Genomic DNA, 144,179 nt, shown 5'->3' on the forward strand with positions numbered 1-144,179 from the left:
CCAAGGTATACAGTAAACCAGAAGTGAAGCATCGGAATCTAAAACTGGACTCACAGGAGAGGTTCAAATCGTAGAAACTTAGAGCGTCAGTCTTCTTGTACTTAAGTCGGCATTGTTCTTTTGTATTAAATTCGGATGCAATTTCTGTGTTTCATCGTGAATAAGAAGGTACAAGGGATACAGTAATCCTGAAGTGAAGCATCGGAATCTAAAACTGGACTCACAGGAGAGGTCCACATCATAGAAAGTTAGAGTGTCAGTCCTCTTGTCCTCAAGTCGGCATTGTGCCTTTGAATTTAATCGGATGCAATTTCTGTGTTTCATCGTCAATAAGACGTTCCAAGGTACACAGTAAACCTGAAGTGAAGCATCGGAATCTAAAACTGGACTCACAGGAGAGGTTCAAATCATAGAAAGTTAGAGTGTCAGTCCTCTTGTACTTAAGTCGGCATTGTGCCTTTTGAATTTAATTCCGATGCAATTTCTGTGTTTCATCGTCAATAAGAAGTTCCAAGGTAAACAGTGAACCTGAAGTGAAGCATCGGAATCTAAAACTGGACTCACAGGAGAGGTTCAAATCATATATACTTAGAGTGTCAGTCCTCTTGTACATAAGTCGGCATTGTGCCTTTTGAATTTAATTTCGATGCAATTTCTGTGGTCCATCGTCAATACGAAGTTCTAAGGTATACAGTAAACCTGAAGTGAAGCATCGGAATCTAAAACTGGACTCACAGGAGAGGTTCAAATCATAGAATGTTAGAGTGTCAGTCCTCTTCTACTTAAGTCGGCATTGTGCCTTTTGTATTAAATTGGGGTGCAATTTCTGTCTTTCATCGTCAATAAGGAGGTCCAAGGGATTCAGCAAACCTGAAGTGAAGCATCGGAATCTAAAACTGGACTCACAGGACAGGTTCAAATCATAGAATGTTAGAGTGGCAGTCCTCTTGTACTTAAATATGCATTGTGCCTTTTGAATTTGACTCCGATGCAATTTCTGTGTTTCATCGTCAATAAGAAGGTCAAAGGGATACAGTAAAATTGAAGTGAAGCATCGGAATCTAAAACTGGACTCACAGGAGAGGATCAAATAATAGAAAGTTAGAGTGTCAGTCCTCTTGTACTTAAGTCGGAATTGTGCCTTTCGATTTTAATTCCGATGCAATATCTGTGTTTCATCATCAATGAGAAGTTCCAAGGTATACAGTAAACCTAAAGTGAAACATCGGAATCTAAAACTGGACTGACAGGAGAGGTTCAAATCATAGAAAGTTAGAGTGTCAGTCCTCTTGTACTTAAGTCGGCATTGTGCCTTTTGTATTAAATTCGGATGCAATTTCTGTGTTTCAACCTCAATAAGTAGGTCCAAGGGATACAGTAAACCTGAAGTGAAGCATCGGAATCTAAAACTGCACTCACAGGAGAGGTTCAAATCATAGAAAGTTAGAGCGTCAGTCCTCTTGTACTTAAGTCGTCATTGTGCCTTTTGAATTTACTTCCGATGCAATTTCTGTGTTTCATCGTCAATATGAAGTTCCAAGGTATACAGTAAACCTGAAGTGAAGCATCGGAATCTAAAACTGGACTCACAGGAGAGGTACAAATCATAGAAAGTTAGAGTGTCAGTCCTCTTGTACTTAGGTCGGCATTGTGCCTTTTGTATTAAATTGTGGTGCAATTACTGTCTTTCATCGTCAATAAGGAGGTCCAAGGGATTCAGCAAACCTGAAGTGAAGCATCGGAATCTAAAACTGGACTCACAGGACAGGTTCAAATCATAGAAAATTAGAGTGGCAGTCCTCTTGTACTTAAGTCGGAATTGTGCCTTTTGAATTTAACTCCGTTGCACTTTCTGTGTTTCATCGTCAATAAGAAGTTCCAAGGTATACAGTAAACCTGACGTGAAGAATCGGAATCTAAAACTGGACTCACAGGAGAGGTTCAAATCATAGAAAGTTAGAGTGTCAGTCCTCTTGTACTTAAGTCGGCATTGTGACTTTTGTATCAAATTCGGATGCAATTTCTGTGTTTCTTCGTCAATAAGAAGGGCCAAGGGATACAGTAAAGCTGAAGTGAAGCATCGGAATCTAAAACTGAACTCACAGGAGTGATTCAAAGCATAGAAAGTTAGAGTGTCAGTCTTCTTGTTCTTAAATGTGCATTGTGCCTTTTGAATTTGACTCCGATGCAATTTCTGTGTTTCATCGTCAATAAGAAGGTCAAAGGGATACTGTAAAATTGAAGTGAAGCATCGGAATCTAAAACTGGACTCACAGGAGAGGTTCTAATAATAGAAAGTTAGAGTGTCAGTCCTCTTGTACTTAAGTCGGCATTGTGCTTTTTGAATTTAATTCCGATGCAATTTTTCTGTTTCATCGTCAATAAGAAGTTTCAAGGTATACAGTAAACCTGACGTGAAGCATCGGAATCTAAAACTGGACTCACAGGAGAGGTTCCAATCATAGAAAGTTAGAGTGTCAGTCCTCTTGTACTTAAGTCGGCATTGTGCCTTTTGTAGTAAATTCGGATGCAATTTCTGTGCTTCATCGTCAATAAGAAGGTCCAAGGGTTACAGTAAAGCTGAAGTGAAGCATCGGAATCTAAAACTGCACTCACAGGAGAGTTTCAAATCATAGAAAGTTAGAGTCTCAGTCTTCTTGTACTTAAGACGTCATTGTGCCTTTTGAATTTGATTCCGATGTAATTTCTGTGTTTTTTTCGTCAATAAGAAGTTCCAAGGTATACAGTAAACCTGAAGTGAAGCATCGGAACCGAAAACTGGACTCACAGGAGAGGTTCGAATCATAGAAAGTTAGTGTGTCAGTCCTCTTGTACTTAAGTCGGCATTGTGCCTTTTGAATTTATTTCCGATGCAATTCCTGTATTTCATCGTCAATAACAAGTTCCAAGGTATACAGTAAACCAGAAGTGAAGCATCGGAATCTAAAACTGGACTCACAGGAGAGGTTTAAATCGTAGAAATTTAGAGTGTCAGTCCTCTTGTACTTAAGTCGGCATTGTTCTTTTGTATTAAATTCGGATGCAATTTCTGTGTTTCATCGTCAATAAGAAGGTACAAGGGATACAGTAATCCTGAAGTGAAGCATCGGAATCTAAAACTGGACTCACAGGAGAGGTCCACATCATAGAAAGTTAGAGTGTCAGTCCTCTTGTCCTCAAGTCGGCATTGTGCCTTTGAATTTAATCGGATGCAATTTCTTTGTTTCATCGTCAATAAGACGTTCCAAGGTATACAGTAAACCTGAAGTGAAGCATCGGAATCTAAAACTGGACTCACAGGAGAGGTTCAAATCATAGAAAGTTAGAGAGTCAGTCCTCTTGTACTTAAGTCGGCATTGTGCCTTTTGAATTTAATTCCGATGCAATTTCTGTGTTTCATCGTCAATAAGAATTTCCAAGGTAAACAGTGAACCTGAAGTGAAGCATCGGAATCTAAAACTGGACTCACAGGAGAGGTTCAAATCATAGATACTTAGAGTGTCAGTCCTCTTGTACATAAGTCGGCATTGTGCCTTTTGAATTTACTTCCGATGCAATTTCTGTGTTTCATCGTCAATATCAAGTTCCAAGGTATACAGTAAACCTGAAGTGAAGCATCGGAATCTAAAACTGGACTCACAGGAGAGGTACAAATCATAGAAAGTTAGAGTGTCAATCCTCTTGTACTTAAGTCGGCATTGTGCCTTTTGTATTAAATTGGGGTGCAATTACTGTCTTTCATCGTCAATAAGGAGGTCCAAGGGATTCAGCAAACCTGAAGTGAAGCATCGGAATCTAAAACTGGACTCACAGGACAGGTTCAAATCATAGAAAATTAGAGTGGCAGTCCTCTTGTACTTAAGTCGGAATTGTGCCTTTTGAATTTAACTCCGTTGCAATTTCTGTGGTTCATCGTCAATAAGAAGTTCCAAGGTATACAGTAAACCTGACGTGAAGAATCGGAATCTAAAACTGGACGCACAGGAGAGGTTCAAATCACAGAAAGTTTGAGTGTCAGTCCTCTTGTACTTAAGTCGGCATTGTGAATTTTGTATCAAATTCGGATGCAATTTCTGTGTTTCTTCGTCAATAAGAAGGTCCAAGGGATACAGTAAAGCTGAAGTGAAGCATCGGAATCTAAAACTGGACTCACAGGAGTGATTCAAAACATAGATAGTTAGAGTGTCAGTCTTCTTGTTCTTAAATATGCATTGTGCCTTTTGAATTTGACTCCGATGCAATTTCTGTGTTTCATCGTCAATAAGAAGGTCAAAGGGATACAGTAAAATTGAAGTGAAGCATCGGAATCTAAAACTGGACTCACAGGAGAGGTTCAAATAATAGAAAGTTAGAGTGTCAGTCCTCTTGTACTTATGTCGGAATTGTGCCTTTTGAATTTAATTCCGATGCAATTTCTGTGCTTCATCGCCAATATAAACGTCCAAAGTATACAGTAAACCTGAAGTGAAGCATCGAAATCTAAAACTGGACTCACAGGAGAGGTTCAAATCATAGAAAGTTAGAGTGTCAGTCCTCTTGTACTTAAGTCGGCATTGTGCCTTTGGAATTTAATTCCGATGAAATTTCTGTGTATCATCGTCAATAAGAAGGTCCAAGGGATACAGTAAACCTGACGTGAAGCATCGGAATCTAAAACTGGACTCACAGGAGAGGTTCCAATCATAGAAAGTTAGAGTGTCAGTCCTCTTGTACTTAAGTCGGCATTGTGCCTTTTGTAGTAAATTCGGATGCTATTTCTGTGCTTCATCGTCAATAAGAAGGTCCAAGGGTTACAGGAAAGCTGAAGTGAAGCATCGGAATCTAAAACTGGACTCACAGGAGAGTTTCAAATCATAGAAAGTTAGAGTCTCAGTCTTCTTGTACTTAAGACGTCATTGTGCCTTTTGAATTTGATTCCGATGCAATTTCTGTGTTTTTTTCTTCAATAAGAAGTTCCAAGGTATACAGTAAACCTGAAGTGAAGCATCGGAACCGAAAACAGGACTCACAGGAGAGGTTCGAATCATAGAAAGTTAGAGTGTCAGTCCTCTTGTACTTAAGTCGGCATTGTGCCTTTTGAATTTAATTCCGATGCAATTCCTGTATTTCATCGTCAATAACAAGTTCCAAGGTATGCAGAAAACCTGAAGTGAAGCATTGGAATCTAAGACTGGACTCACAGGAGAGGTTCGAATCATAGAAAGTTAGAGTGTCAGTCCTCTTGTACTTAAGTCGGCATTGTGCCTTTTGAATTTAATTCCGATGCAATTTCTGTGTTTCATCGTCAATAAGAAGTTCCAAGTTATACAATGAACTTGAAGTGAAGCATCGGAATCTAAAACTGGACTCACAGGAGAGGTTCAAATCATAGAAAGTTAGAGTGTCAGTCCTCTTGTACATAAGTCGGCATTGTGCATTTTGAATTTAATTTCGATGCAATTTCTGTGGTCCATCGTCAATAAGAAGTTCTAAGGTATACAGTAAACCTGAAGTGAAGCATCGGAATCTAAAACTGGACTCACAGGAGAGGTTCCAATCATAGAATGTTAGAGTGTCAGTCCTCTTGTACTTAAGTCGGCATTGTGCCTTTTGTATTAAATTCGGATGCAATTTCTGTCTTTCATCGTCAATAAGGAGGTCCAAGGGATTCAGTAAACCTGAAGTGAAGCATCGGAATCTAATACTGGATTCACAGGAGAGGTTCAAATCATAGAAAGTTAGAGTGGTAGTCCTCTTGTACTTAAATCGGAATTGTGCTTTTTGAATTTAATTCCGATGCAATTTCTCTGTTTCAGCGTCAATAAGAAGTTCCAAGGTTTACAGTAAACCTGAAGTGAAGAATCGGAATCTAAAACTGGACTCACAGGGGACGTTCAAATCATAGAAAATTAGAGTGTCAGTCCTCATGTACTTAAGTCGGCATATTGACTTTTGTGTTAAATTCGGATGCAATATCTGTGTTTCATCGTCAATAAGAAGGTCCAAGGGATACAGTAAACCTGAAGTGAAGCATCGGAATCTAAAACTGGACTCACAGGAGAGGTTCAAATCATAGAAAGTTCGAGTGTCACTCCTCTTGTACTTAAGCCGGCATTGTGCCTTTTGAATTTAATTCCGATGCAATTTCTGTGTTTCATCGTCAATAAGAAGTTCCAAGGTATACAGTAAACCTGAAGTGAAGCATCGGAATCTAAAACTGGACTCACAGGAGAGGTTCAATCATAGAAGGTTAGAGTGTCAGTCCTCTTGTACATAAGTCGGCATTGTGCCTTTTGAATTTAATTTCGATGCAATTTCTGTGTTCCATCGTCAACAACAAGTTTTAAGGTATACAGTAAACCTGAAGTGAAGCATCGGAATCTAAAACTGGACTCACAGGAGAGGTTCAAATCATAGAATGTTAGAGTGTTAGTCCTTTTGTACTTAAGTCGGCATTGTAACTTTTGTGTTAAATTCGGATGCAATTTCTGTGTTACATCTTCAATAAAAAAGTCCAAGGGATACAGTAAACCTGAAGTGAAGCATCGGAATCTAAAACTGGACTCACAGGAGCGGTCCAAATCATGGAAAGTTAGAGTGTCAGTCCTCTTGTACTTAAGTCGGCATTGTGCCTTTTGAATTTAATTCCGATGCAATTTCTGTGTTTCACCGTCAATAAGAAGTTCCAAGGTATACAGTAAACCTGAAGTGAAGCATCGGAATCTAAGACTGGACTCACAGGACACGTTCAAATCATAGAAAGTGTGAGTGTCAGTCATCTTATACTTAAACGGCATTGTGCCTTTTGTGTTAAATTCGGATGCAATTTCTGTAATTCATCGCCAATAAGAAAGTCCAAGGGATACAGTAAATCAGAAATGAAGCTTAGGAATCTACAACTGGACTCACAGGAGAGTTTCAAATCTTAGAAAGTTAGAGTGTCGGTCCTCTTGTACTTAAGCCCCCATTGTGCCTTTTGAATTTAATTCCGATGCAATTTCTGTGTTTCATCGTCAATAAGATGTTCCAAGGTATACAGTAATCCTGAAGTGAAGCATCGGAATCTAAAACTGGACTCACAAGACAGGTTCAAATCATTGAAAGTGTGAGTGCCAGTCCTATTGTACTTAAATCGGCATTGTGCCTTTCGTATTAAATTCGGATGCAATTTCTGTGTTTCATCGTCAATCAGAAGGTCCAAGGGATACAGTAAACCTGAAGAGTAGCATCGGAATTTAAAACTGGACTCACAGGAGAGGTTCAAATCATATCAAGTTAAAGGGTCAGTCCTCTTGTACTTAAGACGGCATTGTGCCTTTTGAATTTAATTCCGATGCAATTTCTGTGTTTATCGTCAATAAGAAGTTCCAAGGTATACAGTAAACCAGAAGTGAAGCATCGGAATCTAAAACTGGAATCACAGGAGAGGTTCAAATCATAGAAAGTTGGAGTGTCAGTCCTCTTGTACTTAAGTCGGCATTGTGCCTTTTGTATTAAATTCGGATGCCATTTCTGTGTTTCGTCGTCAATAAGAAGGTCCAAGGGATACAGTAAACCTGAAGTGAAGTTCGGAATGTAAAACTGGACTCATAGGAGAGGTTCAAATCATAGAAAGTTAGAGTGTCAGTCCTCTTGTACTTAAGTCGGCATTGTGCATTTTGTATTAAATTCGGATGCAATTTCTATGTTTCATCGTTAATAAGAAGGTCCAAGGGATACAGTAAACCCGAAGAGAAGCATCAGAATCTAAAACTGGACCCACAGGAGAGGTTCAAATCATAAAAAATTAGAGTGTCAGTCCTCTTGTACTTAAGGTTGGCATTGTGCTTTTTGTATTAAATTCGGATGCAATTTCTGTGTTTCATCGTCTATAAGAGGGTCCAAGGGATACAGTAAACCTGAAGTGAAGCATCGGAATCTAAAACTGGACTCACAGGAGAGTTTCAAATCATAGAAAATTAGAGTGTCAGTCCTCTTGTACTTAAGTCGGCATTGTGCCTTTTGTATTAAATTCGGGTGCAATTTCTGTGTTTCATCGTCAATAAGAAGGTCCAAGGGATACAGTAAACCTGAAGTGTAGCATCGGAATTTAAAACTGGACTCACAGGAGAGGTTCAAATCATATAAAGTTAGAGTGTCAGTCCTCTTGTACTTAAGTCGGCATTGTGCCTTTTGAATTTAATTCCGTTGCTTTTTCTGTGTTGATCGTCAATACGAAGTTGCAAGGTATGCAGTAAACCTGAAGTGAAGCATCGGAATCTAAAACTGGACTCACAGGAGAGGGTCAAATCATAGAAAGTTAGAGTGTCAGTCCTCTTGTACTTATGTCGGCATTGTGCCTTTTGTATTAAATTCGGATACCATATCTGTGTTTCATCGTCAATAAGTAGGTCCAAGGGATACAGCAAACCTGAGGTGAGCCATCGGAATCTAAAACTGGACTCACAGGAGAGGTTCAAATCATAGAAAGTTAGAGTGGCAGTCCTCTTGTACTTAGGTCGGCATTGTGCCTTTGATATTAAATTCGGATGCAATTTCTGTGTTTCATCGTCAATAAGAAGGTCCAAGGGATACAGTAAACCAGAAGTGAAGCATCGGAATCTAAAACTGGACTCACAGGAGAGGTTCAAATCATAGAAAATTAGAGTGTCAATCCTCTTGTACTTAAGTCGGCATTGTGCCTTTTTTATTTAATTCCGATGCAATTTCTGTGTTTCATCCCTTATATGAAGTTCCAAGGTATACAGTAAACCGGAAGTGAAGCATAGGAAACTAAAACTGGACTCACAGGAGAGGTTCAAATCATAGAGAGTTAGAATGTCAGTCCTCTTGTACTTAAGTCAGCATTGTGCCTTTTGTATTAAATTCGGGTGCAATTTCTGTGTTTCATCGTCAATAAGAAGGTCCAAGGGTTAGAGTAAACCTGAAGTGATGCATTGGAATCTAAAACTGGACTCACAGGAGAGGTTCATATCATTGAAAGTTAGATTGTCAGTCCTCATGTACATAAGTCGGCATTGTGCGTTTTGATTTTAATCCCGATGCAATTTCGGTGTTTCATCGTCAATAGGAAGTTCCAAGGTATACAGTAAACCTGAAGTGAAGCATTGGAATCTAAAACTGGACTCACAGGAAAGTTTCAAATCATAGAAAGTAAGAGTGTCAGTCCTCTTGCACTAAAGTCGGCATTGTGCATTTTGAATTTAATGCCGATGCAATTTCTGTGTTTCATCGTCAATAAAAAGTTAAATGGTATACAGTAAACCTGAAGTGAAGCATCGGAATCGAAAACTGGACTCACAGGAGAGGTTCAAATCATAGAAAGTTAGTGTGTCAGTCCTCCTGTACTTAAGTCGGCATTGTGCCTTTTGAATTTAATTCCGATACAATTTCTGTGTTTCATCGTCAATAAGAAGTTCCAAGGTATACAGTAAACCAGAAGTGAAGCATCGGAATCTAAAACTGGACTCACAGGAGAGGTTCAAATCGCAGAAATTTAGAGTGTCAGTCCTCTTGTACTTAAGTCGGCATTGTTCTTTTGTTTTAAATTCGGATGCAATTTCTGTGTTTCATCGTCAATAAGAAGGTACAGGGGTTACAGTAATCCTGAAGTGAAGCATCGGAATCTAAAACTGGACTCACTGGAGAGGTCCACATCATAGAAAGTTAGAGTGTCAGTCCTCTTGTCCTCAAGTCGGCATTGTGCCTTTGAATTTAATCGGATGCAATTTCTGTGTTTCATCGTCAATAAGTCGTTCTAAGGTATACAGTAAACCTGAAGTGAAGCATCGGAATCTAAAACTGGACTCACAGGAGAGGTTCAAATCATAGAAAGTTAGAGTGTCAGTCCTCTTGTACTTAAGTCGGCATTGTGCCTTTTGAATTTAATTCCGATGCAATTTCTGTGTTTCATCGTCAATAAGAAGTGCCAAGGCAGACAGTGAACCTGAAGTGAAGCATCGGAATCTAAAACTGGACTCACAGGAGAGGTTCAAATCATAGATACTTAGAGTGTCAGTCCTCTTGTACATAAGTCGGCATTATGCCTTTTGAATTTAATTTCGATGCAATTTCTGTGGTCCATCGTCAATAAGAAGTTCTAAGGTATACAGTAAACCTGAAGTGAAGCATCGGAATCTAAAACTGGACTCACAGGAGAGGTTCAAATCATAGAATGTTAGAGTGTCAGTCCTCTTGTACTTAAGTCGGCATTGTGCCTTTTGTATTAAATTGGGGTGCAATTTCTGTCTTTCATCATCAATAAGGAGGTCCAAGGGATTCAGCAAACCTGAAGTGAAGCATCGGAATCTAAAACTGGACTCGCAGGACAGGTTCAAATCATAGAAAGTTAGAGTGGCAGTCCTCTTGTACTTAAATATGCATTGTGCCTTTTGAATTTGACTCCGATGCAATTTCTGTGTTTCATCATCAATAAGAAGGTCAAAGGGATACAGTAAAATTGAAGTGACGCATCGGAATCTAAAACTGGACTCACAGGAGAGGATCAAATAATAGAAAGTTTAAAACTGGACTCACAGGAGAGGTTCAAATCATAGAAAGTTAGAGTCTCAGTCTTCTTGTACTTAAGACGTCATTGTGCCTTTTGAATTTGATTCCGATGCAATTTCTGTGTTTTTTTCGTCAATAAGAAGTTCCAAGGTATACAGTAAACCTGAAGTGAAGCATCGGAACCGAAAACTGGACTCACAGGAGAGGTTCGAATCATAGAAAGTTAGTGTGTCAGTCCTCTTGTACTTAAGTCGGCATTGTGCCTTTTGAATTTAATTCCGATGCAATTCCTGTATTTCATCGTCAATAACAAGTTCCAAGGTATGCAGAAAACCTGAAGTGAAGCATCGGAATCTAAAACTGGACTCACAGGAGAGGTTCAAATCATAGAAAGTTAGAGTGTCAGTCCTCTTGTACATAAGTCGGCATTGTGCGTTTTGAATTTAATTTCGATGCAATTTCTGTGGTCCATCGTCAATAAGAAGTTCTAAGGTATACAGTAAACCTGAAGTGAAGCATCGGAATCTAAAACTGGACTCACAGGAGAGGTTCAAATCATAGAATGTTAGAGTGTCAGTCCTCTTGTACTTAAGTCGGCATTGTGCCTTTTGTATTAAATTCGGATGCAATTTCTGTCTTTCATCGTCAATAAGGAGGTCCAAGGGATTCAGTAAACCTGAAGTGAAGCATCGGAATCTAAAACTGGATTCACAGGAGAGGTTCAAATCATAGAAAGTTAGAGTGGCAGTCCTCTTGTACTTAAATCGGAATTGTGCCTTTTGAATTTAATTCCGATGCAATTTCTCTGTTTCAGCGTCAATAAGAAGTTCCAAGGTTCACAGTAAACCTGAAGTGAAGAATCGGAATCTAAAACTGGACTCACAGGAGACGTTCAAATCATAGAAAATTAGAGTGTCAGTCCTCATGTACTTAAGTCGGCATTGTGCCTTTTGTGTTAAATTCGGATGCAATATCTGTGTTTCATCGTCAATAAGAAGGTCCAAGGGATACAGTAAACCTGAAGTGTAGCATCGGAATCTAAAACTGGACTCACAGGAGAGGTTCAAATCATAGAAAGTTCGAGTGTCAGTCCTCTTGTACTTAAGTCGGCATTGTGCCTTTTGAATTTAATTCCGATGCAATTTCTGCGTTTCATCGTCAATAAGAAGTTCCAAGGTATACAGTAAACCTGAAGTGAAGCATCGGAATCTAAAACTGGACTCACAAGAGAGGTTCAATCATAGAAGGTTAGGGTGTCAGTCCTCTTGTAGATAAGTCGGCATTGTGCCTTTTGAATTTAATTTCGATGCAATTTCTGTGTTCCATCGTCAACAACAAGTTCTAAGGTATACAGTAAACCTGAAGTGAAGCATCGGAATCTAAAACTGGACTCACAGGAGAGGTTCAAATCATAGAATGTTACAGTGTCAGTCCTCTTGTACTTAAGTCGGCATTGTGCTGTTTGTATTAAATTCGGATGCTATTTCTGTGTTTCATCGTCAATAAGAAGGTCCAAGGGATACAGTAAAGCTGAAGTGAAGCATCGGAATCTAAAACTGGACTCACAGGAGAGGTTCAAATAATAGAAAGTTAGAGTATCCGTCCTCTTGTACTTAAGTCGGAATTGTGCCTTTTGAATTTAATTCCGATGCAATTTCTGTGTTTCATCGTCGATAAGAAGAAACCAGATGGCAGTTATAAGAGTCGAGGGACATGAAAACGAAGCAGTGGTTGGGAAGGGAGTAAGACAGGGTTGTAGCCCTTCCCCGATGTTGTTCAATCTGTATATTGAGCAAGCAGTAAAGGAAACAAAAGAAAAATTCGGATTAGGTATTAAAATTCATGGAGAAGAAATAAAAACTTTGAGGTTCGCCGATGACATTGTAATTCTGTCAGAGACAGCAAAGGACTTGGAAGAACAGTTGAATGGAATGGACAGTGTCTTGAAAGGAGGATATAAGATGAACATCAACAAAAGCAAGACAAGCATAATGGAATGTAGTCTAATTAAGTCGGGTGATGCTGAGGGAATTAGATTAGGAAATGAGGCACTTAAAGTTGCAAAGGAGTTTAGCTATTTGCGGAGCAAAATAACTGATGATGGTCGAAGTAGAGAGGATACAAAATGTAGGCTGGCAATGGCAAGGAAAGCGTTTCTGAAGAAGAGAAATTTGTTAACATCCAGTATTGATATAAGTGTCAGGAAGTCATTTCTGAAAGTATTCGTATGGAGTGTAGCCATGTATGGAAGTGAAACATGGACGACAAATAGTTTGGACAAGAAGAGAATAGGAGCTTTCGAAATGTGGTGCTACAGAAGAATGCTGAAGATTAGATGGGTAGATCACATAACTAATGAGGAAGTATTGAATAGGATTGGGGAGAGGAGAAGTTTGTGGCACAACTTGACCAGAAGAAGGGATCGGTTGGTAGGACATGTTCTGAGGCATCAAGGGATCACCAATTTAGTATTGGAGGGCAGCGTGGAGGGTAAAATCGTAGGGGGAGACCAAGAGATGAATACACAAAGCAGATTCAGAAGGATGTAGGTTGCAGTTGGTACTGGGAGATGAAAAAGCTTGCACAGGACAGAGTGGCATGGAGAGCTGCATCAAACCAGTCTCAGGACTGAAGACCACAACAACAACAACAAGAAGTTCCAAGGAATACAGTAAACCTGAAGTGAAGCATCGGAATCTAAAACTGGACTCACAGGACAGGTTCAAATCATAGAAAGTTAGAGTGTCAATCCTCTTGTACTTAAGTCGGCATTGTGCCTTTTGTATTACATTCGGATGCAATTTCTGTGTTTCATCGTCAATAAAAAGGTCCAAGGGATGCAGTAAACCTGAAGTGAAGCATCGGAATCTAAAACTGGAACTGGACTCACAGGAGAGGTTCAAATCATAGAAAGTTAGAGTGCCAGTCCTCTTGTACTTAAGTCGGCATTGTGCCTTTTGTAGTAAATTCGGATGCAATTTCTGTGTGTCAACGTCAATAAGAAGGTCCAAGGGATACAGTAAAGCTGAAGTGAAGCATCGGAATCTAAAACTGGACTCACAGGAGAGTTTCAAATCATAGAAAGTTAGAGTGTCAGTCTTCTTGTACTTAAGTCGGCATTGTGCCTTTTGAATTTGATTCCGATGCAATTTCTGTGTTTCATCGTCAATAAGAAGTTCCAAGTTATACAGTGAACGTGAAGTGAAGCATCGGAATCTAAAACTGGACTCACAGGAGAGGTTCAAATCATAGTAAGTTAGAGTGTCAGTCCTCTTGTACACAAGTCGGCATTGTGCCTTTTGAATTTAATTTCGATGCAATTTCTGTGGTCCATCGTCAATAACAAGTTCTAAGGTATACAGTAAACCTGAAGTGAAGCATCGGAATCTAAAACTCGACTCACAGGAGAGGTTCAAATCATAGAAAGTTAGAGTGGCAGTCCTCTTGTACTTAAATCGGAATTGTGCCTTTTGAATTTAATTCCGATGAAATTTCTGTGTTTCATCGTCAACAAGATGTACCAAGGTATACAGTAAACCTGAAGTGAAGAATCGGAATCTAAAACTGAACTCACACGAGACGTTCAAATCATAGAAAGTTAGAGTGTCAGTCCTCTTGTACTTAAGTCGGCATTGTGCCTTTTGAATTTAATTCCGATGCAATTTCTGTGTTTCATCGTCAATAAGAATTTCCAAGTTATACAGTGAACCTGAAGTGAAGCATCGGAATCTAAAACTGGACTCACAGGAGAGGTTCAAATCATAGAAAGTTAGAGTGTCAGTCCTCTTGTACACAAGTCGGCATTGTGCCTTTTGAATTTAATTTCGATGCAATTTCTGTGGTCCATCGTCAATAACAAGTTCTAAGGTATACAGTAAACCTGAAGTGAAGCATCGGAATCTAAAACTGGACTCACAGGAGAGTTTCAAATCATAGAATGTTAGAGTGTCAGTCCTCTTGTACTTAAGTCGGATGCAATTTCTGTCTTTCATCGTCAATAAGGAGGTCCAAGGGATTCAGTAAACCTGAAGTGAAGCATCGGAATCTAAAACTGGACTCACAGGAGAGGTTCAAATCATAGAAAGTTAGAGTAGCAGTCCTCTTGTACTTAAATCGGAATTGTGCCTTTTGAATTTAATTCCGATGAAATTTCTGTGTTTCATCGTCAATAAGAAGTTCCAAGGTATACAGTAAACCTGAAGTGAAGAATTGGAATCTAAAACTGAACTCACACGAGACGTTGAAATCATAGAAATTTAGAGTGTCAGTCCTCGTGTACTTAAGTCGGCATTGAGCCTTTTGTATTAAATTCGGATGCAATTTCTGTGTTTCATCGTCAATAAGAAGGTCCAAGGGATACAGTAAACCTGAAGTGAAGCATCAGAATCTAAAACTGGACTCACAGGAGAGATTCAAATCGTAGAAAGTTAGAGTGTCAGTCCTCTTGTACTTAAGTCGGCATTGTGCCTTTTGAATTTCATTCCGTTGCAATTTCTGTGTTTTTTAATCGTCAATAAGAAGTTCCAAGGTATACAGTAAACCTGAAGTGAAGCATCGGAATCTAAAACTGGACTCACAGGAGAGGTTCAAATCATAGAATGTTAGAGTGTCAGTCCTCTTGTACTTAAGTCGGCATTGTGCCTTTTGTAGTAATTTCGGATGCAATTTCTGTGTATCTTCGTCAATAAGAAGGTCCAAGGGATACAGTAAAGCTGAGGTGAAGCATCGGAATCTAAAACTGGACTCACAGGAGAGATTCAAATCATAGAAAGTTAGTGTGTCAGACTTCTTGTACTTAAGTCGGCATTGTGCCATTTGAATTTGATTCCGATGCAATATCTGTGTTTCATCGTCAATAAGAAGTTCCAAGGTATACAGTAAACCTGAAGTGAAGCATCGGAATCTAAAACTGGACTCACAGGAGAGGTTCACATAATAGAAAGTTAGAGTGTCAGTCCTGTTGTACTTATGTCGGAATTGAGCCTTTTGAATTTAATTCCGATGCAATTTCTGTGTTTCATCGTCAATAAGAGGTTCCAAGGTATACAGTAAACCTGAAGTGAAGCATCTTAATCTAAAACTGGACTTACAGGAGAGGATCAAATCATAGAAAGTTAGAGTGTCAGTCCTCTTGTACTTAAGCCGGCATTGTGCCTTTTGTATTAAATTCGGATGCAATTTCTGTGTTTCATCGTCAAGAAGAAGGTCCAAGGGATACAGTAAACCTGAAGTAAAGCATCGGATTCTAAAACTGGACTCACAGGAGAGGTTCAATCATAGAGAGTTAGAGTGTCAGTCTTCTTGTACTTAAGTCGGCATTGTGCCTTTTGAATTTGATTCCGATGCAATTTCTGTGTTTCATCGTCAATAAGAAATTCCAAGGTATACAGTAAACCTGACGTGGAGCATCGGAAACGGTAACTGGACTCACAGGAGAGGTTCAAATCATAGAAAGTTAGAGTGTCAGTCCTCTTGTACTTAAGTCGGCATTGTGCCTTTTGAATTTAATTCCGCTGCAATTCCTATGTTTCACCGTCAATAAGAAGTTCCAAGGTATACAGTAAACCTCACGTGAAGCATCGGAATCTAAAACTGGACTCACAGGAGAGGTTCAAATCATAGAAAGTTAGAGTGTCAATCCTCTTGTACTTAAGTCGGCATTGTGCCTTTTGTATTAAATTCGGATGCAATTTCTGTGTTTCATCGTCAATAAGAAGGTCCAAGGGATGCAGTAAACCTGAAGTGAAGCATCGGAATCTAAAACTGGAACTGTTCTCACAGGAGAGGTTCAAATCATAGAAAGTTACAGTGTCAGTCCTCTTGTACTTAAGTCGGCATTGTGCCTTTTGAATTTAATTCCGATGCTATATCTCTGTTTCATCGTCAATAAGAAGTTTCAAGGTATACAGTAAACCTCACGTGAAGCATCGGAATCTAAAACTGTACTCACAGGAGTGGTTCAAATCATAGAAAGTTAGAGTGCCAGTCCCCTTGTACTTAAGTCGGCATTGTGCCTTTTGTAGTAAATTCGGCTGCAATTTCTGTGTGTCAACGTCAATAAGAAGGTCCAAGGGATACAGTAAAGCTGAAGTGAAGCATCGGAATCTAAAACTGGACTCACAGGAGAGTTTCAAATCATAGAAAGTTAGAGTGTCAGTCTTCTTGTACTTAAGTCGGCATTGTGCCTTTTGAATTTGATTCCGATGCAATTTCTGTGTTTCATCGTCAATAAGAAGTTCCAAGTTATACAGTGAACGTGAAGTGAAGCATCGGAATCTAAAACTGGACTCACAGGAGAGGTTCAATTCATAGAAAGTTAGAGTGTCAGTCCTCTTGTACACAAGTCGGCATTGTGCCTTTTGAATTTAATTTCGATGCAATTTCTGTGGTCCATCGTCAATAACAAGTTCTAAGGTATACAGTAAACCTGAAGTGAAGCATCGGAATCTAAAACTCGACTCACAGGAGAGGTTCAAATCATAGAATGTTAGAGTGTCAGTCCTCTTGTACTTAAGTCGGATGCAATTTCTGTCTTTCATCGTCAATAAGGAGGTCCAAGGGATTCAGTAAACCTGAAGTGAAGCATCGGAATCTAAAACTGGACTCACAGGAGAGGTTCAAATCATAGAAAGTTAGAGTGGCAGTCCTCTTGTACTTAAATCGGAATTGTGCCTTTTGAATTTAATTCCGATGAAATTTCTGTGTTTCATCGTCAACAAGTTGTTTCAAGGTATACAGTAAACCTGAAGTGAAGAATCGGAATCCAAAACTGAACTCACACGAGACGTTCAAATCATAGAAAGTTAGAGTGTCAGTCCTCATGTACTTAAGTCGGCATTGTGCCTTTTGTATTAAATTCGGATGCAATTTCTGTGTTTCATCGTCAATAAGAAGGTCCAAGGGATACAGTACAGCTGAAGTGAAGCATCAGAATCTAAAACTGGACTCACAGGAGAGATTCAAATCATAGAAAGTTAGAGTGTCAGTCTTCTTGTACTTAAGTCGGCATTGTGCCATTTGAATTTGATTCCGATGCAATTTCTGTGTTTCATCGTCAATAAGAAGATCCAAGGTATACAGTAAACCTGAAGTGAAGCATGGGAATCTAAAACTGGACTCACAGGAGAGGTTCAAATCATAGAAAAGTAGAGTGTCAGTCCTCTTGTACTCAAGTCGGCATTGTGCCCTTTGTATTAAATTCGGATGCAATTTCTGTGTTTCATCGTCAATAAGAAGGTCCAAGGGATACAGTAAACCTGAGGTGAAGCATCGGAATCTAAAACTGGACTCACAGGAGAGGTTCAAATCATAGAAAGTTAGAGTGTCTGTCCTCTTGTACTTAAGTCGGCATTGTGCCTTTTGAATTTAATTCCGATGCAATTTCTGTGTTTCATCGTCAATAAGAAGTTCCAAGTTATACAGTGAACCTGAAGTGAAGCATCGGAATCTAAAACTGGACTCACAGGAGAGGTTCAAATCATAGAAAGTTAGAGTGTCAGTCCTCTTGTACACAAGTCTGCATTGTGCCTTTTGAATTTAATTTCGATGCAATTTCTGTGGTCCATCGTCAATAACAAGTTCTAAGGTATACAGTAAACCTGAAGTGAAGCATCGGAATCTAAAACTGGACTCACAGGAGAGGTTCAAATCATAGAATGTTAGAGTGTCAGTCCTCTTGTACTTAAGTCGGATGCAATTTCTGTCTTTCATCGTCAATAAGGAGGTCCAAGGGATTCAGTAAACCTGAAGTGAAGCATCGGAACCTAAAACTGGACTCACAGGAGAGGTTCAAATCATAGAAAGTTAGAGTGTCAGTCCTCTTGTACTTAAGTCGGCATTGTGCCTTTTGTGGTAATTTCGGATGCAATTTCTGTGTATCTTCGTCAATAAGAAGGTCCAAGGGATACAGTAAAGCTGAGGTGAAGCATCGGAATCTAAAACTGGACTCACAGGAGAGATTCAAATCATAGAAAGTTAGAGTGTCAGTCTTCTTGTACTTAAGTCGGCATTGTGCCATTTGAATTTGATTCCGATGCAATTTCTGTGTTTCATCGTCAATAAGATGTTCCAAGGAATAACAGTAAACCTGAAGTAAAGCATCGGATTCTAATACTGGACTCACAGGAGAGGTTCTAATCATAGAAAGTTAGAGTGTCAGTCCATTTGTACTTAAGTCGGCATTTTGCCTTTTGAATTTAATTCCGATGCAATTTCTGTGTTTCATCGTCAATAAGAGGTTCCAAGGTATACAGTAAACCTGAAGTGAAGCATCTTAATCTAAAACTGGACTTACAGGAGAGGATCAAATCATAGAAAGTTAGAGTGTCAGTCCTCTTGTACTTAAGCCGGCATTGTGACTTTTGTATTAAATTCCGATGCAATTTCTGTGTTTCATCGTCAAGAAGAAAGTCCAAGGGATACAGTAAACCTGAAGTAAAGCATCGGATTCTAAAACTGGACTCACAGGAGAGGTTCAATCATAGAGAGTTAGAGTGTCAGTCTTCTTGTACTTAAGTCAGCATTGTGCCTTTTGAATTTGATTCCGATGCGATTTCTGTGTTTCATCGTCAATAAGAAATTCCAAGGTATACAGTAAACCTGACGTGAAGCATCGGAAACGGTAACTGGACTCACAGGAGAGGTTCAAATCATAGAAAGTTAGAGTGTCAGTCCTCTTGTACTTAAGTCGGCATTGTGCCTTTTGAGTTTAATTCCGCTGCAATTCCTATGTTTCATCGTCAATAAGAAGTTCCAAGGTATACTGTAAACCTGAAGTGAAGCATCGGGATCTAAAACTGGACTCACAGACGAGGTTCAAATCATAGAAAGTTAAAGTGTCATTCCTCTTCTACTTAAGTCGGCATTGTGCCATTTGAATATAATTCCGATGCAATTTCTGTGTTTCATCGTCACTAAGAAGTTCCAAGGTATACAGTAAACCTGAAGTGAAGCATCAGAAACTAAAACTGGACTCACAGGAGAGGTTCAAATCATAGAAAGTTAGAGTGTCAGTCCTCTTGTACTTAAGTCGTCATTGTGCCTTTTGAATTTAATTCCGATGCAATTACTGTGTTACATCGTCAATAAGAAGTTCCAAGGTATAGAGTGAACCTGAAGTGAGCGTCGGAATCTAAAACTGGACTCACAGGAGAGGTTCAAATCATAGAAAGTTAGAGTGTCAGTCCTCATGAACATTAGTCGGCATTGCGCCTTTTGAACTTAATTTCGATGCATATTCTGCGTTCCATCGTCAATAAGAAGTTCTAAGGTATACAGTAACCTGAAGTGAAGCATCGGAATCTAAAACTGGACTCACAGGAGAGGTTCATATCATAGAATGTTAGAGTGTTAGTCCTCTTGTACTTAAGTCGGCATTGTGCCTTTTGTATTAAATTCGGATGCAATTTCTGTGTTTCATCGTTAATAAGAAGGTCCAAGGGATACAGTAAACCTGAAGTGAAGCATCGGAATCTAAAACTGGACTCACAATAGAGGTTCAAATCATAGAAAGTTAGAGTGTCAGTCCTCTTGTACTTAAGTCGGAATTTTGCCTTTTGAATTCAATTCCGATGCAATTTCTGTGTTTCATCGTCAATAAGAAGTTCCAAGGTATACAGTAAACCAGCAGTAAAGCAACGGAATCTAAAACTGAACTCACAGGAGAGGTTCAAATCATAGAAAGTTAGAGTGTCACTCCCGTTGTACTTAAGTCGGCATTGTGCTTTTGAATTTAATTCCGATGCAATTTCTGTGTTTCATCCACAATAACAAGTTCCAAGGTATAGAGTGAACCTGAAGTGAGCATCGGAATCAAAAACTGGACTCACAGGGGAGGTTCAAATCATAGAAACTTAGAGTGTCAATCCTCCTGTACTTAAGTCGGCATTGTGCCTTTTGAATTTAATTCCGATGCAATTCCTGTGTTCCATCGTCAATAAGAATTTCTAAGGTATCCAGTAAACCTGAAGTGAAGCATCGGAATCAAAAACTTGACTTACAGGAGATGTTCAAGTCAAGGAAAGTTAGAGTGTCAGTCCTCTTGTACTTAAGTCGGCATTGTTCCTTTTGAATTTAATTCCGCTGCAAATTCTGTGTTTCATCGTCAATAAGAGGTTCCAAGGTATACAGTAAACCTGAAGTGAAGCATCGGAATCTAAAACTTGACTCACAGGAGCGGTTCAAATCATAGAAAGTTAGTGTGTCAGTCCTCTTGTACTTAATTGGGCATTGTGCCTTTTGAATTTAATTCCGATGCAATTTCTGTGTTTCATCGTGAATAAGAAGTTCCAAGGTATACAGTGAACCCGAAGTGAAGCATCGGAATCTAAAACAGGCCTCACAGGAGAGGTTCAAATCATAGAAAGTTAGAGTGTCAGTCCTCTTGTACATAAGTCGGCATTGTGCCTTTTGAATTAAATTCGGATGCAATTTCTGTCTTTCATCGTCAATATGAAGGTCCAAGGGATACAGTAAACCTGAAGTAAAGCATCGGAATCTAAAACTGGACTCACAGGAGAGGTTCAAATCATAGAAAGTAAGAGTGTCAGTTCTCTTTTACTTAAGTCGAAATTGTGCCTTTTGAGTTTAATTCCGATGCAATTTCTGTGTTTCATCATCAATAACAAGTTCCAAGGCATACAGTAAACCTGAAGTGAAGCATCGGAATCCAAAACTGGACTCACTGGAGAGGTTCAAATCATAGAAAGTTAGAGTGTCAGTTCTCTTGTACTTAAGTCGGCATTGTGCCTTTTGTATTAAATTCGGATGCAATTTCTGTGTTTAACGTCAATAAGAAGGTCCAAGGGATACAGTAAACCTGAAGTGAAGCATCGGAATCTAAAACTTGATTCACAGGAGAGGTTCAAATCATAGAGAGTTAGAGTGTCAGTCCTCTTGTATTTAAGTCGGCATTGTGCCATTTGAATTTAATTCCGATGCAATTTCTGTGTATTTTAATCGTCAATATGAAGTTCCAACGTATACAGTAGACCCGAAGTGAAGCATCGGAATCTAAAACTGGACTCACAGGGGAGGTTCAAATCATAGAAAGTTAGAGTGTCAGTCCTCTTGTACTTAAGTCGGCATTGTGCCTTTTGTAGCAAATTCGGATGCAATTTCTGTGTTTCATCGTCAATAAGAAGATCCAAGGGATACAGTAAAGCTGAAGTGAAGCATCGGAATCTAAAACTGGGCTCACAGGAGAGTTTCAAATCATAGAAAGTTAGAGTGTCAGTCTTCTTGTACTTAAGTCGGCATTGTGCCTTATGAATTTGATTCCGATGCAATTTCTGTGTTTCATCGTCAATAAGAAGTTCCAAGTTATACAGTAAACCTGAAGTGAAGCATCGGAATCTAAAACTGGACTCACAGGAGAGGTTCAAATCATAGAAAGTTAGTGTGTCAGTCCTCTTGTACTTAAGTCGGCATTGTGCCTTTTGAATTTAATTCCGATGCAATTTCTGTGTTTCATCGTCAATAAGAAGTTCCAAGGAATAACAGTAAACCTGCAGTAAAGCATCGGAATCTAATACTGGACTCACAGGAGAGGTTCAAATCATAGAAAGTTAGAGTGTCAGTCCATTTGTACTTAAGTCGGCATTGTGCCTTTTGTATTAAATTCGGATGCAATTTCTGTGTTTCATCGTCAATAAGCAGTTACAAGGTATACAGTGAACCTAAAGTGAAACATCGGAATCTAAAACTGGACTCACAGGAGAGGTTCAAATCACAGAAATTTAAAGTGTCAGTCCTCTTTTACATAAGTCGGTATTGTGCTTTTTGATTTTAATTTCGATGCAATCTCTGTGTTCCATCGCCAATAAGATGTTCTAAGGTATACAGTAAACCTTAAGTGAAGCATCGGAATCTAAAGCTGGACCCACAGGAGAGGTTCAAATCATAGAATGTTAGAGTGTCAGTCCTCTTGTACTTAAGTCGGCATTGTGCCTTTTGTATTAAATTCGGATGCAATTTCAGTGTTTCATCGTCAATAAGCAGTTCCAAGGTATACAGTGAACCTGAAGTGAAGCATCGGAATCTAAAACTGGACTCACAGGAGAGGTTTAAATCTTAGAAATTTAGAGTGTCAGACTTCTTGTACATAAGTCGGCATTGTGCCTTTTGAATTTAATTCCGATGCAATTTCTGTGTTTCATCGTCAATAAGAAGTTCCAAGGTATACAGTGAACCTAAAGTGAAACATCGGAATCTAAAACTGGACTCACAGGAGAGGTTCAAATCATAGAAATTTAAAGTGTCAGTCCTCTTTTACATAAGTAGGGTATTGTGCTTTTTGATTTTAATTCGATGCAATTTCTGTGTTACATCGCCAATAAGAAGTTCTAAGGTATACAGTAAACCTGAAGTGAAGCATCGGAATCTAAAGCTGGACCCACAGGAGAGGTTTAAATCATAGAATGTTAGAGTGTCAGTCCTCTTGTACTTAAGTCTGCATTGTGCCTTTTGTATTAAATTCGGATGCAATTTCTGCGTTTCATCGTCAATAAGCAGTTCCAAGGTATACAGTGAACCTGAAGTGAAGCATCGGAATCTAAAACTGGACTCACAGGCGAGGTTCAAATCATAGAAAGTTAGAGTGTCAGTCCTCTTGTACTTAAGTTGGTATTGTGCCATTTGAATTTAATTCCGATGCAATTTCTGTGTTTCATCGTCAATAAGAAGTTCCAAGGTATACAGTAAACCTGAAGTGAAGCATCGGAATCTAAAACTGGACTCACAGGAGAGGTTCAAATCATAGAAAGTTAGTGTGTCAGTCCTCTTGTACTTAAGTCGGCGTTGTGCCTTTTGAATTTAATTCCAATGCAATTTCTGTGTTTCATCGTCAATAAGATGTTCCAAGGAATAACAGTAAACCTGAAGTAAAGCATTGGAATCTAATACTGGACTCACATTAGAGGTTCAAATCATAGAAAGTTAGAGTGTCAGTCCATTTGTACTTAAGTCGGCATTGTGCCTTTTCAATTTAATTCCGATGCAATTTCTGTGTTTCATCGTCAATAAGAAGATCCAAGGTATACAGTGAACCTGAAATGAAGCATTGGTATCAAAAACTGGACTCACAGGAGAGGTTCAAATCACAGGAATTTAAAGTGTCAGTCCTCTTGTACATAAGTCGGTAATGTGCTTTTGATTTTAATTTCGATGCAATCTCTGTGTTCCATCGCCAATAAGATGTTCTAAGGTATACAGTAAACCTGAAGTGAAGCATCGGAATCTAAGGCTGGACCCACAGGAGAGGTTCAAATCATAGAATGTCAGAGTGTCAGTCCTCTTGTACTTAAGTCGGCATTGTGCCTTTTGTATTAAATTCGGATGCAATTTCTGTGTTTCATCGTCAATAAACAGTTCCAAGGTATACAGTGAACCTGAAGTGAAGCATCGGAATCTAAAACTGGACTCACAGGAGAGGTTCAAATCGTAGAAATTTAGAGTGTCAGTCTTCTTGTACATAAGTCGGCATTGTGCCTTTTGAATTTAATTCCGATGCAATTTCTGTGTTTCATCGTCAATAAGAAGTTCCAAGGTATACAGTGAACCTAAAGTGAAACACCGGAATCTAAAACTGGACTCACAGGAGAGGTTCAAATCATAGAAATTTAAAGTGTCAGTCCTCTTTTACATAAGTAGGGTATTATGCTTTTTGATTTTAATTCGATGCAATTTATGTGTTACATCGCCAATAAGAAGTTCTAAGGTATACAGTAAACCTGAAGTGAAGCATCGGAATCTAAAGCTGGGCCCACAGGAGAGGTTTAAATCATAGAATGTTAGAAAGTCAGTCCTCTTGTACATAAGTTGGTATTGTGCCTTTGGAATTTAATTTCGATGCAATTTCTGTGTTCCATCGTCAATAAGAAGTTCTAAGGTATACAGTAAACCTTAAGTGAAGCATCGGAATCGCAAACTGGACTCACTGGAGAGGTTCAAATCATAGAATGTTAGAGTGTCAGTCCACTTGTACTAAAATCGGCATTGTGCCGTTTGTATTAAATTCGGATGCAATTTCTGTCTTTCATCGTCAATAAGAAGGTCTAAGGGATACAGTAAACCTAAAGTGAAGCATCGGAATCTGAAACTGGACTCACAGGAGAGGTTCAAATCATAGAAAGTTAGAGTGTCAGTTCTCTTGCATTTAAGTCGGCATTGTGCCTTTTGAATTTAATTCCGATGCACCTTCTGTGTTTTTTAATCGTCAATAAGAAGTTCTAAGGTATACAGTAAACCTGAAGTAAAGCATCGGAATCTAAAACTGGACTCACAGAAGAGGTTCCAATCATAGAAAGTTAGAGTGACAGACCTCTTGTACTTAAGTCGGCAATGTGCCATTTGTAGCAAATTCGGATGCAATTTTTGTGTTTCATCGTCAATAAGAAGGTCCAAGGGGTACAGTTAGGCTGAAGTGAAGCATCGGAATCTAAAACTGGACTCACAGGAGAGGTTCAAATCATAGAAAGTTAGAGTGTCAGTCCTCTTGAACTTAAGTCGGCATTCTGCCTTTTGTATTAAATTCGGATGCAGTTTCTGTGTTTCATCGTCAATAAGATGTTCCAAGGTATACAGTGAACCTGAAGTGAAGCATCGGAATCTAAAACTGGACTCACAGGACAGGTTCAAATCATAGAAATTTAAAGTGTCAGACCTCTTGTACATAAGTCGGGGATTGTGCTTTTTGATTTTAATTTCGATGCAATTTCTGTGTTCCATGGCCAATAAGAAGTTCTAAGATATACAGTAAACCTGAAGTGAAGCATCGGAATCTAAAGCGGGACCCTCAGGAGAGGTTCAAATCATAGAATGTTAGAGTGTCAGTCCTCTTGTACTTAAGTCGGCATTGTGCCTTTTGTATTAAATTCGGATGCAATTTCTGTGTTTCATCGTCAATAAGCAGTTCCAAGGTATACAGTGAACCTGAAGTGAAGCATCGGAATCTAAAATTGGACTCACAGGAGACGTTCAAATCACAGTAAGTTAGAGTCTCAGTCCTCTTGTACATAAGTCGGCATTGTGCCTATTGAATTTAATTTAGATGCAATTTCTGTGTTCCATCGTCAATAAGAAGTTCTAAGGTATACAGTAAACCTGAAGTGAAGCATCGGAATCTAAAACTGGACTCACTGGAGAAGTTCAAATCATAGAATGTTAGAGGGTCAGTCCACTTGTACTAAAGTCGGCATTGTGCCTTTTGTATTAAATTCGGATGCAATTTCTGCCTTTCATCGTCAATAAGAAGGTCCAAGTGATACAGTAAGCCTAAAGTGAAGCATCGGAATCTAAAACTGGACTCACAGGAGAGGTTCAAATCATAGAAAGTTAGAGTGTCAGTACTCTTGCAATTAAGTCGGAATTGTGCCCTTTGAATTTAATTCCGATGCAATTTCTGTGTTTCATCGTCAATAAGAAGTTCAAGCTATACAGTAAACCAGAAGTGAAGCATCGGAATCTAAAACTGGACTCACAGGAGAGGTTCAAATCATAGAGAATTAGAGTGTCAGTACTCTTGTACTTAGGTCGGCATTGTGCATTTTGTATTAAATTCGGATGCAATTTCTGTGTTTCATCGTCAATAAGAAGGTCCAAGGGATACAGTAAACCTGAAGTGAAGCATTGGAATCTAAAACTGGGCTCACTGGAGAGGTTCAAATCATAGAAAGTTAGAGTGTCAGTCCTCTTGTATTTAAGTCGGCACTTTGCCTTTTGAATTTAATTCCGATGCAACTTCTGTGTTTTTTAATCGTCAATAAGAAGTTCTAAGGTATACAGTAAACCTCAAGTGAAGCATCGGAATCTAAAACTGGACTCACAGGAGAGGTTCAAATCATAGAAAGTTAGAGTGACAGTCCTCTTGTACTTAAGTCGGCATTGTGCCATTTGTAGCAAAATTCGGATGCAATTTCTGTGTTTCATCGTCAAGAAGAAGGTCCAAGGGATACAGTAAGGCTGAAGTGAAGCATCGGAATCTAAAACCGGACTCACTGGAGAGTTTCAAATCATAGATAGTTAGAGTGTCAGTCCTATTGCACTTAAGTCGGCATTGTGCCTTTTGTATTAAATTCGGATGCAATTTCTGCGTTTCATCGTCAATAAGCAGTTCCAAGGTATACAGTTAACCTGAAGTGAAGCATCGGAATCTAAAACTGGACTCACAGGCGAGGTTCAAATCATAGAAAGTTAGAGTGTCAGTCCTCTTGTACTTAAGTTGGTATTGTGCCATTTGAATTTAATTCCGATGCAATTTCTGTGTTTCATCGTCAATAAGAAGTTCCAAGGTATACAGTAAACCTGAAGTGAAGCATCGGAATCTAAAACTGGACTCACAGGAGATGTTCAAATCATAGAAAGTTAGTGTGTCAGTCCTCTTGTACTTAAGTCGGCGTTGTGCCTTTTGAATTGAATTCCGATGCAATTTCTGTGTTTCATCGTCAATAAGATGTTCCAAGGAATAACAGTAAACCTGAAGTAAAGCATCGGAATCTAATACTGGACTCACAGGAGAGGTTCAAATCATAGAAAGTTAGAGTGTCAGTCCATTTGTACTTAAGTCGGCATTGTGCCTTTTCAATTTAATTCAGATGCAATTTCTGTGTTTCATCGTCAATAAGAAGATCCAAGGTATACAGTGAACCTGAAATGAAGCATTGGTATCAAAAACTGGACTCACAGGAGAGGTTCAAATCACAGAAATTTAAAGTGTCAGTCCTCTTGTACATAAGTCGGTATTGTGCTTTTTGATTTTAATTTCGATGCAATCTCTGTGTTCCATCGCCAATAAGATGTTCTAAGGTATACAGTAAACCTGAAGTGAAGCATCGGAATCTAAGGCTGGACCCACAGGAGAGGTTCAAATCATAGAATGTCAGAGTGTCAGTCCTCTTGTACTTAAGTCGGCATTGTGCCTTTTGTATTAAATTCGGATGCAATTTCTGTGTTTCATCGTCAATAAGCAGTTCCAAGGTATACAGTGAACCTGAAGTGAAGCATCGGAATCTAAAACTGGACTCACAGGAGAGGTTCAAATCGTAGAAATTTAGAGTGTCAGTCTTCTTGTACATAAGTCGGCATTGTGCCTTTTGAATTTAATTCCGATGCAATTTCTGTGTTTCATCGTCAATAAGAAGTTCCAAGGTATACTGTGAACCTAAAGTGAAACACCGGAATCTAAAACTGGACTCACAGGAGAGGTTCAAATCATAGAAATTTAAAGTGTCAGTCCTCTTTTACATAAGTAGGGTATTGTGCTTTTTGATTTTAATTCGATGCAATTTATGTGTTACATCGCCAATAAGAAGTTCTAAGGTATACAGTAAACCTGAAGTGAAGCATCGGAATCTAAAGCTGGACCCACAGGAGAGGTAAAATCATAGAATGTTAGAGTGTCAGTCCTCTTGTACATGAGTTGGTATTGTGCCTTTGGAATTTAATTTCGATGCAATTTCTGTGTTCCATCGTCAATAAGAAGTTCTAAGGTATACAGTAAACCTTAAGTGAAGCATCGGAATCGCAAACTGGACTCACTGGAGAGGTTCAAATCATAGAATGTTAGAGTGTCAGTCCACTTGTACTAAAATCGGCATTGTGCCGTTTGTATTAAATTCGGATGCAATTTCTGTCTTTCATCGTCAATAAGAAGGTCCAAGGGATACAGTAAACCTAAAGTGAAGCATCGGAATCTGAAACTGGACTCACAGGAGAGGTTCAAATCATAGAAAGTTAGAGTGTCAGTTCTCTTGCATTTAAGTCGGCATTGTGCCTTTTGAATTTAATTCCGATGCACCTTCTGTGTTTTTTAATCGTCAATAAGAAGTTCTAAGGTATACAGTAAACCTGAAGTAAAGCATCGGAATCTAAAACTGGAATCACAGAAGAGGTTCCAATCATAGAAAGTTAGAGTGACAGTCCTCTTGTACTTAAGTCGGCATTGTGCCATTTGTAGCAAATTCGGATGCAATTTCTGTGTTTCATCGTCAATAAGAAGGTCCAAGGGGTACAGTTAGGCTGAAGTGCAGCATCGGAATCTAAAACTGGACTCACAGGAGAGGTTCAAATCATAGAAAGTTAGAGTGTCAGTCCTCTTGAACTTAAGTCGGCATTCTGCCTTTTGTATTAAATTCGGATGCAGTTTCTGTGTTTCATCGTCAATAAGACGTTCCAAGGTATACAGTGAACCTGAAGTGAAGGATCGGAATCTAAAACTGCACTCACAGGACTGGTTCAAATCATAGAAATTTAAAGTGTCAGTCCTCTTGTACATAAGTCGGGTATTGTGCTTTTTGATTTTAATTTCGATGCAATTTCTGTGTTCCATGGCCAATAAGAAGTTCTAAGGTATACAGTAAACCCGAAGTGAAGCATCGGAATCTAAAGCTGGACCCTCAGGAGAGGTGCAAATCATAGAATGTTAGAGTGTCAGTCCTCTTGTACTTAAGTCGGCATTGTGCCTTTTGTATTAAATTCGGATGCAATTTCTGTGTTTCATCCTCAATAAGCAGTTCCAAGGTATACAGTGAACCTGAAGTGAAGCATCGGAATCTAAAATTGGACTCACAGGAGACGTTCAAATCACAGTAAGTTAGAGTCTCAGTCCTCTTGTACATAAGTCGGCATTGTGCCTTTTGTATTAAATTCGGATGCAATTTCTGTGTTCCATCGTCAATAAGAAGTTCTAAGGTATACAGTAAACCTGAAGTGAAGCATCGGAATCTAAAACTGGACTCACTGGAGAAGTTCAAATCATAGAATGTTAGAGGGTCAGTCCACTTGTACTAAAGTCGGCATTGTGCCTTTTGTATTAAATTCGGATGCAATTTCTGCCTTTCATCGTCAATAAGAAGGTCCAAGTGATACAGTAAGCCTAAAGTGAAGCATCGGAATCCAAAACTGGACTCACTGGAGAGGTTCAAATCATAGAAAGTTAGAGTGTCAGTCCTCTTGTACTTAAGTCGGCATTGTGCCTTTTGTATTAAATTCGGATGCAATTTCTGTGTTTAACGTCAATAAGAAGGTCCAAGGGATACAGTAAACCTGAAGTGAAGCATCGGAATCTAAAACTTGATTCACAGGAGAGGTTCAAATCATAGAGAGTTAGAGTGTCAGTCCTCTTGTATTTAAGTCGGCATTGTGCCATTTGAATTTAATTCCGATGCAATTTCTGTGTATTTTAATCGTCAATATGAAGTTCCAAGGTATACAGTAGACCCGAAGTGAAGCATCGGAATCTAAAACTGGACTCACTGGAGATGTTCAAATCATAGAAAGTTAGAGTGTCAGTCCTCTTGTATTTAAGTCGGCACTTTGCCTATTGAATTTAATTCCGATGCAACTTCTGTGTTTTTTAATTGTCAATAAGAAGTTCTAAGGTATACAGTAAACCTCAAGTGAAGCATCGGAATCTAAAACTGGACTCACAGGAGAGGTTCAAATCATAGAAAGTTAGAGTGACAGTCCTCTTGTACTTAAGTCGGCATTGTGCCATTTGTAGCAAAATTCGGATGCAATTTCTGTGTTTCATCGTCAAGAAGAAGGTCCAAGGGATACAGTAAGGCTGAAGTGAAGCATCGGAATCTAAAACCGGACTCACAGGAGAGTTTCAAATCATAGATAGTTAGAGTGTCAGTCCTATTGCACTTAAGTCGGCATTGTGCCTTTTGTATTAAATTCGGATGCAATTTCTGTGTTTCATCGTCAATAAGAAGGTCCAAGGGATACAGTAAACCTGAAGTGAAGCATCGGAATCTAAAACTGAACTCACAGGAGCGGTTCAAAGCATAGAAAGTTAGAGTGGCAGTCCTCTTATACTTATGTCGGCATTGTGCCTTTTGAATTTAATTCTGATGCAATGTCTGTGCTTCATCGTCAATAAGAAGTTCTAAGGTATACAGTAAACCTGAAGTGAAGCATCGGAATCTAAAACTGGACTCACTGGAGAAGTTCAAATCATAGAATGTTAGAGGGTCAGTCCACTTGTACTAAAGTTGGCATTGTGCCTTTTGTATTAAATTCGGATGCAATTTCTGCCTTTCATCGTCAATAAGAAGGTCCAAGTGATACAGTAAGCCTAAAGTGAAGCATCGGAATCTAAAACTGGACTCACAGGAGAGGTTCAAATCATAGAAAGTTAGAGTGTCAGTACTCTTGCAATTAAGTCGGAATTGTGCCCTTTGAATTTAATTCCGATGCAATTTCTGTGTTTCATCGTCAATAAGAAGTTCAAGCTATACAGTAAACCAGAAGTGAAGCATCGGAATCTAAAACTGGACTCACAGGAGAGGTTCAAATCATAGAGAATTAGAGTGTCAGTACTCTTGTACTTAGGTCGGCATTGTGCATTTTGTATTAAATTCGGATGCAATTTCTGTGTTTCATCGTCAATAAGAAGGTCCAAGGGATACAGTAAACCTGAAGTGAAGCATTGGAATCTAAAACTGGGCTCACTGGAGAGGTTCAAATCATAGAAAGTTAGAGTGTCAGTCCTCTTGTATTTAAGTCGGCACTTTGCCTTTTGAATTTAATTCCGATGCAACTTCTGTGTTTTTTAATCGTCAATAAGAAGTTCTAAGGTATACAGTAAACCTCAAGTGAAGCATCGGAATCTAAAACTGGACTCACAGGAGAGGTTCAAATCATAGAAAGTTAGAGTGACAGTCCTCTTGTACTTAAGTCGGCATTGTGCCATTTGTAGCAAAATTCGGATGCAATTTCTGTGTTTCATCGTCAAGAAGAAGGTCCAAGGGATACAGTAAGGCTGAAGTGAAGCATCGGAATCTAAAACCGGACTCACTGGAGAGTTTCAAATCATAGATAGTTAGAGTGTCAGTCCTATTGCACTTAAGTCGGCATTGTGCCTTTTGTATTAAATTCGGATGCAATTTCTGCGTTTCATCGTCAATAAGCAGTTCCAAGGTATACAGTTAACCTGAAGTGAAGCATCGGAATCTAAAACTGGACTCACAGGCGAGGTTCAAATCATAGAAAGTTAGAGTGTCAGTCCTCTTGTACTTAAGTTGGTATTGTGCCATTTGAATTTAATTCCGATGCAATTTCTGTGTTTCATCGTCAATAAGAAGTTCCAAGGTATACAGTAAACCTGAAGTGAAGCATCGGAATCTAAAACTGGACTCACAGGAGATGTTCAAATCATAGAAAGTTAGTGTGTCAGTCCTCTTGTACTTAAGTCGGCGTTGTGCCTTTTGAATTGAATTCCGATGCAATTTCTGTGTTTCATCGTCAATAAGATGTTCCAAGGAATAACAGTAAACCTGAAGTAAAGCATCGGAATCTAATACTGGACTCACAGGAGAGGTTCAAATCATAGAAAGTTAGAGTGTCAGTCCATTTGTACTTAAGTCGGCATTGTGCCTTTTCAATTTAATTCAGATGCAATTTCTGTGTTTCATCGTCAATAAGAAGATCCAAGGTATACAGTGAACCTGAAATGAAGCATTGGTATCAAAAACTGGACTCACAGGAGAGGTTCAAATCACAGAAATTTAAAGTGTCAGTCCTCTTGTACATAAGTCGGTATTGTGCTTTTTGATTTTAATTTCGATGCAATCTCTGTGTTCCATCGCCAATAAGATGTTCTAAGGTATACAGTAAACCTGAAGTGAAGCATCGGAATCTAAGGCTGGACCCACAGGAGAGGTTCAAATCATAGAATGTCAGAGTGTCAGTCCTCTTGTACTTAAGTCGGCATTGTGCCTTTTGTATTAAATTCGGATGCAATTTCTGTGTTTCATCGTCAATAAGCAGTTCCAAGGTATACAGTGAACCTGAAGTGAAGCATCGGAATCTAAAACTGGACTCACAGGAGAGGTTCAAATCGTAGAAATTTAGAGTGTCAGTCTTCTTGTACATAAGTCGGCATTGTGCCTTTTGAATTTAATTCCGATGCAATTTCTGTGTTTCATCGTCAATAAGAAGTTCCAAGGTATACTGTGAACCTAAAGTGAAACACCGGAATCTAAAACTGGACTCACAGGAGAGGTTCAAATCATAGAAATTTAAAGTGTCAGTCCTCTTTTACATAAGTAGGGTATTGTGCTTTTTGATTTTAATTCGATGCAATTTATGTGTTACATCGCCAATAAGAAGTTCTAAGGTATACAGTAAACCTGAAGTGAAGCATCGGAATCTAAAGCTGGACCCACAGGAGAGGTAAAATCATAGAATGTTAGAGTGTCAGTCCTCTTGTACATGAGTTGGTATTGTGCCTTTGGAATTTAATTTCGATGCAATTTCTGTGTTCCATCGTCAATAAGAAGTTCTAAGGTATACAGTAAACCTTAAGTGAAGCATCGGAATCGCAAACTGGACTCACTGGAGAGGTTCAAATCATAGAATGTTAGAGTGTCAGTCCACTTGTACTAAAATCGGCATTGTGCCGTTTGTATTAAATTCGGATGCAATTTCTGTCTTTCATCGTCAATAAGAAGGTCCAAGGGATACAGTAAACCTAAAGTGAAGCATCGGAATCTGAAACTGGACTCACAGGAGAGGTTCAAATCATAGAAAGTTAGAGTGTCAGTTCTCTTGCATTTAAGTCGGCATTGTGCCTTTTGAATTTAATTCCGATGCACCTTCTGTGTTTTTTAATCGTCAATAAGAAGTTCTAAGGTATACAGTAAACCTGAAGTAAAGCATCGGAATCTAAAACTGGAATCACAGAAGAGGTTCCAATCATAGAAAGTTAGAGTGACAGTCCTCTTGTACTTAAGTCGGCATTGTGCCATTTGTAGTAAATTCGGATGCAATTTCTGTGTTTCATCGTCAATAAGAAGGTCCAAGGGGTACAGTTAGGCTGAAGTGCAGCATCGGAATCTAAAACTGGACTCACAGGAGAGGTTCAAATCATAGAAAGTTAGAGTGTCAGTCCTCTTGAACTTAAGTCGGCATTCTGCCTTTTGTATTAAATTCGGATGCAGTTTCTGTGTTTCATCGTCAATAAGACGTTCCAAGGTATACAGTGAACCTGAAGTGAAGGATCGGAATCTAAAACTGCACTCACAGGACTGGTTCAAATCATAGAAATTTAAAGTGTCAGTCCTCTTGTACATAAGTCGGGTATTGTGCTTTTTGATTTTAATTTCGATGCAATTTCTGTGTTCCATGGCCAATAAGAAGTTCTAAGGTATACAGTAAACCCGAAGTGAAGCATCGGAATCTAAAGCTGGACCCTCAGGAGAGGTGCAAATCATAGAATGTTAGAGTGTCAGTCCTCTTGTACTTAAGTCGGCATTGTGCCTTTTGTATTAAATTCGGATGCAATTTCTGTGTTTCATCCTCAATAAGCAGTTCCAAGGTATACAGTGAACCTGAAGTGAAGCATCGGAATCTAAAATTGGACTCACAGGAGACGTTCAAATCACAGTAAGTTAGAGTCTCAGTCCTCTTGTACATAAGTCGGCATTGTGCCTATTGAATTTAATTTAGATGCAATTTCTGTGTTCCATCGTCAATAAGAAGTTCTAAGGTATACAGTAAACCTGAAGTGAAGCATCGGAATCTAAAACTGGACTCACTGGAGAAGTTCAAATCATAGAATGTTAGAGGGTCAGTCCACTTGTACTAAAGTCGGCATTGTGCCTTTTGTATTAAATTCGGATGCAATTTCTGCCTTTCATCGTCAATAAGAAGGTCCAAGTGATACAGTAAGCCTAAAGTGAAGCATCGGAATCCAAAACTGGACTCACTGGAGAGGTTCAAATCATAGAAAGTTAGAGTGTCAGTCCTCTTGTACTTAAGTCGGCATTGTGCCTTTTGTATTAAATTCGGATGCAATTTCTGTGTTTAACGTCAATAAGAAGGTCCAAGGGATACAGTAAACCTGAAGTGAAGCATCGGAATCTAAAACTTGATTCACAGGAGAGGTTCAAATCATAGAGAGTTAGAGTGTCAGTCCTCTTGTATTTAAGTCGGCATTGTGCCATTTGAATTTAATTCCGATGCAATTTCTGTGTATTTTAATCGTCAATATGAAGTTCCAAGGTATACAGTAGACCCGAAGTGAAGCATCGGAATCTAAAACTGGACTCACTGGAGATGTTCAAATCATAGAAAGTTAGAGTGTCAGTCCTCTTGTATTTAAGTCGGCACTTTGCCTATTGAATTTAATTCCGATGCAACTTCTGTGTTTTTTAATTGTCAATAAGAAGTTCTAAGGTATACAGTAAACCTCAAGTGAAGCATCGGAATCTAAAACTGGACTCACAGGAGAGGTTCAAATCATAGAAAGTTAGAGTGACAGTCCTCTTGTACTTAAGTCGGCATTGTGCCATTTGTAGCAAAATTCGGATGCAATTTCTGTGTTTCATCGTCAAGAAGAAGGTCCAAGGGATACAGTAAGGCTGAAGTGAAGCATCGGAATCTAAAACCGGACTCACAGGAGAGTTTCAAATCATAGATAGTTAGAGTGTCAGTCCTATTGCACTTAAGTCGGCATTGTGCCTTTTGTATTAAATTCGGATGCAATTTCTGTGTTTCATCGTCAATAAGAAGGTCCAAGGGATACAGTAAACCTGAAGTGAAGCATCGGAATCTAAAACTGAACTCACAGGAGCGGTTCAAAGCATAGAAAGTTAGAGTGGCAGTCCTCTTATACTTATGTCGGCATTGTGCCTTTTGAATTTAATTCTGATGCAATGTCTGTGCTTCATCGTCAATAAGAAGTTCTAAGGTATACAGTAAACCTGAAGTGAAGCATCGGAATCTAAAGCTGGACCCACAGGAGAGGTTCAAATCATAGAATGTTAGAGTGTCAGTCCTCTTGTACTTAAGTCGGCATTGTGCCTTTTGTATTAAATTCGGAAGCAATTTCAGTGTTTCATCGTCAATAAGCAGTTCCAAGGTATACAGTGAACCTGAAGTGAAGCATCGGAATCTAAAACTGGACTCACAGGCGAGGTTCAAATCATAGAAAGTTAGAGTGTCAGTCCTCTTGTACTTAAGTTGGTATTGTGCCATTTGAATTTAATTCCGATGCAATTTCTGTGTTTCATCGTCAATAAGAAGTTCCAAGGTATACAGTAAACCTGAAGTGAAGCATCGGAATCTAAAACTGGACTCACAGGAGATGTTCAAATCATAGAAAGTTAGTGTGTCAGTCCTCTTGTACTTAAGTCGGCGTTGTGCCTTTTGAATTGAATTCCGATGCAATTTCTGTGTTTCATCGTCAATAAGATGTTCCAAGGAATAACAGTAAACCTGAAGTAAAGCATCGGAATCTAATACTGGACTCACAGGAGAGGTTCAAATCATAGAAAGTTAGAGTGTCAGTCCATTTGTACTTAAGTCGGCATTGTGCCTTTTCAATTTAATTCAGATGCAATTTCTGTGTTTCATCGTCAATAAGAAGATCCAAGGTATACAGTGAACCTGAAATGAAGCATTGGTATCAAAAACTGGACTCACAGGAGAGGTTCAAATCACAGAAATTTAAAGTGTCAGTCCTCTTGTACATAAGTCGGTATTGTGCTTTTTGATTTTAATTTCGATGCAATCTCTGTGTTCCATCGCCAATAAGATGTTCTAAGGTATACAGTAAACCTGAAGTGAAGCATCGGAATCTAAGGCTGGACCCACAGGAGAGGTTCAAATCATAGAATGTCAGAGTGTCAGTCCTCTTGTACTTAAGTCGGCATTGTGCCTTTTGTATTAAATTCGGATGCAATTTCTGTGTTTCATCGTCAATAAGCAGTTCCAAGGTATACAGTGAACCTGAAGTGAAGCATCGGAATCTAAAACTGGACTCACAGGAGAGGTTCAAATCGTAGAAATTTAGAGTGTCAGTCTTCTTGTACATAAGTCGGCATTGTGCCTTTTGAATTTAATTCCGATGCAATTTCTGTGTTTCATCGTCAATAAGAAGTTCCAAGGTATACTGTGAACCTAAAGTGAAACACCGGAATCTAAAACTGGACTCACAGGAGAGGTTCAAATCATAGAAATTTAAAGTGTCAGTCCTCTTTTACATAAGTAGGGTATTGTGCTTTTTGATTTTAATTCGATGCAATTTATGTGTTACATCGCCAATAAGAAGTTCTAAGGTATACAGTAAACCTGAAGTGAAGCATCGGAATCTAAAGCTGGACCCACAGGAGAGGTAAAATCATAGAATGTTAGAGTGTCAGTCCTCTTGTACATAAGTTGGTATTGTGCCATTGGAATTTAATTTCGATGCAATTTCTGTGTTCCATCGTCAATAAGAAGTTCTAATGTATACAGTAAACCTTAAGTGAAGCATCGGAATCGCAAACTGGACTCTCTGGAGAGGTTCAAATCATAGAATGTTAGAGTGTCAGTCCACTTGTACTAAAATCGGCATTGTGCCGTTTGTATTAAATTCGGATGCAATTTCTGTCTTTCATCGTCAATAAGAAGGTCCAAGGGATACAGTAAACCTAAAGTGAAGCATCGGAATCTGAAACTGGACTCACAGGAGAGGTTCAAATCATAGAAAGTTAGAGTGTCAGTTCTCTTGCATTTAAGTCGGCATTGTGCCTTTTGAATTTAATTCCGATGCACCTTCTGTGTTTTTTAATCGTCAATAAGAAGTTCTAAGGTATACAGTAAACCTGAAGTAAAGCATCGGAATCTAAAACTGGACTCACAGAAGAGGTTCCAATCATAGAAAGTTAGAGTGACAGTCCTCTTGTACTTAAGTCGGCATTGTGCCATTTGTAGCAAATTCGGATGCAATTTCTGTGTTTCATCGTCAATAAGAAGGTCCAAGGGGTACAGTTAGGCTGAAGTGCAGCATCGGAATCTAAAACTGGACTCACAGGAGAGGTTCAAATCATAGAAAGTTAGAGTGTCAGTCCTCTTGAACTTAAGTCGGCATTCTGCCTTTTGTATTAAATTCGGATGCAGTTTCTGTGTTTCATCGTCAATAAGACGTTCCAAGGTATACAGTGAACCTGAAGTGAAGCATCGGAATCTAAAACTGGACTCACAGGACTGGTTCAAATCATAGAAATTTAAAGTGTCAGTCCTCTTGTACATAAGTCGGGTATTGTGCTTTTTGATTTTAATTTCGATGCAATTTCTGTGTTCCATGGCCAATAAGAAGTTCTAAGGTATACAGTAAACCTGAAGTGAAGCATCGGAATCTAAAGCTGGACCCTCAGGAGAGGTGCAAATCATAGAATGTTAGAGTGTCAGTCCTCTTGTACTTAAGTCGGCATTGTGCCTTTTGTATTAAATTCGGATGCAATTTCTGTGTTTCATCCTCAATAAGCAGTTCCAAGGTATACAGTGAACCTGAAGTGAAGCATCGGAATCTAAAATTGGACTCACAGGAGACGTTCAAATCACAGTAAGTTAGAGTCTCAGTCCTCTTGTACATAAGTCGGCATTGTGCCTATTGAATTTAATTTAGATGCAATTTCTGTGTTCCATCGTCAATAAGAAGTTCTAAGGTATACAGTAAACCTGAAGTGAAGCATCGGAATCTAAAACTGGACTCACTGGAGAAGTTCAAATCATAGAATGTTAGAGGGTCAGTCCACTTGTACTAAAGTCGGCATTGTGCCTTTTGTATTAAATTCGGATGCAATTTCTGCCTTTCATCGTCAATAAGAAGGTCCAAGTGATACAGTAAGCCTAAAGTGAAGCATCGGAATCCAAAACTGGACTCACTGGAGAGGTTCAAATAATAGAAAGTTAGAGTGTCAGTCCTCTTGTACTTAAGTCGGCATTGTGCCTTTTGTATTAAATTCGGATGCAATTTCTGTGTTTAACGTCAATAAGAAGGTCCAAGGGATACAGTAAACCTGAAGTGAAGCATCGGAATCTAAAACTTGATTCACAGGAGAGGTTCAAATCATAGAGAGTTAGAGTGTCAGTCCTCTTGTATTTAAGTCGGCATTGTGCCATTTGAATTTAATTCAGATGCAATTTCTGTGTATTTTAATCGTCAATATGAAGTTCCAAGGTATACAGTAGACCCGAAGTGAAGCATCGGAATCTAAAACTGGACTCACAGGGGAGGTTCAAATCATAGAAAGTTAGAGTGTCAGTCCTCTTGTACTTAAGTCGGCATTGTGCCTTTTGTAGCAAATTCGGATGCAATTTCTGTGTTTCATCGTCAATAAGAAGATCCAAGGGATACAGTAAAGCTGAAGTGAAGCATCGGAATCTAAAACTGGGCTCACAGGAGAGTTTCAAATCATAGAAAGTTAGAGTGTCAGTCTTCTTGTACTTAAGTCGGCATTGTGCCTTATGAATTTGATTCCGATGCAATTTCTGTGTTTCATCGTCAATAAGAAGTTCCAAGGTATACAGTAAACCTGAAGTGAAGCATCGGAATCTAAAACTGGACTCACAGGAGAGGTTCAAATCATAGAAAGTTAGTGTGTCAGTCCTCTTGTACTTAAGTCGGCATTGTGCCTTTTGAATTTAATTCCGATGCAATTTCTGTGTTTCATCGCCAATAAGAAGTTCCAAGGAATAACAGTAAACCTGCAGTAAAGCATCGGAATCTAATACTGGACTCACAGGAGAGGTTCAAATCATAGAAAGTTAGAGTGTCAGTCCATTTGTACTTAAGTCGGCATTGTGCCTTTTGTATTAAATTCGGATGCAATTTCTGTGTTTCATCGTCAATAAGCAGTTCCAAGGTATACAGTGAACCTAAAGTGAAACATCGGAATCTAAAACTGGACTCACAGGAGAGGTTCAAATCATAGAAATTTAAAGTGTCAGTCCTCTTTTACATAAGTCGGTATTGTGCTTTTTGATTTTAATTTCGATGCAATCTCTGTATTCCATCGCCAATAAGATGTTCTAAGGTATACAGTAAACCTGAAGAGAAGCATCGGAATCTAAAGCTGGACCCACAGGAGAGGTTCAAATCATAGAATGTTAGAGTGTCAGTCCTCTTGTACTTAAGTCGGCATTGTGCCTTTTGTATTAAATTCGGATGCAATTTCAGTGTTTCATCGTCAATAAGCAGTTCCAAGGTATACAGTGAACCTGAAGTGAAGCATCGGAATCTAAAACTGGACTCACAGGAGAGGTTCAAATCTTAGAAATTTAGAGTGTCAGACTTCTTGTACATAAGTCGGCATTGTGCTTTTTGAATTTAATTCCGATGCAATTTCTGTGTTTCATCGTCAATAAGAAGTTCCAAGGTATACAGTGAACCTAAAGTGAAACATCGGAATCTAAAACTGGACTCACAGGAGAGGTTCAAATCATAGAAATTTAAAGTGTCAGTCCTCTTTTACATAAGTAGGGTATTGTGCTTTTTGATTTTAATTCGATGCAATTTCTCTGTTACATCGCCAAAAAGAAGTTCTAAGGTATACAGTAAACCTGAAGTGAAGCATCGGAATCTAAAGCTGGACCCACAGGAGAGGTTTAAATCATAGAATGTTAGAGTGTCAGTCCTCTTGTACTTAAGTCGGCATTGTGCCTTTTGTATTAAATTCGGATGCAATTTCTGCGTTTCATCGTCAATAAGCAGTTCCAAGGTATACAGTGAACCTGAAGTGAAGCATCGGAATCTAAAACTGGACTCACAGGCGAGGTTCAAATCATAGAAAGTTAGAGTGTCAGTCCTCTTGTACTTAAGTTGGTATTGTGCCATTTGAATTTAATTCCGATGCAATTTCTGTGTTTGATCGTCAATAAGAAGTTCCAAGGTATACAGTAAACCTGAAGTGAAGCATCGGAATCTAAAACTGGACTCACAGGAGAGGTTCAAATCATTGAAAGTTAGTGTGTCAGTCCTCTTGTACTTAAGTCGGCGTTGTGCCTTTTGAATTTAATTCCGATGCAATTTCTGTGTTTCATCGTCAATAAGATGTTCCAAGGAATAACAGTAAACCTGAAGTAAAGCATCGGAATCTAATACTGGACTCACAGGAGAGGTTCAAATCATAGAAAGTTAGAGTGTCAGTCCATTTGTACTTAAGTCGGCATTGTGCCTTTTCAATTTAATTCCGATGCAATTTCTGTGTTTCATCGTCAATAAGAAGATCCAAGGTATACAGTGAACCTGAAATGAAGCATTGGTATCAAAAACTGGACTCACAGGAGAGGTTCAAATCACAGAAATTTAAAGTGTCAGTCCTCTTGTACATAAGTCGGTATTGTGCCTTTTGATTTTAATTTCGATGCAATCTATGTGTTCCATCGCCAATAAGATGTTCTAAGGTATACAGTAAACCTGAAGTGAAGCATCGGAATCTAAGGCTGGACCCACAGGAGAGGTTCAAATCATAGAATGTCAGAGTGTCAGTCCTCTTGTACTTAAGTCGGCATTGTGCCTTTTGTATTAAATTCGGATGCAATTTCTGTGTTTCATCGTCAATAAGCAGTTCCAAGGTATACAGTGAACCTGAAGTGAAGCATCGGAATCTAAACTGGACTCACAGGAGAGGTTCAAATCGTAGAAATTTAGAGTGTCAGTCTTCTTGTACATAAGTCGGCATTGTGCCTTTTGAATTTAATTCCGATGCAATTTCTGTGTTTCATCGTCAATAAGAAGTTCCAAGGTATACAGTGAACCTAAAGTGAAACACCGGAATCTAAAACTAGACTCACAGGAAAGGTTCAAATCATAGAAATTTAAAGTGTCAGTCCTCTTTTACATAAGTAGGGTATTGTGCTTTTTGATTTTAATTCGATGCAATTTATGTGTTACATCGCCAATAAGAAGTTCTAAGGTATACAGTAAACCTGAAGGGAAGCATCGGAATCTAAAGCTGGACCCACAGGAGAGGTTAAAATCATAGAATGTTAGAGTGTCAGTCCTCTTGTACATAAGTTGGTATTGTGCCTTTGGAATTTAATTTCGATGCAATTTCTGTGTTCCATCGTCAATAAGAAGTTCTAAGGTATACAGCAAACCTTAAGTGAAGCATCGGAATCGCAAACTGGACTCACTGGAGAGGTTCAAATCATAGAATGTTAGAGTGTCAGTCCACTTGTACTAAAATCGGCATTGTGCCGTTTGTATTAAATTCGGATGCAATTTCTGTCTTTCATCGTCAATAAGAAGGTCTAAGGGATACAGTAAACCTAAAGTGAAGCATCGGAATCTGAAACTGGACTCACAGGAGAGGTTCGAATCATAGAAAGTTAGAGTGTCAGTTCTCTTGCATTTAAGTCGGCATTGTGCCTTTTGAATTTAATTCCGATGCATCTTCTGTGTTTTTTAATCGTCAATAAGAAGTTCTAAGGTATACAGTAAACCTGAAGTAAAGCATCGGAATCTAAAACTGGACTCACAGAAGAGGTTCCAATCATAGAAAGTTAGAGTGACAGTCCTCTTGTACTTAAGTCGGCATTGTGCCATTTGTAGCAAATTCGGATGCAATTTCTGTGTTTCATCGTCAATAAGAAGGTCCAAGGGGTACAGTTAGGCTGAAGTGAAGCATCGGAATCTAAAACTGGACTCACAGGAGAGGTTCAAATCATAGAAAGTTAGAGTGTCAGTCCTCTTGAACTTAAGTCGGCATTCTGCCTTTTGTATTAAATTCGGATGCAGTTTCTGTGTTTCATCGTCAATAAGACGTTCCAAGGTATACAGTGAACCTGAAGTGAAGCATCGGAATCTAAAACTGGACTCACAGGACATGTTCAAATCATAGAAATTTAAAGTGTCAGTCCTCTTGTACATAAGTCGGGTATTGTGCTTTTTGATTTTAATTTCGATGCAATTTCTGTGTTCCATGGCCAATAAGAAGTTCTAAGGCATACAGTAAACCTGATATGAAGCATCGGAATCTAAAGCTGGACCCTCAGGAGAGGTTCAAATCATAGAATGTTAGAGTGTCAGTCCTCTTGTACTTAAGTCGCCATTGTGCCTTTTGTATTAACTTCGGATGCAATTTCTGTGTTTCATCGTCAATAAGCAGTTCCAAGGTATACAGTGAACCTGAAGTGAAGCATCGGAATCTAAAATTGGACTCACATTAGACGTTCAAATCACAGTAAGTTAGAGTCTCAGTCCGCTTGTACATAAGTCGGCATTGTGCCTATTGAATTTAATTTAGATGCAATTTCTGTGTTCCATCGACAATAAGAAGTTCTAAGGTATACAGCAAACCTAAAGTGAAGCATCGGAATCTGAAACTGGACTCACAGGAGAAGTTCGAATCATAGAAAGTTAGAGTGTCAGTTCTCTTGCATTTAAGTCGGCATTGTGCCTTTTGAATTTAATTCCGATGCACCTTCTGTGTTTTTTAATCGTCAATAAGAAGTTCTAAGGTATACAGTTAACCTGAAGTAAAGCATTGGAATCTAAAACTGGACTCACAGAAGAGGTTCCAATCATAGAAAGTTAGAGTGTCAGTACTCTTGTACTTAGGTCGGCATTGTGCATTTTGTATTAAATTCGGATGCAATTTCTGTGTTTCATCGTCAATAAGAAGGTCCAAGGGATACAGTAAACCTGAAGTGAAGCATTGGAATCTAAAACTGGACTCACTGGAGAGGTTCAAATCATAGAAAGTTAGAGTGTCAGTCCTCTTGTATTTAAGTCGGCATTGTGCCTTTTGAATTTAATTCCGATGCAACTTCTGTGTTTTTTAATCGTCAATAAGAAGTTCTAAGGTATACAGTAAACCTCAAGTGAAGCATCGGAATCTAAAACTGGACTCACAGGAGAGGTTCAAATCATAGAAAGTTAGAGTGACAGTCTTCTTGTACTTAAGTCGGCATTGTGCCATTTGTAGCAAAATTCGGATGCAATTTCTGTGTTTCATCGTCAAGAAGAAGGTCCAAGGGATACAGTAAGGCTGAAGTGAAGCATCGGAATCTAAAAACGGACTCACAGGAGAGTTTCAAATCATAGATAGTTAGAGTGTCAGTCCTATTGCACTTAAGTCGGCATTGTGCCTTTTGTATTAAATTCGGATGCAAATTCTGTGTTTCATCGTCAATAAGAAGGTCCAAGGGATACAGTAAACCTGAAGTGAAGCATCGGAATCTAAAACTGAACTCACAGGAGCGGTTCAAAGCATAGAAAGTTAGAGTGGCAGTCCTCTTGTACTTATGTCGGCATTGTGCCTTTTGAATTTAATTCTGATGCAATTTCTGTGCTTCATCGTCAATAAGAAGTTCCAAGGTATACAGTAACCCTGAAGTGAAGCATCGGAATCTAAAACTGGACTCACAGGAGAGGTTCAAGTCAAGGAAAGTTAGTGTGTCAGTCCTCTTGTACTTAAGTTGGCATTGTGCCTTTTGTATTAAATTCGGATGCAATTTCTGTGTTTCATCGTCAATACGTAAGTCCAAGGTTTACAGTAAACCTGAAGTGAAGCATCGGAATCTAAAACTGGGCTCACAGGAGAGGTCCAAATCATACAAAGTTAGAGTGTCAGTCCTCTTGTACTTAAGTCGGCATTGTGCCTTTTGAATCTAATTAAGATGCAATTTCTGTGTTTCATCGTCAATAAGACGCTCCAAGGTATACAGTAAACCCGAAGTGAAGCATCGTAATCTAAAACTGGGCTCACAGGAGAGGTTCAAATCATATAAAGTTAGAGTGTCTGTCCTCTTGTACTTAAGTGGGCATTGTGCCTGTTGAATTTAATTCCGATGCAATTTCTATGTTCCATCGTCAATAAGATGTTCCAAGGTATACAGTAAACCTGAAGTGAAGCATCGGAATCTAAAACTGGACTCACAGGAGAGGTTCAAATCATAGAAAGTTTGAGTGTCAGTCCTCTTGTACTTAAGTCGGCATTGTTCCTTTTGTATTAAATTCGGATGCAATTTCTGTGTTTCATCGTCAATAAGATGGTCCAAGGGATACAGTAAACCTGAAGTGAAGCATCGGAATCTAAAACTTGATTCACAGGAGAGGTTCAAATCATAGGGAGTTAGAGTGTCAGTCCTCTTGTATTTAAGTCGGCATTGTGCCATTTGAATTTAATTCCGATGCAATTTTTGTGTATTTTAATCGTCAATATGAAGTTCCAAGGTATACAGTAGACCTGAAGTGAAGCATCGGAATCTAAAACTGGACTCACAGGAGAGGTTCAAATCATAGAAAGTTAGAGTGTCTGTTCTCTTGTACTTAAGTCGGCATTGTGCCTTTTGTAGCAAATTCGGATGCAATTGCTGTGTTTCATAGTCAATAAGAAGATCCAAGGGATACAGTAAACCTGAAGTGAAGCATCGGAATCTAAAACTTGATTCACAGGAGAGGTTCAAATCATAGGGAGTTAGAGTGTCAGTCCTCTTGTATTTAAGTCGGCATTGTGCCATTTGAATTTAATTCCGATGCAATTTCTGTGTATTTTAATCGTCAATATGAAGTTCCAAGGTATACAGTAGACCTGAAGTGAAGCATCGGAATCTAAAACCGGACTCACAGGAGAGTTTCAAATCATAGATAGTTAGAGTGTCAGTCCTCTTGTACTTAAGTCGGCATTGTGCCATTTGTAGCAAAATTCGGATGCAATTTCTGTGTTTCATCGTCAAGAAGAAGGTCCAAGGGATACAGTAAGGCTGAAGTGAAGCATCGGAATCTAAAACCGGACTCACAGGAGAGTTTCAAATCATAGATAGTTAGAGTGTCAGTCCTATTGCACTTAAGTCGGCATTGTGCCTTTTGTATTAAATTCGGATGCGATTTCTGGGTTTCATCGTCAATAAGAAGGTCCAAGGGATACAGTAAACCTGAAGTGAAGCATCGGAATCTAAAACTGAACTCACAGGAGCGGTTCAAAGCATAGAAAGTTAGAGTGGCAGTCCTCTTGTACTTATGTCGGCATTGTGCCTTTTGAATTTAATTCTGATGCAATTTCTGTGCTTCATCGTCAATAAGAAGTTCTAAGGTATACAGTAAACCTGAAGTGAAGCATCGGAATCTAAAGCTGGACCCACAGGAGAGGTTCAAATCATAGAATGTTAGAGTGTCAGTCCTCTTGTACTTAAGTCGGCATTGTGCCTTTTGTATTAAATTCGGATGCAATTTCAGTGTTTCATCGTCAATAAGCAGTTCCAAGGTATACAGTGAACCTGAAGTGAAGCATCGGAATCTAAAACTGGACTCACAGGAGAGGTTCAAATCTTAGAAATTTAGAGTGTCAGACTTCTTGTACATAAGTCGGCATTGTGCCTTTTGAATTTAATTCCGATGCAATTTCTGTGTTTCATCGTCAATAAGAAGTTCCAAGGTATACAGTGAACCTAAAGTGAAACATCGGAATCTAAAACTGGACTCACAGGAGAGGTTCAAGTCACAGAAATTTAAAGTGTCAGTCCTCTTTTACATAAGTAGGGTATTGTGCTTTTTGATTTTAATTCGATGCAATTTCTGTGTTACATCGCCAATAAGAAGTTCTAAGGTATACAGTAAACCTGAAGTGAAGCATCGGAATCTAAAGCTGGACTCACGGGAGAGGTTCAAGTCAAGGAAAGTTAGTGTGTCAGTCCTCTTGTACTTAAGTTGGCATTGTGCCTTTTGTATTACATTCGGATGCAATTTCTGTGTTTCATCGTCAATACGTAAGTCCAAGGTTTACAGTAAACCTGAAGTGAAGCATCGGAATCTAAAACTGGGCTCACAGGAGAGGTCCAAATCATACAAAGTTAGAGTGTCAGTCCTCTTGTACTTAAGTCGGCATTGTGCCTTTTGAATCTAATTAAGATGCAATTTCTGTGTTTCATCGTCAATAAGACGCTCCAAGGTATACAGTAAACCCGAAGTGAAGCATCGTAATCTAAAACTGGGCTCACAGGAGAGGTTCAAATCATATAAAGTTAGAGTGTCTGTCCTCTTGTACTTAAGTGGGCATTGTGCCTGTTGAATTTAATTCCGATGCAATTTCTATGTTCCATCGTCAATAAGATGTTCCAAGGTATACAGTAAACCTGAAGTGAAGCATCGGAATCTAAAACTGGACTCACAGGAGAGGTTCAAATCATAGAAAGTTTGAGTGTCAGTCCTCTTGTACTTAAGTCGGCATTGTTCCTTTTGTATTAAATTCGGATGCAATTTCTGTGTTTCATCGTCAATAAGATGGTCCAAGGGATACAGTAAACCTGAAGTGAAGCATCGGAATCTAAAACTTGATTCACAGGAGAGGTTCAAATCATAGGGAGTTAGAGTGTCAGTCCTCTTGTATTTAAGTCGGCATTGTGCCATTTGAATTTAATTCCGATGCAATTTCTGTGTATTTTAATCGTCAATATGAAGTTCCAAGGTATACAGTAGACCTGAAGTGAAGCATCGGAATCTAAAACTGGACTCACAGGAGAGGTTCAAATCATAGAAAGTTAGAGTGTCTGTTCTCTTGTACTTAAGTCGGCATTGTGCCTTTTGTAGCAAATTCGGATGCAATTGCTGTGTTTCATCGTCAATAAGAAGATCCAAGGGATACAGTAAAGCTGAAGTGAAGCATCGGAATCTAAAACTGGACTCACAGGAGAGTTTCAAATCATAGAAAGTTAGTGTGTCAGTCTTCTTGTACTTAAGTTCGCATTGTGCCTTATGAATTTGATTCCTATGCAATTTCTGTGTTTCATCGTCAATAAGAAGTTCCAAGGTATACGGTAAACCTGAAGTGAAGCATCGGAATCTAAAACTGGACTCACAGGAGAGGTTCAAATCATAGAAATTTATAGTGTCAGTCCTCTTGTACTTAAGTTGGTATTGTGCCTTTTGAATTTAATTCCGATGCAATTTCTGTGTTTCATCGTCAATAATAAGTTCCAAGGAATAACAGTAAACCTGAAATAAAGCATCGGAATCTAATACTGGACTCACAGGAGAGGTTCAAATCATAGGAAGTTAGAGTGTCAGTCCTCTTGTACTTAAGTCGGCATTGTGCCTTTTTTAGCAAATTCGGATGCAATTTCTGTGTTTCATCGTCAATAAGAAGATCCAAGGGATACAGTAAAGCTGAAGTGAAGCATCGGAATATAAAACTGGACTCACAGGAGAGTTTCAAATCATAGAAAGTTAGAGTGTCAGTCTTCTTGTACTTAAGTCGGCATTGTGCCATATGAATTTCTGTGTTTCATCGTCAATAAGAAGTTCCAAGGTATACGGTAAACCTGAAGTGAAGCATCGGAATCTAAAACTGGACTCACAGGAGAGGTTCAAATCATAGAAATTTATAGTGTCAGTCCTCTTGTACTTAAGTTGGTATTGTGCCTTTTGAATTTAATTCCGATGCAATTTCTGTGTTTCATCGTCAATAAGAAGTTCCAAGGTATACAGTAAACCTGAAGTGAAGCATCGGAATCTAAAACTGGACTCACAGGAGAGGTTCAAATCATAGAAATTTATTGTGTCAGTCCTCTTGTACTTAAGTTGGTATTGTGCCTTTTGAATTTAATTCCGATGCAATTTCTGTGTTTCGTCGTCAATAAGAAGTTCCAAGGTATACAGTAAACCTGAAGTGAAGCATCGGAATCTGAAACTGGACTCACAGGAGAGGTTCAAATCATAGAAAGTTAGTGTGTCAGTCCTCTTGTACTTAAGTCGGCATTGCGCCTTTTGAATTTAATTCCGATGCAATTTCTGTGTTTCATCGTCAATAAGAAGTTCCAAGGAATAACAGTAATCCTGAAGTAAAGCACCGGAATCTAATACTGGACTCACAGGAGAGGTTCAAATCATAGAAAGTTAGAGTGTCAGTCCATTTGTACTTAAGTCGGAATTGTGCCTTTTGTATTAACTTCGGATGCAATTTCTGTGTTTCATCGTCAATAAGCAGTTCCAAGGTATACAGTGCACCGGAAGTGAGGAATTGGAATCTAAAACTGGACTCACAGGAGAGGTTCAAATCACAGAAATTTAAAGTGTCAGTCCTCTTGTACATAAGTCGGTATTGTGCTTTTTGATTTTCATTTGGATGCAATCTCTGTGTTCCATCGCCAATAAGATGTTCTAAGGTATACAGTAAACCTGAATTGAAGCATCAGAATCTCAAGCTGGACCCACAGTAGAGGTTCAAATCATAGAATGTTAGAGTGTCAGTCCTCTTGTACTTAAGTTGGCATTGTGCCTTTTGTATTACATTCGGATGCAATTTCTGTGTTTCATCGTCAATATGCAGTTCCAAGGTATACAGTAAACCTGAAGTGAAGCATCGGAATCTAAAACTGGACTCACAGGAGAGGTTCAAATCGTAGAAATTTAGAGTGTCAGTCTTCTTGTACATAAGTCGGCATTGAGCCTTTTGAATTTAATTCCGATGCAATTTCTGTGTTTCATCGTCAATAAGAAGGTCCAAGGTATACAGTGAACCTAAAGTGAAACATCGGAATCTAAAACTGGACTCACAGGAGAGGTTCCAATCATAGAAATTTAAAGTGTCAGTCCTCTTTTACATAAGTAGGGTATTGTGCTTTTTGATTTTAATTCGATGCAATTTCTGTGTTACATCGCCAATAAGAAGTTCTAAGGTACACAGTAAGCCTGAAGTGAAGCATCGGAATTTAAAGCTGGACCCACAGGAGAGGTTTAAATCATAGAATGTTAGAGTGTCAGTCCTCTTGTACTGAAGTCGGCATTGTGCCTTTTGTATTAAATTCGGATGCAATTTCTGTGTTTCATCGTCAATAAGCAGTTCGAAGGTATACAGTGAACCTGAAGTGAAGCATCGGAATCTAAAACTGGACTCACAGGAGAGGTTCAAATCATAGAAAGTTTGAGTGTCAGTCCTCTTGTACATAAGTTGGTATTGTGCTTTTTGAATTTAATTTCGTTGCAATTTCTGTGTTCCATCGTCAATAAGAAGTTCTAAGGTATAGAGTAAACCTAAAGTGAAGCATCGGAATCTGAAACTGGACTCACAGGAGAGGTTCAAAACATAGAAAGTTAGAGTGTCAGTCCTCTTGTATTTAAGTCGGCATTGTGCCTTTTGAATTTAATTCCGATGCACCTTCTGTGTTTTTTAATCGTCAATAAGAAGTTCTAAGGTATACAGTAAACCTGAAGTAAAGCATCGGAATCTAAAACTGGACTCACAGAAGAGGTTCAAATCATAGAAAGTTAGAGTGACAGTCCTCTTGTACTTAAGTCGGCATTGTGCCATTTGTAGCAAATTCGGATGCAATTTCTGTGTTTCATCGTCAATAAGAAGGTCCAAGGGGTACAGTAAAGCTGAAGTGAAGCATCGGAAATTAAAACTGGACTCGCAGGAGAGGTTCAAATCATAGAAAGTTAGAGTGTCAGTCCTCTTGAACTTAAGTCATCATTCTGCCTTTTGTATTAAATTCGGATGCAGTTTCTGTGTTTCATCGTCAATAAGAAGTTCCAAGGTATACAGTGAACCTGAAGTGAAGCATCGGAATCTAAATCTGGACTCACAGGACAGGTTCAAATCATAGAAATTTGAAGTGTCAGTCCTCTTGTATATAAGTCGGGTATTGTGCTTTTTGATTTTAATTTCGATGCAATTTCTGTGTTCCATGGCCAATAAGAAGTTCTAAGGTATACAGTGAACCTGAAGTGAAGCATCGGAATCTAAAGCTGGACCCACAGGAGAGGTTCAAATCATAGAATGTTAGAGTGTCAGTCCTCTTGTACTTAAGTCGCCATTGTGCCATTTGTATTAAATTCGGATGCAATTTCTGTGTTTCATCGTCAATAAGCAGTTCCAAGGTATACAGTGAACCTGAAGTGAAGAATCGGAATCTAAAATTGGACTCACAGGAGAGGTTCAAATCATAGAAAGTTAGAGTGTCAGTCCTCTAGTACATAAGTCGGCATTGTGCCTTTTGAATTTAATTTGGATGCGATTTCTGTGTTCCATCGTCAACCAGAAGTTCTAAGGTATACAGTAAACCTGAAGTGAAGCATCGGAATCGAAAACTGGACTCACAGGAGAGGTTCAAATCATAGAAAGTTAGAGTGTCAGTCTTTTTGTACTAATGTCGGCATTGTGCCTTTTGAATTTAATTCCGATGCAATTTCTGTGTTTCATCGTCAATAAGAAGTTCCAAGGTATACAGTGAACCTGAAGTGAAACATCGGAATCTAAATCTGGACTCACAGGAGAGGTTCAAATCGTAGAAATTTAAAGTGTCAGTCCTCTTGTACATAAGTAGGGTATTGTGCTTTTTGATTTTAATTTCGATGAAATTTCTGTGTTCCATCGCCAATAAGAAGTTCTAAGGTATACAGTAAACCTGAAGTGAAGCATCGGAATCTAAAGGTGGACCCACAGGAGGGGTTCGAATCATAGAATGTTAGAGTGTCAGTCCTCTTGTACTTAAGTCGGCATTGTGCCTTTTGTATTAAATTCGGATGCAATTTCTGTGTTTCATCGTCAATAAGCAGTTCCAAGGTATACAGTGAACCTGAAGTGAAGCATTGGAATCTAAAACCGGACTCACAGGAGAGGTTCAAATCATAGAAAATGAGAGTGTCAGTCCTCTTGTACATAAGTTGGCATTGTGCCCCTTTGAATTTAATTTCGATGCAATTTCTGTGTTCCATCGTCAATAAGAAGTTCTAAGGTATACAGTAAACCTGAAGTGAAGCATCGGAATCTAAAACTGGACTCACTGGAGAGGTTCAAATCAAAGAATGTTAGAGTGTCAGTCCACTTGTACTAAAGTTGGCATTGTGCCTTTTGTATTAAATTCGGATGCAATTTCTGTATTTCATCGTCAATTAGAAGGTCCAAGTCATACAGTAAGCCTAAAGTGAAGCATCGGAATCTAAAACTGGACTCACAGGAGTGGTTCAAATCATAGAGAATTAGAGTGTCATTACACTTGTACTTAGGTCGGCATTGTGCATTTTGTATTAAATTCGGATGCAATTTCTGTGTTCCATCGTCAATAAGAAGTTCAAGGTATACAGTTAACCTGAAGTGAAGCATCGGAATCTAAAACTGGACTCAATGGAGAGGTTCAAATCATAGAATGTTAGAGTGTCAGTTCTCTTGTACTGAAGCCGGCATTGTGCCTTTTGAATTTAATTCCGATGCAATTTCTGCGTTTTATCGTGAAGAAGAAGGTCCAAGGGATACAGTTAAGCTGAAGTGAAGCATCGGAATCTAAAACCGGACTCACAGGAGATTTTCAAATCATAGAAAGTTAGAGTGTCAGTCCTATTGCACTTAAGTCGGCATTGTGCCTTTTGTATTAAATTCGGATGCAATTTCTGTGTTTCATCGTCAATAAGAAGGTCCAAGGGATACAGTAAACCTGAAGAGAAGCATCGGAATCTGAAACTGAACTCACAGGAGAGGTTCAATGCATAGAAAGTTAGAGTGTCAGTCCTCTTGTACTTAAGTCGGCATTGTGCCTTTTGAATTTGATTCCGATACAATTTCTGTGTTTCATCGTCAATAAGCAGTTCCAAGGCATACAGTAAACCTGAAGTGAAGCATCGGAATCTAAAACTGGACGCACAGGAGAGGTTCAAATCATAGAAAGTTAGAGTGTCTGTCCTCTTGTACTTAAGTCGGCATTGTTCCTTTTGTATTAAATTCGGATGCAATTTCTGTGTTTCATCGTCAATAAGAAGGTCCAAGGGATACAGTAAACCTGAAGTGAAGCATCGGAATCTCAAACTGAACTCACAGGAGAGGTTCAAATCATAGAAAGTTAGAGTGTCAACCCTCTTGTATTTAAGTCGGCATTGTGCCTTTTGAATTTAATTCCGATGCAATTTCTGTGTTTTTTAATCGTCAATAAGAAGATCCAAGGTATACAGTAAACCTGCAGTGAAGCATCGGAATCTAAAACTGGACTCACAGGAGAGGTTCAAATCATAGAAAGTTAGAGTGTCAGTTCTCTTGTACTTAAGTCGGCATTGTGCCTTTTGTAGCAAATTCGGATGTAATTTCTGTGTTTCATCGTCAATAAGAAGATCCAAGGGATACAGTAAAGCTGAAGTGAAGCATCGGAATCTAAAACTGGACTCACAGGAGAGTTTCAAATCATAGAAAGTTATAGTGTCAGTCTACTAGTACTTAAGTCGGCATTGTGCCTTTTGAATTTGATGCCGATGCAATTTCTGTGTTTCATCGTCAATAAGAATTTCCAAGGAAAACAGTAAAGCAGAAGTGAAGCATCGGAATCTAAAACTGGACTCACAGGAGAGGTTCAAGTCAAGGAAAGTTAGAGTGTCAGTCCTCTTGTACTTAAGTTGGCATTGTGCCTTTTGTATTAAATTCGGATGCAAATTCTGTGTTTCATCGTCAATACGTAAGTGCAAGGTTTACAGTTAACCTGAAGTGAAGCATCGGAATCTAAAACTGGGCTCACAGGAGAGGTCCAAATCAAAGAAAGTTAGAGTGTCAGTCCTCTTGTACTTAAGTCGGCATTGTGCTTTTTGAATTTAATTAAGATGCAATTTCTGTGTTTCCTCGTCAATAAGACGTTCCAAGGTATACAGTAAACCTGAAGTGAAGCATCGTAATCTAAAACTGGACTCACAGGAGAGGTTCAAATCATATAAAGTTAGAGAGACTGTCCTCTTGTACTTAAGTCGGCATTGTGCCTGTTGAATTTAATTCCGATGCAATTTCTGTGTTCCATCGTCAATAAGATGTTCCAAGGTATACAGTAATCCTGAAGTGAATTATCGGAATCTAAAACTGGACTCACAGGAGAGTTTCAAATCATAGAAAGTTAGAGTGTCAGTCTTCTTGTACTTAAGTCGGCATTGTGACTTTTGAATTTGATTCCGATACAATATCTGTGTTTCATCGTCAACAAGAAGTTCCAAGGTATACAGTAAACCTGAAGTGAAGCATCGGAACCTAAAACTGGACTCACAGGAGAGGTTCAAATCATAGAAATTTAGAGGGTCAGTCCTCTTGTACATAAGTCGGTATTGTGCTTTTTGATTTTAATTTCGATGCAGTTTCTGTGTTCCATCGCCAGTGAGAAGTTCTAAGGTATACAGTAAACCTGAAGTGAAGCATCGGAATCTAAAGCTGGACCCACATTAGAGGTTCAAATCATAGAAAGTTAGAGTGTCAGTCCTCTTGTACTTAAGTCGGCATTGTGCCTTTTGTATTAAATTCGGATGCAATTTCTGTGTTTCATCGTCAATAAGCAGTTCCAAGGCATACAGTAAACCTGAAGTGAAGCATCTGAATCTAAAACTGGACTCACAGGAGAGGTTCAAATCATAGAAATTTAGAGTGTCATTCCTCTTGTACTTAAGTCGGCATTGTTCCTTTTGTATTAAATTCGGATGCAATTTCTGTGTTTCATCGTCAATAAGAAGGTCCAAGGGATACAGTAAACCTGAAGTGAAGCATCGGAATCTCAAACTGGACTCACAGGAGAGGTTCAAATCATAGAAGGTTAGAGTGCCAACCCTCTTGTATTTAAGTCGGCATTGTGCCTTTTGAATTTTATTCCGATGCAATTTCTGTGTTTTTTTTTCGTCAATAAGAAGTTCCAAGGTATACAGTAAACCTGCAGTGAAGCATCGGAATCTAAAACTGGACTCACAGGAGAGGTTCAAATCATAGAAAGTTAGAGTGTCAGTTCTCTTGTACTTAAGTTGGCATTGTGCCTTTTGTAGCAAATTCGGATGTAATTTCTGTGTTTCATCGTCAATAAGAAGATCCATGGGATACAGTAAAGCTGAAGTGAAGCATCAGAATCTAAAACTGGACTCACAGGAGAGTTTCAAATCATAGAAAGTTATAGTGTCAGTCTACTTGTACTTAAGTCGGCATTGTGCCATTTGTATTAAATTCGGATGCAATTTCTGTGTTTCATCGTCAATACGTAAGTGCAAGGTTTACAGTAAACCTGAAGTGAAGCATCGGAATCTAAAACTGGGCTCACAGGAGAGGTCCAAATCAAAGAAAGTTAGAGTGTCAGTCCTATTGCACTTAAGTCGGCATTGTGCCTTTTGTATTAAATTCGAATGCAATTTCTGTGTTTCATCGTCAATAAGAAGGTCCAAGGGATACAGTAAACCTGAAGTGAAGCATCGGAATCTGAAACTGAACTCACAGGAGAGGTTCAATGCATAGAAATTTAGAGTGTCATTCCTCGTGTATTTAAGTCGGCATTGTTCCTTTTGTATTAAATTCCGATGCAATTTCTGTGTTTCATCGTCAATAAGAAGTTCCAAGGTATACAGTGAACCTGAAGTGAAACATCGGAATCTAAAACTGGACTCACAGGAGAGGTTCAAATCGTAGAAATTTAAAGTGTCAGTCCTCTTGTATATAAGTAGGGTATTGTGCTTTTTGATTTTAATTTCGATGAAATTTCTGTGTTCCATCGCCAATAAGAAGTTCTAAGGTATACAGTAAACCTGAAGTGAAGCATCGGAATCTAAAGGTGGACCCACAGGAGAGGTTCGAATCATAGAATGTTAGAGTGTCAGTCCTATTGTACTTAAGTCGGCATTGTGCCTTTTGTATTAAATTCGGATGCAATTTCTGTGTTTCATCGTCAATAAGCATTTCCAAGGTATACAGTGTACCTGAAGTGAAGCATTGGAATCTAAAACCGGACTCACAGGAGAGGTTCAAATCATAGAAAATGAGAGTGTCAGTCCTCTTGTGCATAAGTTGGCATTGTGCCCCTTTGAATTTAATTTCGATGCAATTTCTGTGTTCCATCGTCAATAAGAAGTTCTAAGGTATACAGTAAACCTGAAGTGAAGCATCGGAATCTAAAACTGGACTCACTGGAGAGGTTCAAATCAAAGAATGTTAGAGTGTCAGTCCACTTGTACTAAAGTCGGCATTGTGCCTTTTGTATTAAATTCGGATGCAATTTCTGTATTTCATCGTCAATTAGAAGGTCCAAGTCATACAGTAAGCCTAAAGTGAAGCATCGGAATCTAAAACTGGACTCACAGGAGAGGTTCAAATCATAGAGAATTAGAGTGTCATTACACTTGTACTTAGGTCGGCATTGTGCATTTTGTATTAAATTCGGATGCAATTTCTGTGTTCCATCGTCAATAAGAAGTTCAAGGTATACAGTTAACCTGAAGTGAAGCATCGGAATCTAAAACTGGACTCAATGGAGAGGTTCAAATCATAGAATGTTAGAGTGTCAGTTCTCTTGTACTGAAGCCGGCATTGTGCCTTTTGAATTTAATTCCGATGCAATTTCTGCGTTTCATCGTGAAGAAGAAGGTCCAAGGGATACAGTAAAGCTGAAGTGAAGCATCGGAATCTAAAACCGGACTCACAGGAGATTTTCAAATCATAGAAAGTTAGAGTGTCAGTCCTATTGCACTTAAGTCGGCATTGTGCCTTTTGTATTAAATTCGGATGCAATTTCTGTGTTTCATCGTCAATAAGAAGGTCCAAGGGATACCGTAAACCTGAAGTGAAGCATCGGAATCTGAAACTGAACTCACAGGAGAGGTTCAATGCATAGAAAGTTAGAGTGTCAGTCCTCTTGTACTTAAGTCGGCATTGTGCCTTTTGAATTTGATTCCGATACAATTTCTGTGTTTCATCGTCAATAAGCAGTTCCAAGGCATACAGTAAACCTGAAGTGAAGCATCGGAATCTAAAACTGGACGCACAGGAGAGGTTCAAATCATAGAAAGTTAGAGTGTCTGTCCTCTTGTACTTAAGTCGGCATTGTTCCTTTTGTATTAAATTCGGATGCAATTTCTGTGTTTCATCGTCAATAAGAAGGTCCAAGGGATACAGTAAACCTGAAGTGAAGCATCGGAATCTCAAACTGAACTCACAGGAGAGGTTCAAATCATAGAAAGTTAGAGTGTCAACCCTCTTGTATTTAAGTCGGCATTGTGCCTTTTGAATTTAATTCCGATGCAATTTCTGTGTTTTTTAATCGTCAATAAGAAGATCCAAGGTATACAGTAAACCTGCAGTGAAGCATCGGAATCTAAAACTGGACTCACAGGAGAGGTTCAAATCATAGAAAGTTAGAGTGTCAGTTCTCTTGTACTTAAGTCGGCATTGTGCCTTTTGTAGCAAATTCGGATGTAATTTCTGTGTTTCATCGTCAATAAGAAGATCCAAGGGATACAGTAAAGCTGAAGTGAAGCATCGGAATCTAAAACTGGACTCACAGGAGAGTTTCAAATCATAGAAAGTTATAGTGTCAGTCTACTAGTACTTAAGTCGGCATTGTGCCTTTTGAATTTGATGCCGATGCAATTTCTGTGTTTCATCGTCAATAAGAATTTCCAAGGAAAACAGTAAAGCAGAAGTGAAGCATCGGAATCTAAAACTGGACTCACAGGAGAGGTTCAAGTCAAGGAAAGTTAGAGTGTCAGTCCTCTTGTACTTAAGTTGGCATTGTGCCTTTTGTATTAAATTCGGATGCAATTTCTGTGTTTCATCGTCAATACGTAAGTGCAAGGTTTACAGTTAACCTGAAGTGAAGCATCGGAATCTAAAACTGGGCTCACAGGAGAGGTCCAAATCAAAGAAAGTTAGAGTGTCAGTCCTCTTGTACTTAAGTCGGCATTGTGCCTTTTGAATTTAATTAAGATGCAATTTCTGTGTTTCCTCGTCAATAAGACGTTCCAAGGTATACAGTAAACCTGAAGTGAAGCATCGTAATCTAAAACTGGACTCACAGGAGAGGTTCAAATCATATAAAGTTAGAGAGACTGTCCTCTTGTACTTAAGTCGGCATTGTGCCTGTTGAATTTAATTCCGATGCAATTTCTGTGTTCCATCGTCAATAAGATGTTCCAAGGTATACAGTAATCCTGAAGTGAAGCATCGGAATCTAAAACTGGACTCACAGGAGAGTTTCAAATCATAGAAAGTTAGAGTGTCAGTCTTCTTGTACTTAAGTCGGCATTGTGACTTTTGAATTTGATTCCGATACAATATCTGTGTTTCATCGTCAATAAGAAGTTCCAAGGTATACAGTAAACCTGAAGTGAAGCATCGGAATCTAAAACTGGACTCACAGGAGAGGTTCAAATCATAGAAATTTAGAGGGTCAGTCCTCTTGTACATAAGTCGGTATTGTGCTTTTTGATTTTAATTTCGATGCAGTTTCTGTGTTCCATCGCCAGTGAGAAGTTCTAAGGTATACAGTAAACCTGAAGTGAAGCATCGGAATCTAAAGCTGGACCCACATTAGAGGTTCAAATCATAGAAAGTTAGAGTGTCAGTCTTCTTGTACTTAAGTCGGCATTGTGCCTTTTGTATTAAATTTGGATGCAATTTCTGTGTTTCATCGTCAATAAGCAGTTCCAAGGCATACAGTAAACCTGAAGTGAAGCATCTGAATCTAAAACTGGACTCACAGGAGAGGTTCAAATCATAGAAATTTAGAGTGTCATTCCTCTTGTACTTAAGTCGGCATTGTTCCTTTTGTATTAAATTCGGATGCAATTTCTGTGTTTCATCGTCAATAAGAAGGTCCAAGGGATACAGTAAACCTGAAGTGAAGCATCGGAATCTCAAACTGGACTCACAGGAGAGGTTCAAATCATAGAAGGTTAGAGTGTCAACCGTCTTGTATTTATGTCGGCATTGTGCCTTTTGAATTTTATTCCGATGCAATTTCCTTGTTTTTTTTTTCGTCAATAAGAAGTTCCAAGGTATACAGTAAACCTGCAGTGAAGCATCGGAATCTAAAACTGGACTCACAGGAGAGGTTCAAATCATAGGAAGTTAGAGTGTCAGTTCTCTTGTACTTAAGTTGGCATTGTGCCTTTTGTAGCAAATTCGGATGTAATTTCTGTGTTTCATCGTCAATAAGAAGATCCATGGGATACAGTAAAGCTGAAGTGAAGCATCAGAATCTAAAACTGGACTCACAGGAGAGTTTCAAATCATAGAAAGTTATAGTGTCAGTCTACTTGTACTTAAGTCGGCATTGTGCCATTTGTATTAAATTCGGATGCAATTTCTGTGTTTCATCGTCAATACGTAAGTGCAAGGTTTACAGTAAACCTGAAGTGAAGCATCGGAATCTAAAACTGGGCTCACAGGAGAGGTCCAAATCAAAGAAAGTTAGAGTGTCAGTCCTCTTGTACTTAAGTCGGCATTGTGCCTTTTGAATTTAATTAAGATGCAATTTCTGTGTTTGCTCGTCAATAAGACGGTCCAAGGTATACAGTAAACCTGAAGTGAAGCATCGTAATCTAAAACTGGACTCACAGGAGAGGTTCAAATCATATAAAGTTAGAGAGTCTGTCCTCTTGTACTTAAGTCGGCATTGTGCCTGTTGAATTTAATTCCGATGCAATTTCTGTGTTCCATCGTCATTAAGATGTTCCAAGGTATACAGTAAACCTGAAGTGAAGCATCGGAATCTAAAACTGGACTCACAGGAGAGTTTCAAATCATAGAAAGTTAGAGTGTCAGTCTTCTTGTACTTAAGTCGGCATTGTGCCTTTTGAATTTGATTCCGATACAATATCTGTGTTTCATCGTCAATAAGAAGTTCCAAGGTATACAGTAAACCTGAAGTGAAGCATCGGAATCTAAAACTGGACTCACAGGAGAGGTTTAAATCATAGAAATTTAGAGTGTCAGTCCCCTTGTACATAAGTCGGTATTGTGCTTTTTTATTTTAATTTCGATGCAATTTCTGTGTTCCATCGCCAGTGAGAAGTTCTAAGGTATACAGTAAACCTGAAGTGAAGCATCGGAATCTAAAGCTGGACCCACATTAGAGGTTAAAGTCATAGAAAGTTAGAGTGTCAGTCCTCTTGTACTTAAGTCGGCATTGTGCCTTTTGTATTGAATTCGGATGCAATTTCTGTGTTTCATCGGCAATAAGCAGTTCCAAGGCATACAGTAAACCTGTAGTGAAGCATCGGAATCTAAAACTGGACTCACAGGAGAGGTTCAAATCATAGAAAGTTAGAGTGTCAGTCCTCTTGTACTTAAGTCGGCATTGTTCCTTTTGTATTAAATTCGGATGCAATTTCTGTGTTTCATCGTCAATAAGAAGGTCCAAGGGATACAGTAAACCTGAAGTGAAGCATCGGAATCTCAAACTGGACTCACACGAGAGGTTCAAATCATAGAAAGTTAGAGTGTCAACCCTCTTGTACTTAAGTCGGCATTGTGCCTTTTGAATTTAATTCCGATGCGATTTCTGTGTTTTTTAATCGTCAATAAGAAGTTCCAAGGTATACAGTAAACCTGCAGTGAAGCATCCGAATCTAAAACTGGACTCACAGGAGAGGTTCAAATCATAGAAAGTTAAAGTGTCAGTCCTCTTGTACTTAAGTCGGCATTGTGCCTTTCGTATTAAATTCGGATGCTATTTCTGTGTTTCATCGTCAATAAGCAGTTCCCAGGTATACAGTGAACCTGAAGTGAAGCAACGGAATCTAAAACTGGACTCACAGGAGAGGTTCAAATCATAGAAAGTTAGAGTCTCAGTCCTCTTGTACATAAGTCGGCATTGTGCCATTTGAATTTAATTTCGATGCTATTTCTGTGTTCCATCGTCAATAAGAAGGTCCAAGGGATACAGTAAACCTGAAGTGAAGCATCGGAATCTAAAACTGGACTCACAGGAGAGGTTCAAATCATAGAAAGTTAGAGTGTCAGTCCTCTTGTATTTAAGTCGGCATTGTGCTTTTTGTATTAAATTCGGATGCAATTTCTGTGTTTCATCGTCAATAAGAAGGTCCAAGGCATACAGTAAACCTGAAGTGAAGCATTGGAATCTAAAACTGGACTCACAGGAGAGGTTCAAATCACAGAAAGTTAGAGTGTCAGTCCACTTGTATTTAAGTCGGCATTGTGCTTTTTGAATTTAATTCCGATGCAATTTCTGTGTTTTTTAATCGTCAATAAGAAGTTCTAAGGTATACAGTTAACCTGAAGTGAAGCATCGGAATCTAAAACTGGACTCACAGGAAAGGTTCAAATCATAGAAAGTTAGAGTGACCGTCCTCTTGTACTTAAGTCGGCATTGTGCCATTTGTAGTAAATTCGGATGCAATTTCTGTGTTTCATCGTCAATATGAAGCTCCAAGGGATACAGTAAAGCTGAAATGAAGCATCGGAATCTAAAACTGGACTCACAGGAGAGTTTCAAATCATAGAAAGTTAGAGTGTCAGTCTTCTTGTACTTAAGTTGGCATTGTGCCTCTCGAATTTGATTCCGATGCAATTTCTGTGTTTCATCGTCAATAAAAAGTTCCAAGGTATACAGTAAACCTGAAGTGAAGCATCGGAATCTAAAACTGGACTCACAGGAGAGGTTCAAATTATAGATAGTTAGAGTGTCAGTCCTCTTGTACTTAAGTCGGCATTGTGCCTTTTGAATTTCATTCCGATGCAATTTCTGTGTATCATCGTCAATAAGAAGTTCCAAGGTATACAGTAAACCTGAAGTGAAGCATCGGAATCTAAAACAGGACTCACAGGAGAGGGTCAAGTCATAGAAAGTTAGAGTGTCAGTCCTCTTGCACTTAAGTCGACATTGTACCTTTTGCATTAAATTTGGGTGCACTTTCTGTGTTTCATCGTCAATAAGAAGGTCCAAGGGATACTGTAAACCTGAAGTGAAGCATCGGAATCTAAAACTGGACTCACAGGAGGGGTTCAAATCATAGAAAGTTAGACAGTCAGTCCTCTTGTACATAAGTCGGCATTGTGCCTTTTGAATTTAATTTCGATGGTATTTCTGTGTTCCATCGTCAATAAGAAGTTCTAAGGTATACAATAGACCTGAAGTGAAGCATCGGAATCTAAAACTGGACTCACACGGGAGTTTCAAATCATAGAAAGTTAGAGTGTCGTTCCTCTTGTACTTAAGTCGGCATTGTGCCTTTTGTATTAAATTCGGATGCAATTTCTTGTTTCATCGTCAATAAGCAGTTCCAAGGTATACAGTGAACCTGAAGTGAAGCATTGGAATCTAAAACTGGACTCACAGGAGGGGTTCAAATCATAGAAAGTTAGAGTGTCAGTCCTCTTGTACTTAAGTCGACATGTGCCTTTTGAATTTAATTCCGATGCAATTTCTATGTTTCTTCGTCAATAAGAAGTTCCAAGGTATACAGTGAACCTGAAGTGAAGCATCGGAACCTAAAACTGGACACACGGTAGAGGTTCAAATCATAGAATTTTAGAGTGTCAGTCCTCTTGTACATAAGTCGGTATTGTGCCTTTTGAACTTAATTTCGATGCAATTTCTGTGTTCCATCGTCAATAAGAAGTTCTAAGGTATACAGTAAACCTGAGGTGAAGCATCGGAATCTAAAACTGGACCCACAGGTGAATTTCAAATCATAAAATGTTAGAGTGTCAGTCCTCTTCCACTTAAGTCGACATTGTGCCTTTTGTATTAAATTTGGGTGCACTTTCTGTGTTTCATCGTCAATAAGAAGGTCCAAGGGATACTGTAAACCTGAAGTGAAGCATCGGAATCTAAAACTGGACTCACAGGAGGGGTTCAAATCATAGAAAGTTAGACAGTCAGTCCTCTTGTACATAAGTCGGCATTGTGCCTCTTGAATTTAATTTCGATGGTATTTCTGTGTTCCATCGTCAATGAGAAGTTCTAAGGTATACAATAGACCTGAAGTGAAGCATCGGAATCTAAAACTGGACTCACAGGGGAGTTTCAAATCATAGAAATTTAGAGTGTCTGTCCTCTTGTACTTAAGTCGGCATTGTGCCTTTTGTATTAAATTCGGATGCAATTTCTGTGATTCATCGTCAATAAGAAGTTCCAAGGTATAACAGTAAACCTGAAGTGAAGCATCGGAATCGAAAACTGGACTCACAGGAGTGGTTCAAATCATAGAAATTTAGAGTGTCAGTCCTCTTGTACTTAAGTCGGCATTGTGCCTTTTGTATTAAATTCGGATGCAATTTCTGTCTTTCATCGTCAATAAGAAGGTCCAAGGGAAACAGTAAACCTGAAGTGAAGCATCGGAATCTAATACTGGACTCACAGGAGAGGTTCCAATCATAGAAAGTTAGAGTGTCAGTCCTCTTGTACTTAAGTCGGAATTGTGCCTTTTGAATTTAATTCCGATGCAATTTCTGTGTTTCATCGTCAACAAGAAGTTCCAAGGTATACAGTAAACCTGAAGTGAAGCATCGGAATCTAAACCTGGACCCACAGGAGAGTTTCAAATCAAATAATTTTAGAGTGTCAGTCCTCTTGTACATAAGTCAGTATTGAGCATTTTGAATTTAATTTCGATGCAATTTCTGTGTTCCAGCGTCAATAAGAAGTTCTAAGGTATACAGTAAACCTGAAGTGAAGCATCGGAATCTAAACCTGGACCCACAGGAGAGTTTCAAATCATATAATTTTAGAGTGTCAGTCCTCTTGTATTTAAGTCGGCATTGTGCCTTTTGTATTAATTTCGGATGCAATTTCTGTGTTTCATCGTCAATAAGAAGGTCCAAGTGATACAGTAAACCTGAAGTGAAGCATCCGAATCAAAAACTGGACTTACACGAGAGGTTCAATTCATAGAAAGTGAGAGGGTCAGTCCTCTTGTACTTAAGTTGGAATTGTGCCTTTTGAATTTAATTCCGATGCACTCTTTGTGTTTCATCGTCAATAAGAAGTTCCAAGGTATACAGTAAACCTGATGTGAAGCATCGGAATCTAAAACTGGACTCACAGGAGAGGTTCAAATCATAGAAATTTAAAGTGTCAGTCCTCTTGTGCTTAAGTCAGCATTGTGCCTTTTGTATTAAATTCGGATGCAATTTCTGTGTTTCATCGTCAATAAGAAGGCCCAAGGGATACAGTAAACATGAAAGAAACATCGGAATCTAAAACTGAACTCACAGGAGAGATTCAAATCATAGATAGTTAGAGTGTCAGTCCTCTTGTACTTAAGTCGGCATTGTGCCATTTGAATTTAATTCCGATGCAATTTCTGTGTATCATCGTCAGTAAGAAGTTCTTAGGTATACCGTAAAACTGAGATGAAGCATCAGAATCTAAAACTGGACTCACAGGAGAGGTACAATTCATAGAAAGTTAGAGTGTCAGTCCTCTTGTACTTAAGTCGGCATTGTGCCTTTTGAATTTAATTCCGATGCAATTTCTGTGTTTCATCGTCAATAAGAAGTTCTAAGGTATACAGTAAACCTGAAGTGCAGCATCGGAATCTAAAACTGGACTCACAGGAGAGGTTCAAATCATAGAATGTTAGAGTGTCAGTCCTCTTGTACTGAAGTCGTCATTGTGCCTTTTGTATTAAATTCGGATGCAATATCTGTGTTTCATCGTCAATAAGAAGGTCCAAGGGATACAGTAAACCTGAAGTGAAACTTCGGAATCTAAAACTGGACTCACATTAGAGGTTCAAATCATAGAAATTTAGAGTGTCAGTCCTCTTGTACTTAAGTCGGAATTGTGCCTTTTGAATTTAATTCCGATGCAATTTCTGTGTTTCATCGTCAATAAGAAGATCCAAGTTATACAGTAATCCTGAAGTGAAGCATCGGAATCCAAAACTGGACTCACAGGAACGGTTCAAATCAGAGAAAGTTAGAGTGTCAGTCCTCTTGTACTTAAGTCGGCATTGTGCCTTTTGTATTAAATTCGGATGCAATTTCTGTGTTTCATCGTCAATAAGAAGGTCCAAGGGATGCAGTAAACCTTAAGTGAAGCATCGGAATCTAAAACTGGACTCACAGGAGAGGATCAAATCATAGAAAATTAGAGTGTCAGTCCTCTTTTACTTATGTCGGCATTGTGCCTTTTGAATTTAATTCCGATGCAATTCCTGTGATTCATCGTCAATAAGAAGTTCCAAGGTATACAGTAAACCTGAAGTGAAGGATCGGAATCTAAAACTGGACTCACAAGTGAGGCTCAAATCATAGAAAGTTAGAGTGTCAGTCCTCTTGTACTTATGTCGGCATTGTGCATTTCGTATTAAGTTCGGAACCAATTTCTGTGCTTCATCGTCAATAAAAAGGTCCAAGGGATACAGTAAACCGGAATTGAAGCATCGGAATCTAAAACTAGACTCAGAGGAGAGGTTTAAATCATAGGAAGTTAGAGTGTCAGTCCTCTTTTACTTAAGTCGGCATTGTGGCTTTTGAATTTAATTTGGATGCAATTTCTGTGTTCCATCGTCAATAAGAAGTTCCAAGGTATACAGTTAACCTGAAGTGAAGCATCGGAATCTAAAACTGGACTCACAGGAGAGGTTCAAATCATAGTAAGTTAGATTGTCAGTCTTCTTGTACATAAGTCGGCATTGTGCCTTTTGAATTTGATTCCGATGCAATTTCTGTGTATCATCGTCAATAAGAAGTACCAAGGTATACAGTAAACACGAAGTGAAGCATCGGAATCGAAAACTGGACTCACAGGAGAGGTTCAAATCATAGAATGTTAGAGTGTCAGTCCTCTTGTACTTAAGTTGGCATTGTACCTTTTGAATTTTATTCTGATGCAATTCCTGTGTTTCATCGTCAATAAGAAGTTCCAGGGTATACAGAAAAACCTGAAGTGAAGCATCGGAATCTAAAACTGGACTTACAGGAGAGGTTCAAATCAAAGAAAGTTAGAGTGTCAGTCCTCTTGTACTTAAGTCGGCATTGTGCCTTTTGAATTTAATTCCGATGCAATTCCTGTGTTTCATCGTCAATAAGAAGTTATAGGGTATACAGAAAAACCTGAAGTGAAGCATCGGAATCTAAAACTGGACTTACAGGAGAGGTTCAAAACAAAGAAAGTTAGAGTGTCAGTCTTCTTGTACTTAAGTCGGCATTGTGCCTTATGAATTTGATTCCGATGCAATTTCTGTGTATCATCGTCAATAAGAAGTACCAAGGTATACAGTAAACATGAAGTGAAGCATCGGAATCGAAAACTGGACTCACAGGAGATGTTCAAATCATAGAATGTTAGAGTGTCAGTCCTCTTGTACTTAAGTCGGCATTGTACCTTTTGAATTTAATTCCGATGCAATTCCTGTGTTTCATCGTCAATAAGAAGTTCCAAGGAATACAGAAAAACTTGAGGTGAAGCATCGGAATCTAAAACTGGACTCACAGGAGAGGTTCAAATCATAGAAAGTTAGAGTGTCAGTCCTCTTGTACTTAAGTCGGCATTGTGCCTTTTGAATTTAATTCCGATACAATTTCTGTGTTTCATCGTCAATAAGAGGTTCCAAGGTATACAGTTAACCTGAAGTGAAGCATCGGAATCTAAAACTGGACTCACAGGAGAGGTTCAAATCATAGAAAGTAAGAGTGTCAGTCCTCTTTTACTTAAGTCGGCATTGTGCCTTTCGAATTTAATTCCGATGCAATTTCTGTGTTTCATCGTCAATAAGAAGGTCCACGGGATACAGTAAAGCTGAAGTGAAGCATCGGAATCTAAAACTGGACTCACAGGAGAGTTTCAAATCGTAGAAAGTTAGAGTGTCAGTCCTCTTGTACTGAAGTCGGCATTGTGCGTTTTGAATTTAATTCCGATGCAATTCCTGTGATTCATCGTCAAAAAGAAGTTCCAAGGTATACAGTTAACCTGAAGTGAAGCATCGGAATCTAAAACTGGACTCACAGGAGAGGTTCAAATCATAGAATGTTAGAGTGTCAGTTCTCTTGTACTGATGTCGGCATTGTGCCTTTTGTATTAAATTCGGATGCATTTTGTGTGTTTCATCGTCAATAAGAAGGTCCAAGGGATACAGTAAACCTGATGTGAAACATCGGAATCTAAAACTGGACTCACCTAGAGTTTCAAATCATAGAAAGTTAGAGTGTCAGTCGTCTTGTACTAAAGTCGGAATTGTGCGTTTTGAATTTAATTCCGATGCTATTTCTGTGTTTCATCGTCAATATGAAGTTCCAAGGTATACAGTAATCCTGAAGTGAGGCATCCGAATCCAATACTGGACTCACAGGAAAGGTTCAAATCATAGAAAATTAGAGTGTCAGTCCTCTTGTACTTATGTCGGCATTGTGCCCTTTGTATTTAATTCGAATGCAATTTCTGTGTTTCTTCGTCAATAAGAAGTTCCAAGGTATACAGTTAACCTGAAGTGAAGCATCGGAATCTAAAACTGGACTCACCTAGAGGTTCAAATCATAGAAAGTTAGAGTGTCAGTCGTCTTGTACTAAAGTCGGAATTGTGCCTTTTGAATTTAATTCCGATGCTATTTCTGTGTTTCATCGTCAATATGAAGTTCCAAGGTATACAGTAATCCCGAAATGAGGCATCCGAATCCAATACTGGACTCACAGGAAAGGTTCAAATCATAGAAAATTAGAGTGTCAGTCCTCTTGTACTTACGTCGTCATTGTGCCTTTTGTATTAAATTCGAATGCAATTTCTATGTTTCTTCGTCAATAAGAAGGTCCAAGGGATAAGGTAAACCTGAAGTGAAGCATCGGAATCGAAAACTGGACTCACAGGAGAGGTTCAAATCATAGAAAGTTAGAGTGTCAGTCCACTTGTACTTACGTCGACATTGTGCCTTTTGTAGTAAATTCGGATGCAATTTCTGTGTTTCATCGTCAATAAGAAGGTCCAAGGGATACTGTAAAGCTGAAGTGAAGCATCAGAATCGAAAACTGGACTCACAGAAGAGTTTCAAATCATAGAAAGTTAGAGTGTCAGTCTTCTTGTATTTAAGTCGGCATTGTGCCTTTTGAATGTGACTCCGATGCAATTTCTGTGTTTCATCGCCAAGAAGAGGTTCCAAGGTATACAGTAAACCTGAAGTGAAGCATCGGATTCGAAAACTGGACTCACAGGAGAGGTTTAAATCATAGAAAGTTAGAGTGTCAGTCCTCCTCTACTTAAGTCGGCATTGTGCCTTTTGAATTTCTTTCCGATGCAATTCCTGTGTTTCATCGTCAATAAGAAGTTCCAAGGTATACAGTAAACCTGAAGTGAAGCATCGGAATATAAAACTGGACTCACAAGTGAGGTTCAAATCATAGAAAGTTAGAGTGTCAGCCCTCTTGTACTTAAGTCGGCATTGTGCCTTTCGTATTAATTTCGGAAGCAATTTCTGTGTTTCATCGTCAAAAAGAAGGTCCATGGGATACAGTAAACCTGAAGTGAAGCATCGGATTCTAAAACTGGACTCAGAGGACAGGTTCAAATCATAGGAAGTTAGAGTGTCAGTCCTCTTGTACATAAGTCGGCATTCTGCCTTTTGAATTTAATTCGGATGCAGTTTCTGTGTTCCATCGTCAATAAGAAGTTCCAAGGTATACAGTTAACCTGAAGTGAAGCATCGAAATCAAAAACTGGACTCACAGGAGAGGTTCAAATCATAGAAAGTTAGAGTGTCAGTCCTCTGCTACATAAGTCGTCATTGTGCCTTTTGAATTTAATTCTGAAGCAATTTCTGTGCTTCATCGTCAATAAGAAGTACCAAGGTATACAGTAACCCTGAAGTGAAGCATCGGAATCTAAAACTGGACTCACAGGAGAGGTTCAAATCATAGAAAGTTAGAGTGTCAGTCGTCTTGTACTAAAGTCGGAATTGTGCATTTGGAATTTAATTCCGATGCTATTTCTGTGTTTCATCGTCAATATGAAGTTCCAAGGTATACAGTAATCCTGAAGTGAAGCATCCGAATCTAAAACTGGACCCACAGGAGAGGTCCTAATCATAGAATGTTAGAGTGTCAGTCCTCTTGTACATAAGTCTGCATTGTGCCTTTTGAATTTAATTCCGATGCAATTTCTGTGTACCATCGTCAATAAGAAGTTCTAAGGTATACAGTAAACCTGAAGTGAAGGATCGGAATCAAAAACTGGACTCACAGGAGAGGTTCAAATCATAGAATGTTAGAGTGTCAGTTCTCTTGTACTGAAGTCGGCATTGTGCCTTTTGTATTAAATTCGGATGCATTTTCTGTGTTTCATCGTCAACAAGAAGGTCCAAGGGATACAGTAAACCTGAAGTGAAACTTCGGAATCCTAAACTGGACTCACAGGAGAGGTTCAAATCATAGAAAGTTTGAGTGTCAGTCGTCTTGTACTAAAGTCGGAATTGTGCCTTTTGAATTTAATTCCGATGCAATTCCTGTGTTTCATCGTCAATAAGAAGTTCCAGGGTATACAGAAAAACCTGAAGTGAAGCATCGGAATCTAAAACTGGACTTACTGGAGAGGTTCAAATCAAAGGAAGTTAGAGTGTCAGTCCTCTTGTACTTAAGTCGGCATTGTGCCTTTTGAATTTAATTCCGATGCAATTCCTGTGTTTCATCGTCAATAAGAAGTTCAAGGGTATACAGAAAAACCTGAAGTAAAGCATCGGAATCTAAAACTGGACTTACAGGAGAGGTTCAAATCAAAGAAAGGTAGAGTGTCAGTCTTCTTGTACTTAAGTCGGCATTGTGCCTTATGAATTTGATTCCGATGCAATTTCTGTGTATCATCGTCAATAAGAAGTAGTAAGGTATACAGTAAACATGAAGTGAAGCATCGGAATCGAAAACTGGACTCACAGGAGATGTTCACATCATAGAATAATAGAGTGTCAGTCCTCTTGTACTTAAGTCGGCATTGTACCTTTTGAATTTAATTCCGATGCAATTCCTGTGTTTCATCGTCAATAAGAAGTTCCAAGGAATACAGAAAAACCTGAGGTGAAGCATCGGAATCTAAAACTGGACTCACAGGAGAGGTTCAAATCATAGAAAGTTAGAGTGTCAGTCCTCTTGTACTTAAGTCGGCATTGTGCCTTTTGAATTTAATTCCGAAGCAATTTCTGTGTTCCATCGTCAATAAGAGGTTCCAAGGTATACAGTTAACCTGAAGTGAAGCATCGGAATCTAAAACTGGACTCAATGGAGAGGTTCAAATCATAGAATGTTAGAGTGTCAGTACTCCTGTACTGAAGCCGGCATTGTGCCTTTTGTGTTAAATTCGGATGCATTTTGTGTGTTTCATCGTCAATAAGAAGGTCCAAGGGATACAGTAAACCTGAAGTGAAACATCGGAATCTAAAACTGGACTCACCTGAGAGGTTCAAATCATAGAAAGTTAGAGTGTCAGTCGTCTTGTACTAAAGTCGGAATTGTGCCCTCTTGAATTTAATTCCGATGCTATTTCTGTGTTTCATCGTCAATATGAAGTTCCAAGGTATACAGTAATCCTGAAGTGAAGCATCCGAATCCAATACTGGACTCACAGGAAAGGTTCAAATCATAGAAAATAGAGTGTCAGTCCTCTTGTACTTACGTCGGCATTGTGCCTTTTGTATTAAATTCGAATGCAATTTCTATGTTTCTTCGTCAATAAGAAGGTCCAAGGGATAAGGTAAACCTGAAGTGAAGCATCGGAATCGAAAACTGGACTCACAGGATAGGTTTAAATCATAGAAAGTTAGAGTGTCAGTCCTCCTCAACTTAAGTCGGCATTGTGCCTTTTGAATTTCTTTCCGATGCAATTCCTGTGTTTCATCGTCAATAAGAAGTTCCAAGGTATACAGTAAACCTGAAGTGAAGCATCAGAATATAAAACTGGACTCACAAGTGAGGTTCAAATCATAGAAAGTTAGAGTGTCAGCCCTCTTGTACTTAAGTCGGCATTGTGCCTTTCGTATTAAGTTCGGAAGCAATTTCTGTGTTTCATCGTCAAAAAGAAGGTCCATGGGATACAGTAAACCTGAAGTGAAGCATCGGATTCTAAAACTGGACTCAGAGGAGAGGTTCAAATCATAGGAAGTTAGAGTGTCAGTCCTCTTGTACATAAGTCGGCATTCTTCCTTTTGAATTTAATTCGGATGCAGTTTCTGTGTTCCATCGTCAATAAGAAGTTCCAAGGTATACAGTTAACCTGAAGTGAAGCATCGAAATCAAAAACTGGACTCACAGAAGAGGTTCAAATCATAGAAAGTTAGAGTGTCAGTCCTCTGCTACATAAGTCGTCATTGTGCCTTTTGAATTTAATTCTGAAGCAATTTCTGTGCTTCATCGTCAATAAGAAGTACCAAGGTATACAGTAACCCTGAAGTGAAGCATCGGAATCTAAAACTGGACTCACAGGAGAGGTTCAAATCATAGAAAGTTAGAGTGTCAGTCGTCTTGTACTAAAGTCGGAATTGTGCATTTGGAATTTAATTCCGATGCTATTTCTGTGTTTCATCGTCAATATGAAGTTCCAAGGTATACAGTAATCCTGAAGTGAAGCATCCGAATCTAAAACTGGACCCACAGGAGAGGTCCTAATCATAGAATGTTAGAGTGTCAGTCCTCTTGTACATAAGTCTGCATTGTGCCTTTTGAATTTAATTCCGATGCAATTTCTGTGTACCATCGTCAATAAGAAGTTCTAAGGTATACAGTAAACCTGAAGTGAAGGATCGGAATCAAAAACTGGACTCACAGGAGAGGTTCAAATCATAGAATGTTAGAGTGTCAGTTCTCTTGTACTGAAGTCGGCATTGTGCCTTTTGTATTAAATTCGGATGCATTTTCTGTGTTTCATCGTCAACAAGAAGGTCCAAGGGATACAGTAAACCTGAAGTGAATCTTCGTAATCCTAAACTGGACTCACAGGAGAGGTTCAAATCATAGAAAGTTTGAGTGTCAGTCGTCTTGTACTAAAGTCGGAATTGTGCCTTTTGAATTTAATTCCGATGCAATTCCTGTGTTTCATCGTCAATAAGAAGTTCCAGGGTATACAGAAAAACCTGAAGTGAAGCATCGGAATCTAAAACTGGACTTACAGGAGAGGTTCAAATCAAAGGAAGTTAGAGTGTCAGTCCTCTTGTACTTAAGTCGGCATTGTGCCTTTTGAATTTAATTCCGATGCAATTCCTGTGTTTCATCGTCAATAAGAAGTTCAAGGGTATACAGAAAAACCTGAAGTGAAGCATCGGAATCTAAAACTGGACTTACAGGAGAGGTTCAAATCAAAGAAAGGTAGAGTGTCAGTCTTCTTGTACTTAAGTCGGCATTGTGCCTTATGAATTTGATTCCGATGCAATTTCTGTGTATCATCGTCAATAAGAAGTACCAAGGTATACAGTAACCCTGAAGTGAAGCATCGGAATCTATAACTGGACTCACAGGAGAGGTTCAAATCATAGAAAGTTAGAGTGTCAGTCGTCTTGTACTAAAGTCGGAATTGTGCATTTGGAATTTAATTCCGATGCTATTTCTGTGTTTCTACGTCTATATGAAGTTCCAAGGTATACAGTAATCCTGAAGTGAAGCATCCGAATCTAAAACTGGACCAGCAGGAGAGGTTCTAATCATAGAATGTTAGAGTGTCAGTCCTCTTGTACATAAGTCTGCATTGTGCCTTTTGAATTTAATTCCGATGCAATTTCTGTGTACCATCGTCAATAAGAAGTTCTAAGGTATACAGTAAACCTGAAGTGAAGGATCGGAATCAAAAACTGGACTCACAGGAGAGGTTCAAATCATAGAATGTTAGAGTGTCAGTTCTCTTGTACTGAAGTCGGCATTGTGCCTTTTGTATTAAATTCGGATGCATTTTCTGTGTTTCATCGTCAACAAGAAGGTCCAAGGGATACAGTAAACCTGAAGTGAAACTTCGGAATCCAAAACTGGACTCACAGGAGAGGTTCAAATCATAGAAAGTTTGAGTGTCAGTCGTCTTGTACTAAAGTCGGAATTGTGCCTTTTGAATTTAATTCCGATGCAATTCCTGTGTTTCATCGTCAATAAGAAGTTCCAGGGTATACAGAAAAACCTGAAGTGAAGCATCGGAATCTAAAACTGGACTTACAGGAGAGGTTCAAATCAAAGGAAGTTAGAGTGTCAGTCCTCTTGTACTTAAGTCGGCATTGTGCCTTTTGAATTTAATTCCGATGCAATTCCTGTGTTTCATCGTCAATAAGAAGTTCCAGGGTATCCAGAAAAACCTGAAGTGAAGCATCGGAATCTAAAACTGGACTCACCTGAGAGGTTCAAATCATAGAAAGTTAGAGTGTCAGTCATCTTGTACATAAGTCTGCATTGTGCCTTTTGAATTTAATTCCGATGCAATTTCTGTGTTTCATCGTCAATATGAAGTTCCAAGGTATACAGTAATCCTGAAGTGAAGCATCCGAATCCAATACTGGACTCACAGGAAAGGTTCAAATCATAGAAAATTAGAGTGTCAGTCCTCTTGTACTTACGTCGGCATTGTGCCTTTTGTATTAAATTCGAATGCAATATCTATGTTTCTTCGTCAATAAGAAGGTCCAAGGGATAAGGTAAACCTGAAGTGAAGCATCGGAATCGAAAACTGGACTCACAGGAGAGGTTCAAATCATAGAAAGTTAGAGTGTCAGTCCACTTGTACTTACGTCGACATTGTGCCTTTTGTAGTAAATTCGGATGCAATTTCTGTGTTTCATCGTCAATAAGAAGGTCCAAGGGATACTGTAAAGCTGAAGTGAAGCATCAGAATCTAAAACTGGACTCACAGGAGAGTTTCAAATCATAGAAAGTTAGAGTGTCAGTCTTCTTGTATTTAAGTCGGCATTGTGCCTTTTGAATTTGACTCCGATGCAATTTCTGTGTATCATCGCCAATAAGAAGTTCCAAGGTATACAGTAAACCTGAAGTGAAGCATCGGAATCGAAAACTGGACTCACAGGAGAGGTTTAAATCATAGAAAGTTAGAGTGTCAGTCCTCCTCTACTTAAGTCGGCATTGTGCCTTTTGAATTTCTTTCCGATGCAATTCCTGTGTTTCATCGTCAATAAGAAGTTCCAAGGTATACAGTAAACCTGAAGTGAAGCATCGGAATATAAAACTGGACTTACAAGTGAGGTTCAAATCAAAGAAAGTTAGAGTGTCAGCCCTCTTGTACTTAAGTCGGCATTGTGCCTTTCGTATTAAGTTCGGAAGCAATTTCTGTGTTTCATCGTCAAAAAGAAGGTCCATGGGATACAGTAAACCTGAAGTGAAGCATCGGATTCTAAAACTGGACTCAGAGGAGAGGTTCAAATCATAGGAGGTTAGAGTGTCAGTCCTCTTGTACATAAATCGGCATTCTGCCTTTTGAATTTAATTCGGATGCAGTTTCTGTGTTCCATCGTCAATAAGAAGTTCCAAGGTATACAGTTAACCTGAAGTGAAGCATCGAAATCAAAAACTGGACTCACAGAAGAGGTTCAAATCATAGAAAGTTAGAGTGTCAGTCCTCTGCTACATAAGTCGTCATTGTGCCTTTTGAATTTAATTCTGAAGCAATTTCTGTGCTTCATCGTCAATAAGAAGTACCAAGGTATACAGTAACCCTGAAGTGAAGCATCGGAATCTAAAACTGGACTCACAGGAGAGGTTCAAATCATAGAAAGTTAGAGTGTCAGTCGTCTTGTACCAAAGTCGGAATTGTGCCTTTTGAATTTAATTCCGATGCTATTTCTGTGTTTCATCGTCAATAAGAAGTTCCAAGGTATACAGTAATCCTGAAGTGAAGCATCCGAATCTAAAACTGGACCCACAGGAGAGGTTCTAATCATAGAATGTTAGAGTGTCAGACCTCTTGTACATAAGTCTGCATTGTGCCTTTTGAATTTAATTCCGATGCAATTTCTGTGTACCATCGTCAATAAGAAGTTCTAAGGTATACAGTAAACCTGAAGGGAAGGATCGGAATCAAAAACTGGACTCACAGGAGAGGTTCAAATCATAGAATGTTAGAGTGTCAGTTCACTGGTACTGAAGTCGGCATTGTGCCTTTTGTATTAAATTCGGATGCATTTTCTGTGTTTCATCGTCAATAAGAAGGTCCAAGGGATACAGTAAACCTGAAGTGAATCATCGGAATCTAAAACTGGACTCACAGGAGAGGTTCATATCATAGAAAGTTAGAGTGTCAGTCGTCTTGTACTGAAGTCGGAAATGTGGCTCTTTAATTTAATTCCGATGCTATTTCTGTGTTTCATCGTCAATATGAAGTTCCAAGGTATACAGTAATCTTGATGTGAAGCATCCGAATCCAAAAGCGGACTCACAGGGAAGGTTCAAATCATAGAAAATTAGAGTGTCAGTCGTCTTGTACTTATGTCGGCATTGTGCCTTTTGTATTAAATTCGAATGCAATTTCTGTGTTTCTTCGTCAATAAGAAGGTCCAAGGGATAAGGTAAACCTGAAGTGAAGCATCGGAATCGAAACTGGACTCACAGGAGAGGTTCAAATCATAGAAAGTTAGAGTGTCTGTCCTCTTGTACTTAAGTCGGCATTGTGCCTTTTGAATTTAATTCCGATGCAATTCCTGTGTTTCATCGTCAATAACAAGTTCAAAGGTATACAGTAAACCTGAAGTGAAGCATCGGAATCTACAACTGGACTCACAAGTGAGGTTCAAATCATAGAAAGTTAGAGTGTCAGACCTCTTGTACTTAAGTCGGCATTGTGCCTTTCGTATTAGGTTCGGAAGCAATTTCAGTGTTTCATTGTCAATAAGAAGGTCCAAGGGATACAGTAAACCTGAAGTGAAGCATCCGAATCTAAAACTGGACTCAGAGGAGAAGTTCAAATCATAGGAAGTTAGAGTGTCAGTCCTCTTGTACTTAGGTAGGCATTGTGCCTTTTTAATTTAATTTGGATGCAATTTCTGTGTCCCATCGTCAATAAGAATTTCCAAGGTATACAGTTAACCTGAAGTGAAGCATCGGAATCAAAAACTGGACTCACAGGAGAGGTTCAAATCATAGAAAGTTAGAGGGTCAGTCCACTTGTACTTACGTCGGCATTGTGCCTTTTGTAGTAAATTCGGATGCAATTTCTGTGTTTCATCGTCAATAAGAAGGTCCAAGGGATACTGTAAAGCTGAAGTGAAGCATCAGAATCTAAAACTGGACTCACAGGAGAGTTTCAAATCATAGAAAGTTAGAGTGTCAGTCCTCCTCTACTTAAGTCGGCATTGTGCCTTTTGAATTTGATTCCGATGCAATTTCTGTGTTACATCGCCAATAAGAAGTTCCAAGGTATACAGTAAACCTGAAGTGAAGCATCGGAGTCGAAAACTGGACTCACAGGAGAGGTTCAAATCATAGAAAGTTAGAGTGTCAGTCCTCCTCTACTTAAGTCGGCATTGTGCCCTTCGAATTTCTTTCCGATGCAATTCCTGTGTTTCATCGTCAATAAGAAGCTCCAAGGTATACAGTAAACCTGAAGTTAAGCATCCGGATATAAAAATGGACACACAAGTGAGGTTCAAATCATAGAAAGTTAGAGTGTCAGTCCTCTTGTACTTAAGGCGGCATTGTGCCTTTCGTATTAAGTTCGGAAGCAATTTCTGTGTTTCATCGTCAATAAGAAGGTCCATGGGATACAGTAAACCTGAAGTGAAGCATCGGAATCTACAACTGGACTCACAGGAGAGGTTCAAATCATAGAAAGTTATAGTGTAAGTCCCCTTGTACTTAAGTCGGCATTGTGCCTTTTGAATTTAATTCCGATGCAATTCCGTTGTTTCATCGTCAATAAGAAGTTCCAAGGTATACAGTTAACCTGAAGTGAGGCATTGGAGTCTAAAACTGGACTCACTGGAGAGGTTCAAATCATAGAAAGTTAGAGTGTCAGTCCTCTTGTACTTAAGTCGCCATTTTGCCTTTTGAATTTAATTCCGATGCAATTTCTGTGTTCCATCGTCAATAAGAGGTTCCAAGGTATACAGTTAACCTGAAGTGAAGCATCGGAATCAAAAACTGGACTCACAGGAGAGGTTCAAATCATAGAAAGTTAGAGTGTCAGTCCTCTTCTACTTAAGTCGGCATTGTGCCTTTCGAATTTAATTCCGATGCAATTTCTGTGTTTCATCGTCAATAAGAAGTTCCAAGGTATACAGTTAACCTGAAGTGAAGCATCGGAATCTAAAACTGGACTCACAGGAGAGGTTCAAATCATAGAATGTTAGAGTGTCAGTTCTCTTGTACTGACGTCGGCATTGTGCCTTTTGTATTAAATTCGGATGCATTTTCTGTGTTTCATCGTCAATAAGAAGGTCCAAGGGATACAGTAAACCTGAAGTGAAACATCGGAATCTAAAACTGGACTCACAGGAGAGGTTCAAATCATAGAAAGTTAGAGTGTCAGTCGTCTTGTACTAAAGTCGAAATCGTGCCTTTTGAATTTAATTCCGATGCTATTTCTGTGTTTCATCGTCAATATGAAGTTCCAAAGTATACAGTAATCCGGAAGTGAAGCATCCGAATCCAATACTGGACTCACAGGAAAGGTTCAAATCATAGAATATTAGAGTGTCAGTCCTCTTGTACTTATGACGGCATTGTGCCTTTTGTATTAAATTCGAATGCAATTTCTGTGTTTCTTCGTCAATAAGAAGGTCCAAGGGATAAGGTAAACCTGAAGTGAAGCATCGGAATCGAAAACTGGACTCACAGGAGAGGTTCAAATCATAGAATATTAGAGTGTCAGTCCTCTTGTACTTAAGTCGGCATTGTGCCTTTTGAATTTAATTCCGATGCAATTCCTGTGTTTCATCGTCAATAACAAGTTCAAAGGTATACAGTAAACCTGAAGTGAAGCATCGGAATCTACAACTGGACTCATAAGTGAGGTGCAAATCATAGAAAGTTAGAGTGTCAGACCTCTTGAACTTAAGTCGACATTGTGCCTTTCGTATTAAGTTCGGAAGCAATTTCTGTGTTTCATCGTCAATAAGAATGTCCAAGGGATACAGTAAACCTAAAGTGAAGCATCGGAATCTAAAACTGGACTCAGAGGAGAAGTTCAAATCATAGGAAGTTAGAGTGTCAGTCCTCTTAGACTTAGGTAGGCATTGTGCCTTTTGAATTTATTTCGGATGCAATTTCTGTGTCCCATCGTCAATAAGAATTTCCAAGGTATACAGTTAACCTGAAGTGAAGCATCGGAATCAAAAACTGGACTCACAGGAGAGGTTCAAATCATAGAAAGTTAGAGTGTCAGTCCACTTGTACTTACGTCGGCATTGTGCCTTTTGTAGTAAATTCGGATGCAATTTCTGTGTTTCATCGTCAATAAGAAGGTCCAAGGGATACTGTAAAGCTGAAGTGAAGCATCAGAATCTAAAACTGGACTCACAGGAGAGTTTCAAATCATAGAAAGTTAGAGTGTCAGTCTTCTTGTATTTAAGTCGGCATTGTGCCTTTTGAATTTGATTCCGATGCAATTTCTGTGTTTCATCGCCAATAAGAGGTTCCAAGGTATACAGTAAACCTGAAGTGAAGCATCGGAATCGAAAACTGGACTCACAGGAGTGGTTCAAATCATAGAAAATTAGAGAGTCAGTCCTCCTCTACTTAAGTCGGCATTGTGCCTTTTGAATTTCTTTCCGATGCAATTCCTGTGTTTCATCGTCAATAAGAAGTTCCAAGGTATACAGTAAACCTGAAGTGAAGCATCGGAATATAAAACTGGACTCACGAGTGAGGTTCAAATCATAGAAAGTTAGAGTGTCAGTCCTCTTGTACATAAGTCTGCATTGTGCCTTTTGAATTTAATTCCGATGCAATTTCTGTGTACCATCGTCAACAAGAAGTTCTAAGTTATACAGTAAACCTGAAGTGAAGGATGGGAATCAAAAACTGGACCCACAGGAGAGGTTCTAATCATTGAATGTTAGAGTGTCAGTCCTCTTGTACTTAAGTCGGCATTGTGCCTTTTGAATTTAATTCCGATGCAATTTCTGTGTTCCATCGTCAATTAGAAGTTCCAAGGTATACAGTAAACCTGAAGTGAAGCATCGGAATCTAAAACTGGACTCACAGGTGAGGTTGAAATCATAGAAAGTTAGAGTGTCAGTCCTCTTGTACTTAAGTCGGCATTGTGCCTTTTGAATTTAATTCCGATGCAATTCATGTGTTTCATCGTCAATAAGAAGTTCCAAGGTATACAGTAAACCTCAAGTGAAGCATCGGAATCTAAAACTGGACTCACAAGTGAGGTTCAAATCATAGAAAGTTAGAGTGTCAGTCCTCTTGTACTTAAGTTGGCATTGTGCCTATCGTATTAAGTTCGGCAGCAATTTCTGTGTTTCATCGTCAATAAGAAGGTCCGAGGGATACAGTAAACCTGAAGTGAAGCATCGGAATCTAAAACTGGACTCAGAGGAGAGGTTCAAATCATAGGATATTAGAGTGTCAGTCCTCTTGTACTTAAGTCTGCATTGTGCCATTTGAATTTAAGTCGGATGCAATTTCTGTGTTCCATCGTCAATAAGAAGTTCCAAGGTATACAGTTAGCCTGAAGTGAAGCATCGGAATCAAAAACTGAACTCACAGGAGAGGTTCAAATCATAGAAAGTTAGAGTGTCAGTCCTCTTGTACTTAAGTCGGCATTGTGCCTTTTGTATTAAATTCGGATGCAATTTCTGTGTTTTATCGTCAATAAGAAGGTCCAAGGGATACAGTAAACCTCAAGTGAAGCGTCGGAATCCAAAACTGGACTCACAGGAGAGGTTTAAATCATAGAAAAGTAGAGTGTCAGTCCTCTTGTACTTAAGTCGGCCTTGTGACTTTTTCATTATATTCGGATGCAATTTCTGTGTTTCATCGTCAATATGATGGTCCAAGGGATACTGTAAACCTGAAGTGAAGCATCGGAATCTAAAACTGGACTCGCAGGAGAGGTTCAAATCATAGAAAGTTAGAGTATCAGTTATCTTGTACTTAAGTCGGCATTGTACCTTTTGATTTTAATTCCGATGCAATATCTGTGTTACATCGTCAATAAGAAGTTCCAAGGTGTACAGTAAACCTGAAGTGAAGCATCGGAATCTAAAACTGGATTCACATTAGAGGTTCAAATCATAAAAAGTTAGAGTGTCAGTCCTCTTGTACTTAAGTCGGCATTGTGCCTTTTGAATTTAATTCCGATGCAATTTCTTTGTTTCATCGTCAGTAAGAAGTTCAAAGGTAAACAATAAACCTGACGTGAAGCATCGGAATCTAAGATTGGACTCACAGGAGAGGTTCATACATATAGAAATTTCGAGTGTCAGTCCTCTTGTTTTTAAGTATGCATTGTGCCTTTTAAATTTAATTCCGATGCAATTTCTGTGTTCCATCGTCAATAAGAAGTTCCAAGGTATACAGTAAAAGTGAAGTGAAGCATCTGAATCTAAAACTGGACTCACAGAAGAGGTTGAAATCATAGAAAGTTAGAGTGTCAGTCCTCTTGTACTTAAGTCGGCATTGTACCTTTTTTATTAAATTCGGATGCAATTTCTGTGTTTCATCGTCAACAAGAAGGTCCGAGGGGTCCAGTAAACCTGAAGTGAAACATCGGAATCTAAAACTGGACTCACAGGAGAGATTCAAATCATAGGAGGTTAGAGGGTCAGTTTTCTTGTACTTAAGTCGGCATTGTGCCTTTTCAATTTAATTCCGATGCAATTTCTGTGTTTCATCGTCAATAAGAAGTTCCAAGGTATACAGTAATCCTAAAAAGAAGCATCGGAATCTAAAACTGGACTCACAAGAGGGGTTCAAATCATAGAAAGTTAGAGAGTCAGTCCTCTTGTACTTAAGTCGGCATTGTGCCTTATGAAATTTAATTCCGATGCAATTTCTGTGTTCCATCGTAAATAAGAAGTTCCAAGGTATACAGTAAACCTGAAGTGAAGCATCGGAATCTAAAAGTGGACAAACAGGAGAGGCTCAAATCATAGACAGTTGGAGTGTCAGTCCTCTTGTATTCAAGTCGGCATTGTACTTTTGAATTTAATTCCGATGCAATATCTGTGTTTCATCGTCAATAAGAAGTTCCAAGGTATACAGTAAACCTGAAGTGAAGCATCGGAATCTAAAACTGGATTCACAGGAGAGGTTCAAATCATTGAAAGTCAGTGTGTCAGTCCTCTTGTACTTAAGTCGGCATTGTGCCTTTTGTATTAAATTCGGATGCAATTTCTGTGTTTTATCGTCAATACGATGGTCCAAGGGATACAGTAAACCTGATGTGAAGCATCGGAATCCAAAACTGGACTGACAGGAGAGGTTCAAATCATAGAAAGTTAGAGTGTCAGTCCTCTTGTACTTAAGTCGGCATTGTGCCTTTTGAATTTAATTCCGATAAATTTCTGTATTTCATCGTCAATAAGAAGTTCCAAGGTATACAGTAAACCTGAAGTGAAGCATCGGAATCTAAAACTAGACTCACAGGAGAGGTTCAAAGCATTGAAAGTTATAGTGTCAGTCCTCTTGTACTTAAGTCGGCATTGTGCCTTATGAATTTTATTCCGATGCAATTTCTGTGTTGCATCGTAAATAAGAAGTTCCAAGGTATACAGTAAACCTGAAGTGAAGCATCGGAATCTAAGACTGGACTCACAGGAGAGGTTCAAAAATATAGAAATTTCGTGTGTCAGTCCTCTTGTTTTTATGTCGGCATTGTGCCTTTTGAATTTAATTCCGATGCAATTTCTGTGTTCCATCGTCAATAAGATGTTCCAAGGTATACAGTAAACCTGAAGTGAAGCATCGGAATCTAAAACGGGACTCACAGAAGAGGTTCAAATCATAGAAAGTTAGAGTGTCAGTCCTCTCGTACTTAAGTCGACATTGTGCCTTTTGTATTAAATTCAGGTGAAATTACTGTGTTTCATCGTCAATAAGAAGGTCCTAGGGATACAGTAAACCTGAACTGAAGCATCGGAATCTAAAACTGGACTCACAGGAGAGGTTCGAATCACAGAAAGTTAGAGTGTCAGTCCTTCTGTACTTAAGTCGGCATTGTGCCTTTTGAATTTAATTCCGATGCAATTTCTGTGTTCCATCGTCAATATGAAGTTCCAAGGTATACAGTAAGCCTGAAGTGAAGCATCGGAAACCAAAGCTGGACTCACTGGAGATGTTCAAATCATAGAAAGTTAGAGTGTCAATCCTCTTGTACTTAAGTCGGCATTGTGCCTTTTGTATTAAATTCGGATGCAATTTCTGTGTTTCATCGTCAATAAGAAGGTCCAAGGTAAACAGTAGACCTGAAGTGAAGCATCGGAATCTAAAACTGTACTCACAGGAGAGGTTCAAAAATATAGAAATTTCGAGTGTCAGTCCTCTTGTTTTTATGTCGGCATTGTGCCTTTTGAATTTAATTCCGATGCAATTTCTGTGTTCCATCGTCAATAAGATGTTCCAAGGTATACAGTAAACCTGAAGTGAAGCATCGGAATCTAAAACTGGACTCACAGAAGAGGTTCAAATCATAGAAAGTTAGAGTGTCAGTACTCTTGTACTTAAGTCGACATTGTGCCTTTTGTATTAAATTCGGGTGAAATTACTGTGTTTAATCGTCAATAAGAAGGTCCTAGGGATACAGTAAACCTGAAGTGAAGCATCGGAATCTAAAACTGGACTCACAGGAGAGGTTCGAATCATAGAAAGTTAGAGTGTCAGTCCTTCTGTACTTAAGTCGGCATTGTGCTTTTTGAATTTAATTCCGATGCAATTTCTGTGTTCCATCGTCAATATGAAGTTCCAAGGTGTACAGTAAACCTGAAGTGAAGCATCGGAAACCAAAGCTGGACTCACTGGAGATGTTCAAATCATAGAAAGTTAGAGTGTCAATCCTCTTGTACTTAGGTCGGCATTGTGCCTTTTGTATTAAATTCGGATGCAACTTCTGTGTTTCATCGTCAATAAGAAGGTCCAAGGGATACAGTAAACCTGAAGTGAAGCATCGGAATCTAAAACTGGACACACAGGAGAGATTCAAATCATAGGAAGTTTGATGGTCAGTTTTCTTGTACTTAAGTCGGCATTGTGCCTTTTGAATTTAAATCCGATGCAATTTCTGTGTTTCATCGTCAATAAGATGTTCCAAGGTATACAGTAATCCTGAAAAGAAGCATCGGAATCTAAAACTGGACTCACAAGAGAGGTTCAAATCATAGAAAGTTAGAGAGTCAGTCCTCCTGTACTTAAGTCGGCATTGTGCCTTTTGAATTTAATTCCGATGCAATTTCTGTGTATCATCGTCAATAAGAAGTTCCAAGGTAAACAGTAAACCTAATGTGAGGCATCGGAGTCTAAGACTAGACTCACAGGAGAGGTTCAAAAATATAGAAATTTCGAGTGTCAGTCCTCTTGTTTTTAAGTCGGCATTGTGCCTTTTGAATTTAATTCCGATGCAATTTCTGTGTTCCATCGTCAATAAGGAGTTCCAAGGTACACAGTAAACCTGAAGTGAAGCAACGGAATCTAAAACTGGACTCACAGGAGGGGTACAAATCATAGAAAGATAGAGTGTCAGTCCTCTTGTACTTAAGTCGGCATTGTGCCTTTTGAATTTAATTCCGATGCAATTTCTGTGTATCATCGTCAATAAGAAGTTCCAAGGTAAACAGTAAACCTGAAGTGAAGCATCGGAATCTAAGACTGGACTCACAGGAGAGGTTCAAAAATATAGAAATTTCGAGTGTCAGTCCTCTTGTTTTTATATCGGCATTGTGCCTTTTGAATTTAATTCCGATGCAATTTCTGTGTTCCATCGTCAATAAGATGTTCCAAGGTATACAGTAAACCTGAAGTGAAGCATCGGAATCTAAAACTGGACTCACAGAAGAGGTTCAAATCATAGAAAGATAGAGTGTCAGTCCTCTTGTACTTAAGTCGACATTGTGCCTTTTGTATTAAATTCGGGTGAAATTACTGTGTTTCATCGTCAATAAGAAGGTCCTAGGGATACAGTAAACCTGAAGTGAAGCATCGGAATCTAAAACTGGACTCACAGGAGAGGTTCGAATCACAGAAAGTTAGAGTGTCAGTCCTTCTGTACTTAAGTCGGCATTGTGCCTTTTGAATTTAATTCCGATGCAATTTCTGTGTTCCATCGTCAAAATGAAGTTCCAAGGTATACAGTAAACCTGAAGTGAAGCATCGGAAACCAAAGCTGGACTCACTGGAGATGTTCAAATCATAGAAAGTTAGAGTGTCAATCCTCTTGTACTTAAGTCGGCATTGTGCCTTTTGTATTAAATTCGGATGCAATTTCTGTGTTTCATCGTCAATAAGAAGGTCCAAGGTATACAGTAGACCTCAAGTGAAGCATCAGAATCTAAAACTGGACTCACAGGAGAGGTTCAAAAATATAGAAATTTCGAGTGTCAGTCCTCTTGTTTTTATGTCGGCATTGTGCCTTTTGAATTTAATTCCGATGCAATTTCTGTGTTCCATCGTCAATAAGATGTTCCAAGGTATACAGTAAACCTGAAGTGAAGCATCGGAATCTAAAACTGGACTCACAGAAGAGGTTCAAATCATAGAAAGTTAGAGTGTCAGTCCTCTTGTACTTAAGTCGACATTGTGCCTTTTGTATTAAATTCGGGTGAAATTACTGTGTTTCATCGTCAATAAGAAGGTCCTAGGGATACAGTAAACCTGAAGTGAAGCATCGGAATCTAAAACTGGACTCACAGGAGAGGTTCGAATCATAGAAAGTTAGAGTGTCAGTCCTTCTGTACTTAAGTCGGCATTGTGCCTTTTGAATTTAATTCCGATGCAATTTCTGTGTTCCATCGTCAATATGAAGTTCCAAGGTATACAGTAAACCTGAAGTGAAGCATCGGAAACCAAAGCTGGACTCACTGGAGATGTTCAAATCATAGAAAGTTAGAGTGTCAATCCTCTTGTACTTAAGTCGGCATTGTGCCTTTTGTATTAAATTCGGATGCAATTTCTGTGTTTCATCGTCAATAAGAAGGTCCAAGGTATACAGTAGACCTGAAGTGAAGCATCGGAATCTAAAACTGGACTCACAGGAGAAGTTCAAATCATAGAAAGTTAGAGTGTCAGTCCTCTTGTACTTAAGTCGGCATTGTGCCTTTTGTATTAAATTCGGATGCAATTTCTGTGTTTTATCGTCAATACGATGGTCCAAGGGATACAGTCAACCTGATGTGAAGCACCGGAATCCAAAACTGGACTCACAGGAGAGGTTCAAATCATAGAAAGTTAGGGTGTCAGTCCTCTTGTACTTAAGTCGGCATTGTACCCTTTTTATTAAATTCGGATGCAATTTCTGTGTTTCATCGTCAACAAGAAGGTCCGAGGTGTCCAGGAAACCTGAAGTGAAACATCGGAATCTAAAACTGGACACACAGGAGAGATTCAAATGATAGAAAGTTAGAGTGTCAGTCCTCTTGTACTTATGTCGGCATTGTGCCTTTTGAATTTAATTCCGATTCAATTCCTGTGTTCCTTCGTGAGTAAGAAGTTCCAAGGTATACAGTAAACCTGAAGTGAAGCATTGGAATCTAAAACTGGACTCACAGGAGAGGTTCAAATCATAGAAAGTTAGAGTGTCAGTCCTCTTGTACTTAAGTCGGCATTGTGCCTTTTGTATTAAATTCGGATGAAATTTCTGTGTTTCATCGTCAACAAGAAGGTCCGAGGGGTCCAGTAAACCTGAAGTGAAACATCGGAATCTAAAACTGGACTCACAGGTGAGATTCAAATCATAGGAGGTTAGAGGGTCAGTTTTCTTGTACTTAAGTCGGCATTGTGCCTTTTGAATTTAATTCCGATGCAATTTCTGTGTTTCATCGTCAATAAGAAGTTCCAAGGTATACAGTAATCCTAAAAAGAAGCATCGGAATCTAAAACTGGACTCACAAGAGGGGTTCAAATCATAGAAAGTTAGAGAGTCAGTCCTCTTGTACTTAAGTCGGCATTGTGCCTTTTGAATTTAATTCCGATGCAATTTCTGTGTTCCATCGTAAATAAGAAGTTCCAAGGTATACAGTAAACCTGAAGTGAAGCATCGGAATCTAAAACTGGACAAACAGGAGAGGCTCAAATCGTAGACAGTTGGAGTGTCAGTCCTCTTGTACTCAAGTCGGCATTGTACTTTTGAATTTAATTCCGATGCAATTTCTGTGTTTCATCGTCAATAAGAAGTTCCAAGGTATACAGTAAACCTGAAGTGAAGCATCGGAATCAAAAACTGGATTCACAGGAGAGGTTCAAATCATTGAAAGTTAGAGTGTCAGTCCTCAACTTAAGTCGGCATTGAGCCTTTTGTATTAAATTCGGATGCAATTTCTGTGTTTTATTGTCAATACGATGGTCCAAGGGATACAGTAAACCTGATGTGAAGCATCGGAATCCAAAACTGGACTCACAGGAGAGGTTCAAATCATAGAAAGTTAGAGTGTCAGTCCTCTTGTACTTAAGTCGGCATTGCGCCTTTTGAATGTAATTCCGATAAATTTCTGTATTTCATCGTCAATAAGAAGTTCCAAAGTATACAGTAAACCTGAAGTGAAGCATCGGAATCTAAAACTAGGCTCACAGGAGAGGTTCAAAGCATTGAAAGTTATAATGTCAGTCCTCTTGTACTTAAGTCGGCATTGTGCCTTATGAATTTTATTCCGATGCAATTTCTGTGTTGCATCATAAATAAGAAGTTCCAAGGTATACAGTAAACCTGAAGTGAAGCATCGGAATCTAAGACTGGACTCACAGGAGAGGTTCGAAAAAATAGAAATTTTGAGTGTCAGTCCTCTTGTTTTTAAGTCGGCATTGTGCCTTTTGAATATAATTCCGATGCAATTTCTGTGTTCCATCGTCTATAAGAAGTTCCAAGGTATACAGTAAACCTGAAGTGAAGCATCGGAATCTAAAACTGGACTCACAGAAGAGGTTGAAATCATAGAAAGTTAGTGTGTCAGTCCTCTTGTACTTAGGTCGACATTGACCCTTTTGTATTAAATTCGGGTGAAATTTCTGTGTTTCATCGTCAATAAGATGGTCCTAGGGATACAGTAAACCTGAAGTGAAGCATCAGAATCTAAAACTGGACTCACAGGAGAGGTTCAAATCCTAGAAAGTTAGAGTGTCAGTCCTTCTGTACTTAAGTCGGCATTGTGCCTTTTGAATTTAATTCCGATGTAATTTCTGTGTTCCATCGTCAATATGAAGTACCAAGGTATACAGTAAACCTGAAGTGAAGCATCGGAAACCAAAGCTGGACTCACTGGAGATGTTCAAATCATAGAAAGTTAGAGTGTCAGTCCTCTTGTACTTAGGTCGGCATTGTGCCTTTTGTATTAAATTCGGATGCAACTTCTGTGTTTCATCGTCAATAAGAAGGTCCAAGGGATACAGTAAACCTGAAGTGAAGCATCGGAATCTGAAACTGGACTCACAGGAGAGATTCAAATCACAGGACGTTAGATGGTCAGTTTTCTTGTACTTAAGTCGGCATTGTGCCTTTTGAATTTAAATCCGATGCTATTTCGGTGTTTCATCGTCAATAAGAAGTTCCAAGGTATACAGTAATCCTGAAAAGAAGCATCGGAATCTAAAACTGGACTCACAAGAGGGGTTTTAATCATAGAAAGTTAGAGAGTCAGTCCTCTTGTACTTAAGTCAGCATTGTGCCTTTTGAATTTAATTCCGATGCAATTTCTGTGTATCATCGTCAATAAGAAGTTCCAAGGTAAACAGTAAACCTGAAGTGAAGCATCGGAGTCCAAGACTGGACTCACAGGAGAGGTTCAAAAATATAGAAATTTCGAGTGTCAGTCCTCTTGTTTTTAAGTCGGCATTGTGCCTTTTGAATTTAATTCCGATGCAATTTCTGTGTTCCATCGTCAATAAGGAGTTCCAAGGTATACAGTAAACCTGAAGTGAAGCAACGGAATCTAAAACTGGACTCACAGGAGGGGTACAAATCATAGAACGATAGAGTGTCAGTCCTCTTGTACTTAAGTCGGCATTGTGCCTTTTGAATTTAATTCCGATGCAATTTCTGTGTATCATCGTCAATAAGAAGTTCCAAGGTAAACAGTAAACCTGAAGTGAAGCATCGGAATCTAAAACTGGACTCACAGGAGAGGTTCAAATCATAGAAAGTTAGAGTGTCAGTCCTCTTGTACTTAAGTCGGCATTGTACCTTTTGAATTTAATTCCGATGCAATATCTGTGTTACATCGTCAATAAGAAGTTCCAAGGTGTACAGTAAACCTGAAGTGAAGCATCGGAATCTAAAACTGGAACACATTAGAGGTTCAAATCATAGAAAGTTAGAGTGTCAGTCCTCTTGTACTTAAGTCGGCATTGTGCCTTTTGAATTTAATTCCGATGCAATTTCTGTGTTTCATCGTCAGTAAGAAGTTCCAAGGTATTCAGCAAACCTGAGGTGAAGCATCGGAATCTAAAACTGGACTCACAGGAGAGGTTCAAATCATAGAAATTTAGAGTGTCAGTCCTCTTGTACTTAAGTCGGCATTCTGCCTTTTGTATTAAATTCGAATGCAATTTCTGTGTTTCATCGTCAATAGGAATGTCCAAGGGATACATTAAACCTGAAGTGAAGCATCGGAATATAAAACTGGACTCGCAGGAGATGTTCAAATCATAGAACGTTAGAAAGTCAGTCCTCTTGTACTTAAGTCGGGAATTGTGCCTTTTGAATTTAATTCCGATGCAATTTCTGTGTTTCATCGTCAATAGGAAGTTCAAAGGTATACATTAAACCTGAAGTCAAGCAACGGAATCTAAAACTGGACTCACAGGAGGGGTACAAATCTTAGAAATATAGAGTGTCAGTCCTCTTGTACTTAAGTCGGCATTGTGCCTTTTGATTTAATTCCGATGCAATTTCTGTGTATCATCGTCAATTAGAAGGTCCAAGGTATACAGAAAACCTGAAGTGAAGCATCGGAATCGAAAACTGGACTCACAGGAGAGGTTCTAAACATAGAAAGTTAGAGTGTCAGTCCTCTTGTACTTAAGTCGGCATTGTGCCTTTTGAATTTAATTCCGATGCAATTTCTGTGTATCATCGTCAATAAGAAGTTCCAAGGTAAACAATAAACCTGAAGTGAAGTATCGGAATCTAAGACTGGACTCACAGGAGAGGTTCATATATATAGAAATTTCGAGTGTCAGTCCTCTTGTTTTTAAGTATGCATTGTGCCTTTTGAATTTAATTCCGATGCAATTTCATTGTTCCATCGTCAATAAGAAGTTCCGAGGTATACAGTAAAAGTGAAGTGAAGCATCGGAATCTAAAACTGGACTCACAGAAGAGGTTCAAATCATAGAAAGTTAGAGTGTCAGTCCTCTTGTACTTAAGTCGACTTTGTGCCATTTGTTTTAAATTCGGGTGAAATTTCTGTGTTTCATCGTCAATATGAAGGTCCTAGGGATACAGTAAACCTGAAGTGAAGCATCGGAATCTAAAACTGGACTCACAGGAGAGGTTCAAATCATAGAAAGTTAGAGTGTCAGTCCTTCTGTACTTAAGTCGGCATTGTGCCTTTTGAATTTAATTCCGATGCAATTTCTGTGTTCCATCGTCAATATGAAGTTCCAAGGTATACAGTAAACCTGAAGTGAAGCACCGGAATCCAAAGCTGGACTCACTGGAGATGTTCAAATCATAGAAAGTTAGAGTGTCAGTCCGCTTGTACTTAAGTCGGCATTGTGCCTTTTGTATTAAATTCGGATGCAATTTCTGTGTTTCATCGTCAATAAGAAGGTCCAAGGGATACAGTAAACCTAAAGTGAAGCATTGGAATCTAAAACTGGACTCACAGGAGAAGTTCAGATCATAGAAAGTTAGAGTGACAGTCCTCTTGTACTTAAGTCGGCATTGTGCCTTTTAAATTTAATTCCGATAAATTTCTGTGTTTCATCGTCAATAAGAAGTTCCAAGGTATACAGTAAACCTGAAGTGAAGTATCGGAATCTAAGACTGGACTCACAGGAGAGGTTCAAAAATATAGAAATTTCGAGTGTCAGTCCTCTTGTTTTTATGTCGGCATTGTGCGTTTTGAATTTAATTCCGATGCAATTTCTGTGTTCCATCGTCAATAAGATGTTCCAAGGTATACAGTAAACCTGAAGTGAAGCATCGGAATCTAAAACTGGACTCACAGAAGAGGTTCAAATCATAGAAAGTTAGAGTGTCAGTCCTCTTGTACTTAAGTCGACATTGTGCCTTTTGTATTAAATTCAGGTGAAATTACTGTGTTTCATCGTCAATAAGAAGGTCCTAGGGATACAGTAAACCTGAAGTGAAGCATCGGAATCTAAAACTGGACTCACAGGAGAGGTTCGAATCACAGAAAGTTAGAGTGTCAGTCCATCTGTACTTAAGTCGGCATTGTGCCTTTTGAATTTAATTCCGATGCAATTTCTTTGTTCCATCGTCAATATGAAGTTCCAAGGTATACAGTAAATCTGAAGTGAAGCATCGGAAACCAAAGCTGGACTCACTGGAGATGTTCAAATCATAGAAAGTTAGAGTGTCAATCCTCCTGTACTTAAGTCGGCATTGTGCCTTTTGTATTAAATTCGGATGCAATTTCTGTGTTTCATCGTCAATAAGAAGGTCCTAGGTATACAGTAGACCGGAAGTGAAGCATCGGAATCTAAAACTGGACTCAGAGGAGAGGTTCAAAAATATAGAAATTTCGAGTGTCAGTCCTCTTGTTTTTATGTCGGCATTGTGCCTTTTGAATTTAATTCCGATGCAATTTCTGTGTTCCATCGTCAATAAGATGTTCCAAGGTATACAGTAAACCTGAAGTGAAGCATCGGAATCTAAAACTGGACTCACAGAAGAGGTTCAAATCATAGAAAGTTAGAGTGTCAGTCCTCTTGTACTTAAGTCGACATTGTGCCTTTTGTATTAAATTCGGGTGAAATTACTGTGTTTCATCGTCAATAAGAAGGTCCTAGGGATACAGTAAACCTGAAGTAAAGCATCGGAATCTAAAACTGTACTTACAGGAGAGGTTCGAATCATAGAAAGTTAGAGTGTCAGTCCTTCTGTACTTAAGTCGGCATTGTGCCTTTTGAATTTAATTCCGATGCAATTTCTGTGTTCCATCGTCAATATGAAGTTCCAAGGTATACAGTAAACCTGAAGTGAAGCATCGGAAACCAAAGCTGGACTCACTGGAGATGTTCAAATCATAGAAAGTTAGAGTGTCAATCCTCTTGTACTTAAGTCGGCATTGTGCCTTTTGTATTAAATTCGGATGCAATTTCTGTGTTTCATCGTCAATAAGAAGGTCCAAGGTATACAGTAGACCTGAAGTGAAGCATCGGAATCTAAAACTGGACTCACAGGAGAGATTCAAATCATAGAAAGTTAGAGTGTCAGTCCTCTTGTACTTAAGTCGGCATTGTGCCTTTTGAATTTAATTCCGATACATTTCTGTGTTTCATCGTCAATAAGAAGTTCCAAGGTATACAGTAAACCTGAAGTGAAGCATCGGAATCTAAAACTGGACTCACAGAAGAGGTTCAAATCTTTGAAAGTTAGAGTGTCAGTCCTCTTGTACTTAAGTCGGCATTGTGCCTTTTGTATTAAATTCGGATGCAATTTCTGTGTTTTATCGTCAATACGATGGTCCAAGGGATACAGTCAACCTGATGCGAAGCACCGGAATCCAAAACTGGACTCACAGGAGAGGTTCAAATCATAGGAAGTTAGAGTGTCAGGCCTCTTGTACTCAAGTCGGCATTGTACTTTTGAATTTAATTCCGATGCAAATCTGTGTTTCATCGTCAATAAGAAGTTCCAAGGTATACAGTAGACCGGAAGTGAAGCATCGGAATCTAAAACTGGACTCAGAGGAGAGGTTCAAAAATATAGAAATTTCGAGTGTCAGTCCTCTTGTTTTTATGTCGGCATTGTGCCTTTTGAATTTAATTCCGATGCAATTTCTGTGTTCCATCGTCAATAAGATGTTCCAAGGTATACAGTAAACCTGAAGTGAAGCATCGGAATCTAAAACTGGACTCACAGAAGAGGTTCAAATCATAGAAAGTTAGAGTGTCAGTCCTCTTGTACTTAAGTCGACATTGTGCCTTTTGTATTAAATTCGGGTGAAATTACTGTGTTTCATCGTCAATAAGAGGGTCCTAGGGATACAGTAAACCTGAAGTAAAGCATCGGAATCTAAAACTGTACTTACAGGAGAGGTTCGAATCATAGAAAGTTAGAGTGTCAGTCCTTCTGTACTTAAGTCGGCATTGTGCCTTTTGAATTTAATTCCGATGCAATTTCTGTGTTCCATCGTCAATATGAAGTTCCAAGGTATACAGTAAACCTGAAGTGAAGCATCGGAAACCAAAGCTGGACTCACTGGAGATGTTCAAATCATAGAAAGTTAGAGTGTCAATCCTCTTGTACTTAAGTCGGCATTGTGCCTTTTGTATTAAATTCGGATGCAATTTCTGTGTTTCATCGTCAATAAGAAGGTCCAAGGTATACAGTAGACCTGAAGTGAAGCATCGGAATCTAAAACTGGTCTCACAGGAGAGATTCAAATCATAGAAAGTTAGAGTGTCAGTCCTCTTGTACTTAAGTCGGCATTGTGCCTTTTGAATTTAATTCCGATACATTTCTGTGTTTCATCGTCAATAAGAAGTTCCAAGGTATACAGTAAACCTGAAGTGAAGCATCGGAATCTAAAACAGGACTCACAGAAGAGGTTCAAATCTTTGAAAGTTAGAGTGTCAGTCCTCTTGTACTTAAGTCGGCATTGTGCCTTTTGTATTAAATTCGGATGCAATTTCTGTGTTTTATCGTCAATACGATGGTCCAAGGGATACAGTCAACCTGATGTGAAGCACCGGAATCCAAAACTGGACTCACAGGAGAGGTTCAAATCATAGGAAGTTAGGGTGTCAGTCCACTTGTACTTAAGTCGGCATTGTACCCTTTTTATTAAATTCGGATGCAATTTCTGTGTTTCATCGACAACAAGAAGGTCCGAGGTGTCCAGGAAACCTGAAGTGAAACATCGGAATCTAAATCTGGACACACAGGAGAGATTCAAATCATAGGAAGTTAGAGGGTCAGTTTTCTTGTACTTAAGTCGGCATTGTGCCTTTTGAATTTAATTCCGATGCAATTTCTGTGTTTCATCGTCAATAAGAAGTTCCAAGGTATACAGTAATCCTGAAAAGAAGCATCGGAATCTAAAACTGGACTCACAAGAGGGGTTCAAATCATAGAAAGTTAGAGAGTCAGTCCTTTTGTACTTAAGTCGGCATTGTGGCTTTTGAATTTTATTCCGATGCAATTTCTGTGTTCCATCGTAAATAAGAAGTTCCAAGGTATACAGTAAACCTGAAGTGAAGCATCGGAATCTAAAACTGGACTCACAGGAGAGGCCCAAATCATAGACAGTTAGAGTGTCAGGCCTCTTGTACTCAAGTCGGCATTGTACTTTTGAATTTAATTCCGATGCAAATCTGTGTTTCATCGTCAATAAGAAGTTCCAAGGTATACAGTAAACCTGAAGTGAAGCATCGGAATCTAAAACTGGATTCACAGGAGAGGTTCAAATGATAGAAAGTTAGAGTGTCAGTCCTCTTGTACTTAAGTCGGCATTGTGCCTTTTGAATTTAATTCCGATTCAATTCCTGTGTTCCTTCGTGAGTAAGAAGTTCCAAGGTATACAGTAAACCTGAAGTGAAGCATTGGAATCTAAAACTGGACTCACAGGAGAGGTTCAAATCATAGAAAGTTAGAGTGTCAGTCCTCTTGTACTTAAGTCGGCATTGCGCCTTTTGTATTAAATTCGGATGCAATTTCTGTGTTTCATCGTCAATAAGAAGGTCCAAGGGATACAGTAAACCTGAAGTGAAGCATCGGAATCTATAACTGGACTCACAGGGGAAGTTCAAATCATAGAAAGTTAGAGTGGCAGTCCTCTTGTACTTAATTGGCATTGTGCCTTTTGAATTTAATCCGATAAATTTCTGTGTTTCATCGTCAATAAGAAGTTCCAAGGTAAACAGTAAACCTGAAGTGAAGCATCGGAATCTAATACTGGACTCACTGGAGAGGTTCAAATATGTAGAAATTTCGAGTGTCAGTCCTCCCTTACTTAAGTCGGCATTGTGCGTTTTTTATTAAATTCGGATGCAATTTCTGTGTTTCATCGTCAATAAGAAGGTCCAAGGGATACAGTAAACCTGAAGTGAAGCATCGGAATCTAAAACTGCAATCACAGGAGAGTTACAAATCATAGAATGTTAGAGGGTCAGTCCTCTCGTACTTAAGTCGGCAATGTGCCTTTTGAATTTAATTCCGATGCACTTTCTGTGTTTCATCGTCAATAAGAAGTTCCAAGGTATACAGTAAACCGTAAGTGAAGCATCTGAATCTAAAACTGGACTGGCAGGAGAGGTTCAAAACATAGAAAGTTAGAGTGTCAGTCCTCTTGTACTTAAGTCGGCATTGTGCCTTTTGAATTTAATTCCGATGCAATTTCTGTGTTCCAACGTCAATAAAAAGTTCCAAATTATACACTAAACCTGAAGTGAAGCATTGGAATCTAAAACTGGACTCACAGGAGAGGTTCAAATCATAGAAAGTTAGAGTGTCAGTCCTCCTGTACTGAAGTCGGCATTGTACTTTCTGAATTTAATTCCGATGCAATATCTGTGTTTCATCGTCAATAAGAAGTTCCAAGGTATACAATAAACCTGAAGTGAAGCATCGGAATCTAAAACTGGATTCACAGGAGAGGTTCACATCATAGAAAGTTAGAGTGTCAGTCCTCTTGTACTTAAGTCGGCATTGTGCCTTTTCAATTTAATTCCGATGCAATTTCTGTGTTTCATCGTCAATTAGAAGTTCCAAGGTATACAGCAAACTTGAAGTGAAGCATCGGAATCTAAAACTGGACAACACAGGAGAGGTTCAAATCATAGAAAGTTAGAGTGTCAGTCCTCTTGTACTTAAGTCGTCATTGTGCCTTTTGTATTAAATTCGGATGCAATCTGTGTTTCATCGTCAATAAGAAGGTCCAAGGGATACAGTAATCCTGAAGTGAAGCCTCGGAATCTAAAACTGGACTCACAGGAGAGGTTCAATTCATAGAAAGTTAGAGTGTCAGTCCTCTTGTACTTAAGTCGGCATTGTGCCTTTTGAATTTAGTTCCGATGCAATTTCTGTGTTTCATCGTCAATAAGAAGTTCCAAGGTATACAGTAGACCTGAAGTGAAGCATCGGAATCTAAAACTGGACTCACAGGACAGGTTCAAATCATAGAAAGCTAGAGTGTCAGTTCTCTTGTACGTAAGTCGGCTTTGTGCCTTTTGTATTAAATTCGGATGCCATATCTGTGATTCATCGTCAATAAGAAGGTCCAAGGGATACAGTAAACCTGAAATGAAGCATTGGAATCTAAAACGGGACTCACAGGAGAGGTTCAAATCATACAAAGTTAGAGTGTCAGTCCTCTTGTACTTAAGTCGGCATTGTGCGTTTTTTATTAAATTCGGATGCAATTTCAGTGTTTCATCGTCAATAAGAAGGTCCAAGGGATACAGTAAGCCTGAAGTGAAGCATCGGAATCTAAAACTGGACTCACAGGAGAGTTTCAAATCATAGATAGTTAGAGGGTCAGTCCTCTTGTACTTAAGTCGGCATTGTGCCTTTTGAATTTAATTCCGATGCCATTTCTGTGTTCCATCGTCAATTAGAAGTTCCACGGTATACCGTAAACCTGAAGTGAAGCATCGGAATCTAAAACTGGACTCACAGGAGAGGTTCAAATCATAGAAAGTTAGAGTGTCAGTCCTCTTGTACTTAAGTCGGCATTGTACCTTTTGAATTTAATTCCGATGCAATATCTGTGTTACATCGTCAATAAGAAGTTCCAAGGTGTACAGTAAACCTGAAGTGAAGCATCGGAATCTAAAACTGGATTCACATTAGAGGTTCAAATCATAGAAAGTTAGAGTGTCAGTCCTCTTGTACTTAAGTCGGCATTGTGCCTTTTGAATTTAATTCCGATGCAATTTCTGTGTATCATCGTCAATTAGAAGGTCCAAGGTATACAGGAAACCTGAAGTGAAGCATCGGAATCGAAAACTGGACTCACAGGAGAGGTTCTAAACATAGAAAGTTAGAGTGTCAGTCCTCTTGTACTTAAGTCGGCATTGTGCCTTTTGAATTTAATTCCGATGCAATTTCTGTGTATCATCGTCAACAAGAAGTTCCAAGGTAAACAATAAACCTGAAGTGAAGTATCGGAATCTAAGACTGGACTCACAGGAGAGGTTCATATATATAGAAATTTCGAGTGTCAGTCCTCTTGTTTTTAAGTATGCATTGTGCCTTTTGAATTTAATTCCGATGCAATTTCATTGTTCCATCGTCAATAAGAAGTTCCAAGGTATACAGTAAAAGTGAAGTGAAGCATCGGAATCTAAAACTGGACTCACAGAAGAGGTTCAAATCATAGAAAGTTAGAGTGTCAGTCCTCTTGTACTTAAGTCGACTTTGTGCCATTTGTTTTAAATTCGGGTGAAATTTCTGTGTTTCATCGTCAATAAGAAGGTCCTAGGGATACAGTAAACCTGAAGTGAAGCATCGGAATCTAAAACTGGACTCACAGGAGAGGTTCAAATCATAGAAAGTTAGAGTGTCAGTCCTTCTGTACTTAAGTCGGCATTCTGCCTTTTGAATTTAATTCCGATGCAATTTCTGTGTTCCATCGTCAATATGAAGTTCCAAGGTATACAGTAAACCTGAAGTGAAGCACCGGAAACCAAAGCTGGACTCACTGGAGATGTTCAAATCATAGAAAGTTAGAGTGTCAGTCCGCTTGTACTTAAGTCGGCATTGTGCCTTTTGTATTAAATTCGGATGCAATTTCTGTGTTTCATCGTCAATAAGAAGGTCCAAGGGATACAGTAAACCTAAAGTGAAGCATTGGAATCTAAAACTGGACTCACAGGAGAAGTTCAGATCATAGAAAGTTAGAGTGACAGTCCTCTTGTACTTAAGTCGGCATTGTGCCTTTTAAATTTAATTCCGATAAATTTCTGTGTTTCATCGCCAATAAGAAGTTCCAAGGTATACAGTAAACCTGAATTGAAGCATCGGAATATGAAACTGGACTTACAGGAGAGGTTCAAATCATTGAAAGTTAGAGTGTCAGTCCTCTTCTACTTAAGTCGGCATTGTGCCTTTCGCATTAAATTCGGATGCAATTTCTGTGTTTTATCGTCAATACGATGGTCCAAGGGATACAGTAAACCTGATGTGAAGCATCGGAATCCAAAACTGGACTCACAGGAGAGGTTCAAATCATAGAAAGTTAGAGTGTCAGTCCTCTTGTACTTAAGTCGGCATTGTACCTTTTTTATTAAATTCTGATGCAATTTCTGTGTTTCATCGTCAACAAGAAGGTCCTAGGGATACAGTAAACCTGAAGTGAAGCATCGGAATCTAAAACTGGACTCACAGGAGAGGTTCGAATCACAGAAAGTTAGAGTGTCAGTCCTTGTGTACTTAAGTCGGCATTGTGCCTTTTGAATTTAATTCCGATGCAATTTCTGTGTTCCATCGTCAATATGAAGTTCCAAGGTAAACAGTAAACCTGAAGTGAAGCATCGGAGTCTAAGACTGGACTCACAGGAGAGGTTCAAAAATATAGAAATTTCGAGTGTCAGTCCTCTTGTTTTTAAGTCGGCATTGTGCCTTTTGAATTTAATTCCGATGCAATTTCTGTGTTCCATCGTCAATAAGGAGTTCCAAGGTATACAGTAAACCTGAAGTGAAGCAACGGAATCTAAAACTGGACTCACAGGAGGGGTACTAATCATAGAAAGATAGAGTGTCAGTCCTCTTGTACTTAAGTCGGCATTGTGCCTTTTGAATTTAATTCCGATGCAATTTCTGTGTATCATCGTCAATAAGAAGTTCCAAGGTAAACAGTAAACCTGAAGTGAAGCATCGGAATCTAAGACTGGACTCACAGGAGAGGTTCAAAAATATAGAAATTTCGAGTGTCAGTCCTCTTGTTTTTATGTCGGCATTGTGCCTTTTGAATTTAATTCCGATGCAAATTCTGTGTTCCATCGTCAATAAGATGTTCCAAGGTATACAGTAAACCTGAAGTGAAGCATCGGAATCTAAAACTGGACTCACAGAAGAGGTTCAAATCATAGAAAGTTAGAGTGTCAGTCCTCTTGTACTTAAGTCGACATTGTGCCTTTTGTATTAAATTCAGGTGAAATTACTGTGTTTCATCGTCAATAAGAAGGTCCTAGGGATACAGTAAACCTGAAGTGAAGCATCGGAATCTAAAACTGGACTCACAGGAGAGGTTCGAATCACAGAAAGTTAGAGTGTCAGTCCTTCTGTACTTAAGTCGGCATTGTGCCTTTTTAATTTAATTCCGATGCAATTTCTTTGTTCCATCGTCAATATGAAGTTCCAAGGTATACAGTAAACCTGAAGTGAAGCATCGGAAACCAAAGCTGGACTCACTGGAGATGTTCAAATCATAGAAAGTTAGAGTGTCAATCCTCCTGTACTTAAGTCGGCATTGTGCCTTTTGTATTAAATTCGGATGCAATTTCTGTGTTTCATCGTCAATAAGAAGGTCCAAGGTATACAGTAGACCGGAAGTGAAGCATCGGAATCTAAAACTGGACTCAGAGGAGAGGTTCAAAAATATAGAAATTTCGAGTGTCAGTCCTCTTGTTTTTATGTCGGCATTGTGCCTTTTGAATTTAATTCCGATGCAATTTCTGTGTTCCATCGTCAATAAGATGTTCCAAGTATAGAGTAAACCTGAAGTGAAGCATCGGAATCTAAAACTGGACTCACAGAAGAGGTTCAAATCATAGAAAGTTAGAGTGTCAGTCCTCTTGTACTTAAGTCGACATTGTGCCTTTTGTATTAAATTCGGGTGAAATTACTGTGTTTCATCGTCAATAAGAAGGTCCTAGGGATACAGTAAACCTGAAGTGAAGCATCGGAATCTAAAACTGTACTTACAGGAGAGGTTCGAATCATAGAAAGTTAGAGTGTCAGTCCTTCTGTACTTAAGTCGGCATTGTGCCTTTTGAATTTAATTCCGATGCAATTTCTGTGTTCCATCGTCAATATGAAGTTCCAAGGTATACAGTAAACCTGAAGTGAAGCATCGGAAACCAAAGCTGGACTCACTGGAAATGTTCAAATCATAGAAAGTTAGAGTGTCAATCCTCTTGTACTTAAGTCGGCATTGTGCCTTTTGTATTAAATTCGGATGCAATTTCTGTGTTTCATCGTCAATAAGAAGGTCCAAGGTATACAGTAGACCTGAAGTGAAGCATCGGAATCTAAAACTGGACTCACAGGAGAGATTCAAATCATAGAAAGTTAGAGTGTCAGTCCTCTTGTACTTAAGGCGGCATTGTGCCTTTTGAATTTAATTCCGATACATTTCTGTGTTTCATCGTCAATAAGAAGTTCCAAGGTATACAGTAAACCTGAAGTGAAGCATCGGAATCTAAAACTGGACTCACAGAAGAGGTTCAAATCTTTGAAAGTTAGAGTGTCAGTCCTCTTGTACTTAAGTCGGCATTGAGCCTTTTGTATTAAATTCGGATGCAATTTCTGTGTTTTATCGTCAATACGATGGTCCAAGGGATACAGTCAACCTGATGTGAAGCACCGTAATCCAAAACTGGACTCACAGGAGAGGTTCAAATCATAGGAAGTTAGGGTGTCAGTCCACTTGTACTTAAGTCGGCATTGTACCCTTTTTATTAAATTCGGATGCAATTTCTGTGTTTCATCGTCAACAAGAAGGTCCGAGGTGTCCAGGAAACCTGAAGTGAAACATCTGAATCTAAAACTGGACACACAGGAGAGATTCAAATCATAGGAAGTTAGAGGGTCAGTTTTCTTGTACTTAAGTCGGCATTGTGCCTTTTGAATTTAATTCCGATGCAATTTCTGTGTTTCATCGTCAATAAGAAGTTCCAAGGTATACAGTAATCCTGAAAAGAAGCATCGGAATCTAAAACTGGACTCACAAGAGGGGTTCAAATCATAGAAAGTTAGAGAGTCAGTCCTCTTGTACTTAAGTCGGCATTGTGGCTTTTGAATTTAATTCCGATGCAATTTCTGTGTTCCATCGTAAATAAGAAGTTCCAAGGTATACAGTAAACCTGAAGTGAAGCATCGGAATCTAAAACTGGACTCACAGGAGAGGCCCAAATCATAGACAGTTAAAGTGTCAGGCCTCTTGTACTCAAGTCGGCATTGTACTTTTGAATTTAAATCCGATGCAATTCTGTGTTTCATCGTCAATAAGAAGTTCCAAGGTATACAGTAAACCTGAAGTGAAGCATCGGAATCTAAAACTGGATTCACAGGAGAGCTTCAAATCATAGAAAGTTAGAGTGTCAGTCCTCTTGTACTTAAGTCGGCATTGTGCCTTTAGAATTTAATTCCGATGCATTTCTGTGTTTCATCGTCAGTAAGAAGTTCCAAGGTAAACAGTAAACCTGAAGTGAAGCATCGGAATCTAATACTGGACTCACAGGAGAGGTTCAAATATGTAGAAATTTCGAGTGTCAGTCCTCTTGTACTTAAGTCGGCATTGTGCGTTTTTTATTAAATTCGGATGCAATTTCTGTGTTTCATCGTCGATAAGAAGGTCCAAGGGATACAGTAAACCTGAAGTGAAGCATCGGAATCTAAAACTGCACTCACAGGAGAGTTTCAAATCATAGAAAGTTAGAGGGTCAGTCCTCTCGTACTTAAGTCGGCAATGTGCCTTTTGAATTTAATTCCGATGCAATTTCTGTGTTTCATCGTCAATAAGAAGTTCCAAGGTATACAGTAAACCGTAAGTGAAGCATCGGAATCTAAAACTGGACTGGCAGGAGAGGTTCAAAACATAGAAAGTTAGAGAGTCAGTCCTCTTGTACTTAAGTCGGCATTGTGCCTTTGAATTTAATTCCGATACAATTTCTGCGTTCCAACGTCAATAAGAAGTTCCAAATTATACAGTAATCCCGAAGTGAAGCATTGGAATCCAAAACTGGACTCACACGAGAGGTTCAAATCATAGAAAGTTAGAGTGTCAGTCCTCCTGTACTGAAGTCGGCATTGTACTTTCTGAATTTAATTCCGATGCAATATCTGTGATTCATCGTCAATAAGAAGTTCCAAGGTATACAGTAAACCTGAAGTGAAGCATCGGAATCTAAAACTGGATTCACAGGAGAGGTTCACATCATAGAAAGTTAGAGTGTCAGTCCTCTTGTACTTAAGTCGGCATTGTGCCTTTTCAATTTAATTCCGATGCAATTTCTGTGTTTCATCGTCAATTAGAAGTTCCAAGGTATACAGCAAACTTGAAGTGAAGCATCGGAATCTAAAACTGGACAACACAGGAGAGGTTCAAATCATAGAAAGTTAGAGTGTCAGTCCTCTTGTACTTAAGTCGTCATTGTGCCTTTTGTATTAAATTCGGATGCAATCTGTGTTTCATCGTCAATAAGAAGGTCCAAGGGATACAGTAATCCTGAAGTGAAGCCTCGGAATCTAAAACTGGACTCACAGGAGAGGTTCAATTCATAGAAAGTTAGAGTGTCAGTCCTCTTGTACTTAAGTCGGGATTGTGCCTTTTGAATTTAGTTCCGATGCAATTTCTGCGTTTCATCGTCAATAAGAAGTTCCAAGGTATACAGTAGACCTGAAGTGAAGCATCGGAATGTAAAACTGGACTCACAGGACAGGTTCAAATCATAGAAAGCTAGAGTGTCAGTTCTCTTGTACGTAAGTCGGCTTTGTGCCTTTTGTATTAAATTCGGATGCCATATCTGTGATTCATCGTCAATAAAAAGGTCCAAGGGATACAGTAAACCTGAAATGAAGCATTGGAATCTAAAACGGGACTCACAGGAGAGGGTCAAATCATACAAAGTTAGAGTGTCAGTCCTCTTGTACTTAGGTCGGCATTGTGCGTTTTTTATTAAATTCGGATGCAATTTCAGTGTTTCATCGTCAATAAGAAGGTCCAAGGGATACAGTAAACCTGAAGTGAAGCATCGGAATCTAAAACTGGACTCACAGGAGAGTTTCAAATCATAGATAGTTAGAGGGTCAGTCCTCTTGTACTTAAGTCGGCATCGTGCCTTTTGAATTTAATTCCGATGCCATTTCTGTGTTCCATCGTCAATTAGAAGTTCCACGGTATACCGTAAACCTGAAGTGAAGCATCGGAATCTAAAACTGGACTCACAGGAGAGGTTCAAATCATAGAAAGTTAGAGTGTCAGTCCTCTTGTACTTAAGTCGGCATTGTACCTTTTGAATTTAATTCCGATGCAATATCTGTGTTACATCGTCAATAAGAAGTTCCAAGGTGTACAGTAAACCTGAAGTGAAGCATCGGAATCTAAAACTGGATTCACATTAGAGGTTCAAATCATAGAAAGTTAGAGTGTCAGTCCTCTTGTACTTAAGTCGGCATTGTGCCTTTTGAATTTAATTCCGATGCAATTTCTGTGTTTCATCGTCAGTAAGAAGTTCCAAGGTATTCAGCAAACCTGAGGTGAAGCATCGGAATCTAAAACTGGACTCACAGGAGAGGTTCAAATCATAGAAAGTTAGAGTGACAGTCCTCTTGTACTTAAGTCGGCATTGTGCCTTTTAAATTTAATTCCGATAAATTACTGTGTTTCATCGTCAATAAGAAGTTCCAAGGTATACAGTAAACCTGAATTGAAGCATCGAAATTTAAAACTGGACTTACAAGAGAGGTTCAAATCATTGAAAGTTAGAGTGTCAGTCCTCTTCTACTTAAGTCGGCATTGTGCCTTTCGCATTAAATTCGGATGCCATTTCTGTGTTTTATCGTCAATACGATGGTCCAAGGGATACAGTAAACCTGATGTGAAGCATCGGAATCCAAAACTGGACTCACAGGAGAGGTTCAAATCATAGAAAGTTAGAGTGTCAGTCCTCTTGTACTTAAGTCGGCTTTGTACCTTTTTTATTAAATTCTGATGCAATTTCTGTGTTTCATCGTCAACAAGAAGGTCCGAGGGGTCCAGTAAACCTGAAGTCAAACATCGGAATCTAAAACTGGACTCACAGGAGAGATTCAAATCATAGGAGGTTAGAGGGTCAGTTTTGTTGTACTTTATTCGGCATTGTGCCTTTTGAATTTAATTCCGAAGCAATTTCTGTGTTTCATCGTCAATAAGAAGTTCCAAGGTATACAGTAATCCTGAAAAGAAGTATCGGAATCTAAAACTGGACTCACGAGAGGGGTTCAAATCATAGAAAGTTAGAGAGTCAGTCCTCTTGTACTTAAGTCGGCATTGTGCCTTTTGAATTTAATTCCGATGCAATTTCTGTGTTCCATCGTAAATAAGAAGTTCCAAGGTATACAGTAAACCTGAAGTGAAGCATCGGAATCTAAAACTGGACTCACAGGAGAGGCTCAAATCATAGACAGTTGGAGTGTCAGTCCTCTTGTACTCAAGTCGGTATTGTACTTTTGAATTTAATTCCGATGCAATTTCTGTGTTTCATCGTCAATAAGAAGTTCCAAGGTATACAGTAAACCTGAAGTGAAGCATCGGAATCTAAAACTGGATTCACAAGAGAGGTTCAAATCATTGAAAGTTAGAGTGTCAGTCCTCTTGTACTTAAGTCGGCATTGTGCCTTTTGTATTAAATTCGGATGCAATTTCTGTGTTTTATCGTCAATACGATGGTCCAAGGGATACAGTAAACCTGATGTGAAGCATCGGAATCCAAAGCTGGACTCACAGGAGAGGTTCAAATCATAGAAAGTTAGAGTGTCAGTCCTCTTGTACTTAAGTCGGCATTGTGCCTTTTGAATTTAATTCCGATAAATTTCTGTATTTCATCGTCAATAAGAAGGTCCAAAGTATACAGGAAACCTGAAGTGAAGCATCGGAATCGAAAACTGGACTCACAGGAGAGGTTCTAAACATAGAAAGTTAGAGTGTCAATCCTCTTGTACTTAAGTCGGCATTGTGCCTTTTGAATTTAATTCCGATGCAATTTCTGTGTATCATCGTCAATAAGACGTTCCAAGGTAAACAGTAAACCTGAAGTGAAGCATCGGAATCTAAGACTGGACTCACAGGAGAGGTTCAAAAGTATAGATATTTCGAGTGTCAGCCCTCTTGTTTTTATGTCGGCATTGTGCCTTTTGAATTTAATTCCGATGCAATTTCTGTGTTCCATCGTCAATAAGAATTTCCAAGGTATACAGTAAACCTGAAGTGAAGCATCGGAATCTAAAACTGGACTCACAGAAGAGGTTCAAATCATAGAAAGTTAGAATGTCAGTCCTCTTGTACTTAAGTCGACATTGTGCCTTTTGTATTAAATTCGGGTGAAATTACTGTGTTTCATCGTCAATAAGAAGGTCCTAGGGATACAGTAAACCTGAAGTGAAGCATCGGAATCTAAAACTGGACTCACAGGAGAGGTTCGAATCATAGAAAGTTAGAGTGTCAGTCCTTCTGTACCTAAGTCGGCATTGTGTCTTTTGAATTTAATTCCGATGCAATTTCTGTGTTCCATCGTCAATATGAAGTTCCAAGGTATACAGTAAACCTGAAGTGAAGCATCGGAAACCAAAGCTGGACTCACTGGAGATGTTCAAATCATAGAAAGTTAGAGTGTCAATCCTCTTGTACTTAAGTCGGCATTGTGCCTTTTGTATTAAATTCGGATGCAATTTCTGTGTTTCTTCGTCAATAAGAAGGTCCAAGGTATACAGTAGACCTGAAGTGAAGTATCGGAATTTAAAACTGGACTCACAGGAGAAGTTCAAATCATAGAAAGTTAGAGTGTCAGTCCTCTTGTACTTAAGTCGGCATTGTGCCTTTTGAATTTAATTCCGATGCAATTTCTGTGTTTCATCGTCAATGAGAAGTTCCAAGGTATACAGTAAACCTGAAGTGAAGCATCGGAATCTAAAACTGGACTCACAGAAGAGGTTCAAATCTTTGAAAGTTAGAGTGTCAGTCCTCTTGTACTTAAGTCGGCATTGTGCCTTTTGTATTAAATTCGGATGCAATTTCTGTGTTTTATCGTCAATACGATGGTCCAAGGGATACAGTCAACCTGATGTGAAGCACCGGAATCCAAAACTGGACTCACAGGAGAGGTTCAAATCATAGAAAGTTAGGGTGTCTGTCCTCTTGTACTTAAGTCGGCATTGTACCCTTTTTTATTAAATTCGGATGCAATTTCTGTGTTTCATCGTCAACAAGAAGGTCCGAGGGGTCCAGGAAACCTGAAGCCAAACATCGGAATCTAAAACTGGACACACAGGAGAGATTCAAATCATAGGAAGTTAGAGGGTCAGTTTTCTTGTACTTAAGTCGGCATTGTGCCTTTTGAATTTAATTCCGATGCAATTTCTGTGTTTCATCGTCAATAAGAAGTTCCAAGGTATACAGTAATCCTGAAAAGAAGCATCGGAATCTAAAACTGGACTCACAAGAGGGGTTCAAATCATAGAAAGTTAGAGAGTCAGTCCTTTTGTACTTAATTCGGCATTGTGGCTTTTGAATTTAATTCCGATGCAATTTCTGTGTTCCATCGTAAATAAGAAGTTCCAAGGTATACAGTAAACCTGAAGTGAAGCATCGGAATCTAAAACTGGACTCACAGGAGAGGCTCAAATCATAGACAGTTAGTGTGTCAGTCCTCTTGTACTCAAGTCGGCATTGTACTTTTGAATTTAATTCCGATGCAAATCTGTGTTTCATCGTCAATAAGAAGTTCCAGGGTATACAGTAAACCTGAAGTGAAGCATCGGAATCTAAAACTGGATTCACAGGAGAGCTTCAAATCATAGAAAGTTAGAGTGTCAGTCCTCTTGTACTTAAGTCGGCATTGTGCCTTTTGAATTTAATTCCGATGCAATTTCTGTGTTTCATCGTCAATAAGAAGTTCCAAGGTATACATCAAACCTGAAGTGAAGCATCGGAATCTAAAACTGGACTCACAGGAGAGGTTCAAATGATAGAAAGTTAGAGTGTCAGTCCTCGTGTACTTAAGTCGGCATTGTGCCTTTTGAATTTAATTCCGATTCAATTCCTGTGTTCCTTCGTGAGTAAGAAGTTCCAAGGTATACAGTAAACCTGAAGTGAAGCATTGGAATCTAAAACTGGACTCACAGGAGAGGTTCAAATCATAGAAAGTTAGAGTGTCAGTCCTCTTGTACTTAAGTCGGCATTGTGCCTTTGTATTAAATTCGGATGCAATTTCTGTGTTTCATCGTCAATAAGAAGGTCCAAGGGATACAGTAAACCTGAAGTGAAGCATCGGAATCTATAACTGGACTCACAGGGGAAGTTCAAATCATAGAAAGTTAGAGTGGCAGTCCTCTTGTACGTAATTGGCATTGGGCCTTTCGAATTTAATCCGATAAATTTCTGTGTTTCATCGTCAATAAGAAGTTCCAAGGTATACAGTAAACCTGAAGAGAAGCATCGAAATCTAAAACTGGACTCACTGGAGAGGTTCAAATCATAGAAAGTTAGAGTGTCAGTCCTCTTGTATTTAAGTCGGCATTGTGCCTTTTGTATTAAATTCGGATGCAATTTCTGTGTTTTATCGTCAATACGAAGGTCCAAGCGATACAGTAAACCTGATGTGAAGCATCGGAATCCAAAACTGGACTCACAGGAGAGGTTCAAATCATAGAAAGTTAGAGTGTCAGTCCTCTTGTACTTAAGTCGGCATTGTGCCTTTTGAATTTACTTCCGATGCAATTTCTGTGTATCATCGTCAATAAGAAGTTCCAAGGTAAACAGTAAACCTGAAGTGAAGCATCGGAATCTAATACTGGACTCACAGGAGAGGTTCAAATATGTAGAAATATCGAGTGTCAGTCCTCTTGTACTTAAGTCGGCATTGTGCGTTTTTTATTAAATTCGGATGCAATTTCTGTGTTTCATCGTCAATAAGAAGGTCCAAGGGATACAGTAAACCTGAAGTGAAGCATCGGAATCTAAAACTGCACTCACAGGAGAGTTTCAAATCATAGAAAGTTAGAGGGTCAGTCCTCTCGTACTTAAGTCGGCAATGTGCCTTTTGAATTTAATTCCGATGCAATTTCTGTGTTTCATCGTCAATAAGAATTTCCAAGGGATACAGCAAACCGTAAGTGAAGCATCGGAATCTAAAACTGGACTGGCAGGAGAGGTTCAAAACATAGAAAGTTAGAGTGTCAGTCCTATTGTACTTAAGTCGGCATTGTGCCTTTTGAATTTAATTCCGATGCAATTTCTGTGTTCCAACGTCAATAAGAAGTTCCAACTTATACAGTAAACCTGAAGTGAAGCATTGGAATCTAAAACTGGACTCACAGGAGAGGTTCAAATCATAGAAAGTTAGAGTGTCAGTCCTCTTGTACTTAAGTCGGCATTGTGCCTTTTGAATTTAATTCCGATGCAATATCTGTGTTACATCGTCAATAAGAACTTCCAAGGTGTACAGCAAACCTGGAGTGAAGCATCGGAATCTAAAACTGGATTCACATGAGAGGTTCAAATCATAGAAAGTTAGAGTGTCAGTCCTCTTGAACTTAAGTCGGCATTGTGCCTTTTGAATTTAATTCCGATGCAATTTCTGTGTTTCATCGTCAGTAAGAAGTTCCAAGGAATACAGCAAACCTGAAGTGAAGCATCGGAATCTAAAACTAGACTCACTGGAGAGGTCCAAATCATAGAAAGCTAGAGTGTCAGTTCTCTTGTACGTAAGTCGGCTTTGTGCCTTTTGTATTAAATTCGGATGCCATATCTGTGTTACATCGTCAATAAGAACTTCCAAGGTGTACAGCAAACTTGAAGTGAAGCATCGAAACCTAAACTGGACAACACAGGAGAGGTTTAAATCATAGAAAGTTAGAGTGTCAGTCCTCTTGTACTTAAGTCGTCATTGTGCCTTTTGTATTAAATTCGGATGCAATCTGTGTTTCATCGTCAATAAGAAGGTCCGAGGGATACAGTAATCGTGAAGTGAAGCCTCGGAATCTAAGACTGGACTCACAGGAGAGGTTCAATTCATAGAAAGTTAGAGTGTCAGTCCTCTTGTACTTAAGTCGGCATTGTGCCTTTTGAATTTAATTCCGATGCAATATCTGTGTTACATCGTCAATAAGAACTTCCAAGGTGTACAGCAAACCTGAAGTGAAGCATCGGAATCTAAAACTGGACTCACAGGACAGGTTCAAATCATAGAAAGCTAGAGTGTCAGTTCTCTTGTACGTAAGTCGGCTTTGTGCCTTTTGTATTAAATTCGGATGCCATATCTGTGATCCATCGTCAATAAGAAGGTCCAAGGGATACAGTAAACCTGAAATGAAGCATTGGAATCTAAAACGGGACTCACAGGACTGGTTCAAATCATAGAATGTTAGAGTGTCAGTCCTCTTGTACTTAAGTCGGCATTGGGCCTTTTGAATTTAAGTCCGATGCAAATTCTGTGTTTCATCGACAATAAGAAGTTCCAAGCTATACAGCAAACCTGAAGTGAAGCATCGGAATCTAAAACTGGACTAACAGGAGAGGTTCAAATCGTAGAAAGTTAGAGTGTCAGTTCTCTTGTCCTTAAGTCGGCATTGTGCCTTTTGAATTTAATTCCGATGCAATTTCTGTCTTCCATCGTAAATAAGAAGTTCCAAGGTATACAGTAAACCTGAAGTGAAGCATTGGAATCTAAAACTGGACTCACAGGAGAGGTTCAAATCATACAAAGGTAGAGTGTCAGTCCTCTTGTTCTTAAGTCGGCATTGTGCGTTTTTTATTAAATTCGGATGCAATTTCAGTTTTTCATCGTCAATAAGAAGGTCCAAGGGATACAGAAAACCTGAAGTGAAGCATCGGAATCTAAAACTGGACTCACAGGAGAGTTTCAAATCATAGATAGTTAGAGGGTCAGTCCTCTTGTACTTAAGTCGGCATTGTGCCTTTTGAATTTAATTCCGATGCCATTTCTGTGTTCCATCGTCAATTAGAAGTTCCACGGTATACCGTAAACCTGAAGTGAAGCATCGGAAACTAAAACTGGACTCACAGGAGAGGTTCAAATCATAGAAAGTTAGAGTGTCAGTCCTCTTGTACTTAAGTCGGCATTGTACCTTTTGAATTTAATTCCGATGCAATATCTGTGTTACATCGTCAATAAGAACTTCCAAGGTGTACAGCAAACCTGGAGTGAAGCATCGGAATCTAAAACTGGATTCACATGAGAGGTTCAAATCATAGAAAGTTAGAGTGTCAGTCCTCTTGAACTTAAGTCGGCATTGTGCCTTTTGGATTTAATTCCGATGCAATTTCTGTGTTTCATCGTCAGTAAGAAGTTCCAAGGAATACAGCAAACCTGAAGTGAAGCATCGGAATCTAAAACTAGACTCACTGGAGAGGTCCAAATCATAGAAAGTTGGAGTGTCAGTCCTCTTGTACTTAAGTCGGCATTCTGAATATTGTATTAAATTCGGATGCAATTTCTGTGTTTTATCGTCAATAAGAATATCCAAGGGATACATTAAACCTGAAGTGAAGCATCGGAATATAAAACTGGACTCACAGGAGAGGTTCAAATCATAGAAAGTTAGAGTGTCAGTCCTCTTGTACTTAAGTCGGGAATTGTGCCTTTTGAATTTAATTCCGATGCAATTTCTGTGTTTCATCGTCAATAAGAAGTTCCAAGGTATACATTAAACCTGAAGTGAAGCAACAGAATCTAAAACTGGACTCACAGGAGGGGTTCAAATCATAGAAAAATTAGAGTGTCAGTCCTCTTGTACTTAAGTCGGCATTGTGCCTTTTGAATTTAGTTCCGATGCAATTTCTGTGTATCATCGTCAATAAGAAGGTCCAAGGTATACAGGAAACCTGAAGTGAAGCATCGGAATCGAAAACTGGACTCACAGGAGAGGTTCAAAACATAGAAAGTTAGAGTGTCAGTCTTCCTGTACTTAAGTCGGCATTGTGCCTTTTCAATTTAATTCCGATGCAATTTCTGTGTTTATTATCGTCAATAAGAAGTTCCAAGGAGAACAGTAAACCTGAAGTGAAGCATCGGAATCTAAGACTGGACTCACAGGAGAGGTTCAAAAATATAGAAATTTCGAGTGTCAGTCCTTTTGTACTTAAGTCGGCATTGTGCCTTTTGAATTTAATTCCGATGCAATTTCTGTCTTCCATCGTAAATAAGAAGTTCCAAGGTATACAGTAAACCGTAAGTTAAACATCGGAATCTAAAACTGGACTAGCAGGAGAGGTTCAAAACATAGAAAGTTAGAGTGTCAGTCCTCTTGTACTTAAGTCGGCATTGTGCATTTTGATTTAATTCCGATGCCATTTCTGTGTTTCATCGTCAATAAGAAGCGTCAAGGTATTCAGTAAACCTTAAGTGAAGCATCGAAATCTATAACTGGACTCACAGGAGAGGTTCAAATCATACAAAGTTAGAGTGTCAGTCCTCTTGTACTTAAGTCGGCATTGTGCCTTTTGTATTAAATTCGGATGCAATTTGTGTGTTTTATCGTCCATAAGAAGGTCCAAGGGATACAGTAAACCTGAAGTGGAGCATCGGTATCTAAAACTGGATTCACAGGAGAGGTTCAAATCATAGAAAGTTAGAGTGTCAGTCCTCTTGTACTTAAGTCGGCATTGTGCGTTTTTTATTAAATTCGGATGCAATTTCAGTGTTTCATCGTCAATAAGAAGGTCCAAGGGATACTGTAAACCTGAAGTGAAGCATCGGAATCTAAAACTGGACTCAGAGGAGAGTTTCAAATCATAGATAGTTAGAGGGTCAGTCCTCTTGTACTTAAGTCGGCATTGTGCCTTTTGAATTAAATTCCGATGCAATTTCTGTGTTTCATCGTCAATAAGAAGTTCCAAGGTACACAGTAAACGGTAAGTGAAGCATCGGAATCTAAAACTGGAATCACAGGAGAGGTTCATATCATAGAAAGTTAGAGTGTCAGTCCTCTTGTACTTAAGTCGGCATTGTGCCTTTTGTATTAAATTCGGATGCAGCTTGTGTGTTTTATCGTCCATAAGAAGGTCCAAGGGATACAGTAAACCTGAAGTGAAGCATCGGAATCTAAAACTGGACTCACAGGAGAGGTTCAAATCATAGAAAGTTAGAGTGTCAGTCCTCTTCTACTTAAGTCGGCATTGTACCTTTTGAATTTAATTCCGATGCAATATCTGTGTTTCATCGTCAGTAAGAAGTTCCAAGGTATACAGCAAACCTGAAGTGAAGCAACGGAATCTAAAACTAGACTCACTGGCGAGGTCCAAATCATAGGAAGTTGGAGTGTCAGTCCTATTGTACTTAAGTCGGCATTCTGAATATTGTATTAAATGCGGATGCAATTTCTGTGTTTCATCGTCAATAAGAATGTCCAAGGGATACATTAAACCTGAAGTGAAGCATCGGAATATAAAACTGGACTCACAGGAGAGGTTCAAATCATAGAAAGTTAGAGTGTCAGTCCTCTTGTACTTAAGTCGGGAATTGTGCCTTTTGAATTTAATTCCGATGCAATTTCTGTGTTTCATCGTCAATAAGAAGTTCCAAGGTATACATTAAACCTGAAGTGAAGCAACGGAATCTAATACTGGACTCACAGGAGGGGTTCAAATCATAGAAAAATTAGAGTGTCAGTCCTCTTGTACTTAAGTCGGCATTGTGCCTTTTCAATTTAGTTCCGATGCAATTTCTGTGTATCATCGTCAATAAGAAGGTCCAAGGTATACAGGAAACCTGAAGTGAAGCATCGGAATCGAAAACTGGACTCACAGGAGAGGTTCAAAACATAGAAAGTTAGAGTGTCAGTCCTCCTGTACTTAAGTCGGCATTGTGCCTTTTCAATTTAATTCCGATGCAATTTCTGTGTTTATTATCGTCAATAAGAAGTTCCAAGGAGAACAGTAAACCTGAAGTGAAGCATCGGAATCTAAGACTGGACTAACAGGAAAGGTTCAAAAATATAGAAATTTCGAGTGTCAGTCCTTTTGTACTTAAGTCGGCATTGTGCCTTTTGAATTTAATTCCGATGCAATTTCTGTGTTCCATCGTCAATAATAAGGTCCATTGGATACAGTAAACCTGAAGTGAAGCATTGAAATCTGAAACTGGACTCACAGGACTGGTTCAAATCATAGCAAGTTAGAGTGTCAGTCCTCTTGTACTTAAGTCGGCATTGTGCCTTTTGAATTTAATTCCGGTGCAATTTCTGTGTTTCATCGACAATAAGAAGTTTCAAGCTATACAGCAAACCTGAAGTGAAGCATCGGAATCTGAAACTGGAATCACAGGAGAGGTTCAAATCATAGAAAGTTAGAGTGTCAGTCCTCTTGTACTTAAGTCGGCATTGTGCCTTTTGAATTTAATTCCGATGCAATTTCTGTGTTTCATCGACAATAAGAAGTTTCAAGCTATACAGCAAACCTGAAGTGAAGCATCGGAATCTGAAACTGGAATCACAGGAGAGGTTCAAATCATAGAAAGTTAGAGTGTCAGTCCTCTTGTACTTAAGACGCCATTGTGCCTTTTGTATTATATTCGGATGCAATTTCATTGTTTCATCGTCAATAAGAAGTTCCAAGGTATACAGTAGACCTGAAGTGAAGCATCGGAATCTAAAACTGGACTCACAGGACAGGTTCAAATCATAGAAAGCTAGAGTGTCAGTTCTCTTGTACGTAAGTCGGCTTTGTGCCTTTTGTATTACATTCGGATGCCATATCTGTGATCCATCGTCAATAAGAAGGTCCAAGGGATACAGTAAACCTGAAATGAAGCATTGGAATCTAAAACGGGACTCACAGGACTGGTTCAAATCATAGAATGTTAGAGTGTCAGTCCTCATGTACTTAAGTCGGCATTGGGCCTTTTGGATTTAAGTCCGATGCAATTTCTGTGTTTCATCGACAATAAGAAGTTCCAAGCTATACAGCAAACCTGAAGTGAAGCATCGGAATCTAAAACTGGACTAACAGGAGAGGTTCAAATCGTAGAAAGTTAGAGTGTCAGTTCTCTTGTCCTTAAGTCGGCATTGTGCCTTTTGATTTTAATTCCGATGCAATTTCTGTCTTCCATCGTAAATAAGAAGTTCCAAGGTATACAGTAAACCTGAAGTGAAGCATTGGAATCTAAAACTGGACTCACAGCAGAGGTTCAAATCATACAAATGTAGAGTGTCAGTCCTCTTGTTGTTAAGTCGGCATTGTGCGTTTTTTATTAAATTCCGATGCAATTTCAGTTTTTCATCGTCAATAAGAAGGTCCAAGGGATACAGAAAACCTGAAGTGAAGCATCGGAATCTAAAACTGGACTCACAGGAGAGTTTCAAATCATAGATAGTTAGAGGGTCAGTCCTCTTGTACTTAAGTCGGCATTGTGCCTTTTGAATTTAATTCCGATGCCATTTCTGTGTTCCATCGTCAATTAGAAGTTCCACGGTATACCGTAAACCTGAAGTGAAGCATCGGAATCTAAAACTAGACTCACTGGAGAGGTCCAAATCATAGAAAGTTGGAGTGTCAGTCGTCTTGTACTTAAGTCGGCATTCTGAATATTGTATTAAATTCGGATGCAATTTCTGTGTTTTATCGTCAATAAGAATATCCAAGGGATACATTAAACCTGAAGTGAAGCATCGGAATATAAAACTGGACTCACAGGAGAGGTTCAAATCATAGAAAGTTAGAGTGTCAGTCCTCTTGTACTTAAGTCGGGAGTTGTGCCTTTTGAATTTAATTCCGATGCGATTTCTGTGTTTCATCGTCAATAAGAAGTTCCAAGGTATACATTAAACCTGAAGTGAAGCAACAGAATCTAAATCTGGACTCACAGGAGGGGTTCAAATCATAGAAAAATTAGAGTGTCAGTCCTCTTGTACTTAAGTCGGCATTGTGCCTTTTGAATTTAGTTCCGATGCAATTTCTGTGTATCATCGTCAATAAGAAGGTCCAAGGTATACAGGAAACCTGAAGTGAAGCATCGGAATCGAAAACTGGACTCACAGGAGAGGTTCAAAACATAGAAAGTTAGAGTGTCAGTCTTCCTGTACTTAAGTCGGCATTGTGCCTTTTCAATTTAATTCCGATGCAATTTCTGTGTTTATTATCGTCAATAAGAAGTTCCAAGGAGAACAGTAAACCTGAAGTGAAGCATCGGAATCTAAGACTGGACTCACAGGAGAGGTTCAAAAATATAGAAATTTCGAGTGTCAGTCCTTTTGTACTTAAGTCGGCATTGTGCCTTTTGAATTTAATTCCGATGCAATTTCTGTCTTCCATCGTAAACAAGAAGTTCCAAGGTATACAGTAAACCGTAAGTTAAACATCGGAATCTAAAACTGGACTAGCAGGAGAGGTTCAAAACATAGAAAGTTAGAGTGTCAGTCCTCTTGTACTTAAGTCGGCATTGTGCATTTTGAATTTAATTCCGATGCCATTTCTGTGTTTCATCGTCAATAAGAAGCGTCAAGGTATTCAGTAAACCTTAAGTGAAGCATCGAAATCTATAACTGGACTCACAGGAGAGGTTCAAATCATACAAAGTTAGAGTGTCAGTCCTCTTGTACTTTAGTCGGCATTGTGCCTATTGTATTAAATTCGGATGCAATTTGTGTGTTTTATCGTCCATAAGAAGGTCCAAGGGATACAGTAAACCTGAAGTGGAGCATCGGTATCTAAAACTGGATTCACAGGAGAGGTTCAAATCATAGAAAGTTAGAGTGTCAGTCCTCTTGTACTTAAGTCGGCATTGTGCGTTTTTTATTAAATTCGGATGCAATTTCAGTGTTTCATCGTCAATAAGAAGGTCCAAGGGATACTGTAAACCTGAAGTGAAGCATCGGAATCTAAAACTGGACTCAGAGGAGAGTTTCAAATCATAGATAGTTAGAGGGTCAGTCCTCTTGTACTTAAGTCGGCATTGTGCCTTTTGAATTTAATTCCGATGCAATTTCTGTGTTTCATCGTCAATAAGAAGTTCCAAGGTATACAGTAAACGGTAAGTGAAGCATCGGAATCTAAAACTGGAATCACAGGAGAGGTTCATATCGTAGAAAGTTAGAGTGTCAGTCCTCTTGTACTTAAGTCGGCATTGTGCCTTTTGTATTAAATTCGGATGCAATTTGTGTGTTTTATCGTCCATAAGAAGGTCCAAGGGATACAGTAAACCTGAAGTGAAGCATCGGAATCTAAAACTGGACTCACAGGAGAGGTTCAAATCATAGAAAGTTAGAGTGTCAGTCCTCTTGTACTTAAGTCGGCATTGTACCTTTTGAATTTAATTCCGATGCAATATCTGTGTTTCATCGTCAGTAAGAAGTTCCAAGGTATACAGCAAACCTGAAGTGAAGCAACGGAATCTAAAACTAGACTCACTGGCGAGGTCCAAATCATAGAAAGTTGGAGTGTCAGTCCTCTTGTACTTAAGTCGGCATTCTGAATATTGTATTAAATGCGGATGCAATTTCTGTGTTTCATCGTCAATAAGAATGTCCAAGGGATACATTAAACCTGAAGTGAAGCATCGGAATATAAAACTGGACTCACAGGAGAGGTTCAAATCATAGAAAGTTAGAGTGTCAGTCCTCTTGTACTTAAGTCGGGAATTGTGCCTTTTGAATTTAATTCCGATGCAATTTCTGTGTTTCATCGTCAATAAGAAGTTCCAAGGTATACATTAAACCTGAAGTGAAGCAACGGAATCTAAAACTGGACTCACAGGAGGGGTTCAAATCATAGAAAAATTAGAGTGTCAGTCCTCTTGTACTTAAGTCGGCATTGTGCCTTTTCAATTTAGTTCCGATGCAATTTCTGTGTATCATCGTCAATAAGAAGGTCCAAGGTATACAGGAAACCTGAAGTGAAGCATCGGAATCGAAAACTGGACTCACAGGAGAGGTTCAAAACATAGAAAGTTAGAGTGTCAGTCCTCCTGTACTTAAGTCGGCATTGTGCCTTTTCAATTTAATTCCGATGCAATTTCTGTGTTTATTATCGTCAATAAGAAGTTCCAAGGAGAACAGTAAACCTGAAGTGAAGCATCGGAATCTAAGACTGGACTCACAGGAAAGGTTCAAAAATATAGAAATTTCGAGTGTCAGTCCTTTTGTACTTAAGTCGGCATTGTGCCTTTTGAATTTAATTCCGATGCAATGTCTGTGTTCCATCGTCAATAATAAGGTCCATGGGATACAGTAAACCTGAAGTGAAGCATTGAAATCTGAAACTGGACTCACAGGACTGGTTCAAATCATAGCAAGTTAGAGTGTCAGTCCTCTTGTACTTAAGTCGGCATTGTGCCTTTTGAATTTAATTCCGGTGCAATTTCTGTGTTTCGTCGACAATAAGAAGTTTCAAGCTATACAGCAAACCTGAAGTGAAGCATCGGAATCTGAAACTGGAATCACAGGAGAGGTTCAAATCATAGAAAGTTAGAGTGTCAGTCCTCTTGTACTTAAGTCGGCATTGTGCCTTTTGAATTTAATTCCGATGCAATTTCTGTGTTTCATCGACAATAAGAAGTTTCAAGCTATACAGCAAACCTGAAGTGAAGCATCGGAATCTGAAACTGGAATCACAGGAGAGGTTCAAATCATAGAAAGTTAGGGTGTCAGTCCTCTTGTACTTAAGACGCCATTGTGCCTTTTGTATTATATTCGGATGCAATTTCTGTGTTTTATCGTCAATAAGAAGGTCCAAGGGATACAGTAAACCTGAAGTGAAGCATCGGAATCTAAAACTGGACTCACAGGAGAGGTTCAAATCATAGAAAGTTAGAGTGTCAGTCCTCTTGTACTTAAGTCGGCATTGTGCCTTTTGAATTTAATTCCGATGCAATTTCTGTGTTTCATTGTCAATACGAAGCTTCAAGGTATACAATAAACCAGAAGTGAAGCATCGGAATCTATAACTGTATTCACAGGAGTGGTTCAAATCATAGAAAGTTAGAGTGTCAGTCCTCTTGTACTTAAGTCGGCATTGTACGTTTTTTACTAAATTCGGATGCAATTTCTGTGTTTCATCGTCAATAAGAAGGTCCAAGGGATACAGTAAACCTGAAGTGAAGCATCGGAATCTAAAACTGGACTCACAGGAGAGTTTCAAATCATAGAAAGATAGAGGGTCAGTCCTCTTGTACTTAAGTCGGCATTGTGCCTTTTGAATTTAATTCCGATGCAATTTCTGTGTTTCATCGTCATTAAGAAGTTCCAAGGTATACAGTAAACCGTAAATGAAGCATCGGAATCTAAAACTGGACTAGCAGGAGAGGTTCAAAACATAGAAAGTTAGAGTGTCAGTCCTCTTGTACTTAAGTCGGCATTGTGCCTTTTGAATTTAATTCCGATGCAATTTCTGTGTTCCATCGTCAATACGAAGTTCCAACGTATACAGTAAACCTGAAGTGAAGCATCGGAATCCAAAACTGGACTCACAGGAGAGGTTCAAATCATAGAAAGTTAGAGTGTCAATCCTCTTGTACTGAAGTCGGCATTGTACCTTTTGAATTTAATTCCGATGCAATATCTGTGTTTCATCGTCAATAAGAAGTTCCAAGGTATACAGTAAACCTGAAGTGAAGCATCGGAATCTAAAACTGGATTCACAGGAGAGGTTCACATCATAGAAAGCTAGCGTGTCAGTTCTCTTGTACGTAAGTCGGCTTTGTGCGTTTTGTATTAAATTTGGGTGCCATATCTGTGATTCATCGTTAATAATAAGGTCCATGGGATACAGTAAACCTGAAGTGAATCATTGCAATCCAAAACTGGACTCACAGGACTGGTTCAAATCATAGAAAGTTAGAGTGTCAGTCCTCTTGTACTTAAGTCGGCATTGTGCCTTTTGAATTTAATTCCGATGCAATATCTGTGTTTCATCGACAATACGAAGTTCCATGCTATACAGCAAACCTGAAGTGAAGCATCGGAATCTAAAACTGGACTCACAGGAGAGGTTCAAATCATAGAAAGTTAGAGTGTCAGTCCTCTTGTACTTAAGTCGGCATTGTGCCTTTTGAATTTAATTCCGATGCAATTTCTGTGTTCCATCGTGAATAAGAAGTTCCAAGGTATACAGTAAGCCTGAAGTGAAGCATTGGAATCTAAAACTGGACTCACAGGAGAGGTTCAAATAATAGAATGTTAGAGTGTCAGTCTTTCTGTACTTAAGTCGGCATTGTGCCTTTTGAATTTAATTCCCATGCAATTTCTGTGTTCCATCGTCAAAAAGAAGTTCCAAGGTATACAGTAAACCTGAAGTGAAGCATCGGAAACCAAAGCTGTACTCACCGGAGAGGTACAAATCATAGAAAGTTAGAGTGTCAGACCTCTTTAACTTAAGTCGGCATTGTGCCTTTTGTATTAAATTCGGATGCAATTTCTGTGTTTCATCGTCAATAAGAAGGTCCAAGGGATACAGTAAACCTGAAGTGAAGCATCGGAATCTAAAACTGGACTCACAGGAGAAGTTCAAATCATAGAAAGTTAGAGTGTCAGTCCTCTTGTACTTAAGTCGGCATTGTGCCTTTTGAATTTAATTACGATGCAATTTCTGTGTTTCATCGTCAATAAGAAGTTCCAAGGTATACAGTAATCCTGAAAAGAAGCATCGGAATCTAAAACAGGACTCACAAGAGAGGTTCAAATCATAGAACGTTAGAGAGTCAGTCCACTTGTACTTAAGTCGGCATTGTGCCTTTTGAATTTAATTCCGATGCAATTTCTGTGTTTCATCGTCAATAAGAAGTTCCAAGGTATACAGTAAACGGTAAGTGAAGCATCGGAATCTAAAACTGGAATCACAGGAGAGGTTCATATCATAGAAAGTTAGAGTGTCAGTCCTCTTGTACTTAAGTCGGCATTGTGCCTTTTGTATTAAATTCGGATGCAATTTGTGTGTTTTATCGTCCATAAGAAGGTCCAAGGGATACAGTAAACCTGAAGTGAAGCATCGGAATCTAAAACTGGACTCACAGGAGAGGTTCAAATCATAGAAAGTTAGAGTGTCAGTCCTCTTGTACTTAAGTCGGCATTGTACCTTTTGAATTTAATTCCGATGCAATATCTGTGTTTCATCGTCAGTAAGAAGTTCCAAGGTATACAGCAAACCTGAAGTGAAGCAACGGAATCTAAAACTAGACTCACTGGCGAGGTCCAAATCATAGAAAGTTGGAGTGTCAGTCCTCTTGTACTTAAGTCGGCATTCTGAATATTGTATTAAATGCGGATGCAATTTCTGTGTTTCATCGTCAATAAGAATGTCCAAGGGATACATTAAACCTGAAGTGAAGCATCGGAATATAAAACTGGACTCACAGGAGAGGTTCAAATCATAGAAAGTTAGAGTGTCAGTCCTCTTGTACTTAAGTCGGGAATTGTGCCTTTTGAATTTAATTCCGATGCAATTTCTGTGTTTCATCGTCAATAAGAAGTTCCAAGGTATACATTAAACCAGAAGTGAAGCAACGGAATCTAAAACTGGACTCACAGGAGGGGTTCAAATCATAGAAAAATTAGAGTGTCAGTCCTCTTGTACTTAAGTCGGCATTGTGCCTTTTCAATTTAGTTCCGATGCAATTTCTGTGTATCATCGTCAATAAGAAGGTCCAAGGTATACAGGAAACCTGAAGTGAAGCATCGGAATCGAAAACTGGCCTCACAGGAGAGGTTCAAAACATAGTAAGTTAGAGTGTCAGTCCTCCTGTACTTAAGTCGGCATTGTGCGTTTTCAATTTAATTCCGATGCAATTTCTGTGTTTATTATCGTCAATAAGAAGTTCCAAGGAGAACAGTAAACCTGAAGTGAAGCATCGGAATCTAAGACTGGACTCACAGGAAAGGTTCAAAAATATAGAAATTTCGAGTGTCAGTCCTTTTGTACTTAAGTCGGCATTGTGCCTTTTGAATTTAATTCCGATGCAATTTCTGTGTTCCATCGTCAATAATAAGGTCCATGGGATACAGTAAACCTGAAGTGAAGCATTGAAATCTGAAACTGGACTCACAGGACTGGTTCAAATCATAGCAAGTTAGAGTGTCAGTCCTCTTGTACTTAAGTCGGCATTGTGCCTTTTGAATTTAATTCTGGTGCAATTTCTGTGTTTCATCGACAATAAGAAGTTTCAAGCTATACAGCAAACCTGAAGTGAAGCATCGGAATCTGAAACTGGAATCACAGGAGAGGTTCAAATCATAGAAAGTTAGAGTGTCAGTCCTCTTGTACTTAAGTCGGCATTGTGCCTTTTGAATTTAATTCCGATGCAATTTCTGTGTTTCATTGACAATAAGAAGTTTCAAGCTATACAGCAAACCTGAAGTGAAGCATCGGAATCTGAAACTGGAATCACAGGAGAGGTTCAAATCATAGAAAGTTAGAGTGTCAGTCCTCTTGTACTTAAGACGCCATTGTGCCTTTTGTATTATATTCGGATGCAATTTCATTGTTTCATCGTCAATAAGAAGTTCCAAGGTATACAGTAGACCTGAAGTGAAGCATCGGAATCTAAAACTGGACTCACAGGACAGGTTCAAATCATAGAAAGCTAGAGTGTCAGTTCTCTTGTACGTAAGTCGGCTTTGTGCCTTTTGTATTAAATTCGGATGCCATATCTGTGATCCATCGTCAATAAGAAGGTCCAAGGGATACAGTAAACCTGAAATGAAGCATTGGAATCTAAAACGGGACTCACAGGACTGGTTCAAATCATAGAATGTTAGAGTGTCAGTCCTCTTGTACTTAAGTCGGCATTGGGCCTTTTGAATTTAAGTCCGATGCAATTTCTGTGTTTCATCGACAATAAGAAGTTCCAAGCTATACAGCAAACCTGAAGTGAAGCATCGGAATCTAAAACTGGACTAACAGGAGAGGTTCAAATCGTAGAAAGTTAGAGTGTCAGTTCTCTTGTCCTTAAGTCGGCATTGTGCCTTTTGAATTTAATTCCGATGCAATTTCTGTCTTCCATCGTAAATAAGAAGTTCCAAGGTATACAGTAAACCTGAAGTGAAGCATTGGAATCTAAAACTGGACTCACAGGAGAGGTTCAAATCATACAAATGTAGAGTGTCAGTCCTCTTGTTCTTAAGTCGGCATTGTGCGTTTTTTATTAAATTCGGATGCAATTTCAGTTTTTCATCGTCAATAAGAAGGTCCAAGGGATACAGAAAACCTGAAGTGAAGCATCGGAATCTAAAACTGGACTCACAGGAGAGTTTCAAATCATAGATAGTTAGAGGGTCAGTCCTCTTGTACTTAAGTCGGCATTGTGCCTTTTGAATTTAATTCCGATGCCATTTCTGTGTTCCATCGTCAATTAGAAGTTCCACGGTATACCGTAAACCTGAAGTGAAGCATCGGAAACTAAAACTGGACTCACAGGAGAGGTTCAAATCATAGAAAGTTAGAGTGTCAGTCCTCTTGTACTTAAGTCGGCATTGTACCTTTTGAATTTAATTCCGATGCAATATCTGTGTTACATCGTCAATAAGAACTTCCAAGGTATACAGGAAACCTGAAGTGAAGCATCGGAATCGAAAACTGGACTCACAGGAGAGGTTCAAAACATAGAAAGTTAGAGTGTCAGTCCTCCTGTACTTAAGTCGACATTGTGCCTTTTGAATTTAATTCCGATGCAATTTCTGTGTTTATTATCGTCAATAAGAAGTTCCAAGGAGAACAGTAAACCTGAAGTGAAGCATCGGAATCTAAGACTGGACTCACAGGAGAGGTTCAAAAATATAGAAATTTCGAGTGTCAGTCCTTTTGTACTTAAGTCGGCATTGTGCCTTTTGAATTCAATTCCGATGCAATTTCTGTCTTCCATCGTAAATAAGAAGTTCCAAGGTATACAGTAAACCGTAAGTTAAACATCGGAATCTAAAACTGGACTAGCAGGAGAGGTTCAAAACATAGAAAGTTAGAGTGTCAGTCCTCTTGTACTTAAGTCGGCATTGTGCCTTTTGAATTTATTTCCGATGCCATTTCTGTGTTTCATCGTCAATAAGAAGCGTCAAGGTATTCAGTAAACCTTAAGTGAAGCATCGAAATCTATAACTGGACTCACAGGAGAGGTTCAAATCATACAAAGTTAGAGTGTCAGTCCTCTTGTACTTAAGTCGGCATTGTGCCTTTTGTATTAAATTCGGATGCAATTTGTGTGTTTTATCGTCCATAAGAAGGTCCAAGGGATACAGTAAACCTGAAGTGGAGCATCGGTATCTAAAACTGGATTCACAGGAGAGGTTCAAATCATAGAAAGTTAGAGTGTCAGTCCTCTTGTACTTAAGTCGGCATTGTGCGTCTTTTATTAAATTCGGATGCAATTTCAGTGTTTCATCGTCAATAAGAAGGTCCAAGGGATACTGTAAACCTGAAGTGAAGCATCGGAATCTAAAACTGGACTCAGAGGAGAGTTTCAAATCATAGATAGTTAGAGGGTCAGTCCTCTTGTACTTAAGTCGGCATTGTGCCTTTTGAATTTAATTCCGATGCAATTTCTGTGTTTCATCGTCAATAAGAAGTTCCAAGGTATAGAGTAAACGGTAAGTGAAGCATCGGAATCTAAAACTGGAATCACAGGAGAGGTTCATATCATAGAAAGTTAGAGTGTCAGTCCTCTTGTACTTAAGTCGGCATTGTGCCTTTTGTATTAAATTCGGATGCAATTTGTGTGTTTTATCGTCCATAAGAAGGTCCAAGGGATACAGTAAACCTGAAGTGAAGCATCGGAATCTAAAACTGGACTCACAGGAGAGGTTCAAATCATAGAAAGTTAGAGTGTCAGTCCTCTTGTACTTAAGTCGGCATTGTACCTTTTGAATTTAATTCCGATGCAATATCTGTGTTTCATCGTCAGTAAGAAGTTCCAAGGTATACAGCAAACCTGAAGTGAAGCAACGGAATCTAAAACTAGACTCACCGGCGAGGTCCAAATCATAGAAAGTTGGAGTGTCAGTCCTCTTGTACTTAAGTCGGCATTCTGAATATTGTATTAAATGCGGATGCAATTTCTGTGTTTCATCGTCAATAAGAATGTCCAAGGTATACATTAAACCTGAAGTGAAGCATCGGAATATAAAACTGGACCCACAGGAGAGGTTCAAATCATAGAAAGTTAGAGTGTCAGTCCTCTTGTACTTAAGTCGGGAATTGTGCCTTTTGAATTTAATTCCGATGCAATTTCTGTGTTTCATCGTCAATAAGAAGTTCCAAGGTATACATTAAACCTGAAGTGAAGCAACAGAATCTAAAACTGGACTCACAGGAGGGGTTCAAATCATAGAAAAATTAGAGTGTCAGTCCTCTTGTACTTAAGTCGGCATTGTGCCTTTTCAATTTAGTTCCGATGCAATTTCTGTGTATCATCGTCAATAAGAAGGTCCAAGGTATACAGGAAACCTGAAGTGAAGCATCGGAATCGAAAACTGGACTCATAGGAGAGGTTCAAAACATAGAAAGTTAGAGTGTCAGTCCTCCTGTACTTAAGTCGGCATTGTGCCTTTTCAATTTAATTCCGATGCAATTTCTGTGTTTATTATCGTCAATAAGAAGTTCCAAGGAGAACAGTAAACCTGAAGTGAAGCATCGGAATCTAAGACTGGACTCACAGGAAAGGTTCAAAAATATAGAAATTTCGAGTGTCAGTCCTTTTGTACTTAAGTCGGCATTGTGCCTTTTGAATTTAATTCCGATGCAATGTCTGTGTTCCATCGTCAATAATAAGGTCCATGGGATACAGTAAACCTGAAGTGAAGCATTGAAATCTGAAACTGGACTCACAGGACTGGTTAAATCATAGCAAGTTAGAGTGTCAGTCCTCTTGTACTTAAGTCGGCATTGTGCCTTTTGAATTTAATTCCGGTGCAATTTCTGTGTTTCGTCGACAATAAGAAGTTTCAAGCTATACAGCAAACCTGAAGTGAAGCATCGCAATCTGAAACTGGAATCACAGGAGAGGTTCAAATCATAGAAAGTTAGAGTGTCAGTCCTCTTGTACTTAAGTCGGCATTGTGCCTTTTGAATTTAATTCCGATGCAATTTCTGTGTTTCATCGTCAATACGAAGCTTCAAGGTATACAGTAAACCAGAAGTGAAGCATCGGAATCTATAACTGGATTCACAGGAGAGGTTCCAATCATAGAAAGTTAGAGTGTCAGTCCTCTTGTACTTAAGTCGGCATTGTACGTTTTTTATTAAATTCGGATGCAATTTCTGTGTTTCATCGTCAATAAGAAGGTCCAAGGGATACAGTAAACCTGAAGTGAAGCATCGGAATCTAAAACTGGACTCACAGGAGAGTTTCAAATCATAGAAAGATAGAGGGTCAGTCCTCTTGTACTTAAGTCGGCATTGTGCCTTTTGAATTTAATTCCGCTGCAATTTCTGTGTTTCATCGTCATTAAGAAGTTCCAAGGTATACAGTAAACCGTAAATGAAGCATCGGAATCTAAAACTGGACTAGCAGGAGAGGTTCAAATCATAGAAAGTTAGAGTGTCAGTCCTCTTGTACTTAAGTCGGCATTGTGCCTTTTGAATTTAATTCCGATGCAATTTCTGTGTTCCATCGTCAATAAGAAGTTCCAACGTATACAGTAAACCTGAAGTGAAGCATCGGAATCCAAAACTGGACTCACAGGAGAGGTTCAAATCATAGAAAGTTAGAGTGTCAATCCTCTTGTACTGAAGTCGGCATTGTACCTTTTGAATTTAATTCCGATGCAATATCTGTGTTTCATCGTCAATAAGAAGTTCCAAGGTATACAGTAAACGTGAAGTGAAGCATCGGAATCTAAAACTGGATTCACAGGAGAGGTTCACATCATAGAAAGCTAGCGTGTCAGTTCTCTTGTACGTAAGTCGGCTTTGTGCGTTTTGTATTAAATTTGGGTGCCATATCTGTGATTCATCGTCAATAATAAGGTCCATGGGATACAGTAAACCTGAAGTGAATCATTGCAATCCAAAACTGGACTCACAGGACTGGTTCAAATCATAGAAAGTTAGAGTGTCAGTCCTCTTGTACTTAAGTCGGCATTGTGCCTTTTGAATTTAATTCCGATGCAATATCTGTGTTTCATCGACAATACGAAGTTCCATGCTATACAGCAAACCTGAAGTGAAGCATCGGAATCTAAAACTGGACTCACAGGAGAGGTTCAAATCATAGAAAGTTAGAGTGTCAGTCCTCTTGAACTTAAGTCGGCATTGTGCCTTTTGAATTTAATTCCGATGCAATTTCTGTGTTCCATCGTGAATAAGAAGTTCCAAGGTATACAGTAAGCCTGAAGTGAAGCATTGGAATCTAAAACTGGACTCACAGGAGAGGTTCAAATAATAGAATGTTAGAGTGTCAGTCTTTCTGTACTTAAGTCGGCATTGTGCCTTTTGAATTTAATTCCCATGCAATTTCTGTGTTCCATCGTCAAAAAGAAGTTCCAAGGTATACAGTAAACCTGAAGTGAAGCATCGGAAACCAAAGCTGTACTCACCGGAGAGGTTCAAATCATAGAAAGTTAGGGTGTCAGACCTCTTTAACTTAAGTCGGCATTGTGCCTTTTGTATTAAATTCGGATGCAATTTCTGTGTTTCATCGTCAATAAGAAGGTCCAAGGGATACAGTAAACCTGAAGTGAAGCATCGGAATCTAAAACTGGACTCACAGGAGAAGTTCAAATCATAGAAAGTTAGAGTGTCAGTCCTCTTGTACTTAAGTCGGCATTGTGCCTTTTGAATTTAATTACGATGCAATTTCTGTGTTTCATCGTCAATAAGAAGTTCCAAGGTATACAGTAATCCTGAAAAGAAGCATCGGAATCTAAAACAGGACTCACAAGAGAGGTTCAAATCATAGAACGTTAGAGAGTCAGTCCTCTTGGACGTAAGTCGGCATTGTGCCTTTTGAATTTAATTCCGATGCAATTTCTGTGTTCCATCGTAAATAAGAAGTTCCAAGGTATACAGTAAACCTGAAGTGAAGCATCGGAATCTAAAACTGGACTCACAGGGGAGGTTCAAATCATAGAAAGTTAGAGTGTCAGTCCTCTTGTACTTAAGTCGGCATTGTGCCTTTCGTATTAAATTCGGATGCAATTTCTGTGTTTCATCATCAATAAGAAGGTCCAAGGGATACAGTAAACCTGAAGTGAAGCATCGGAATCTAAAACTGGACTCACAGGAAAGGTTCAAATCATAGAAAGTTAGGGTGTCAGTCCTATTGTACTTAAGTCGGCATTGTGCCTTTTGTATTAAATTCGGATGCAATTTCTGTGTTTCATCGTCAATAAGAATGTCCAAGGGATACAGTAAACCTGAAGTGAAGCATCTGAATCTAAAACTGGATACACAGGAGAGCTTCAAATCATAGAAAGTTAGAGTGTCAGTCCTCTTGTACTTAAGTCGGCATTGTGCCTTTTGTATTAAATTCGGATGCAATTTCTGTGTTTCATCATCAATAAGAAGGTCCAAGGGATACAGTAAACCTGAAGTGAAGCATCGGAATCTAAAACTGGACTCACAGGAAAGGTTCAAATCATAGAAAGTTAGAGTGTCAGTCCTATTGTACTTAAGTCGGCATTGTGCCTTTTGTATTAAATTCGGATGCAATTTCAGTGTTTCATCATCAATAAGAATGTCCAAGGGATACAGTAAACCTGAAGTGAAGCATCGGAATCTAAAACTGGACTCACAGGAGAGGTTCAAGTCATAGAATGTTAGAGTGTCAGTCCTTCTGTACTTAAGTCGGCATTGTGCCTTTTGAATTTAATTCCCATGCAATTTCTGTGTTCCATCGTCAATAAGAAGTTCCAAGGTATACAGTAAACCTGAAGTGAAGCATCGGAAACCAAAGCTGTACTCACCGGAGAGGTTCAAATCATAGAAAGTTAGAGTGTCAGTCCTCTTTTACTTAAGTCGGCATTGTGCCTTTTGTATTAAATTCGGATGCAATTTCTGTGTTTCATCGTCAATAAGAAGGTCCAAGGGATACAGTAAACCTGAAGTGAAGCATCGGAATCTAAAACTGGACTCACAGGAGAAGTTCAAATCATAGAAAGTTAGAGTGTCAGTCCTCTTGTACATAAGTCGGCATTGTGCCTTTTGAATTTAATTACGATGCAATTTCTGTGTTTCATCGTCAATAAGAAGTTCCAAGGTATACAGTAATCCTGAAAAGAAGCATCGGAATCTAAAACAGGACTCACAAGAGAGGTTCAAATCATAGAACGTTAGAGAGTCAGTCCTCTTGGACTTAAGTCGGCATTGTGCCTTTTGAATTTAATTCCGATGCAATTTCTGTGTTCCATCGTAAATAAGAAGTTCCAAGGTATACAGTAAACCTGAAGTGAAGCATCGGAATCTAAAACTGGACTCACAGGGGAGGTTCAAATCATAGAAAGTTAGGGTGTCAGTCCCATTGTACTTAAGTCGGCATTGTGCCTTTTGTATTAAATTCGGATGCAATTTCTGTGTTTCATCATCAATAAGAAGGTCCAAGGGATACAGTAAACCTGAAGTGAAGCATCGGAATCTAAAACTGGACTCACAGGAAAGGTTCAAATCATAGAAAGTTAGGGTGTCAGTCCTATTGTACTTAAGTCGGCATTGTGCCTTTTGTATTAAATTCGGATGCAATTTCTGTGTTTCATCGTCAATAAGAATGTCCAAGGGATACAGTAAACCTCAAGTGAAGCATCGGAATCTAAAACTGGATACACAGGAGAGCTTCAAATCATAGAAAGTTAGAGTGTCAGTCCTCTTGTACTTAAGTCGGCATTGTGCCTTTTGTATTAAATTCGGATGCAATTTCTGTGTTTCATCATCAATAAGAAGGTCCAAGGGATACAGTAAACCTGAAGTGAAGCATCGGAATCTAAAACTGGACTCACAGGAAAGGTTCAAATCATAGAAAGTTAGGGTGTCAGTCCTATTGTACTTAAGTCGGCATTGTGCCTTTTGTATTAAATTCGGATGCAATTTCTGTGTTTCATCGTCAATAAGAAGGTCCAAGGTATACAGTAGACCTGAAGTGAAGCATCGGAATTTAAAACTGGACCCACAGGAGAAGTTCAAATCATAGAAAGTTAGAGTGTCAGTCCTCTTGTACTTAAGTCGGCATTGTGCCTTTTGAATTTAATTCCGATGCAATTTCTGTGTTTCGTCGTCAATAAGAAGTTCCAAGGTATACAGTAAACCTGAAGTGAAGCATCGGAATCTAAAACTGGACTCACAGAAGAGGTTCAAATCTTTGAAAGTTAGAGTGTCAGTCCTCTTGTAATTAAGTCGGCATTGTGCCTTTTGTATTAAATTCGGATGCAATTTCTGTGTTTTATCGTCAATACGATGGTCCAAGGGATACAGTCAACCTGATGTGAAGCACCGGAATCAAAAACTGGACTCACAGGAGAGGTTCAAATCATAGAAAGTTAGGGTGTCTGTCCTCTTGTACTTAAGTCGGCATTGTACCCTTTTTATTAAATTCGGATGCAATTTCTGTGTTTCATCGTCAATAAGAAGTTCCAAGGTATACAGTAAACATGAAGTGAAGCATCGGAAACCAAAGCTGTACTCACCGGAGAGGTTCAAATCATAGAAAGTTAGAGTGTCAGTCCTCTTTTACTTAAGTCGGCATTGTGCCTTTTGTATTAAATTCGGATGCAATTTCTGTGTTTCATCGTCAATAAGAAGGTCCAAGGGATACAGTAAACCTGAAGTGAAGCATCGGAATCTAAAACTAGACTCACAGGAGAAGTTCAAATCATAGAAAGTTAGAGTGTCAGTCCTCTTGTACATAAGTCGTCATTGTGCCTTTTGAATTTAATTACGATGCAATTTCTGTGTTTCATCGTCAATAAGAAGTTCCAAGGTATACAGTAATCCTGAAAAGAAGCATCGGAATCTAAAACAGGACTCACAAGAGAGGTTCAAATCATAGAACGTTAGAGAGTCAGTCCTCTTGGACTTAAGTCGGCATTGTGCCTTTTGAATTTAATTCCGATGCAATTTCTGTGTTCCATCGTAAATAAGAAGTTCCAAGGTATACAGTAAACCTGAAGTGAAGCATCGGAATCTAAAACTGGACTCACAGGGGAGGTTCAAATCATAGAAAGTTAGAGTGTCAGTCCTCTTGTACTTAAGTCGGCATTGTGCCTTTCGTATTAAATTCGGATGCAATTTCTGTGTTTCATCATCAATAAGAAGGTCCAAGGGATACAGTAAACCTGAAGTGAAGCATCGGAATCTAAAACTGGACTCACAGGAAAGGTTCAAATCATAGAAAGTTAGGGTGTCAGTCCTATTGTACTTAAGTCGGCATTGTGCCTTTTGTATTAAATTCGGATGCAATTTCTGTGTTTCATCGTCAATAAGAATGTCCAAGGGATACAGTAAACCTGAAGTGAAGCATCGGAATCTAAAACTGGATACACAGGAGAGCTTCAAATCATAGAAAGTTAGAGTGTCAGTCCTCTTGTACTTAAGTCGGCATTGTGCCTTTTGTATTAAATTCGGATGCAATTTCTGTGTTTCATCATCAATAAGAAGGTCCAAGGGATACAGTAAACCTGAAGTGAAGCATCGGAATCTAAAACTGGACTCACAGGAAAGGTTCAAATCATAGAAAGTTAGAGTGTCAGTCCTATTGTACTTAAGTCGGCATTGTGCCTTTGGTATTAAATTCGGATGCAATTTCAGTGTTTCATCGTCAATAAGAATGTCCAAGGGATACAGTAGACCTGAAGTGAAGCATCGGAATCTAAAACTGGACTCACAGGAGAGGTTCGAATCATAGAAAGTTAGAGTGTCAGTCCTTCTGTACCTAAGTCGGCATTGTGTCTTTTGAAATTAATTCCGATGCAATTTCTGTGTTCCATCGTCAATATGAAGTTCCAAGGTATACAGTAAACCTGAAGTGAAGCATCGGATACCAAAGTTGGACTCACTGTTGATGTTCAAATCATAGAAAGTTAGAGTGTCAATCCTCTTGTACTTAAGTCGGCATTGTGCCTTTTGTATTAAATTCGGATGCAATTTCTGTGTTTCATCGTCAATAAGAAGGTCCAAGGTATACAGTAGACCTGAAGTGAAGCATCGGAATTTAAAACTGGACTCACAGGAGAAGTTCAAATCATAGAAAGTTAGAGTGTCAGTCCTCTTGTACTTAAGTCGGCATTGTGCCTTTTGAATTTAATTCCGATGCAATTTCTGTGTTTAATCGTCAATAAGAAGTTCCAAGGTATACAGTAAACCTGAAGTGAAGCATCGGAATCTAAAACTGGACTCACAGAAGAGGTTCAAATCTTTGAAAGTTAGAGTGTCAGTCCTCTTGTAATTAAGTCGGCATTGTGCCTTTTGTATTAAATTCGGATGCAATTTCTGTGTTTTATCGTCAATACGATGGTCCAAGGGATACAGTCAACCTGATGTGAAGCACCGGAATCCAAAACTGGACTCACAGGAGAGGTTCAAATCATAGAAAGTTAGGGTGTCTGTCCTCTTGTACTTAAGTCGGCATTGTACCCTTTTTATTAAATTCGGATGCAATTTCTGTGTTTCATCGTCAACAAGAAGGTCCGAGGGGTCCAGGAAACCTGAAGTGAAACATCGGAATCTAAAACTGGACACACAGGAGAGATTCAAATCATAGGAAGTTAGAGGGTCAGTTTTCTTGTACTTAAGTCGGCATTGTGCCTTTTGAATTTAATTCCGATGCAATTTCTGTGTTTCATCGTCAATAAGAAGTTCCAAGGTATACAGTAATCCTGAAAAGAAGCATCGGAATCTAAAACTGGACTCACAAGAGGGGTTCAAATCATAGAAAGTTAGAGAGTCAGTCCTTTTGTACTTAAGTCGGCATTGTGGCTTTTGAATTTAATTCCGATGCAATTTCTGTGTTCCATCGTAAATAAGAAGTTCCAAGGTATACAGTAAACCTGAAGTGAAGCATCGGAATCTAAAACTGGACTCACAGGAGAGGCTCAAATCATAGACAGTTAGAGTGTCAGTCCTCTTGTACTCAAGTCGGCATTGTACTTTTGAATTTAATTCCGATGCAAATCTGTGTTTCATCGTCAATAAGAAGTTCCAAGGTGTACAGTAAACCTGAAGTGAAGCATCGGAATCTAAAACTGGATTCATAGGAGAGCTTCAAATCATAGAAAGTTAGAGTGTCAGTCCTCTTGTACTTAAGTCGGCATTGTGCCTTTTGAATTTAATTCCGATGCAATTTCTGTGTTTCATCGTCAATAAGAAGGTCCAAGGGATACAGTAAACCTGAAGTGAAGCATTGGAATCTAAAACTGGACTCACAGGAGAGGTTCAAATCATAGAAAGTTAGAGTGTCAGTCCTCTTGTACTTAAGTCGGCATTGTGCCTTTTGTATTAAATTCGGATGCAATTTCTGTGTTTCATCGTCAATAAGAAGGTCCAAGGGATACAGTAAACCTGAAGTGAAGCATCGGAATCTATAACTGGACTCACAGGGGAAGTTCAAATCATAGAAAGTTAGAGTGGCAGTCCTCTTGTACGTAATTGGCATTGTGCCTTTTGAATTTAATCCGATAAATTTCTGTGTTTCATCGTCAATAAGAAGTTCCAAGGTATACAGTAAACCTGAAGAGAAGCATCGAAATCTAAAACTGGACTCACTGGAGAGGTTCAAATCATAGAAAGTTAGAGTGTCAGTCCTCTTGTATTTAAGTCGGCATTGTGCCTTTTGTATTAAATTCGGATGCAATTTCTGTGTTTTATCGTCAATACGAAGGTCCAAGCGATACAGTAAACCTGATGTGAAGCATCGGAATCCAAAACTGGACTCACAGGAGAGGTTCAAATCATAGAATGTTAGAGTGTCAGTCCTCTTGTACTTAAGTCGGCATTGTGCCTTTTGAATTTAATTCCGATGCAATTTCTGTGTATCATCGTCAATAAGAAGTTCCAAGGTAAACAGTAAACCTGAAGTGAAGCATCGGAATCTAATACTGGACTCACAGGAGAGGTTCAAATATGTAGAAATTTCGAGTGTCAGTCCTCTTGTACTTAAGTCGGCATTGTGCGTTTTTCATTAAATTCGGATGCAATTTCTGTGTTTCATCGTCAATAAGAAGGTCCAAGGGATACAGTAAACCTGAAGTGAAGCATCGGAATCTAAAACTGCACTCACAGGAGAGTTTCAAATCATAGAAAGTTAGAGGGTCAGTCCTCTCGTACTTAAGTCGGCAATGTGCCTTTTGAATTTAATTCCGATGCAATTTCTGTGTTTCATCGTCAATAAGAAGTTCCAAGGTATGCAGTAAACCGTAAGTGAAGCATCGGAATCTAAAACTGGACTGGCAGGAGAGGTTCAAAACATAGAAAGTTAGAGTGTCAGTCCTATTGTACTTAAGTCGGCATTGTGCCTTTTGAATTTAATTCCGATGCAATTTCTGTGTTCCAACGTCAATAAGAAGTTCCAACTTATACAGTAAACCTGAAGTGAAGCACTGGAATCTAAAACTGGACTCACAGGAGAGGTTCAAATCATAGAAAGTTAGAGTGTCAGTCCTCTTGTACTTAAGTCGGCATTGTGCCTTTTAAATTTAATTCCGATGCAATTTCTGTGTTTCATCGTCAATTAGAAGTTCCAAGGTATACAGCAAACTTGAAGTGAAGCATCGGAATCTAAAACTGGACAACACAGGAGAGGTTTAAATCATAGAAAGTTAGAGTGTCAGTCCTCTTGTACATAAGTCGTCATTGTGCCTTTTGTATTAAATTCGGATGCAATCTGTGTTTCATCGTCAATAAGAAGGTCCAAGGGATACAGTAATCCTGAAGTCAAGCCTCGGAATCTAAGACTGGACTCACAGGAGAGGTTCAATTCATCGAAAGTTAGAGTGTCAGTCCTCTTGTACTTAAGTCGGCATTGTGCCTTTTGAATTTAGTTCCGATGCAATTTCTGTGTTTCATCGTCAATAAGGAGTTCCAAGGTATACAGTAGACCTGAAGTGAAGCATCGGAATCTAAAACTGGACTCACAGGACAGGTTCAAATCATAGAAAGCTAGAGTGTCAGTTCTCTTGTACGTAAGTCGGCTTTGTGCCTTTTGTATTAAATTCGGATGCCATATCTGTGATCCATCGTCAATAAGAAGGTCCAAGGGATACAGTAAACCTGAAATGAAGCATTGGAATCTAAAACGGGACTCACAGGACTGGTTCAAATCATAGAATGTTAGAGTGTCAGTCCTCTTGTACTTAAGTCGGCATTGGGCCTTTTGAATTTAAGTCCGATGCAATTTCTGTGTTTCATCGACAATAAGAAGTTCCAAGCTATACAGCAAACCTGAAGTGAAGCATCGGAATCTAAAACTGGACTAACAGGAGAGGTTCAAATCGTAGAAAGTTAGAGTGTCAGTTCTCTTGTCCTTAAGTCGGCATTGTGCCTTTTGAATTTAATTCCGATGCAATTTCTGTCTTCCATCGTAAATAAGAAGTTCCAAGGAATACAGTAAACCTGAAGTGAAGCATTGGAATCTAAAACTGGACTCACAGGAGAGGTTCAAATCATACAAAGGTAGAGTGTCAGTCCTAATGTTCTTAAGTCGGCATTGTGCGTTTTTTATTAAATTCGGATGCAATTTCAGTTTTTCATCGTCAATAAGAAGGTCCAAGGGATACAGAAAACCTGAAGTGAAGCATCGGAATCTAAAACTGGACTCACAGGAGAGTTTCAAATCATAGATAGTTAGAGGGTCAGTCCTCTTGTACTTAAGTCGGCATTGTACCTTTTGAATTTAATTCCGATGCCATTTCTGTGTTCCATCGTCAATTAGAAGTTCCACGGTATACCGTAAACCTGAAGTGAAGCATCGGAATCTAAAACTGGACTCACAGGAGAGGTTCAAATCATAGAAAGTTAGAGTGTCAGTCCTCTTGTACTTAAGTCGGGAATTGTGCCTTTTGAATTTAATTCCGATGCAATTTCTGTGTTTCATCGTCAATAAGAAGTTCCAAGGTATACATTAAACCTGAAGTGAAGCAACGGAATCTAAAACTGGACTCACAGGAGGGGTTCAAATCATAGAAAAATTAGAGTGTCAGTCCTCTTGTACTTAAGTCGGCATTGTGCCTTTTGAATTTAGTAACGATGCAATTTCTGTGTATCATCGTCAATAAGAAGGTCCAAGGTATACAGGAAACCTGAAGAGAAGCATCGGAATCGAAAACTGGACTCACAGGAGAGGTTCAAAACATAGAAATTTAGAGTGTCAGTCTTCCTGTACTTAAGTCGGCATTGTGCCTTTTCAATTTAATTCCGATGCAATTTCTGTGTTTATTATCGTCAATAAGAAGTTCCAAGGAGAACAGTAAACCTGAAGTAAAGCATCGGAATCTAAGACTGGACTCACAGGAGAGGTTCAAAAATATAGAAATTTCGAGTGTCAGTCCTTTTGTACTTAAGTCGGCATTGTGCCTTTTGTATTAAATCCGGATGCAATTTCTGTGTTTTATCGTCAATACGATGGTCCAAGGGATACAGTCAACCTGATGTGAAGCACCGGAATCCAAAACTGGACTCACAGGAGAGGTTCAAATCATAGAAAGTTAGGGTGTCTGTCCTCTTGTACTTAAGTCGGCATTGTACCCTTTTTATTAAATTCGGATGCAATTTCTGTGTTTCATCGTCAATAAGAAGTTCCAAGGTATACAGTAAACCTGAAGTGAAGCATCGGAAACCAAAGCTGTACTCACCGGAGAGGTTCAAATCATAGAAAGTTAGAGTGTCAGTCCTCTTTTACTTAAGTCGGCATTGTGCCTTTTGTATTAAATTCGGATGCAATTTCTGTGTTTCATCGTCAATAAGAAGGTCCAAGGGATACAGTAAACCTGAAGTGAAGCATCGGAATCTAAAACTAGACTCACAGGAGAAGTTCAAATCTTAGAAAGTTAGAGTGTCAGTCCTCTTGTACATAAGTCGGCATTGTGCCTTTTGAATTTAATTACGATGCAATTTCTGTGTTTCATCGTCAATAAGAAGTTCCAAGGTATACAGTAATCCTGAAAAGAAGCATCGGAATCTAAAACAGGACTCACAAGAGAGGTTCAAATCATAGAACGTTAGAGAGTCAGTCCTCTTGGACTTAAGTCGGCATTGTGCCTTTTGAATTTAATTCCGATGCAATTTCTGTGTTCCATCGTAAATAAGAAGATCCAAGGTATACAGTAAACCTGAAGTGAAGCATCGGAATCTAAAACTGGACTCACAGGGGAGGTTCAAATCATAGAAAGTTAGAGTGTCAGTCCTCTTGTACTTAAGTCGGCATTGTGCCTTTCGTATTAAATTCGGATGCAATTTCTGTGTTTCATCATCAATAAGAAGGTCCAAGGGATACAGTAAACCTGAAGTGAAGCATCGGAATCTAAAACTGGACTCACAGGAAAGGTTCAAATCATAGAAAGTTAGGGTGTCAGTCCTATTGTACTTAAGTCGGCATTGTGCCTTTTGTATTAAATTCGGATGCAATTTCTGTGTTTCATCGTCAATAAGAATGTCCAAGGGATACAGTAAACCTGAAGTGAAGCATCGGAATCTAAAACTGGATACACAGGAGAGCTTCAAATCATAGAAAGTTAGAGTGTCAGTCCTCTTGTACTTAAGTCGGCATTGTGCCTTTTGTATTAAATTCGGATGCAATTTCTGTGTTTCATCATCAATAAGAAGGTCCAAGGGATACAGTAAACCTGAAGTGAAGCATCGGAATCTAAAACTGGACTCACAGGAAAGGTTCAAATCATAGAAAGTTAGAGTGTCAGTCCTATTGTACTTAAGTCGGCATTGTGCCTTTGGTATTAAATTCGGATGCAATTTCAGTGTTTCATCGTCAATAAGAATGTCCAAGGGATACAGTAGACCTGAAGTGAAGCATCGGAATCTAAAACTGGACTCACAGGAGAGGTTCGAATCATAGAAAGTTAGAGTGTCAGTCCTTCTGTACTTAAGTCGGCATTGTGTCTTTTGAAATTAATTCCGATGCAATTTCTGTGTTCCATCGTCAATATGAAGTTCCAAGGTATACAGTAAACCTGAAGTGAAGCATCGGAAACCAAAGTTGGACTCACTGGGGATGTTCAAATCATAGAAAGTTAGAGTGTCAATCCTCTTGTACTTAAGTCGGCATTGTGCCTTTTGTATTAAATTCGGATGCAATTTCTGTGTTTCATCGTCAATAAGAAGGTCCAAGGTATACAGTAGACCTGAAGTGAAGCATCGGAATTTAAAACTGGACTCACAGGAGAAGTTCAAATCATAGAAAGTTAGAGTGTCAGTCCTCTTGTACTTAAGTCGGCATTGTGCCTTTTGAATTTAATTCCGATGCAATTTCTGTGTTTCATCGTCAATAAGAAGTTCCAAGGTATACAGTAAACCTGAAGTGAAGCATCGGAATCTAAAACTGGACTCACAGAAGAGGTTCAAATCTTTGAAAGTTAGAGTGTCAGTCCTCTTGTAATTAAGTCGGCATTGTGCCTTTTGTATTAAATTCGGATGCAATTTCTGTGTTTTATCGTCAATACGATGGTCCAAGGGATACAGTCAACCTGATGTGAAGCACCGGAATCCAAAACTGGACTCACAGGAGAGGTTCAAATCATAGAAAGTTAGGGTGTCTGTCCTCTTGTACTTAAGTCGGCATTGTACCCTTTTTATTAAATTCGGATGCAATTTCTGTGTTTCATCGTCAACAAGAAGGTCCGAGGGGTCCAGGAAACCTGAAGTGAAACATCGGAATCTAAAACTGGACACACAGGAGAGATTCAAATCATAGGAAGTTAGAGGGTCAGTTTTCTTGTACTTAAGTCGGCATTGTGCCTTTTGAATTTAATTCCGATGCAATTTCTGTGTTTCATCGTCAATAAGAAGTTCCAAGGTATACAGTAATCCTGAAAAGAAGCATCGGAATCTAAAACTGGACTCACAAGAGGGGTTCAAATCATAGAAAGTTAGAGAGTCAGTCCTTTTGTACTTAAGTCGGCATTGTGGCTTTTGAATTTAATTCCGATGCAATTTCTGTGTTCCATCGTAAATAAGAAGTTCCAAGGTATACAGTAAACCTGAAGTGAAGCATCGGAATCTAAAACTGGACTCACAGGAGAGGCTCAAATCATAGACAGTTAGAGTGTCAGTCCTCTTGTACTCAAGTCGGCATTGTACTTTTGAATTTAATTCCGATGCAAATCTGTGTTTCATCGTCAACAAGAAGTTCCAAAGTGTACAGTAAACCTGAAGTGAAGCATCGGAATCTAAAACTGGATTCATAGGAGAGCTTCAAATCATAGAAAGTTAGAGTGTCAGTCCTCTTGTACTTAAGTCGGCATTGTGCCTTTTGAATTTAATTCCGATGCAATTTCTGTGTTTCATCGTCAATAAGAAGGTCCAAGGGATACAGTAAACCTGAAGTGAAGCATTGGAATCTAAAACTGGACTCACAGGAGAGGTTCAAATCATAGAAAGTTAGAGTGTCAGTCCTCTTGTACTTAAGTCGGCATTGTGCCTTTTGTATTAAATTCGGATGCAATTTCTGTGTTTCATCGTCAATAAGAAGGTCCAAGGGATACAGTAAACCTGAAGTGAAGCATCGGAATCTATAACTGGACTCACAGGGGAAGTTCAAATCATAGAAAGTTAGAGTGGCAGTCCTCTTGTACGTAATTGGCATTGTGCCTTTTGAATTTAATCCGATAAATTTCTGTGTTTCATCGTCAATAAGAAGTTCCAAGGTATACAGTAAACCTGAAGAGAAGCATCGAAATCTAAAACTGGACTCACTGGAGAGGTTCAAATCATAGAAAGTTAGAGTGTCAGTCCTCTTGTATTTAAGTCGGCATTGTGCCTTTTGTATTAAATTCGGATGCAATTTCTGTGTTTCATCGTCAATAAGAAGGTCCAAGGTATACAGTAGACCTGAAGTGAAGCATCGGAATTTAAAACTGGACTCACAGGAGAAGTTCAAATCATAGAAAGTTAGAGTGTCAGTCCTCTTGTACTTAAGTCGGCATTGTGCCTTTTGAATTTAATTCCGATGCAATTTCTGTGTTTCATCGTCAATAAGAAGTTCCAAGGTATACAGTAAACCTGAAGTGAAGCATCGGAATCTAAAACTGGACTCACAGAAGAGGTTCAAATCTTTGAAAGTTAGAGTGTCAGTCCTCTTGTAATTAAGTCGGCATTGTGCCTTTTGTATTAAATTCGGATGCAATTTCTGTGTTTTATCGTCAATACGATGGTCCAAGGGATACAGTCAACCTGATGTGAAGCACCGGAATCCAAAACTGGACTCACAGGAGAGGTTCAAATCATAGAAAGTTAGGGTGTCTGTCCTCTTGTACTTAAGTCGGCATTGTACCCTTTTTATTAAATTCGGATGCAATTTCTGTGTTTCATCGTCAACAAGAAGGTCCGAGGGGTCCAGGAAACCTGAAGTGAAACATCGGAATCTAAAACTGGACACACAGGAGAGATTCAAATCATAGGAAGTTAGAGGGTCAGTTTTCTTGTACTTAAGTCGGCATTGTGCCTTTTGAATTTAATTCCGATGCAATTTCTGTGTTTCATCGTCAATAAGAAGTTCCAAGGTATACAGTAATCCTGAAAAGAAGCATCGGAATCTAAAACTGGACTCACAAGAGGGGTTCAAATCATAGAAAGTTAGAGAGTCAGTCCTTTTGTACTTAAGTCGGCATTGTGGCTTTTGAATTTAATTCCGATGCAATTTCTGTGTTCCATCGTAAATAAGAAGTTCCAAGGTATACAGTAAACCTGAAGTGAAGCATCGGAATCTAAAACTGGACTCACAGGAGAGGCTCAAATCATAGACAGTTAGAGTGTCAGTCCTCTTGTACTCAAGTCGGCATTGTACTTTTGAATTTAATTCCGATGCAAATCTGTGTTTCATCGTCAACAAGAAGTTCCAAAGTGTACAGTAAACCTGAAGTGAAGCATCGGAATCTAAAACTGGATTCATAGGAGAGCTTCAAATCATAGAAAGTTAGAGTGTCAGTCCTCTTGTACTTAAGTCGGCATTGTGCCTTTTGAATTTAATTCCGATGCAATTTCTGTGTTTCATCGTCAATAAGAAGGTCCAAGGGATACAGTAAACCTGAAGTGAAGCATTGGAATCTAAAACTGGACTCACAGGAGAGGTTCAAATCATAGAAAGTTAGAGTGTCAGTCCTCTTGTACTTAAGTCGGCATTGTGCCTTTTGTATTAAATTCGGATGCAATTTCTGTGTTTCATCGTCAATAAGAAGGTCCAAGGGATACAGTAAACCTGAAGTGAAGCATCGGAATCTATAACTGGACTCACAGGGGAAGTTCAAATCATAGAAAGTTAGAGTGGCAGTCCTCTTGTACGTAATTGGCATTGTGCCTTTTGAATTTAATCCGATAAATTTCTGTGTTTCATCGTCAATAAGAAGTTCCAAGGTATACAGTAAACCTGAAGAGAAGCATCGAAATCTAAAACTGGACTCACTGGAGAGGTTCAAATCATAGAAAGTTAGAGTGTCAGTCCTCTTGTATTTAAGTCGGCATTGTGCCTTTTGTATTAAATTCGGATGCAATTTCTGTGTTTTATCGTCAATACGAAGGTCCAAGCGATACACTAAACCTGATGTGAAGCATCGGAATCCAAAACTGGACTCACAGGAGAGGTTCAAATCATAGAATGTTAGAGTGTCAGTCCTCTTGCACTTAAGTCGGCATTGTGCCTTTTGAATTTAATTCCGATGCAATTTCTGTGTATCATCGTCAATAAGAAGTTCCAAGGTAAACAGTAAACCTGAAGTGAAGCATCGGAATCTAATACTGGACTCACAGGAGAGGTTCAAATATGTAGAAATTTCGAGTGTCAGTCCTCTTGTACTTAAGTCGGCATTGTGCGTTTTTCATTAAATTCGGATGCAATTTCTGTGTTTCATCGTCAATAAGAAGGTCCAAGGGATACAGTATACCTGAAGTGAAGCATCGGAATCTAAAACTGCACTCACAGGAGAGTTTCAAATCATAGAAAGTTAGAGGGTCAGTCCTCTCGTACTTAAGTCGGCAGTGTGCCTTTTGAATTTAATTCCGATGCAATTTCTGTGTTTCATCGTCAATAAGAAGTTCCAAGGTATACAGTAAACCGTAAGTGAAGCATCGGAATCTAAAACTGGACTGGCAGGAGAGGTTCAAAACATAGAAAGTTAGAGTGTCAGTCCTATTGTACTTAAGTCGGCATTGTGCCTTTTGAATTTAATTCCGATGCAATTTCTGTGTTCCAACGTCAATAAGAAGTTCCAACTTATACAGTAAACCTGAAGTGAAGCACTGGAATCTAAAATTGGACTCACAGGAGAGGTTCAAATCATAGAAAGTTAGAGTGTCAGTCCTCTTGTACTTAAGTCGGCATTGTGCCTTTTAAATTTAATTCCGATGCAATTTCTGTGTTTCATCGTCAATTAGAAGTTCCAAGGTATACAGCAAACTTGAAGTGAAGCATCGGAATCTAAAACTGGACAACACAGGAGAGGTTTAAATCATTGAAAGTTAGAGTGTCAGTCCTCTTGTACATAAGTCGTCATTGTGCCTTTTGTATTAAATTTGGATGCAATCTGTGTTTCATCGTCAACAAGAAGGTCCAAGGGATACAGTAATCCTGAAGTGAAGCCTCGGAATCTAAGACTGGACTCACAGGAGAGGTTCAATTCATAGAAAGTTAGAGTGTCAGTCCTCTTGTACTTAAGTCGGCATTGTGCCTTTTGAATTTAGTTCCGATGCAATTTCTGTGTTTCATCGTCAATAAGAAGTTCCAAGGTATACAGTAGACCTGAAGTGAAGCATCGGAATCTAAAACTGGACTCACAGGACAGGTTCAAATCATAGAAAGCTAGAGTGTCAGTTCTCTTGTACGTAAGTCGGCTTTGTGCCTTTTGTATTAAATTCGGATGCCATATCTGTGATCCATCGTCAATAAGAAGGTCCAAGGGATACAGTAAACCTAAAATGGAGCATTGGAATCAAAAACGGGACTCACAGGACTGGTTCAAATCATAGAATGTTAGAGTGTCAGTCCTCTTGTACTTAAGTCGGCATTGGGCCTTTTGAATTTAAGTCCGATGCAATTTCTGTGTTTCATCGACAATAAGAAGTTCCAAGCTATACAGCAAACCTGAAGTGAAGCATCGGAATCTAAAACTGGACTAACAGGAGAGGTTCAAATCGTAGAAAGTTAGAGTGTCAGTTCTCTTGTCCTTAAGTCGGAATTGTGCCTTTTGAATTTAATTCCGATGCAATTTCTGTCTTCCATCGTAAATAAGAAGTTCCAAGGAATACAGTAAACCTGAAGTGAAGCATTGGAATCTAAAACTGGACTCACAGGAGAGGTTCAAATCATACAAAGGTAGAGTGTCAGTCCTCCTGTTCTTAAGTCGGCATTGTGCGTTTTTTATTAAATTCGGATGCAATTTCAGTTTTTCATCGTCAATAAGAAGGTCCAAGGGATACAGAAAACCTGAAGTGAAGCATCGGAATCTAAAACTGGACTCACAGGAGAGTTTCAAATCATAGATAGTTAGTGGGTCAGTCCTCTTGTACTTAAGTCGGCATTGTACCTTTTGAATTTAATTCCGATGCCATTTCTGTGTTCCATCGTCAATTAGAAGTTCCACGGTATACCGTAGACCTGAAGTGAAGCATCGGAATCTAAAACTGGACTCACAGGAGAGGTTCAAATCATAGAAAGTTAGAGTGTCAGTCCTCTTGTACTTAAGTCGGGAATTGTGCCTTTTGAATTTAATTCCGATGCAATTTCTGTGTTTCATCGTCAATAAGAAGTTCCAAGGTATACATTAAACCTGAAGTGAAGCAACGGAATCTAAAACTGGACTCACAGGAGGGGTTCAAATCATAGAAAAATTAGAGTGTCAGTCCTCTTGTACTTAAGTCGGCATTGTGCCTTTTGAATTTAGTTCCGATGCAATTTCTGTGTATCATCGTCAATAAGAAGGTCCAAGGTATACAGGAAACCTGAACAGAAGCATCGGAATCGAAAACTGGACTCACAGGAGAGGTTCAAAACATAGAAAGTTAGAGTGTCAGTCTTCCTGTACTTAAGTCGGCATTGTGCCTTTTCAATTTAATTCCGATGCAATTTCTGTGTTTATTATCGTCAATAAGAAGTTCCAAGGAGAACAGTAAACCTGAAGTAAAGCATCGGAATCTAAGACTGGACTCACAGGAGAGGTTCAAAAATATAGAAATTTCGAGTGTCAGACCTTTTGTACTTAAGTCGGCATTGTGCCTTTTGAATTTAATTCCGATGCAATTTCTGTCTTCCATCGTAAATAAGAAGTTCCAAGGTATACAGGAAACCGTAAGTTAAACATCGGAATCTAAAACTGGACTAGCAGGAGAGGTTCAAAACATAGAAAGTTAGAGTGTCAGTCCTCTTGTACTTAAGTCGGCATTGTGCCTTTTGAATTTAATTCCGATGCCATTTCTGTGTTCCATCGTCAATTAGAAGTTCCACGGTATACCGTAAACCTGAAGTGAAGCATCGGAATCTAAAACTGGACTCACAGGAGAGGTTCAAATCATAGAAAGTTAGAGTGTCAGTCCTCTTGTACTTAAGTCGTCATTGTGCCTTTTGTATTAAATTCGGATGCAATCTGTGTTTCATCGTCAATAAGAAGGTCCAAGGGATACAGTAATCCTGAAGTGAAGCCTCGGAATCTAAACCTGGACTCACAGGAGAGGTTCAATTCATAGAAAGTTAGAGTGTCAGTCCTCTTATACTTAAGTCGGCATTGTGCCTTTTGAATTTAGTTCCGATGCAATTTCTGTGTTTCATCGTCAATAAGAAGTTCCAAGGTATACAGTAGACCTGAAGTGAAGCATCGGAATCTAAAACTGGACTCACAGGACAGGTTCATATCATAGAACGCTAGATTGTCAGTTCTCTTGTACGTAAGTCGGCTTTGTGCCTTTCGTATTAATTTCGGATGCCATATCTGTGATTCATCGTCAATAAGAAGGTCCAAGGGATACAGTAAACCTGAAATGAAGAATTGGAATCTAAAACTGGACTCACAGGAATGGTTCAAATCATAGAATCTTAGAGTGTCAGTCCTCTTCTACTTAAGTCGGAACTGGGGCTTTTGAATTTATGTCCGATGCAATTTCTGTGTTTCATCGACAATAAGATGTTCCAAGCTATACAGCAAACCTGAAGTGAAGCATCGGAATCTAAAACTGGACTCACAGGAGAGGTTCAAATCATAGAAAGTTAGAGTGTCAGTCCTCTTGTACTTAAGTCGTCATTGTGCCTTTTGTATTAAATTCGGATGCAATCTGTGTTTCATCGTCAATAAGAAGGTCCAAGGGATACAGTAATCCTGAAGTGAAGCCTCGGAATCTAAACCTGGACTCACAGGAGAGGTTCAATTCATAGAAAGTTAGAGTGTCAGTCCTCTTATACTTAAGTCGGCATTGTGCCTTTTGAATTTAGTTCCGATGTAATTTCTGTGTTTCATCGTCAATAAGAAGTTCCAAGGTATACAGTAGACCTGAAGTGAAGCATCGGAATCTAAAACTGGACTCACAGCAGAGGTTCAAATCATAGTAATTTAGAGTGTCAGTCCTCTTATACTTAAGTCGGCTTTGTGCCTTTTGAATTTAATTCCGATGCAATTTCTGTGTTTCATCGTCAATAAGAAGCCTCAAGGTATTCTGTAAACCTTAAGTGAAGCATCGAAATCTATAACTGGACTCACAGGAGAGGTTCAAATCATACAAAGTTAGAGTGTCAGTCCTCTTGTACTTAAGTCGGCATTGTGCCTTTTGTATTAAATTCGGATGCAATTTGTGTGTTTTATCGTCCATAAGAAGGTCCAAGGGATACAGTAAACCTGAAGTGGAGCATCGGTATCTAAAACTGGATTCACAGGAGAGGTTCAAATCATAGAAAGTTAGAGTGTCAGTCCTCTTGTACTTAAGTCGGCATTGTGCGTTTTTTATTAAATTCGGATGCAATTTCAGTGTTTCATCGTCAATATGAAGGTCCAAGGGATACTGCAAACCTGAAGTGAAGCATCGGAATCTAAAACTGGACTCACAGGAGAGTTTCAAATCATAGATAGTTAGAGGGTCAGTCCTCTTGTACTTAAGTCGGCATTGTGCCTTTTGAATTTAATTCCGATGCAATTTCTGTGTTTCATCGTCAATAAGATGTTCCAAGGTATACAGTAAACGGTAAGTGAAGCATCGGAATCTAAAACTGGAATCACAGGAGAGGTTCATATCATAGAAAGTTAGAGTGTCAGTCCTCTTGTACTTAAGTCGGCATTGTGCCTTTTGAATTTAATTCCGATGCCATTTCTGTGTTCCATCATCAATTAGAAGTTCCACGGTATACCGTAAACCTGAAGTGAAGCATCGGAATCTAAAACTGGACTCACAGGAGAGGTTCAAATCATAGAAAGTTAGAGTGTCAGTCCTCTTGTACTTAAGTCGGCATTGTACCTTTTGAATTTAATTCCGATGCAATATCTGTGTTTCATCGTCAGTAAGAAGTTCCAAGGTATACAGCAAACCTGAAGTGAAGCAACGGAATCTAAAACTAGACTCACTGGCGAGGTCCAAATCATAGAAAGTTGGAGTGTCAGTCCTCCTGTACTTAAGTCGGCATTCTGAATATTGTATTAAATGCGGATGCAATTTCTGTGTTTCATCGTCAATAAGAATGTCCAAGGGATACATTAAACCTGAAGTGAAGCATCGGAATATAAAACTGGACTCACAGGAGAGGTTCAAATCATAGAAAGTTAGAGTGTCAGTCCTCTTGTACTTAAGTCGGGAATTGGGCCTTTTGAATTTAATTCCGATGCAATTTCTGTGTTTCATCGTCATAAAGAAGTTCCAAGGTATACATTAAACCTGAAGTGAAGCAACGGAATCTAAAACTGGACTCACAGGAGGGGTTCAAATCATAGAAAAATTAGAGTGTCAGTCCTCTTGTACTTAAGTCGGCATTGTGCCTTTTCAATTTAGTTCCGATGCAATTACTGTGTATCATCGTCAATAAGAAGGTCCAAGGTATACAGGAAACCTGAAGTGAAG

Source organism: Schistocerca americana, chromosome X (genome assembly GCF_021461395.2).
Source record: "Schistocerca americana isolate TAMUIC-IGC-003095 chromosome X, iqSchAmer2.1, whole genome shotgun sequence".
Lineage (NCBI taxonomy): Eukaryota > Metazoa > Arthropoda > Insecta > Orthoptera > Acrididae > Schistocerca > Schistocerca americana.